The 143,020-nt window shown below is 33.7% G+C and overlaps 3 protein-coding genes across 3 annotated transcripts in view; 1 reads left to right on the top strand and 2 right to left on the bottom strand.

Annotated features, from left to right (window-relative positions):
- Window positions 1-24,015: 24,015 nt before the first annotated feature.
- Window positions 24,016-95,986, bottom strand: Vta1 (vesicle trafficking 1). Its single transcript, XM_046450477.2, has 8 exons — window positions 95,815-95,986; window positions 73,915-74,009; window positions 72,474-72,601; window positions 71,718-71,793; window positions 54,412-54,520; window positions 43,280-43,459; window positions 36,326-36,406; window positions 24,016-26,199 (listed from the first exon to the last, which is right to left on the bottom strand). Exons 1-8 carry the CDS (start codon window positions 95,924-95,926, stop codon window positions 26,054-26,056), a joined length of 927 nt encoding a protein of 308 aa, XP_046306433.1. The 5' UTR covers window positions 95,927-95,986; the 3' UTR covers window positions 24,016-26,053.
- A 9,769-nt stretch (window positions 95,987-105,755) lies between these two features.
- Gje1 (gap junction protein epsilon 1) lies at window positions 105,756-107,466 on the bottom strand. Its single transcript, XM_046448839.1, has 3 exons — window positions 107,428-107,466; window positions 106,629-106,811; window positions 105,756-106,151 (listed from the first exon to the last, which is right to left on the bottom strand). Exons 1-3 carry the CDS (start codon window positions 107,464-107,466, stop codon window positions 105,756-105,758), a joined length of 618 nt encoding a protein of 205 aa, XP_046304795.1.
- Window positions 107,467-139,579: 32,113 nt separating this feature from the next.
- The window catches only part of Nmbr (neuromedin B receptor), a 12,278-nt gene continuing 8,837 nt past the window's right edge, over window positions 139,580-143,020 (top strand). Inside the window, exon 1 of the mRNA XM_046448741.2 lies at window positions 139,580-140,404. Within this exon, the coding sequence (XP_046304697.1) occupies window positions 139,983-140,404 (422 nt within the window). The 5' untranslated portion in view covers window positions 139,580-139,982. The remainder of the gene's footprint in view (window positions 140,405-143,020) is intronic.

Here is a 143,020-nt window from a genome sequence, read left to right as displayed (position 1 = left end):
CTTGTGCTTTATAGATTAAAAAAAGTTATGACTCAGAGGCATGAAGTGACTTTTAGAGCTCAGAATACAAACCAGTCTGCCTGATTCCAGACACCTTGCCCTTTCCATTACCTCCTTGCCACACACCTACTGTTACCTGAAGCAGGGGCTTCTGTGAGCCTTACCACCTGACCAGGTGGGGATCTGTATAAGACAAATGGAATAAATTATAGCCAGAGTCACCTCCTGGGCAATTCCTCTTCTGCATGTCCTCCACTCTTCCTTGGGAAGAATTCCATGATCTGATCTCCAGGTTCTCCCTTCCTTCCCTCCTCTCCCAGGGTCCCTGAATCCTTGTGTATCACTTTACTCATCCTTCATTTATGCCATAACTGAACTAACCAGTATGGTAGCCACTAGACTCTTGCAGGGAATTACTAATTTAAACTAGTTAAAACAAAACAAAATTTGAACTTCAGTCACTCAGTTATTCTAGGCTCATTTTAAGTACTCAATAAACATGTGGCTAATAAGCTACTGAGTTGGACAGTGCAAATACAAAACATTTTCATCGTCTCAAAAACAATTTATTGGACAGAGCCACAGTAAAATATTAGTAGCTAATGACAGCTTAAAGTAATTTTTTCCTTCTGCGAGATCTATATTTAATTGGATTTTTTTCTTAACTGGATCCAGCTCCAATATTAGCCTTTGTTTAAGAGGGAACTTACAAGCATCCCATCTCTGGGCTGCCCCAGAGAACAAAGCACCTAGACCTGTGGTGCTCAGATCTAATTGCATACTCGAATCACCTGGGATTATTAGTGATCACATCAGAATGGGGCAGGACACTGTTTCATTTAAAAGCTCTCTAGGTAATTCTAATAGGCACTTGGCACCGAGAACCATAGACCTAAGTGGTTGCTTGGCATGGCCTTATCTGTGATCTTGATAATTTTGCTGCTATTGCTGCTGTCTCCCCTTTTTTCCTCTTCAGTGCAGTAGCCATGTGCCAAGCCCCCACCCCATGTGCAATTTCTTGTCTGGTGATTTCAGGTGGTCTATCAGCTTCTTCCTTCTCAAGGGTGACATTTCTTCCTGCATCCCCATCTTTGCATTGATCCCAGCAGACTTCTTGTTTCTCTTTAACCCATAGTAACTGATTTTGTCAGCATTTCAGTCTAATTGACCTATAGAATTAGTAGTCCTGATAAAGTTAATAGAGTTAGAAGCAATGGTAAGCAGTAAGATAAGGAGTCATTGGTCATTTGAGCATGAGAACATATTACGAGGGTCCTTCCCAGAGTCTTGGAAAGGTCCACACAAATAGCAGTCCCAATGCTTAAGCTTCATGAGCTTTGTGATACTAATTGTGCAGCCTTGCACAAGTTACTAATCTCTCTGGGTCTCAGTTTTCTCATTTGTAAAATATGAATAACAAGGGGCTGGGGTTTTGGCTCAGTGGTAGAGAGCTTGCCTGGAACGCGTGAGGCCCTGGCTTCAATCCTTAGCACCACATAAAAATAAATAAATAAAAATAAAGATATTGTGTCCATCTACAACTAAAAAAATTTTTTAAATATGAATAACAAAAATAGTACCCACTTCACACCCTTGTTTATATATGTAAATGGCTAATAACAAGGCCTAGCACATAATAAATCTTGTAATCTTAGTAATAATAGGTCATATAGTACTCTCAGCTTTAAAAAGCCTTCCATGATTCCTCTGATCCTTTTGATACTTATTCAATGTAGTTATTATTGTTTCAATTTTGCAGGTGAGAAAATCCTGGTCCCAGAAACTTAAGTAACTTGCCTCTTGGTGGGTTGTAGATGTCATTCTTGGAGTTTTTTTCATGCCTGTTTTATTGCACAGATTATATGGCTGCCTAAATATTTGTCTGTCTCCTTCACTCAAGCATAATCATTGATGGAAAGGTCAAGGTCTTGTTTGACTTGGAATCCTCCGTGACTGTTAGTTGGTAATCAAGGCAAGTGTGCCCCCTGTATACCTATGTCTCTTAAAGGACCAGCACTCAGGGCGGCCATCTGGCTTCATTTGTAAACTCTGTTTTACAAGATACAAAAATATGAACCTCTGTAGACATGATAATAGGAGGAAGTGCTTGCAATTCTCATTCTTTCCTGAAAGAATGAAGCTCCCTGTTACATTGTGGGGAAAACATGCAAATCTTCTGATGTATAAAAGCAGGTGAACCACTCAGAATAGGGAAGTTGAAAATGTGCTTTCTTTTAACTGAAGCCAGTGGAAAGAAACATGGGCCTGCCTGCTGGGACTGAGGTGCTCTCCTCCTCTTTTGTTGGCCTTATTCTAATAATTGGAATTTCCTTTGGAAGTCATTTATTATAGGTAGTCTCCCTCCTCCAGTCTACTATTCTTAGAACACACTTATTCATTATATTTTCTTGCCAGCTTATAAGGTATTTATAATGTTTTCCACCATAAAAAAAAATGCCTGTTGTGGTTTATTTTAAACAGACTTACTGCCTGTTCCCACTGGAAAACTTTTATGATGGAATTTATAGCTGTTCTATTCTGTGTGTGTGTGTGTGTGTGTGTGTGTGTGTATGTGTGCATGTGTATAAAAGACACATGGAGGCTAATGTATAGAAGACATGAGAATTGGCTTGGTCTCTGATTTTTTAACTCTGTTCCCTGTAGGATTTACCTTTCCCCATTCAGGTTAGTGATGCAATCAGGAATTTGAATAAAACTAGAAGGTTCTCCTCGCGAACCAACCACTTTCTCAGTTCAACGCAATATTCCCTCCCACAACTCCATAATATCTCTGCAGCATGGGAAAAAAAATTAAAACAAAACAAAACTTTAACCTGGGGCTTCTTAAAGGTCTGTATCAATTAAAAAAAATTAAAAGTGTAGATTTTCTTTGTCTTTAAAAAATTATTTCTATTGCTCAGAAAATGATTCTTAATTTATAAATTGAATATGATAAAAAGTGTGATGATTTTGAAGTAAGAAAATTTTGTTCATGAAGCATATGAATAATCAGAGTTGTCCTAGATGAGGACATCCCAAAAAAGTGTCTGAGGGGTTGAGGGTGTAGCTCAGTGGCTGAGTGCTGGCCTAGAACTCAGGGAGACCCTGGGGTCAATCCCCACCATTGCAAAAAAATAAAAATAAAGTGTGTTAGCACTTCAAGGAACAGATCTCTCCTATCCTTTACTATTTTATTTCTGCTTCCATCTAAATTCAAGGAGAGGTTTTGTTAGTTATTTCATCTTTACCAACAAACATTGATAGGAATGAAGACTTTTTATTAGGATAGCACCTCTGACAGGGAGTAGAAAGTTAACAGAGTTACGAAGACTGTAAGTAACAGTCATTTCCATACTTTTATATATTGAGACTTCTGAATGCTTGGTGTAGAATTCACTGATCCATGTAACCCCTGGGAGAGGCTTACAAATAAAGGATAGGACCCTACTTTCAATCCTCCCACCCCAAAAATGGAAAAGAGAGAAGAGAAAATTATACTAGATAATTAGTAACAAATGAATTGATCTTTTTTAGGGAAGATGTATTTCAAGTCTCATTTCCTAGAAATTTTAAAATAAGGAAACTTTCTTCATTATTAATGGAAAGTTAGAGCCACTTCAGGGACTTAAAGTTTTGAATGCATCATTTGGGAGATCTTTAATGAGTAGGAATGTCTTACTCATCTTCCATGATCTCACTATTAATAGCTGTAATTCAAGTACACCATAAAGGTTTAAAGAGTACTCATCCCCTGGGAATTAAGTTCCTATTTTTCTTGTACACTGAAATGGAGAACCAAGAGTCATGGGGTAAGGACATGGGGTAAGGGTACAGAACATTATTTCGAGTTTTTATTTTTTATTCATCCACCTATCGTAGTATTTTTAACTCTTCACCTCTTCCCTAGTTATCATTAGTAATTCTAAATGCCTTGCTGAACATCTGATAAATTTTAGGAAGGATGGAATGAATAGGATTATAGAATATCATCCTCCAGCAGCTACATGGCAGCCCAAGTACTGGCCCATTCTGTGTAGCTCCGGATAATAGAAAGACAAAAATTACTGGAAACTCAACTTTATTTGAAGTCATGATAGATTCTCTTGCCCTGAACAGCTAATAAGGGACAAAAGCAAAGGGGGAAAAAAAGACATAAAATTTTCCTCTGTGAGATGTGAAATCAACAGGACTTGCTTGAACCAGTTCTACAGACCAGGTGTCACTTGTCTGGGGGAGGACAGTACGGAGCTCCTTGGGAGGTTGCTAGAGTTTGGCTCAATACCGTGGCCAAGGTTCATATTCTCCAGTTCGTGGGTATTCAGTTTAGTTCACTTCAGTAAGTTTATGGAGGGCCAATTAGGTTTGAGTAACAGGAGCTGATACAAGAAGCAAGGCACAAGCCCTTCCTAAGGGCCTGGCAGTGGGAACCCCAGGAACAGAATCATGAATTCGTCCCAGCCTGTCAGGGCAGCCATGTCCATTTGGAGCCTTTTCCCCCAAAGACAAAATAAATTCAGCTCCTTCCTTGTCTGTTTAAATGGCAGGGCAGTTTTTGAGTTTGATCTAGGTGTGGGAGTTCATTTATTGCCATTTTTGCCTCTGTAACTTTTCTTCCCATGACCTTCATCTTTTAGATTTTTATCCTTGGGTTTTTCCAAATCTTACTCTGTTGATAATTTCTTTACCCATTTCTCTCAGGTCTTGATATATTTCTGTAATTCTTTTTGTTAAGAGTAAACACACGGAAGGCAGAAGGGCCTAACTGCAAAGGCAAATCTGAGGCTTAAAAAATTAAAATGTCTAACAGTTTAACTTCAAAGAAACCTGGTGATATATTTGGTTAATAGACTGGGGTGGGCCGATTCTGATACTTAAAAATCATCTGTAAGGATGCATTTCTTTTTAAAAATCCAAAGCAAATATTCAGAACACATATGCATGTTGAATAATGACAGACATTCATTTTTCTCTATTTCAAATTTTCTGGATTTTTTTTTTATTTTTAGAATTTACACATATACACTGTATACACATGACTTTGTTACAGGTACAAACAAACAAATAAACAGACAAAAACCTTTTCAATGTCTATGAACATTGACATTGTTTGCCCTAGGAATTCTGGTCATTCTTGACCTGTAACCCACCTGTCCAACATTTCTCTCCCTACCTTCCTGACATGGTCTGCTCCCATCCAACAGCCGATGACTGCTCTCTTTTCCTGTCTCCACACCCATATTCATGATCTCTCTTCACAGCTATACTTTTTTGAAGCCTCCCCTGCCTTCAATGTCTATCTCATCCTTGGACTGCATGAAGCATTTTAGAACTTTGAGAATAATATTTATAATGGCAATCGTTGACATTGTTTTGTGTCTGTCAGACACCCAGCTTATCACTCTGCAAAGTATTCCCCTCCTTATAAGACCTGTAGTCTCCTAAGCCTAAGGGAACTGAGGTATAACAATTTGCTCATATTCACACGCTAGCAAATGCAGAAAAAGAATTGGATTTCAGGTTTACATCACTCTGAGGCTCATGTTCCCAATCTAAGGAAAGAAATTCCGAAAGAAACTGAAACAGAGACTCTAGGCAGTGAAACAAGTTCACAGAAATAATCCATGGGCGGAAATAATGGGAGAATAACCTAGGGTGAATGAATGGGAATCAGGAGGAGGGGAAAGTGGTAGGAACATGACAATTAGAGAAGAAGTGACCCCATGTGACATTTCATTGGCCATGAGAGCAGAAAAAGAAGTCAGGGGGATTGAGAGCTCTGTCGGGAAACGTGTCCTGTAAGGTTGGAATCTGGGCCAAGCAGAGTAAAGGCATTTATTTTGGGATAATATTTTAAGTATAACTTATTGCATTTTTTTTCTCTGAGTGACTGAGATTTGTCCCTGGCAGATTTTCTGCCATGAAGACAGACCTGAGCCTGATCTTATTGCCCAAGGGCAGCAGAGGGCAGACACTGCCTAGACAAAAGAAATCAATGTTCTGCTTTGAATCTCAAAATAGAGATTTTTGAAGTTCATGGTGAGAGGATGGTCTGAGAACAAGTTTTTTTGATTTGTAAGAGCCTTACTTAATGGGAGCTATAAAAGGATTTTCTCAGAATTTCCCAATCTTGGCTTTGAATACTGAATTATACACAGAAGACTATGGTGTGAAGTTTTAATATAAACTATAGAGTAGGGAAGGATGTGGCTATGGTATAAGGACAGTTTCTATCAGACAAGTAAAGAAAATTAAAGTTCTTCCTATGTCTGAGGGGAGAAGAGAGTGAGAGCAAGAAAGACAGAACAGAGAGAGAGCAAGAGAAAACACCCGAGCACTATTAAACAACGAGAAGAACAAGAGTTCAGGGCTGGGGTTGTGCTCAGTGGTAGAGCGCCTGCCTAACACGTGTGAAGCACTGGGTTTGATCCTCAGCACCACATACAAATAAATAAAAAAATAAAGGTACTGTGGCCATCTACAACTTAAAAACATTTAAAAATAAAAGAGTTTAGTCAATTGAGGACCTAGTTCATGCTCCACAGTGGCTCTACCAAGGTGAAGAGAGGACAGGTACTGGTGATAGGAACAGTGGTAGAAAAGCCCCAAGAGTTCTGGGGGTAATCCCAAATCAGAGGGATTACCTGGTCTTTTGTCCTGTGGTGCACCCTCCTGGAGAATATTTTTATCCAGCATCTCTGGAGAAACCTTGGGAATACAGCAGTGAACCCAAAAATCAGTTCCAAAGTTAAACAAGGGGGTTAAATGCCTGGGCCTGAGATACCATTCTTGACTTCTAGGGCCTATGTCTGAAGTGCAAGTGATCTAGAACTTTCTCTATGTCCTCAGAGTCTCATGCATGTTGTAGAAGAACTGGAGGAGGGCAGAGATCAGGAAGCTGGGGCTAAGAGCGAGGGGATTGCCAGCACCAGAGGTCACAGCAGAGAAGTCAGCCTGGAGAAGTAAGGAAGCCCCCAGTGACAAGGGGAATCCTGCTGTGCCTCAGAGTGTGAATCCCAAGTAGGGACTCAGCAGGTGCTCAAAAGGAGCTTTCTTAACCAGGGAGATGGATATAGGATATGAATGGGAAGATTCTAATGAAGATAGCAAGCCGAAAAGGTAGAAAGCCCTCTGGGGTGACCCTTGTGTGGCAATCTAGCTGAGTCATAGAGAAATAAGTTTACAGGGTTTTTGGCTTTGTTGATGTTGTTGCGTTAACCAATGGGTTCATTTTGATTTCACTACAGATTTCTTCAAACCAAATTTGTATTTTATGGTATGATGCCATTAACATACATGCTAATGACTTGTGTCATTAATAACTGGGGTAGGTACCTAGAAGCTTCCTACTTTAACTATTTTTCCTTTTATGTAGGAAATCATATATTAAATTTAAAAATTAATAAAATAGCATTTGCTAAAACCTGGGTGCTTTATAAACATGGGCAACCTAGGGTGAAGTCCTGCCAGAACACATCCACAAAAAACAGAGGAAGTAAGAGAAGAAAAGGGGTTGGGAGGCAAAATAATAAATTTATTTTATAAATCAAGTTCTAATTTTAGAATAGTTTCAGATGTACAGAAAAAGTATTAAGACAGTACAGAAAGTTTCTACGTACCCTATCTCGAGATTTCCCATTCATATCTTCTTATACTGTTGTGGTATATTTGTCATGACTAATAAACCAATATTAATATATTATTATTAACTAAAGTCCATTCTTTACTCCTGTTAGTTTTTATCTAACATCTTTTTTTTTCTGTTCCATGATGCTGGTCAGGATAGTGCATTATGGGGAGTTGGCATGTCTCCTTGGACTCTCCATGGCTCTGACATTTTCTCAGACTTCCCTTGCTTTTGGTGGCCTTGGAGGTTTTGAGGAGTACTGGCCAGGTGTTTTGTAGAATGTCCCTCCATTTGCAAATATATCTCATGGTTTTCTCATGAGTAATGAAGGTTATGGGATTGGGAAGGAAGATTACAGAGGAAAAGAACTGTTGTGTTCATCGCAGCATATTAACATCGTGACATGCTCTCACATGCTCTCGTTATGAGCCCCATCACCTGGACGAGCCGTTCTGGTCAGGTTTCTCCACTGGAAATTACTCTTTCTCTCTCATTTTTTTATACTGCATTCTTTGGAATTAAGTCACTATGCATAACCTGTTCTTAAGCAATGAGGAAGTGTGCTCTGCATTTTAGGGAACAAAATTTATATATAGAATGGATTCAGTTTGACACACAGAGTTTGAGAGGCCATATAAACACACACTGGAAAAATTCTGTGAGTGTTGAAAATGCAAAATTGCAGTTTCATAGAAAAATCAGGGCAGAGAAGGAGAGGTGGGGGATGAAGGTAAATCATAGAGGCGTAGTAGCCAGCAGAGCAGAGGTATGGTGGGATGAGGCAAGTGCAATAGAGTATGAAGAGCTGTATTTAGCCCTACCTGCATGTCTCTTCAAGGGGCACAATGCCAGTGAAGATTCTCCATTTCTTTGGGTCATCTTCCTGGTTTATAGAGGAGCAGCCTGGCCAGCTAGACCACAGAGTTTATGTATCACAGTACACAATCTTAGCTGGACATGTCCCAATATTTGGTACTAAACTTGAGGCACAAAGAAATTTTCTATTCAATATATCATTAAACTCCTCCTCCTCCTCCTCCTCCTCCTCCTCCTCCTCCTCCTCTTCTATTTTTTTCCTGCAGTACTGGTAATTGAACCCAGGAGTACTTTACTACTGAGCTCATCCCTAGACCTTTCTAAAATATTTTACAATTTTTGAAACCAAGTCTCACTAAGTTGCCAGGCTGGTCATAAACTTACAATCCTCCTACCTCAGCCTCCTAGCTGGAATTACATTTTCTTCTTGAACTAACTCCTTTTTTAGGCTCAGGAGAAAAGTACAAGTCATTTCTTTATAAAGTCAATATTATAGTCCCAAGTCTTTGGAAAATATTTCAGATAGAGCCATATGAGAATATGAGATTCTTTTCAGGCACAATAAAAGCTATCAATTCCAAACCAAATATTTGTGATTCCCACATAGACCCAAACTGAAAGGAGATTAAGCCTTTTAGGGTCATGCTTTTCAAACTCTACCTTTGGAGTCATATGGGTACATGAAAGGAGGAATATTCCTAGAAATCAAAATGATTATTAAGAACATTAATTCAGGGCACTGAGTTTAAAATTTTATAAGATATATCTTTGAAATTCTGATGGAGAAATTATAATGTAAATGACACAGCTCTGACTTTGGCTCATGGAAACCACTCAAAATTTCCAAGATAAAATCAGGTTTATTTTTTATTATGCACTGATTAACTAAATTAGCTATGAGTAACTAAAGTAGCTTTCTTTTCTTCCAAAAGTAATGTTGAAACACTAGGGATTTTCTTTTTCCTAATCTGAGTTCCACGGGATAATTATTTTAAATATTTTTCATTTTGAGTCATTTCTTGAATTTATTAGTGAAGATAGTATTTGCAAGTAATATGAATCTTGAAAATAAACTTTTTTTTTTAACAGAAACTTAAATGTGAGAGAAGAAAAAACTGAAATGGAAACAAGATTTCCTTCAGGTTTTATTTTCAACAACCTTCCTTCTGTGAAGATGACCCTGCTTATTCTGAATGGATACATGATTTCTAGTACCTAGAAAGAAGTAAGTGCAGATAAAAGTGTTTCTCAGATAGCTGTACTTCTTGTTTTCAGACCTCTGTGCTATAGAACTTGGGCCCCTTGGGAAAAGATATTGGGTCTTTATTTAGCATTTGCTACAGTATCCATCAGGTACACAATATATAGTCAAACAATAAACATAATCTTTAGGTTCCAAGCAAAGGATAACACCAACTCTAAAAACAGATTTCAGAAGTGGTGTTAAGGGTCACTGACAGGAAATGATGGGTAGACTTATATTTTAACATTCCGTGTGATTTCCTTTGCCGCTACCAAAGGAGTCACAAATAAAATCAGTGCACAGGGAAACAGCTTCTAGGCGAGTCTGCCTGCCCCTCCCCTGTCGAAGAACAAGGGTTAAAGCCCCCACCCCACCCCACACACAGCAATTTTACTGCTGACAGTGCAGATTTCTATTTAAATTCTTTTCTTCATCTAGCAAGCATTTCATTGATGTTAAAGTTTTTTTCTGGTATGGATGTGATGTGTCCCCCAAAAGCTAATGTGTGAGACAATGCAAGAAGGTTCAGAGGAGAAATGATTGGGTTGTGAGAGTCTTAACCCAATCAGTGAATTACTTCCCTGATATGGATTAATTGAGTGGTAACTGAAGTGGTAGGGTGTAGCTGGAGGAGGTGGGAATTGGGAGGTGGCTTTGAGATACATATTTGTATCTGGCAAGTGGAGAACAAGCTCTCTGCTTTCTGATCATCATGTGTGCCTCTTTTCTCTGCCACACTCTTCCGCCATGATGTTCAGCCTCACCTTGAGCATTGAGGAATGGAGCCAGCTGTCTATGGACTGAGACTTCTGAAAACAGGAGCCCTAAATAAATTGTGCCTCCTTTATAATTGTGCTGGTCAGGTCTATAGTCACGGCAGTGAAAAAGTTGGCTAAAGCAGTTTTATTTATAAGCATTGAGAATGCATATTTAGACCCTAATTCATTGTATTTATCAAGATCCAGGAGACTGGGGTTAGTGCATATTTATTGTTTATCCTTTTAGGGATGAGCTCCTTTAAAATCAGGAAATGCAAATTTTGCTCCCTTTGTGATGTATACTTCACATTTATGCCAGATCTCTGTTTTTAATCGTTTGTATAATGACTTTCTTCCTTTTCTTTTTTCATTGTTTCCTAAATACACAACTTGTTCAAACTGTTCTGGGCTATTTAGTGCACACTGGCATACGTACTTACATCTGCAGAAACCTTTGTACATAAACATCAATAAAATGTATGTCAAGAATGTTTTCGGACTAAGCTGGGTGTGGTGGCCCATGCCTGTAATCCCAGTGACTTGAGAGACTAGTGTAGGAAGATTGCAAGTTCAAAGCCAGCCTCAGCAACTTAGAGAGGCCCTAAGCAACCTTAGGGAGATCCTATCTCAAAATAAAAAAAATAATAAGGGCTGGGGATGTGGCTCTGTGGTAAGTGCCCTGGGTTCAATTTCTGATACCCGCCCCCCCCCCAAATGTATTTGGATTATTAACTTTTCACTGTCTCAGAGATACACTGTTCCAGTAAAACGAGTAAGTGAATATGAATGAATGAATAAAATGTTATAAAGCGTAATTACATTAATTATGCTTCTCTCTACTCTGTTAACTGAGGTAGGCATTTTATATACATTATTTCTGATTGTTTAGTAACTCTTGATTGTTATTCCTATTCACTCTTCAGACAAATCAATTGATTCTACCAGTTTGGTACATTTTCCAGATAGCCTCTGGCAGGTCCATCATACTAGAGTGCAGCATAAACTAGACATTTTCAAGAATTCATACTAAAGGTCTCTCAGAATTACTGGTATTGCTTGACCTTGAACTCTGTAGGCTAAAATCCTTGCCATTTTGTTTTATGACATGGGCCAGAAAACTTTCTGTAAAGGTCCAGAAAGGAAATATTTTAGCCTTTATGAACCATGCATTCTCTGTCACAACTACTCAGCTATTCACATTGTAGCATGAAAGCAACCACAGACAAAACGTTAATGAATGCATGGCTGTGTTCCAATAAAACTTTATTTTTGAAAACTGGTGAAAGGCCAGATTTGGTCCATAGATCCTACTTTGTTGACCTTTATCCCACGATGCAGGATACTAAGGCATCTTCATAAGGGTAGCATTGTTGAAGACCACAACAAAACCAGTGGTAGTTTTTATCAGTGAAATGATGAATTTTTTTCATAGGCAAATACATTGTTAATGTTCTTAATTTTAATAATGAAATGTCAACTTTTCTTGAATAGTAGTACAGGGTCAGAGACACTTAAACTATTAATAAACACACGCTTTTAGCAAGTTTTCAAATTACTATAAATTCTAAACTGGAGGATCTCCACTTCTTGAAAATGTGATTAAACCAAACATGTTTAAGGAGGCAACAGACCTGAGGTCAAAAGTGAGGAAGATTGAACTAGATAAAGTATAGAATGAGGTTAAATGGGAAAGTATTTCAAGGCAAAGCCCTATTATGTGCAAAAGTCCTGGGGCAATAGAATGAAATGACTTCAGGAAAATTGAAAGAAATCTAGAGTGGCTTAAACATAGACAGCAAGAGAAGGGGTGGTCCAAGGCCTGTTGGAAGGTGGGCATGGGTCAGATGATGGAGCAGAATAATGGCATCCTTACTGTTATGAGTGATCCTTATTACATATATATGGTATTTGTTAAATATATAATATAAATATATATTTAATATATATTTATTAAATATATATTCCAGAATCTATCATATAACAGATTACAAAATAATTCTCAAAAATTAAAAACATATATTGAGTATTTTTCAAAGCCACAATACAATAAATTGAAATCAATTTTTAAAACATTGGAAACTATAAATAATGGAAATTTTAAGATTGACTTTTTTTAAATATGTTTTTTAGTTGTTGATGGACCTTTATTTTATTCATTTACTTATATGTGGTGGTGAGAATTGAACCCAGTGACTCACACGTTTGAGACAAACTCTCTACCACTGAGCCACAACTCCAGCATATTAAAATTTACTCTTGAAACACCAAGAAAGAAATCAAGAAGGATATTTAAACATTTCTTGAGACAAATGACAATGGGGACTCAACATACCAGAACCTATCAGATCCTGCAAAAGTGGTACTAATAAGGAAGTTTGTAGCTATAAACACCTATATCGAAAAGGCACAAAGATCTCAAATAAACAACTTATTGCTATGTTTTCAGGAACTCAAAAGACAAGAACAAACCAAACCCTAAATTAGTAGAAGGACATAAATAATAAATACCAGACCAGAAATAAATGAAGTAGACACTAAAGAACAGTACAGAAGAACAAAAGAGGTGATTCTTTGAAAAGAGAAACAAATTTTGCAAATCTTTAGCTAGACTAGAAAAAGAGAAGATTCAAATAAAATCAAGATGAAGAGGAAGAAACCACACTGACTCCACAGAAAAACAGTGGATCATTAGAGATTATGAACAGCAATACCCTAACAAATTTGATAATCTGGAATAAATGGACAGAATCCTGGATACATACACCTGGTCAAGAGAATCATGAAGAGATAAAAACCCGAACAGACCAATAACCAGCAATGAAACTGAATCAACACTAAAAATTCTCCCATCAAAGAAAAGCATGAGAGCAGACAGCTTCCCGCTGACTTCTACCAGATGTTTTAAGAAGAACTCATACCAACCATTCTCGAATTATTCAAAAAAACTAAAGGAAGGAATTATTCTAAAAATCAAGCCCACATTTCCTGGTACCCAAACCAGACAAAGATACAACAAAAAAGAAAACTACAGGCCTATATCTTTGACAAACAGCGATGCAAAAATCCTCCACAAAGTACTTTCAAACCAAATTAAACAGCACATTAAAAAGGTCATTCATCATGATCCAGTGGGTCATCACAGGGATGCAAGGATGATATAACATGTGCAAGTCAATCAACACAAAATGGGACAAAACCATGTTACCATCTAATAGAAGCAGAAAGAGGCATTTGATAATATTCAGAATCCCTTCATGATGAAAATGCTGAGTAAATTAAGTATAGAAGGAACAAACCATAACAAAATAAAAGCCATAAATAGTAAGGGAAAAGCTAGCATGGGACCATGATTTGGTATAAGCTTTCTGGGGAGTAGATATATGATATATTTTAAAATATAAAATGAGTTCTAGGTATATTGGTTCATTCCTGTAATTTTAGCTACTCAGGACACTGAGGCAGGAGAATTGAAAATTTGAGTCTAGCCTGAGCACCTTAGTGAGACCTTGTCTCAAAATTTAAAAGCAATCACCAATCAATCAATCAATAAAATGGTTGGAGATGTAACCCAGTGGTAGAGCATTTACTAACTGGTTTAGCATATGCAAGGCACTGGGCTCAATTCTCAGTACCACAAAACAAAAATTATGTATAATATGTATATAATTATACATACACTTATATATACATATTATATGTCACTTTCTTCAATCTAGCTATCTTATTTTTAGAAATTTGTTACATTCTTCAATCTAGCTATCTTATTTTTAGAAATTTATGGCAAAAAAACCTTCACAAACGATAAAGGCTATAATCACAAACTTTTATTGAATAATGTCAATAATAATAATGTCAGAAAGGGAACAGTTTAATTAAATTATATCATTCAATCATGTAAAATTGAGTATTCTGTGGCATAAGAATTTATGACATAGTTTTATAGTGCTGATACAAAAATGTGCGATAGATACTGGGCTTGAATAAAACTTTCACTTTCCTTGATCCTTCCTAAAAAAAAAAAGTTTAGATTTTTTTTCTCCCCCTAAGAATGAATTAATTTTCTAGGAAGTTATAGGTATGACCTCCATGAAAATTAACTTCAGTGATTTCAGTGCTAGAAATTACTCCTATGAAAATCTTGCTTACAAATATCTGATTCCTATTATTCCTGGGCATATGCCTCCATTTACTTCCCATTCTCATTTGTAGTAACTGTGGCCATATGACTATTTCCTATGAAATCTGAGTGGAAGTGGTGAGTGCTTTGGGGAAAGGCTTTAATTAGATGATATAGCACTGATGAGTTCTTGTTCTCTTTCCTTGAGCTAAATGGGGATGATAAAAAGGCAATGGCTGATAGAGCTACAAGCTGGAAGGAATCTGGATCCATCATTTACCACCTGCATGAGAGGTACCCCTGACCAGATAAACCTACCCTGGACTTTAATATGAGGAAAAAATAAGACAATATTTTGTTCATGCTGTTATGCATTTTAGAATGCATGTATATTTTATTTACTTGAACTCCACTAATATGAACTCCTAAAGGCTTTTTAAAAATAGTATGAAAGAGTATATTCTTTATTAGATTAAAATCAATTAAAAAAATTCAAATACACTAATTGCAAACTATGTCACCACTAAGTATTTTCTGTCTTCTAGTACCATTTATCATTACAGTGCACAGGCATTTAGGAAGTATCAGCTACATTAAAAAAGCATAAGGGTTGACAAGATAGCTTAGTGGTATAGTGCATTGCTTAGTATGTGCAAGGAAGGCCCTGGGTAAGATTCCCAGCACTGCAAAACTTAGAAATATAAAGGAATATAATCTTTCTCTTTCCAGTATTAGAATCTTTCAGTAATGAAACACATTCATGCCAGTAATGTGTGTCTCTACTCCAGGTCAAGAATATATAGTATAAAATAAAGTATGAAATTTTGTCCTTCAACAAAATGGAGTGCAAAACTAGAATATTTCCACCTTTCCACTACGTGAGGTATTGTTTAGTTAATGAATCTCTTCCCCATACTTCATGAACTTCAATGTGTTTTAAGGAATTCAAAACTAATATTTTTCATTACTGAGGATAGAGAGTCCTTCTGCCTTAGATGCATAAAGTGGCATTACATTTGACATATTTTCAGAATGTCTTGTAGAGAATATGAAAATAGCTAAGTGATGCTAAATTCAGTTGAATAATCTACAAAATTTTAAGTTGTGCTTTATAGAGTTTTAAATTACATTTTTACTAAAATAAATGCATACTCTAACACCTGCAAAATACCTCAGACCTTGTTATGGTTTGGATCTGTAATGTTGAAAAGCTCAAGTGTTAGGTAATGTGGCAACATACAGAGGCAGGACTTTTAGGAAATCATTGAGTTATGAGATTTGTAGCCTCATCAGTGGATTAATCCATTTTGTGAATAATTTGAAGGGACTACTGGGGGGTAACTGCAGGCAGGAGGGGCATGGAAGCTAAATAGACTACTGGGAGGTAGGATCTAGCTGTAGGAAGTAGGTCATTCGGGGCATGTCCTGGAATGATTAATCTCTCTAGTCCCTTTCTCCCTTTATCCATCTCTCTCCTGCCTTTTCCTGACTGCTATGAGCTGTACTGCCACACCCTTCCACCATGATGTTCTGCTCTACCTCAGGCCCAAAGCAATGAACTTTATTGACCATGGACTGAGACCTCTGAAACCATGAGCCAAGAAACTCTTCCTTTTCTGAGTTGTTCTTGACATGTATTTTGGTCACAGGGAGGAAAAGTTAACTAAAACCCCAGAGGATCAAATCCAGGGCTTTATATACAGTAGGCAAGCACTCTACCACTAAGTTATATTCCTCAGACCAAGCCCATTTTCAAATTGGATTTTTTTTTATTGTTGAGTTACATTAGGCTTTTGAGGCATATAAATGTTTTATATATTCAAAAAGTAAATAAACACATAGCAGTAAGAAAAAAATATAGCAGTAAGAAAACAACCTCACAGCATTTTTTTTCATAAAAGCAGTACTTAAAAAAACATATGCGCTTCTAAATTACCTAAACTATTTCTCTAGAACTTTATAGAACTCAAATATCACTATCAACTTTAATCTGCTAGATACTTTAGAAAGTGCAGTTTACATTAAACAGATAGGAAAGTGGAAACTATTTAAAAAGTTATTTTGGCATTAATATATTATAACAAGATTAGGAATTGATCCTGAGAATTCCAATCTAGAAATGGTCAGAGATACTATCACTTTTGGGAAATGGAAATGTGGCTCCTTTGGCATATGTCCTCTTCATTGGGTTCCATTTTCCTACTGCAACTCCCTAGCATGATATTTTAGTAACCACTGAGTTCATTTGGAAGCTTATAAAGTAATAATGTCAATTAAAAGAATTAAAATCACCCCTTGGCTCGTATTCCTGCATGAATGAATTGCACATGTGAATGTAGTCCAAATTCAGAAACAGTGGAAGCCAGAAAAAATAAGAATCACTGAGAAAGAAAGTAGAGGAAAAAAACAAGTTCAAGTGAGAATTATACGTATGATTTTACTACAAAAAAATTTTTACCAAAAGATTTGTGTAAAATTGTGAAATATGCATGTATGTAGATCTCCTTTTAGGTTGCACTAGACATCAACACTAGTCAATGTCAAACTATATAAGAATTTCTTTTTTATTTGAACTACAGACTACTAGGCAGAAGTTTTTATATAATTTTTGTGCTGAAACACCTTTGTTTGGTAAAGTTTCTTTCTCAGAATAATATTTTTAAATGCAAAAAATAAGATAGTGTATTGGTTATTTGTTGCTACTGTAACAAATTACCACACATTTATAATCTTTACAGTTCTGAAGGTCAAAAATATCTGATAGAGGTCTTGCTGGGCTAAAATTAAGGTGTTGACAAGGCTGCATTTCTTTTTGGAAGACATAAGGCAAATCTGTTTCCTTGCCTTTCTGGCTTTTAGAGGCCACCCACAAATCTTGGCTTATGGATGCATTTTCCATCCTCAAAGCCGGTGAAGACAAATCAAGTCCTTGTCACAACTTATCTCTTCCCACACCTAGGAAAGTTTCCTGAATTTAAGAATGCATGTGATTACATAAAGCCCATCTGGATAAATCAGGACACTCTCCCTGCCTCAGGTCCCTCAAATATAATCACATTTGCAAAGTCTGTTTTGACAATTGTACGCTATCATATTCACAGGTTCTGGGGATTAGGGTGTGGGCATCTTTGGGGGCCATTACTCCACTTAATATGGTTATAGATAAAATAATGTCAAAGTCAGAAATGGATATATATTTAAAAATAACTTGGTGACATAGTAACATGTTTGTCTTTATTCACACATTAAATGACATGATCTAGATCTATTAAGGTGCATAAATGAGAAAGTTATAGATTTATTCACCAATAATCATTAGCAACTTCAATGACAATGAGGTATGAAAATATTGGCAATTTTTGTTGGTGGCAGTAATAGATATGAATACTACTGTGTTTTGTTGTTTACATTCAAAATTATAGAAAATGCTAAATTTCAACTAGAGATTTAAAAAGTTAAAAATTAATTTTCCCCCATCCACTATCAAAGACTCGTTTTAAGGATGAAATACCTTTGCTCTAAGGAGATAATGAGAAATGAAACACCGATATCTTGGTAGAAGCAAGAGTGGAGAACATTTGATAGGAGCATGCATATTTTCTTGGACAGAAGCCTGAACTAAGTCAGCAGGCAAATGAGTTTCCATAATCCCAGCAAAATCCAATTATCTTCAAGCTCTGCTTTCTACACAATTTTTTTTTGAACATTTCCAAGGACATAGCAAGAGCCTACAGGTTTGTTCTTTTTTCTCTATCATGAATTAAGCATTTTCTCATACATTACCTTGGGATGATAGATACCTTCTGATGTGTATGTTTTTTAAGGTCCTGATGAGATTGGAAGATCTGTGAGCAGGAGTGGTACACATTTTTCTCTTGTGGAGTTTCAGTAACATTTTTAGGTAATAATGAATGTGTTTTTAGGAAGTGGTTGACTAATTAAAGCTCCCTAGTAGACTTACATAAAATTTGGCAACCTGGCAAATTTCAAAAACGTGCTTGGTTAGCAGAATGTGGGTTTGTTTTTTTTTTGGCAGGGGCGGGTTACTATGGATTGAACTCAGGGCACTTGACCACTGAGCCACATCCCCAGTCCTATTTTGTGTTTTATTTAGAGACAGGGTCTCACTGAGTTGCTTAGCACCTCACTTTTGCTGAGGCTGGCTTTGAACTTTTGATCTTCCTGACTCAGCTTCCTGAGCAGCTGGGATTATAGGCATGCGCCACCATGCCCTGAGCAGAATGCATTTTTTGAAGTAGTTTTCAGAGTAGGATATATGAAAAGATCCTTGGTCTGAGAGAGATGATTTACTTTTTTTTTTTTTTCCTCTTCTACTAACCAATTGTGTGATCCTGTGCAAGTAACCCTGGGTCTCAATTCCGTCCTTTGTGAGATGGAAATCTTGGATAGCACCTCTCTAATGTCTCTCCCATCTTTAAAAGTTTGTGAATCAAAAAACTTAGGTCACCTTCATTGACATTACTAAAGCGTAGCACTTCATTAGGACTGAATTCAAGTTTCCAGGATTATTCAACTTTTCCGAATAGTTTAAGACTGTAAATGCCTAGACCCTAAGACTTTCTTGAGAAGGTAACTCATGACTGTATCAAACACCCACTAGTAAGACACATGCCTTCTTGTCAAAAAACTCATTTGGACTGATATGATCTCCAATTCTCATCAAAAGAGATGAAAGCAGGATTAGATGGTGAGGTCCTTGGAAACATTCTGATGAAAGTATGCTGTGAACTTTTTGACAATGTTCTCGCAAGAACTATAGCATTTTGATGACTTACCCTAAGCACTTGAATAGAAAGGATCATGGTAACAGTGTCCATCAGTTATCTCTTAGGACGACTTAGTGGCATTTCCTAAAAGTTGTGGAGAGTGACTTGCACCCTTACTTTTTTGTCTTTTGAAACTCTGGATAAAATATCCCATCCCTTCACTACCCTCCAATTTCTCTGTTCTGCCTTACTCATTCTAGTCTTTCAGACATGGTTTGTTCCACAGCACCTGCCTCCCCATGGGGAACCCAGTCCTCACTTTGACATGCAGGTGTCTGAGAAATATAAAGCAGGGTAAGGTGTATGAAGATCCTTAAGAGAACCTGAGGGTTGGGGATGTTGCTCAGTAGTAGAGCACTGGTCTTGTAGCTCCAGGCCTTGGGTTCAATTCTTACAAAGTTGGGAGCTGCATATTCAGCTTCAGGAAGAATAAAATTGCAGCAAGAAATTTAGAGTTGAATGTTATTTCTTGCATCTTTTTGTTTTGTGTTTTGTTAAGAAATATATTTTGTTCATCCACTTATTTTTATTTGTAGATGGACACAATACCTTTAATTTATTTGTTTTTATGTGGTGCTGAGGATCGAACCCAGTGTCTCACATGTGCAAGGCAAGTGCTCTACCACTGAGCCACAACCCCATCCCTCATCCACATATTTTTAAATGGTCACTATCCAATTTAAGATTTGTAGTAAACATTATAGCTTAAAGATGAATAAAACATTGCCTAATCCTCAAATAACTCATATTCTAAGTACAGAAATTGCATTATAAGCATGCTGTGGACTGAATGCTTATGTCCTCTCAAAAATCATGTATTGAAAACTAATCCCCAGTGTGATAGTATTAAAAGTGGGGCCTTCTGGGAGGTGACTATGATTGGTACCTTTATAAAAGAGGATCCAAGGAGTTTGTTTGCCTCTTTGCCATGTGAAGACAAGGCAAGAGAATGGTTCCTCACTAGAACCTTAGTCTGGTGAAAACTTGATCTTGTAGTTCCTAGTCTCCAGAACCATGAGGAATACATTTCTATTGTTCTAGTCAGTGTAAAGTATTTTGGTACAATAGCCTCTATGGACTATGAAAAGGTGGTAGGTTGAGCTTTAAAATTTAAACTAGTAAAACATGCAAAAATAAAAGGTGTAATCTTTCAAAAATTTATTCACTGATATATTGAATGGATATATAAACTATAGAGCATTCTAAGATCGATGCCTATCTCTCACTGGGAAAATGTGACTATGCCTGTTTTATCAGGCAGTTTTGCCTTAGGACTATGATAGCTATTTTGCTGCCATCAAAAAACTTATCTGCTCATCCACAATTACATTTCCCCTCCAAGGCTTCCCTTCTTAACTACTCATCTCACTTTCTCTATTGGATTCCTGCTTATTCTAGAAGGTACAATTTAATAGATGAAGAGATTAAGAATGATAATAAAATATTCTGATTTGTTTTTTTCCTACGTTTTAAAAATCATTTTAAAAGAGATTACTCTAATTATCTAAAATCAGTATTGAAAAAGGATCAATAAACACATATACTCAACAAGTTATATAGTCATTTGTAAATAATCAACATGTGTTTCCACTTCAATTCAGTATCAAAACCAACCAACCCAAAAGGTTGAACAAAAAAAATTACAGATGCTATTTGCAATCTTCACAAAATGGAGAAATAACATCTTCAATGAAAAAAGGGTTGATGGGTCATTTTCATACTGAGCTATGTAGGAATCACCCCAAATGAAGAACATGAGAGGGAGTCCATATTTTTAAAAAAATGATTAGTTTTAACAGGATCTTAAGGACCCCATGAATCCAGCGTACTAGCCATATTTTCTAAATGTTCTATCAACTATTTTTTTCTATCAACTATTGAGATAAGTTTTAAAATTTATTTTTCTTTGCAACTGAATACAAGTTGACTATTTTTTATCCACAGTGCTTAGGACTAGAAGTGTATCAAATTTTTGATTCTGGAGTATTTGCATAGACTTTACTGGCTGACCATTCTTTACTTAAAAATTAAACTACGACATACTCCAAAGTCCGAAATGTTTTGGAGGGTCATGTCAGTGTTCAAAATTTTTTTGACTTCTAACCATTTTGGATTTTCTACTACTACTGGATTCCTGGCCACTTTTAATTTCAAGATTAGGTATGTTAGCTTTCATTTTATATACTTTGATAAGCACATACACCTCTGATTTTTGTCCCCTTAATTATCATTATGAAATTATTCTCCTTAATCCTAGGACATATTCTTCCCTCTAACATCTTCTTTATACTAGGTTTGAACTTAATGGTAATTTTGCATTTGCAGAAAATTCCCTGCTCAAAGAAACAGCAAATATTTTGTGTTCCTAGTCCTTGGTTTCCATTTTCTTCAATGGGATTTTCTGAATGAATTCTTGACATATTAACACAAGATGTTCAAGGAACATTAACTCACTGATTAGGAAGAATGTCAGGATTTAATCTTGAAAATATCACATAAGGAGTCTAGTTGAAATGAGAAGTGTTTCAAGGACCATACACCTAATCCCAAATTTTGTGTGCAGATGTCTTGAATATTATTCAGAGAGTTGAAGAATTTTAGATCTTCAAAGGATGTGAGAAATCTAACTCTGCTGACTTTGCTATATTTGGGAAAACTAACAGAGGAGGATGGGTAGGGCTAATCTTCTTTACTTGATGGACAGAGCAGATTGCAATGATGAGGGAACCAGAACCCCAGTTTCCTAACTCTACATCACCCTGTGCCTCTGGCTTTTACAATCTTCACACCTTTTCAATTGCTTGTCTATGGACTTGCAGGAAGCAGAAAAAAACATAAATTGAGGGAGGAAAATCAAATGAGTTGCTCTTCTCCAAAGGTTCAGATCTTAATGGCAGTTTCTGTTAATTTTTAATGATTTGCCTATTCACCTGTAAAAGTAATCTTTTGGTTACAATTTCCTTGGACACAGTAATTATTTTCAGTTTCCAATGTGGTATGGATATGTTTTCTTTTATCACACAAAATTGTACTTGTTAAATAATTTTAATGGGTGGGATACATTATTATTTTTTGCCATGTTACATTGACTAAGAATATGTAGGCTGTCAGCAGAGGACCTATAGTGTCTAGGATGTTACAAGCACATATTCTAAGAATGTTCTGAGCACATCTGATTCACTATTACAATTCATGATTTCAAAAGATAAAGAACTATGTAAGTTAGACATCACTGAGACTTGTTAGGTGACATGACACTGTAATATTCCAATATTCTGATGGTCGCTATTTTGGATAACAGATTGACAACTGATTTTGATGTTTTTTTCAGTACTGGGGGTTAAACCTAGTGCCTTGAGTCTGTTAGGCAAGAGCTCTTCCATTAAGCTACATTTTCAGCCCAGATTTTAATTTCAGTACAATTCTTTCATCTATTCACCCATTAACTCCATTAGTTAGGGATACTTATTATGCACCAGGTTTTATATATTTGTATAAATAGCTCTTACCATTAAAGAGCTTAACATCTTTTGGGGGAGATGAACAAGGAAATAACTAAAACCAAACATCATTGTTAATTTTGTATTGAAGTCCATATTCCAATCAGATCTTTTGAAGGTGAAGGCTATCTAATTAGGAAAGGCAGTAATGTTATTTAAAAAACAACAAGGAAGCACAAAAGCACATCTGAAAAACTTAGGGTTCCCTAGTGATGTGGGACACCCTCTCCAATATTATACATTGATCTACTGCAACAGTTACTTAAGTCCTGATTTTTATCTGCTGAACTCAAGTCCCTTTGATTTCAGGCCATAATCTAGTATGTTCCAAACATCAAGGGTCCAATTATATTGAAGTTCATACTTTGTGTTCCCTATCTAGCATCCACAATTAGAACTTAGTGCTCAAACAATGGAAAAATCTAGCTGCTCTGCTCCCCACAAATACAAGGAACAGCCAACGATGCTGATAACGTGGGATTCACTCATAACACCTCACTGGTGATTAACTTACAGGGATATGAATAGTTTTAATAATCTGAACTAGGCAGTCTGAGGTTAGAAATAACTATTAGCAATGTAACTTCAGGCAGATTGATTATCCTACCTGTGGCTCACTTTATTCACCTGTGAAACAGGGATGTAGGACATACCTTCCAGGTCTATGCTCTAGTTTTCACTGTCCATTATTGAAGTTTCCAAAGTGTCATCCTCAGAACTTTCTAGCAAGTTCCCACATCACTGGGAACTACTTCCTCTGGGGAATCTTTCCTCCCAGCTTCTCCATCTTCTTGATTTGGGTAGGGGTAACCCCCTCAAACATTAGGGACCAACAGACAAGTATCTGAAAACTCAAAAAGGTGGGTCCTATCCTGAAAATTTCTGATTGGGTACCACTAGGCAGGGCCTGAGAATTATATTCCTAACACTCACCCTTTGAGAACCACTGGTCAAATACTATATATGGTATACCTTTATTAAATATGTCCATTTCCTTCCCATTAGAATGTATAAAGTCTATGAAGCAGAGATTGTATTTTTTTTTTGTTTTGTTTTCTGCTATTTTTCTTGCAAGGAACAATACTAGGTAGATAGGAGCTGCTCAATGCATACATGTTGAATGAACAAATGAAAATTGCTTATTCTAGTATAACATCAGAAAACATATCCTAATTTTATCATCAGATTTTATATGAAGAAAGACAAATACAAAGTTAGAAAACATCATATAGTCAGTCTCCTCATGCAAAAAAGCATTTGTAAGCCTTGGGCCACAAAGACAAGTGAAATTTCTAGATATTTAGGAAATAAATTATTATTAATAACTTATATTACATTACTATAGCATTAAAATGAACAATGATAAACACTTATGGAATGCTACCAGGTGCTAAGCACTTCATGTATTATTATTATTATAATAAAACTCTGAGGTGGCTAATGGTGTCATTTCCATTTTACAGAAAGGGTCTCTGCTGCACCAAAGATCTGGCTACTCAGTGGACTTCATGGTTTCCATGATGTCTCCTCCTCTCCATGTGCTCTCCCCACTGGGAACCAACAAGGGTGTCAAATAGGGGGCAAGTTTGACCTTGTAGAGTGCAAACTTGTTGAGGTTTGAATTAAAATGTGTTTACATCTTTTAAAAAGGTCACCCTGACCAGTTTTTAATTACAATGATATCCTACACAACTATACTAGATTTCCAGATGCAAATGCTTAACTACAAATGTCTACATATCTTATGAAAAATCTGAGAACGTTTTTCCAGAGGTAAGTTTTTTTGGGGATTTTTTTGGGTGATTATTTAGAATAGTTCATTAAGTTTGAATATTTATTCTACCAACCCTGTACAAAGGCAAGCATCACATTTACGCAGGAAAAAGCCGACAGATAATTATGAGTTAGTGATTTATTTTCTTTCAAATGGGCAGTTAGATTAGATGTCAGCAAACCTTTTGCAGGCTCCAAACTCTGTAGTTGTGGTGAGCAACCACAGATCAAAAAAATGAATAAGGATGGTTTTATTGCAATAAATTCTTAACACAACAATGTGAATAGCCCAGGGGCCACAGCTTGCTGACCCCTAAGTTAAAAGATTACGATCCAAGTAGCATAAATGAGATTGACCAGATAAATTTCTGGTAAATTTGTCAAATTCATTAAAAATTTTTTTTTCTTACTAAAGAAATATCTATATTCCTGTATCTAAATATAAATACTTAAAAAAAAAAAAAAAAACAACGAATCTACCACACAAATCAAAACAGACATTTGGCTTTGTAATAAGTTGAACTAGTTAAAAGAATCCTTGTATTTATTTTTTTCATAGCACAAATGTAGGAGGTGATATAGTAAGTCCATAATTCCTCACAAAATTATCAACTTAAAACCAAGAACCTAAAGTCCTATAATTTTCTGCATCATTCCATCCATACACTCTGTGGATTCCATCCCACAACAGCAGAGAACCTTAATTTAAAGCACCAAGTTTCCAGGCTACATCCCCCCCCCCCCCATTTTCTAATACATGCAGTCAAACTGCCTAAAAAACAAACACCAATTCACCTTACACTTAAATGCATCAGGGAAACCAATTTTATTCTTTAAAAGTCATTCTACTTTTCAAACTTACATTTCCTTCCTTGAAGTCTTAAATTTTTAACGTATTTATATCTAACATGAAAATAATTTGAGTTTTTAATATAATCTCTTGGACTCATCTAATATTTTTAGATGTTCATATTTGTTTTATTAACCTTGAAGAGAACAAAAACAATCTCTAATCTAGAAATCTGGAAATCTTTTTAAGTTAAATTTAGAATTTTATAGCAAAGAAATATGGTTTGTGTGTCCAAGTATAGACTTAAAAAAATACCCTTAATGTAAGTAAATTAGGAAAACTTATTCCCAATAAAATTTCACAGAGTATGTTTTCATTTTTGGAAGGACGAACCAGTGCAATGGGCATTTTGGGGACAGTGATAACATCGACCCTAGGAACTCAAGACTTGTTTACTAGAATAAATGAAAACTGGCAGAGGCTGTTGCTGAGTGCTTCAATAGGAATTAGACACACACAGATTTCACTGTCATTTTCAATGGAATTGAAGTCTTTCTTAAAAGTGTGCTCCTGATAGGCTGAAGATAAAGTAATGGACTGGTAGTTCCTTATGCCAAAAATACACAGATCTGTCGTACAAAGGCTTCATTCTCTGCCTGTAGTCAGTAACTTGAGAGCCTTCTGGAGATTCTGTACAGCAGTGCTTACATCTTCATACTGCAAAGCACTGCCAGCATATTTGCAGTATTTCTGAGCTCTAGCAAAGTCCTCTGGAGTTAGACGGACGTCCCCTAGGAAAAAAAAAATAATTAAGATATTTATTAGATTATAGAAAGTGCTGTTAGGCATGTGCTTACATTCAAGATTAATGAACATATTTAAAAACATAAAGGTTTTCTTAGACTCAAGTGCATTTTGATCACTTTACTTCATTCTTTTCAATATTTTATTACTAATACAAACCACAGATATGGCAACATAGTTGTGGAAGATTTTCCTTCATGAGGTATTAAACTAGAATTCTTTATATTTTAGTAAATTAACTGCAAAAGTTACAGTTTGTGCAAAACAAGAAAAGTAGCTTTGGTGTTCATGCTAGAATTGCTGAGTCTCTCTCTTCATGGAACAATACACCCAGACTAAACTAGTCAACCCTCATTTGAGCTAGAATATAAATATAACCCCCAATTAGAAAGGTGAATAATGTACTTTATATAAAAATTACATGTCACTTAACTTTTTCTTGCATGAAAATATCTTACGTTTTTGTACCATCTGTGGAAAAATTCTTAAGATTTCCAAAACTTTTTACTATAAACAATTAAAACATGAAAACAACCATTATAAATTCTTTCTCCAGAATTTATCCCTAGTAAGTTTTCTAGCTCTACATACATGATTAATATGTATAGAGCCCAACTAAATAATTTGGGGAAAATATTAATCTAAGATATGAATATACTTGCATGTATATTTCTAAAGACAGGGTAAATACCTGGCATTGTTTCTTATCATTTGAAATAAGCAAGTTGTCATTTGAAATAAGGACTCTAAGGAGTACTGATTAGAGAGGGCTGGGGTCATAAGACCATGAAGAGCAGATGACATATTTCAATTCTGTTTATAAGGCTATATTTTTAAAGCAGAATAATTTTTTTAAAGCTGTTTTAAATTTTGCTGTAGATAGACATAAAATGAAACTCTTGACATTCCCTAGGTAAAGAGGTAACAATGCCAGGTAAACTGATATCAAATTTTGATTAATATAATTATTGCTTTCTAAAATTTTCAAATAGTACTAACAACGTATCTCAAGCTTTTATCTCAGTGCCAGGTACCTGCAGGTCCTCAGCTCGATAATTTTACTGAATGAGCACCAACAAGTTGTCTATACTTCTAGTATTTGTTGAATTATTATTAAAGATTGCATAAAATTTGGTCCTTTTATTGTGAACCACATATTACACATTCTAATTATAATGAAAATTATTTTTCTCCATAATTCTTTTAGTATTTTAGTGGACTTGGAATTTGTTTCCCATCAAATCTAAAAAAAAAAAAAATCTGTCCTTCAGTTCTGTTTACAATTTAGTAAGCACACTTTAGTTTAAGTATTTATTTTTCTTGATAAACACCGATCAGATTCTTAATTATTCTTTTTCAAAATAATTAAGAGACTTTAGTCACTTGCATGTACACACCATGTAGGTGAGTAAGGCACTTTTGATAAACAGCTTCCCTTACTTAACACTACCCAGTCGTGCTTTAATACTCTATCCTACTATCTTAAGGGCAACCTTTAAAATATGCAGGGCCTACGTCCAAAATTTACTGGACCTGATGGAAGAAAGCCCTAATGCTCAAACTAATGTTACTTTTACAGCATAGCTTTAGCACTGTTTTGCTGACATATTGCTTATTTATTAAAAAGATAAAATGCATAAATGTTACTATTACTATTTTAGTTCTTATAAACTTATCCACTAATGATAAACTATTTTAAAACACATTTTTCATGAAATAATTTAAATATTTTTAAAACATGAAATATTTTAACTGAAAAATATAGATGTATATATAAAGCTTATAAATATGCATAACAAATTATGTAACTCATATAAAACACAATCATTTCACGATAATTAACTGTAGATATAAAAATGCTTTATAGTCAGAGAGGTCAGACTTATTTTCAACAATTTAAAGAAATTAAAAGGCCTTATCAAAAACTTACTTCAACTATTGTCTAACACAACAGGCATTCTTTCATTTAAAAATAAAGTAAATAAGTAATTAATAACAAAATACCTAAATTAAAGTTTTAAATAGAATAAAAATAAAATCCATTTCCTAATTATGATTCTTATGAATTCTCATTATTTAAAAACTCAACAGAGAAAGCAGAAGGGAAACATATTTCAGGAAGAGAATAACTGTTCACTTTCAGTTTATCTGATTTTATATTCAAAACAAAACATAAACTTAATGTAAACAAATACAAGTTGTTTTTCCTACCATTCAAATTTATTAGAAGTTATAATAAGAACTAGGGAGGAAGGACAGCAAGTATATGTACGATGAAGATTTAAATGATGTCAGGATTAGAAATGTTGTCTAACACTTATCTCTCTTTTAAAATGTGTGCTTCTAAGTTCCATTCAGGCCACAACCCCTCTTTACAGAAGATTTCTTCTCCCCTACAGAGGGCAGGACAATGATTTGCAGAAGACAGCTATACTATCAAATTCTCTGCTGTAGTGGTGAAGGCAGCCTGGGTCAGCACTGGATCAAAGACATTTTTTGGTGTAAAGAGAAACCTCTGTATGCTCAACTGACATAAATATCCATTTCCAAGGTTGATTTGTCTAATGTTAAGACAGAAGACAAAACAATTAATTCTAAAAATTTCCAAAATGGGTCTTTAAAATCTTTCTAATGTATTTAGATAGTTCTTGAAATTGGTATGTCCAGGGCCTTGGATAATCTCATCCTAGTGTACTATTCTCTGACAGGGAGGACTGAAAGGGAACAATCTGACCTGCAGTTAATCTTAGAGGATGTAGGAAAAAATATACATACACTGTGTACACTTTTCAGATATAACTATCTACATAAATTGGAAAGTTTTTAAACAATCATTTAAGTAAGATTCAAAAGACTCAGAAGTTGTTATTCTTATCCTAGTGCCATATGGAGATCTACAAATAAAAAATCAAAAAGTAAATACTCTGCTTCATTCCAATTCTGTTCTCTTCTCCAGAATCAGCCACAAATGCACTGCAAAAATATTTAATATATTTTGAGAAACAACACATTTTTATTAAAAGGTACTAAGCACTAAGGAGACAAATGTAGCAGAAACAGGAAGTACTAGAGTTGGTGGTGATGGTAGTTACCTTGATTATAAAACCTCTATTTTTAAAAAACCTTAAAGAGGAGTTTTAGGCTCACAGTCAAGTTGAGAGGAAGGTAGAGAGATTTCCCATAACACATGCATCACCTCTTCTATTATCATCACCCTGCAACTGTGTAGTGGTACTTTTCTTAAAACTAATGAACTTCCACTGACACATCATCACTAAGAGTCTAATTAGGGTTCATTCTTGTTCTGTAATATTCTTTGTGTGAAAACAAATTATACTGACACATATCTATCATTATAGATAGTATTCATTCATTCACCATTATAGCTTTTCTGCTATAAAATTCCTCTGTTCCCCACTCTGTTCATCCCTCCCTTCTTTCCTCCAACCCCTGACCAACTATTGATATTTTAACTCTCTCCAAAGTTTTGCCTTTTCTAGAATGTCAGAGTGGAAATTACATAGTATAACAGTCTTTTCAGATTGGTTTCCTTCACTTAGTAATATGCATTTAAGTTTCTTCCATGTCTTTCAAAGGTCTGAAATTATTTCTTTTTAACAGTGAACAGAATCCTATATAGATGGATGTATAGCTGACTACTCTATGTGCTATTCTGTTGCACTGATCTGTCTCTTCGTTTGGTAATACTACACTGTTATGACTACTGTAGATTTATACAATGTCTTGAAGTCAGGTAAGATCAGTCCTCCAACTTTGCTCTTCTCCTTCAATACTGTGTTGATTATTCTGGTTTTTTTTTTTTTTGCCTCTCCAGATATTTTTTATAGCCAGTTTGTTGATATGCACAAAATACTTGTGGGATTTTGAGTGGGATAGCATGGAATCAACAAAAAGAACTGATATATTGGGAACACTGAGTCTTCCTATCCCTGAATAACATGTAATATCTCTCCATTTATTTAGATTTTGATTTCTTTCATTAGAGTTTTGTAGTTTTCTAGGAATCTTGTCTTATATTCTGCAACCCTGTTTTAATAGCTCCATAGTTTTAGCTTCTGCATACAAGAGGAAACAAATGACATAATTTCATTCTTCTTTACGGCTGAATATAATTTCACTGTGTGTATATATATGTGCGCACACACACACACACACACACACAAAACATTTTCTTTATCCATTTGTCTACTGATGAATTGATGAGCACTTAGGCTGGTTCCATAAATTGCTATTATGGATTGTGCTGCTATAAACATTGGTATGCATGTATTACTATGTATGCTGATTTTAGATCTTTACAACAAACACCAAGGAGTGGGATAGCTAATCCTATTGCGGTTCCATTCTTATCTGTTGAGGAATCACTATACTGCTTTGCAAAGTAGTTGCACTAATTTGCAGTTTCACCAACAATGAATGTGTATTTTTTCCCCTACATCCTCACCAGAATTACTGCTATTTGTATGCTTGATGATTGCCATTCTGACTGGGTAAGATAAAATCTCAGTGCAGTTTTGATTTGCATCTCCCTGATTGCTAAGGATATTTTTCTTCATATTTGTTGACCATTTATATTTTTTCTTTTGTGAAATGTCTCTTTGGATCTTTTGTGAGTGGGTTATTAAGTTTTTTTGGTGTTAAGTTTTTTGAGTTCTTTATATATTCTGGTTATTAATCTCTTGTAGGCAGAGTATATGGCAAAAATTTTCTTCCATTCTGTAGGCCCTCTGTATCTTTAATTTCCTTTTTTTTCTAATGGTTTTAGCCAGGGATTCCAGTATGATGTTGAATAGCCGTGGTGAGAGGGGATATTCTTTCCTCCTTAGTGACGGTCATAGAGTTTTTAGTTTCTCGTCATTGAGTATGATGTTAACTGTAGGATTTTTGAAAATATTCTTAATCTAGTTGAGGAAAGTCCCCTTTATTCCTAATTTACTCATTTTTCATTCACGAATGGGTATGATATTTTGTCAAATGCTTTTTCTACACTTACTGATATGATCATGTGACTTTTCTTCTTCAGCCTATTAATGTGCTAGAGTATATTGACTGCTCTTCAAATGCTCAATTAGTCTCATGTACCCAGAATAAATCCCACTTGGTTGTGGTTTATAACCTTTTTTTTGATATTGTTGGATTCAACAGGATGACACACTGTTGAGGTTTTCTGCATAGATATTGGTCTACAGTTTCGTTTTCTTGTAATGTCTTTATCTAGATTTGGTATTAGGATAATGTTGGTTTCAGAATGAGTTAGGAAGTATTCCTTTACTTCTCTCCTCTAAAAGAGATCATACCAAATGGCATACTTTCTTTCTTAAATGTTTTATGGAACTTATTAGTGAGTTCCATCTGTACCTGGTACTTTCTATTTTGGAAGGTTATTAATTATTAATTCAGTTTCTTTATAGGTATAAACCTATTCAGATTATTTCTTCATATGTGAGCTTGGTCAGACAGTTTATTTCAAAGATTTGGTTCATTTCATGTAAGACATCAAATTTGTGGTCATGGAGTTGTTTGGAGTATTTCTTTATTATCCTTTTAATGTCCACAGGATCTGTAATAATGTCTTCTCTTTCACTTGTGGCATGAATAGTTTGTGTCTTTTCTTTTTGTCTCTCTTTAGAGGCTTATTAATTTTACTGATTTTTCTCCAAAGAATTAGCTCTTGGTTATACATTTTCTTTACTGAGATTCTATTCCCAGTTTCACAGTTTCTCTGATTTTTGATTACCAAGTACTAACTGTACATATTAATGGAACTCGGTGTGATATTTCAAAACATATGGTGGATAATGGCCAAATCCAATCCCCCTTTGTCCACCCTACTCCCAGTCTCTAGTAATCACTATTCTATGTTGAGGTTTTGAATTTAATGTTCACATATGGGAGAGAAGATGCTTCTTTGTGGCCTGGCTTATTCATTTAACATAATACATCCCCATCCCTCCAGGTTTCATTCATTTTGTTACAAATAATAGGATTTCATTTTGGCTGATTTCTGGTTAAATAATTCTCAATTGTGTGTGTGTGTGTGAGATATATATATATATATAAATAAAACATTTTCCTTAGCCATTCATCTACTGATGGGCACCTAGGCTGATTCATATTTTAGCTATTGTAGACAGTGAGGCAATAAACAGTGTTCTATTACACTGAGGTATGTCTTTGGTATGCTGACTTCCTTGCCTTAAACTATATATCACAGAAATGGAAGTTATATCACATGGTAATATCTATTTTAGTGTTTTAAGGAATCCTCATACTAGGGGTTCTTCATAACAGCTCTACTATTTTACATTCCTATCAACAGTGAGTAAAAGTTCCTTTCTCTCCATATCCTTGACAACATTTATTATTATTATTTATTTTTTAATAAAAGTCATTCTATCTGTGGTGAGATGATATCTCATTGTAGTTTTAATGTGCATTTCCCTGATGGCTAATGATACTGAGCATTTTTCCCTATGTGTTGGCCATTTGTATTTTTTCTTATGAGCAGTGTTTGTTCTGATCCTTTGTTCACTTCTTAATAGAATACCTTTTTTGAGTTCCTTATATATTTTGGCTATTAATGCATTTTTGGATAAATAATTAAAAAACATTTTCTCCCATTCTCTAGGTTTTTTCTTGACTCCATCAACCATTTCTTTTGATGTACAGAAGCTTTTTTTGTTTGATGGGATTTCATTTGTCAATTTTTTTTTTTTGAGTCCCGAAAAACTCATTGTCTATTAAAATGTCTTGAAGTACGTCTATATTTTCTTCTAGTAGTGTCATCAGAGTTCCACATCTAACACTAAGGTCTTTGATCCATTTTGAGTTATTTTCGTACAGGGTGAGAGATGGGGTCAAGTTTCAATCTGTTATGTGGCTATCTAGTTTTCCCTCACCACTTATTGAAGAGGCAGGTTGTCCTTTCTCCAATGTACGTTATTGGAAACTTTGTTGAGAATCAATTGGCTGCAGATGCATGAATTTAATTCTGGAATCTCTATTCTGTTCCACTGATCTTTATTTCTGTTTTTTATGCCAGTACCATACTGTTTCAGATACTTGGCTTTGGATTGTCTCTTGAAATTGGATAATGTAATGCTTCCAGCTTATTTTTTGTTCAAGATTGCTTGGGCTATGTGGGCTCTTTTGTGCTTCCATATAAATTTTAGGATACATTTTTTCTAGTTCTGTGAAGAATATCATTGCTATTTTGATAAGGATTACAACGAATCTGTAAATCACTTTGAGCAGTTATGGGCATTAAAAACAACACTAATTTTTCAATCCATAAACATAGGAGCTTCTCTATTTTTGGTATGTATTCATCAATGTTTCATAATTTTCATTGTAGAGGTTTTTCACTTTGTTTAAATCTGAGGGGTATTTGCTTTTTGGGGGGAGGTAGTCTTATAAATGGAAATGCTTTCTTGCTATAGTGTTTATTATTTGTTTTCTTCTGCTTACTTTGGATTTACTCTTTTTTCTAATAAACTAAGGTAGAATCTTAGATGACTGATTTTTAGCTTCTTCTTTTCTAGTATATGCATTCCTTCTAAGTACTCTCTTTTCAGGGTTCCCCAAATTTTGATTTTCAAATTTCTCTTTGTATTTTGCCTTTGTGTTATTCTGAAGTATGTTTCTGAATCTCAAAGTATTTGAGATTTTTTTGTAGCTATCATTCTATTATTGATTTCTAGTTTAATTCCAGTGAAGTCTGAGAGCAGAAACTTTATGATTTATAATTAAAAAAATATAAGGTATGTTTAATTTGTCTAGACTCTAATTTATCTGAAATCACCATTCTTTGTATATTCTACAGATTGTATACACAGGAAGATACCTTTTTGTTTTCTTTTTTTCCTAAACAGGGTCATATTATATATAATGTTCTGCAATTTGCCTTTATTAGTCACTTGGTATATCTGGGCAATCTTTTTTTTTTCCACAGGACAGTTACATATTCTTTTTCTTTTTACAGTGCTGGGGATCAAACTCAGGGCTTCATGCATGCCAAGCAAGGATTCTACAACTAAGCTACTTCCCCAAGCCCTAACCCCCTTTTAAATAAATGTACAGTATTATGCAGTAGAGATAGACCAAAATTAATTTAACTATTTTTCTGTTAGTGAGCATTTAGAATCATTTTTATTATTACTACAAACAATGCAGTAATAAATATTTTCATAAATACATGTGCCCATGTCTGAGTATTTCCTAATGAAACATTCCTACAAGAGAAATAGCTGAATAAAAAGGTTTATGCATTTGCAATTTTGATAGTGAAATATGCTACTGAATATCAATTTATACTCCCACCAACATGATGCAGGAGTCATTCCTTATACCTTCATTAACACTGTTGATTATCATTCTTTTAAAGTATCTTTGCATCGATTGATAAAGAACTGAACTCACCTCAATTAAATTAGTAAGGTCCTGCATCTTTCATGAATTTATTTTACATTTGTATTACGTGTTTATATTTTCACTCATTTTTTTCTATTAAGTTTGACTTACTCATTTGTAGGAATGTTTTACATATGTTCTGGACATTATTTATTATTTAAGAATTATATATTTTCTCCTGGTCTATTAACTGCATTTTAATAATATAATGGTTGAAAGTGGATCTTTTCTTGTATGAAATTTGTTACTTTTCATCTTTCAAACCTGTTAGTCATAACTAAACGAGACACAAGAATTAGGAGACAGGTAGCCCATTGTTTTAATGTTGCTTTACAATATATATTCTTGTCACAATGATAAAATACTATCTTTACCATTAGTTTAATGTCCACACTATGTCACTTGATTTCCGTTTTAGCTATTCTGCTTCAATGATCTATTTGTATATTTTTCTTTCTGCTATTTTCATATCACACTTTAGATTTAAAAAGTGGTGGGATTATAGAAAGAAACCTGGATACCAAGACTAACAAGAGGCATATAGTATTAATTGGGTAGGTTATTTTCTGTCTGCTAACAAGTATGTATCTTCCACTATGCTCCTGAGTAATGCGCCAGTTTTTGACAGCTTCCTAATCTATTCCTTTTACCCAAACACTGTCATTCTCTTAAGAAACATAATTGCTCTTAAAACAAGGACTTGCAGGATTTAAATTTACTGTAGCTCTTAATTTTAATTCCCATAATTCATTTGCTTTTGAATAAAACTGGAACAAGTGGAATACATTTAAAATAACTCATACATTTAAACCTAAGTAAACAATATACTACATCTAAATGTATAGTAAACAACAAAGTTCGTAGTATTGGACAACAAGATCACCGTATAAACATAGGTATATAGGTCTATAAACATAGACTCTCCTCCCTCAATGACTGAAAGACATGTAGGCACAATGGCCAGTTCCAACTCATATAGGGAGCACATAAAAATAAAAGTGGCAAAATATATCTACATACATAATGTCAGAGAAAAATGAAACATCTTCTTAAAAAAATCTATCAAGATCTTCATTCTAGATAGAACAAGACTAAATCTCATCAGACACATGAAGAAAATAAACTTGGAATGAGAAAATCCAACATAAACTCAAAATATGACTTGAGATAAAAATTGGGGAGAGTCAGAAAAGCAGGAAAGATTATAATCAACAAACCAATCACCCAGCCTTGAACCAACCAACCAACCAAAATATCAACCAAAATAATTAACCTCAAAGATTTATGTTTTCAACAATGGTAATCTCCATTCTTTTCAGATAATCTAAAAACTCAGGGTAGATAATAAAGAACATAATCACAATACATAGTAATCTTAAACCAAACTAATTTAGCATAAACTTCTATGGTAGCTTTGTCTAGATGTTTCTGCCCCTATACCCAGTAGTGTGTGAAAAAAAAAGAACTTCAATGAAAGGGAACACCTTGGGAGTTGGGTATTTTTAATAATATGAAACAATCTTGGTTCTTGTGAGAAACCGCAAAGATATTTGTTTTGAATTATCTTGATGTTTGAATTTAAATATGAACACTTAAATATATGGTACTCTCAAGGTAATATTACAAAATAATACCCCCAAATGGGAAGGACAACATAGCTCAGAAAACAGTCAGCTGACTCACCCTGGGAAATTGTACTAAACAGTGCAGGATCAATGGCTGGAATAGTCTGTGGAGTAGGTTGGATAGTATTACTCGTTACACCTGCAAATCAGAAAATTACAAATACGTATAAAGTGTTACAGCTCTTAAATTACATGTTAGAAAAAAACTAGAAGATAATGGAAAAATTGTATTACTTCATTTAAATATTTTCTTAAAACCTTTGTGCTTATTTGAAGATAGAGGCTAGTAGAGAAAATATGCAGGAAAACTCAGTTTACTTGCATGTATTGGCCACATATTTCCTAATGTATATTTTGTTTGTCATGTGTGATTCTTCAACTTGCTTATCAATTGAAGCTTATCACAGACTCCCTTCCTATCTTTTAATTTCTTAGCCAATTAAATTTGGAGACAAGGTGTGACATAATTATGACTGGTTTAACTTCAGATGAGTCCCAATTCATCACTCTACATGAAATTACGAATTATACACTTCAAATTTTTCAGTTGACATTTTTTTTCAAATATTCATTTTTAGTTGTAGTTGAACACAATACCTTTATTTTATTTATTTATTTTTATGTGGTGCTGAGGATTGAACCCAGGGCCCTGCACATGCTAGGCTAGCACTCTACCACTGAGCCACAACCCTAGGCCCAGTTAACCGTTTTTAAGATAGTATTTTTATAGATCAAACAAATTTTGTCTTCCTTTTAGAACCTGTCAAAATTGTCACATTTAATGAATTACTAGTTCTAAGCCTAAAATATATATTAGAATTATAGATTATTATTTACCTAAAAAATTAACTCACAGAGTGTTGAAATTGTCCAAAAAAGGAAAAAAAAAAAAAAAGACTTAAATGATTCAATCAGCAGAAAAAGCAAATGAAGAAAAGTTCATTCATTACTCCAAATCAATGAAGTCAACTAATCTCTCAAAATAAGATTCATTTGTTTCAAACTGAAATAGGTTACATTTAGATAGATTAAAGTGAAGTGAGAAATTGGTAGTAAGGGTAAAGTGGTAAAAATACTGGGATAAGGAAAGGGTAACAAAAGAAAAGCAGGAGATAAAGAGAAAAGTTTCTAGGAATACAAATATATATTTTCTAGAACGCTGGTTTCATAAAGGCTGGTTCAAGTTCTTCCTGGTATGTTTTGAATATGAAGGATCTTCTTATTCTAACCTATTGGGAAAAATAATTTAAATACAGACTATTTTACTTTGCTTATTTTGTTTTAGGGCAAATTAGCGTCATTTCTTAGACTTTGGAAGGATTAAACATCATAAAAGTCTGACTTTTTAACTGAAAACTGTGCTAATAAAAACTTTTTAAATGCAAAGGGGTATTGACAAAAGGCCAAGTAAAATTTTTAAATAGTACAAAAAATATATGTGTTAAAACCTACCTCTCATTTCTACTCCTAGACTCATTAGGGCTATTACTAGTTTTGAGGGCATCTTTTCATATTTAGCCTAACCTATCAATACATATACTTTTGTTATTCTTTATTAAGAAATATGTGTTCCTGCCTAAATAAAAAACATCTAAACACACCCCTTTCTCTATCAAGACACTTTGCAAATGGCAGTATGTTGTGCTTACTATACTTATCCTTGAATTTTCTCCTTAATATGGCTTAGTAGTAAGTAAATCTTCCCGGTTCTTTTTTTCTTTTTAATATTTTTAGTTGTAGATGAACACAATAGCTTTATTTTATTTATTTATTTTTATGTGGTGCTGAGGATGGAACCCAGTGCCTCACACATGTTAGGCAAGTTCTCTACAACTGAGCTATACCCTCAGCCCTCTTCTCTGTTCTTTTTTAATGGCTACATAAGTGCTCCATTCTATGAATGGACCATAATTTATAAAGTAATTCTTTACTGACATTCAACTTGTTTCCAATGTTTGTTACTACAGATAATGCTATGGTGAATATTCTTATAAAACTCAAATTAGTGTATGAATATGCAAAGAAAAATTTATAGAAGTGTTATTCTAAAGTCAGAAGACACAAATTTTAAAGTGACCAATTCATGTCCCCCTCCTTGATTTTGTTTAGTGCTAACCAAATATATTAAACTATAAACACCTAAAAAAGTTTTCTCCACCAAACCTGCTTAACATTTAAAGGCATGTAAATATATGATATTAAGATAGGTTAGAATGTAGGATCTAAGAATCTTCAAAGATTAGTCAAGTCCAGTGCTTTGATGAAGCTATACTCAAAAAATGTATGTAGATAATAGTATATATTTTTCATATACATCTTTAAAAAAAGGCAGGCTATATGTCAATACCATTTTTGGCTAAATAATTTGTATTTGTTCTTAAATTAAAATTCTCTAACTGCTTTTTGGAAAAGGTATATAATTTTGTTGGGCTCCTGCTCTAACCTTTTAACTTATTTGTGTAACTTCTATGTGATCAAATAAAAAGGCACTATTAAGAACAAAACAGAACTCACAGGGAGAAAATTTTTAGGTATATAGTAAAATTTCATTTGAGCAATATTAAACAGTCTGCATGTTATTAAATAATGTCATTCAACTAAGACTTGAACTGACAACACAGACCCCTTAACATGCCTCAGGCAGCACAAAGATGCTACTTCTTGTTCATTTTGAAGCATAGAGGCCAGGCTTGTCCTCTTGGCAGCAATCATGAGCATGTTACCACTGGGCCTAGAGTAACTGGCTCAACAAAGCTTATAAATACCCGTGCAGTTATTAAAATGCTTTTTTGTTTATGCTGTTTGTTTATTTAATGAGATGCTCAAATCTAGTTATTTCTCCTTCTTTCTTGATTTGGACAGGTCTCATGTGACAATTTGCCACACGGTTGTAGCTCTCTAGATTGCAATATGTTGGAGTGATGTGACCCTAAAGCAGTCCTGGGGAAAGCAGAATTGGGTTGGAAATTTCCTCTATTCAACAATTTAATAAAAAAGAACTGTTGTGAAGTAACTTCTGATTAATTTTTAAGTAGATAGTTATATAGCACATTAGATGGGATTAATACATATTAAATATTGCAAGATTTATAGGTATGCACAAAATTGCTTTACTGACAAAGCAGTGTGGGGATTCTGAAAAGGGAGGCATGACTGTTGGTTAGAAAATTAGATAAGATGATCCAAAAATTCTAACTATATAAAACCCCAAAAAAGGATTCAGAGAGGCAGAGAGAAAAAAGAAAGTTAGTCTATGAGGAACAAAAGGTAAGAAAATAGGAAGATTAGATTAAGTTAAACCTCAGTGTAATCATGAAAATAGAACAGGCTAGAATACCAAAAACACATCAAAGCCTCACAGAAAACAAACTCAGTACTTTTGACACCAGGACTACCACAACATAGTTCAACTTTTCTATGTATAAGGTGAGCTACACTTTCAATGAAAAGCTTAGCATTGATTAAAACATGTTCTATTAATTCATCTAATTACCTATTCTACCAAGAGCTTCTATAGTATTTAAAGACTGTAAGACGCATATGCTTCAAGAAAGAGGAAAAAAAACCAAAATATCACATTACAATGTGATGTTTGTGAGTGGTTAAAGCAAAAAAGGCAAACACTTAGCTTTTTAAACAATCACTATCCATGTCCTCTTTACACCCCCTTTGCTTTTTTGTGGAAGAACTAAATATTGTAAATTAGTACACACTATTCTTTTCAGCTATCTTAAGGATTTCCCTTTGATAAAAGTGCATCCTGGACTTTTATATGAGAGAAAGTAAATCACTCCTAAAGTGAATAAGAGGGGAAACATCTGCTATATTTATAAACTAAAAATGTTATTCTTTTTTTTTTTTATTAGACAACTATAAACTGATTTTTAAAATGTTTCAAGTATAATAGAAAAAATATATCTGGGGACTAGGAGGAGATTTCCATATCTCAAACCAGCATTAAAGAAAACTATAAGTTTGCTTTACTATCAGAAAAGTAGGTTTGGATTTGACAGTATTTTAATTCTTTGGAGAAAGTGACACAGAAAGGAGGTCATAAAATCATAAAGTCATAGAGGTTTGGCTTCAAATTTCGCTAATGTCACTGGGTATATTTTTTTATTTTTATTTTTTAATTGTAGTTGAACACACTACCTTTATTTTATTTATTTTTATATGGTGCTGATGATGGAACCCAGGGCCTTGCATGTGCTAGGCAGGGGCTCTACTGCTGAGCCACAACCCCAGACTGTAGATTTGTTTTAAATGCAAAGTTTGCAAGAATTTATAAAGACAGAACTTTATCCTGTAAAAATTCAAAGGTTTTAAATTTTATTCTGTCCACTGAGGACCAAAAGACAGATTAAGAGAGAGAGCGGGGGGAGGGGGGGAGGTCATAAAGACCCATCCAAAATAAAAAACAGCTTATGCCCGAGTTAATGAGATCAGATTGAAGTGTCTACACTAGAAAATTTCCTATTATCACCTCCTAATTTCTACCTTTACAACATGAATATTCTAATAGACACTGTCTAATAGTTTGATCACATGAAACTACCAATATTTTGTCATTTTTGTTGCATAAGACTAGCAATTACATATAAAGCAACTTAATACAGACCTTCTACTAACAGTATGTTCTTTCTTTCACATAAGAGTAAATCTGTAAGTACACCATATACATATGTGACTTTACTATAGTTCTGCCCTAAGATATATTGTCTAAAACAATATCCCTTGGATAATCTTTTTGTAAGTTTAATATCCTCCCCCCCAAATATGACACTTCTTTTGATTCATAAAAATTATTTCTAATTTTCATTAACTTAGCATTAAATGCCCTGTGTCTTTGGCAAAGAAATAGGAAGGAAAGGGGGAAAAAAAGAAGGAAAGAAAGCCAGTTTGCTGACTGCTGAGTTTTGTGTTAGGCTTAATAGTAGTCAATTTTTATACTTTTTCCCCTTTTAATAATTAAAATACCCATGAGAAATAAGTATTAATTTCATTGTAGAAAGAAGAAAAACCCAGGTTGAGGGAAGCTGAAAAACTGGTGAGTTGGTGGTTTAGGAAGGGGTAGAAATTAATAACAAATACCATTTGATCCAAAAATGCACTGCATTCCTCTATAAGAAAGCTTGTTTGGGACTCTTTTAATTAGTGTTTAATTTTGAAGTACCTTTCAAAAGTATTTACAAAAGGCTATATTGAAGTAACTGGTTTTGCTTAATTATCCTACATTGGGAATACTGAATGTTTCTACAAGAAAATAAAATATTTTAAACAAAGTTCCATAAAATTTTACTTACAAAATAAATTCAAATTGTTTTATTAATGTCATCATGCAGACCAATAAACACAGAAAAGTCAGGGTAAAATATGCCAAATGCTGACACAAAGAGATCAGGGATATGATGATCAATTTCATTAATCAATTTAAAGACAAAAAGTCAGCAATATCTGCAGAAAATATAAGGCTGAAAATTTTAAAATAGGAAGGAAAATATTTATTGTAATTGCTTCTACAACTGTTAAGATGAAAAACTTTTAAATGTTATTCAATTTGTGCAAAATCACCTGAATGAGCTGGATAAAATGGGGCTGAAAACTAACTCTATGAAGTGAAAATGTGGGACTGTAGCTCAGTCGTAGAGCTCTTGCCTAGCATGTGTGAGGCACAAGGTTTGATTCTGAGCACCACATATTAATAAATAAAAACAAAGGTCCATCAACAATAAAAAAAATATTAAAAAAGAAGGCTAACTCATTTTATTAAATACCCTGTAAATGTTATATAGTGTAATACCATAGATTATTGAGGCTGAGACGAATGAAAAAAATTAAGGATAATTCTTGGAAAAAAAATCAAAATTGAATATAATGGAGGGAGACCCTCATTGTTACACAAAATTACATATAAGAGGTTGTGAGGGGAATGGGAAAATAAACAAGGAGAGATATGAATTACAGTGGATGGGGTAGAGAGAGAAGATGGGAGGGGAGGGAGTGGGGATGGTAGAGGATAGGAAAGGTAGCAGAATACAACAGTTACTAATAGGGCATTATGTAAAAATGTGGATGTGTAACCGATGTGATTCTGCAATCTGTATTTGGGGTAAAATTGGGAGTTCATAACCAACTTGAATCTAATGTATGAAATATGATATGTCAAGAGCTTTATAATGTTTTGAACAACCAATAAAAAAAATTAAAAAAAAAAAAAGATTGTCACAATGCAATGTAGAATACTTTCTACAATCTCTTCTGCATATAATCAATTATGTTATGTTATAGATAAATAAATAATGCTATAAAAACTGAAAAAAAAAAAAAGAATTAAGTAAGAACACACATAGTTTTTAATTTGTGACTAAGAATGGTACTTGTCAATAACACAAGTAAACCGGAATGTATATTCAATTTTGTGAAAGTGTCTTCACTGACACTGACCCAATGCTGGATATCAGTATTTTCATAAAACACCCACAGAATACTGATCTATTCAAAGATCATATATAGCTCTCCTGCTCTATTTTAAGGCCACACATTTATAATGTTAAAAAAAAATAGTAATCTGAACTCCCTTCTTTCAGCTATGATTTCACTGCTCCCAATCATTGATAATTTCCATATAGAGGGTAGAAGCAGGGTCCTAATCTTGCCATCACAGTGTGACCCTGACATCTCCTACAAGAATCCCCACTCTTCTCAGTGCTATTCTTAAACAATGGTGGAAGAGAAAAAAAGGGGAGTCTAGAAAAACAGCAATACCCACAAAAAGTACAGAAACTACTCTTATTAATAAAATATAAAGTTAATAGTAATCCACACATAGAAATATTTGTCATTGCTCAAAAAAGTAGATTACAAAACATCAAAATTATGAAAATAATTTTTATGAGATCACATGGAACTTAAGTATCATAGAGTTTATGACTATCAGTATGAGGTACAAATATGATAAATGCAGTTCTTCTTTCTGAAAGGAGAATTCCAAAGCTGAGTTCTGATTTCCTACCTGTGCTGTGAGGCACTTCTGCTGGAGTATTTGCTGGAGCATGTGCACCTGGAGGAATCTGTATTCCAGTATAGCCGCCTGAAGGCATGCTGGATGGGTCATAAGATGATGATGATGATGATGGCTGAGGCGGCTGTGTGGGCAGGGAGGATGCTCCAGCATCTTCATTTTCCTCAACATCTATTACGTAATACATAAACTGTATTAAAGTAGGCAGTTTGAAATACAAATGCTGAATATTCTTATTTTACTATACACACAAGATAAAAGGAATCTTCATATGCAATTCTATTTAAGGCAATTGATAAGTAAGCTCTTTCTCTTGAAATAATTATTGCAATTTCTTACAAAAATTAATTATCCCCAACAATATGATTATCACTTTTTTCAGTTTAACACTAATTTCATAAAGTTTTACACATATCATATTTTCTTTTTCTTAAAAATATTTATTTTTTTAGTAATAGGTGGACACGATAACTTTGTTTCATTTTATGTGATGCTGAGGATCAAACCCAGTGCCTCATGCATGTCAGGCAAGCGCTCTGCCTCTGAGCCACAACCCCAGCCTGCATAATTTTCTTTAAAATAAACTTTCTTTAAAAACTTATGAAAGATCAAGGAAATTTTTGACAAAGAATGAGTCAAATTTATGCTATTCAACGTGAACTTTATTTTCTGAAAACTGCCTTTTACTCAGTACTTTGTATTAGCTATTAAATAACTTATGTATGTTGTTCAAATTAAGTTAATAAAAACAAAGGAATATAATTTTACATTTTGTTATGTAGAAAGAAGTATGAGATACCTGGTTTTTAAGTTTTGAAATGTACATTTAAAAAATCTATAGTATCATTAGCTGACTCTGAACACTAATCTGAGAAAATTAAATTTTGATAGTATATTTCAAGTGACAATTACACATCCTATCTGAAGAGCAGGTGGCAAAGATTTTCTCCCATTCTGTAGGTTCTCTCTTCACACTCTTGATTGTTTCCTTTGTTTTGAGAAAGCTTTTTGGATTGATGCTATCGCAATTATTGATTCTTGATTTTATTTCTTGTGCTTCAGGGATCTTCTTGAGGAAGTTGGTTCCTGAACCGACATGATGAAGAATGGGGTCTACTTCATCTTCTAGTAGGCTCAGGATCTCTGGCCTAATGCCTAGCTCCTTGATCCTCTTTGAGTTTTGTGTAGGGTGAGAGATAAGGATTAAATGTCATTCTACTACATATGAATTTCCAGTATTCCCAGCACCACTTAAAAAGTAAATAACCAAATCAAAAATGGGCAAAGGAACTGAACAGGCACTTCACAGAAGAAATATGAATGGTCAACAAATACATGAAAAAATGTCCAACAACATCTCTAGCAATTAGAGAAATGCAAATTAAAACTATACTCAGATTCCATTTCACTCCAGTCAGAATGGCAAGTATCAAGAATACAAATAACAATATATGTTGGTGAGGATGTGGGGAAAAAGGTACACTCATACATTGCTGATGGCACTGCAAATTGGTGCAACAACTGTGGAAAGCAGTGTGGAGATTCCTCAGAAAACTTAGAATGTAACCACCATTTGACCCAGTTATCCCACTCTTCAGTATATATCCAAAAGAGTTAAAATCAGCATATTACAGTGACACAGCCACATCAAAATTTACAGCAGCTCAATTCACAATAGCTAAGCTATGGAATCGCTCTAGGTGTCCTTCAACAGATGAAGGGATAAAGAAGATGTGGTACATATACCAATGGAATGTTACTCAGTCATAAAAAAGAATGACTATGACTTTTGCTGGATCTGGAGACTGTCATGCTAAGTGAAATAATTCAATCCCCCAAACCCAAAGCCTGAATGTTCTCTTTGGTATGCAGATGCTAACACACAATAAGGAGTGGGGACAGGGAAGAATAGAAGTTCACTAGATTAGACAAAGGGGAATGAAGGGAAGGGAGGGGGGATAGAATAGGAAAGAAAGAAGAATGAATCGGACTTAAGTGTCATATGTTCAGATATGAATATACCACCAGTGAAACTCCACATCATGTACAACCACAAGACTAGGATCCTAATAAGTTATATTCCATGTATGTATAATATATCAAAATACACTCTACTGTCATGTATATCTAAAAAGAACAAATACAAATAAACTTCAGGAAGATACCTGCATACCCCTGAATTGTACATACATAGGGAATACTCAAGGAATCCTTAAGAAAGCAACAACTTAAAACTGAAAGTGGTAAAAAGTTTGAGTTAAGGCAAGTTAACTGTTAGAACAAGAAACAGGACTTTACAGAGGAAGATAACAAGCTGAAGAGAGGCTACAACATGCTATTAGCAATAGGAATTATTCATATGTGGGAAGAAAGGACAATGTGAATAGAAATCAGAAGAAAAAATGTTTATAGACTTTGGATATAAAATTAGCATAAAAGAACATTAAGTTAACTATTATACATATGATTAAAGCCATAAAGAAAAATATGGCCAAAATGAATGGCAGAGGAATAACTCTCTAAGAGAAAAGAAACCTATAAGATGGGAACAAAAATAGATGAGACTAAGGAGACACATGGCAAAATAGGATGAAATCTACTAAACACTGTTTTGAAGGTAAGTGGTGAGAGAGCCATTTCTGAGGTGATACTACTAAAAGTTATGACATTAACACTAATTTATGTTACCAGTTATATCTTAAAATCATACACATTTATACTTGTGTGTGTGTGTGTGTGTGTTCATGTACAATTTAAAAACAAAGTAATCTCCATAGCTTCTCTGTGTGTGTGTTGGAGGAAGGAAATTAAAAAAAAAAAGGGTGATGGACAGAATATGAATGAAGTCAGAGAATGTTGAGCCTGAATGAAGGGCATATGGGAATCCTTTATACTGTTCAGACAACGTTTTGGTAAATTTTCATTGTATCAAAAATAAAGTTACCATATAAAAGGAGTTTATTTCAATTTTATATTTTTTATATCATCAATTTTATATAATGTCTATTCAAATGTCACGGCAAAAGAGTATACATTCTGCTGTCAAAAGTAAGTGTATTACTTGGTTTTTACCTAAATTAATTAAGTTACACTGTCTATTATTTTCTATTGGTTTTATTAGAAATTCAATTTTAGGATAACAGATTAGATTTTGGTTAAATATAAATACACTGTTAAGAGCTGAAAAATACAACAGAATATAATACTATACTGAGAAAATGGGAAAAAAAGATTTTTTTCTCATACAAATTGAGATTTAATAACTTACTCTTATAGAGACTTAAGCCAATTCTAAGCAGATACTGTAAGATGTTGTGACATTAACACCTGATTATGACACCAAGTTTGTTTTAAGTTAATGAGCTAAAAAAGTATACACTGAAACATATTCTCCTCTGTGCCTTTCAGGATTTCTGTAGACACAATTTTCTACTATCCGGAGGCTCCATGAAATTTGTATGACAACAAAGAATAGAAATTAAAACTCTGGGCTGGGGCTGTAGCTCAGTGGCAAAGCACTTGCTTAGCATGCATGAGGCACTGGGTTCAATCCTCAGTACCACATAAAAATTAACAAATAAAATAAAGGCATTCTGTCCGTCTACAACTATAAAAAAATTAAAAAAAGAAATTAAAACTTTTCCTTACGCCAAGTTTTGGAAAACAAAGTAAAAACTACCTACAGTTAATAATCTACTTAGTGTGATAAAAGGGCTACAAATAACTGTTTCAGAACAAAGGAGATCAAGACGATAACCAAAATGTAAAAGTTTGAGAAGCCAGTGATATGGGAAGAATACCTAAAAAACAAAACTGATAACTCTGATATGCCTAAAATGACATGTGAAATCATCCTAAAAAAGCAAACAGATGCTTAATGTAAGTATTTTCATGGTATATTTAAGAGTATAAGCAAAACCATATAAAAAAGCTATCTTCCCAAATCAAATGTGATTACTACACATAAAGACCTATTCCATCTTTGCTTTGATCTTCTTTTAAAATTTTTTCTGTATTTTTTATTGGTGCATTACAGTTGTACATAATGGTGGGATCTGTTGTTATATATTTGTACATGCACATAATATAACAAAATAATTTGGCCAATATCATGCTTGGTTCTCCCTGGGAGATTCACATTGCACTTCTGCTTCACCTCTTGCTTTTGAGCTGAGAGCTTCAACTTCTACTTTTATCCCAACCCTTTCTTCAGAAATCTTTGGTAGAACAGCTAATTGCCAGTTGGAGCACTTCAAGTAGTAGTTACCTTAGCATCTCAATGTCTTTTTAAATAAAATCTCTCCAACCAAACCTACTCATCCTGTACTAGCCATTTCTTTGATGGAATTACCATGCCTCCAATCACCTAAGTTGGAAAAATAGGAGTCATACGCCATTATCTCTGTCTTCTTTTGAATTAAACTGTCTTGAAGTCCTATTGATTATACTTCTCTATTTGTTCTCTGTATGCCCATGGCTGAGAACTTATGCAGGCTGTTATTATTATTTTGATTACCAAAAGCCCTTGAATTTGTCTCACAATTAGAAGACCTCTCCTCCTCCAGTTCATATACCCTCACATTCTGAATCTGCCTCCCTGCTTCTGTGGAAGTTCTTTTCAGGTATAGCATCCCTCTTCACTTTTTACCTGACTTTAGTTCAGTTAACTACTAAGACATTGTTCAGGCATAATCTCTTACCATTAAAAATGCTGACTAATCTATCATCACTCCTCATGGGAATAGAAGCTCCTATAAGAAAAGGGTGTGTGGCATATACATCTCTAGTATTAGGCTAATACAAAAAAAAAAAAGACATTAAAAAGGAAAAAAAATTTCTTGAACAAAAGAAAGAAAAAATACATAAAGATTTTAAAAACAGAAGCACAAGGGTATGTCCTGGAAGGTAGAGGTCTGCATCATGTCTAAAGCAAAAAAATCCTCCTCATAATGTTGATACTATCCTTTGAAGGGAAGATTAACAGTTATGCTGAATGACTGGCTGAAATTATTTCTTAAAAGCTCACTGGAGAAGATAAATATGTGTAACTCTTCTTATTCTATGTCAAACTAGTTGAAAGAAAAAAAAATGCATGTGCTCATTTGGGTTAAAAAAAGATCTGGGTTCCAACGATGGCTATATTAATTAGTTACTAGAACTTGGGCAAGTTATTTATTCTTTTTAAATACTTATTTCCCCAATAATAAGTAGGGATGATCAACCATCTCCCAAATTTAAGACGACTAACTTAGCTAGTAAATGTTTAGCATTGTGCCTAACATCAAGCAAGTACTCTATAAATCATATTATTGTAAGTTATAAAGATACCTGTTGAAAATAGATTTTATAAAATTGACTACACAGAAGTTCAGATGAAAGAGGTCGTCATCAGATATCATTAGGATTTGTACAGGCAAAAAAAGAAAGAAAGGAGGAATAGTTTTCACTAAGGAGACAATGGTGCTTTCTGCTAACTACTGTGGCTGTCATAACAAATTATATGGGTGTTATGAAATGAACTGTGCACTTTCACTCAAATGGTGAAGCTCTAACCCTCTTGTGACTGTATTTGGATATAGTCTTTAGGAGATAATTAAGATAAAATTAAATCATAAGAGTGAGGCCTTAGTCCCAAGGAACTGAGTCTTTATAAAAGAATACAGGGAATAAGATAGACACATTTTTCTTTCTCTGCCATAGCAAGAAAATGGCCATCTACAAGTGAGGAAGGGATCAGAAATTTATTCTATTGGATCTTAATCTGGGAATTCTAGTCCCTGGAATCACGAGAAAACAAATTATTATTATTTAAGCCATCCAGTCTATGGTATATTATAACAGAAGTTCAAATCAAGACAGTGAAAAGTGGGATGCTATTATAATAAGTAATTACAAATTTGATAGTAGCTTTGGAACTGGGTAATGGATAGTGGCTCTATTAGTTTTGAGGTCCATACTAAAAATAATGGATGTTAAAGGCAATTCCAGCTGGACCAGTGGTGCATACCTATAATCCAGTTACTTGGAAATCCGGCAGGAGAATCACAAGTTTGAGGCCAGCCTGGGCAATTTACTGAGATCATGTCTCAAAAAAAAGGGGGGGGGAGTGGCTGGGAATATATGTAGCTTAGTGGATGTATGTTACTCAGTGGTAAAATAATGGCCCCCTGGAGATTTAAATCCCACGTTCCACACCAAAAAACAAAACAAAAAAACAAAATCACACAATTCTGGTAAGGTTTTAGATAGAAATGAAGAATATTGATGATCCTTCTTACATAGTGGCAAAAATCTTGGCTAAATTGTATTCTAGTGATGAAACTGGATATTTGGCAGGGGAGATTTCTCAGCAAATACTGAAGGTGAAGCTTGGTTCTCCTTAGTACTTATAGTAAAATGTAGAGAGAGGGAAATTAAAAAGGATTTATTAGGCCAAGAGAAACCAGGACTTGGGAGACTTGGGGAAAATTCTTAGTTTATCCATATTGAAAAAATTAGAACGCTTGTTTTAAGAAAACACTATGGGTGTGGCTGAAGAACCATTTAATAAAGAAACTAGGGTGCAACTCATGGACTTGATCAGCTGTCTAAGCAGAAGCCAGGAATAAAAATGGAATTTTAGCAGTAAAAACATTGTCAGTTAGGACTAAAGTGGATTGAAAGAGACAAAATGAAGGAAGGCTGTCATCCTTCTTAGATCACATAGAACCTAACCATAAACTGCTCAGTTGTAAATACGTGTTCATCTTCTTTAAGGGTGGAGATATCACCTCTATTTCAGTGTGCTAGATTGCTTCCATCCAGAGTTATAGGGACACAGCCACTTGGCCTGGAGTCTTGTGGGCAAAACCTCATGGATGAGATTACCACACCAGTGGGTCCAGACGGTAAAACACTAAACTGAATTAAAGAGGATTATTTCTAAGTTTGAAACCTTAATGGAATTTGCCTTTGTTAGGTTTTAGATTTGCTTAAGACCTGTCCCTTGTTTTTCTTTCTGATTTCTCTTTTTTGGAATGGGGATACCTATTTTATCTATGGCTGTCCCACTACTGTAGTTTTTGGAAACATATAACTTGTTTGGATTCATAGGTTCAAAGCTGGAGAATAATTCTGTCTTAGTATGAATTGTACCTAAAATTTCTCTCATTTATCTGATTCAGATTAACAGGTGAGATTGTGATGTTGGAATGAGTTAAGACTTGGGGCACAGTAAAGAATTACTGTATTTTTCATGTGGTAAAGACATTCCAAGGACCAGAATGCTGCAGACTGAAGTGTGTCACCCCAAGTTTCATATAGTAAAGCCTGTCAACCCAATATTACTATCTGGAGAGAGTCTTCAGAACATATTAAAGTCAAAAGGGGACATAGATAGGGCCCTTATCTGACAGGACTGTGGCCTTATAAGAGGAAGAAGAATGGAAGAGGCTCTCTTTTTGGCATGGGGGGGGGGGACACAGCAAGAACCATATGAAAGCCAAGAGAGAGTTCTTATCAGAAAGCCAATCCTGTTGGACCTTGGTCTTGGACTTTCTTGTCTCCAGAATGGTGAAAGTAAATTCCGTTAAGTTTAAGTCATAAAGTCTGCAGGATTTTGTTATGGCAGCCCAAACACATTAATACAATAGAAGGTAGGTTTAGAAAATAAAGCAATTGAAATATAGTGTTATCAGACAGTGGTGAGTCTTGTTGATTAGCTAAGAATCTCAATTTTTTTCTTGTGTTAAACTAGAAGTAATATACATGAGGCCTGGTATGATACATACCTGATTATAGTCAGTATTAACATAGAAAAGGAAGTATGTAAAACATTCTAAAATATTAATTGGAAAGTGAGAAAATTAGGGCAATATACTTAAAATAATCAATTTCTACTGTAATGATGAATAACCCCAAAACTTAATTCAGAGTGGTCAGGACTCAGAACACTCAAGTTCTGGTTGTCTCCTTGTGCTTTTATAATCTCAGACAGGCCACACATGACGATACCCAATTTCTTCTGTAAAATAGGAATTATATGAACTAGATCTTAGGAATTTTTGAGGACATGAAATAAAATATGTTAAAAATGATTTGCAAGTTTTATGGCACTGTAAGAATGTGAGGCATTTATTATATAAAATTACTAGAAGCAGCATTTTTTAAAGGATATTTTTCTAGTTTTTTTGGGTTTTTTTAAAATGTTTTTAGTTGTTCATAGATGTTTATTTCATTTATTTATATGTGGTGCTGAGAATCAAACCTAGTGCCTCACACATGCCAGCAAGTGCACTACTGCTGAGCCCCAGCCCCAGTCCCAGTGAAGAAGCATTTTGTATGAAAAATTACTTTAAAAATTAGGCAAAAACAGATGGTAAAATATACTTCATAAATAGATAAGAACAAGTTAACTTGAAATGCTGTATGAAAGAGATGAACATTAAAATAAATCACACTTAGTATTCATATGTAAAAGTATGGTGTTTTTCACCATATTAAAATTTTTAATAATCTTTGAATAAACAAAACACAAAGATTTTCCCTAATTCCTATTTAAAAAAAATTCTTATAAGGTAATAATTTATATGTAGTGAAACTCATCCTTTGTGGGTAGTCTTAAAAGCTTATACAGTGTATAAATACCACCACAGCTATAATACAGGATATTCCCATCATCCCCTAAGTTTCTCGTGCTCCTTTGTAGTAAATCTCCTTCCCTATTCTCTGACTGCTCGCTGATCTGATTCTAATCCTTATAGTATTGCCTTTTTCAGAACATTACATAAATGCAATCATATAATAGGTAGCTTATTGTGTTTGGCTTTTGAGATTTAGTCCACATTGTTGCATACATCTGTTCACTACCTTTAACTGTTTAGTACTTGAGTGCAAGGATATGCTACAATTTTTTGACTCATTAAAACTGATGACATCCGGATTACTTCTAGAGTTTGATAATTACAGATAAAGTTCTTATAAACATTTACATATAGGTCTTTTTGTGAAAATACATTTGAATTACCCTTGGGCAGATAATTAGAAGTGAGAATGCTAGGCCTATATGCTAAGTATATGTTTAATTTTTTATGAAAGTACCAAACTTTTCCCCTTTTTTTATAAGCAGTATATGGGAAATGCAGCTGTTCAGCATCCTTGTCAGTAATTCTATGAGTCTGTAAAACTTTAGCTTTAGATTCCAGTAGGTGTGTTGGGAATCTTGTTTTGTTTTTGTTTTTTCAGAATGAAGATTTCTGCATGTTTCTGTGTGCTTATGTGACCCCCTACTCATTCTTCAAATTATTTGTAGAAATACTCAAGATAACTCATATTTTGCCAGTGGATACATACAACTCTGTACAAGTATGCACACTGTTATATTAAAGTGTAACTCAGGACTGAAAAATGGTAAGGACTATAAATATGAAGAAATTATTGAGATTGGCTAAAAGAAGTAAAATACCACTTATTTTATCAGTGCACATTCATTTAGTGTGAATTGACTGAGGAAAAAAAAATTCCATGGCGACAGATTTGCATGAAAAATTAGTGCCAAAGAGCATCTTCAGTACCAGGGCAAGCTGATTTCACAAAAGATTTCTAGGAAGCATTTACAGAGTAGAGAATTCAAAAGCTACTTAGTCTGTTCCAAAGCATAGAAAAAAACTAGAAGTTTTCAAAATTTTATTTGAGAAGCATAATATTGATAACAAAAAGAAAACTGTAGACCAATTTTAGTTATAACTGCATTGCAAAATCCTCAATGATACAAGTGTAGGGAACTGAATCCATTAATAAAATTAAAATATCACAACCAAGTGGGATTTGTTGCATGGTGAAAAGCTCGTTTAACATTAGGCAATCTTTCAAAAATTCTCTATAATAACATAAAACATAAGGAGATGAATCATATTAGAGGCCAACTAGCCAGTGGCTGGTTGCCTGCTTTTGTAAAAAAGGTTTTACTGGAACACAACCATGCTAAGTTGTTTTCATATTGTCTATGGCTGTCTTAATACAATAGCAGTAGAGTCAAACAACTGTAACAAATCGTAGTCCACAGTTTAAAATATTGTAACTGATCCTTTTTGAAAAATTTACTGACTCCTGCATTAGATCATTGTCACAGATGAAGATGTAACAAAACATAAGGAATCATTTGGAATTTTCTCAGTTTAGAGAACAGGATTGTTCTTTTTGGAATGGTCTATTACCTACAAGTCTAATCAATAAAAAAAAAAAAAAAAAGTGAAAAATGTTTTTCCTTTCTGTTCCATTATACATTATCTAAAAGGTCAAGTGAAATAAGACCTTCATTTTTTTTTCATAATTAAATTGTGTAAAACCCACTTACAATGTGATAAAATTTTGCTGTCTGTATAAAGTTAAAAAATGATCTCTATAAAGATACACAAAAACTAAACCTAATATTTACTTATCTGAATTTTGGTAGGACTTAGGAATATGGGGCATGGTGTGGGTAGAAGAAAGTTTCTTTGTACTTTTCACATACCCTGTAATTACTGAACCATGTATTACTTATCTACCACCCCCTCAAACTCCTGCATAATTCAAACATGTATACAAAAAATAATAATTAATTATTAATAATAATATTCTTTATTGTCTGGAAACATTTTATAAATTATCAATGCATTGCTTTTCCTACGCAGGAATAGAATTTGATTAAAATGTAGGAGATAAGCTGGTGTAGTGGTGTACATCTGTAATCCCAGTGGCTCAGGAAGATTGCAAGTTCAAAGCCAAACCTCAGCAACTTAGCAAGGTCCTAAGCAAATAAGTGAGACCCTCTCTCAAAATATAAACAATGAAACAAAACAAAAAGGGTTGATGTTGTGGCTCAGTGGTTAAGTACCCTGGATTTAATCCCTGGTACCAAAAAAAAAAAAAAAAAACGGTGTAGGAGATACTCAAGTCATTATGTGCAAGTGTGAATAGATATTATAGCAATTTGGCCTTAATCTCTCATTGTCCCCAAGTTTATGATTTTTATACTTGATTTTTAAGGATTTTGGACTTCATAAAAAAATTAAAACTGTACCATTTCTTCCTAGAAATTTTGGATAATGTTCTGAAAAATATTATCTCACTAAATAATTTCACTTAACTATATAAATACATACCATTATCTTCTTCAATTCCAACAGGGCCCGCTTGAGGAGTCTCTCCATTCTTTAAACAATTATGGATATACGTTGCCTTCCACCTTGCATATTTTCTGTGTTTCACATTCTAAAAGAGAATATTTTTATACTAATATTAGATAATGGAAAAAAGTAAAAATATTAAGCATTTAAGATAGCCTATATTTCTGAGATAAAACCTATTTTTATGTCGCACAGCTCTGAAGTGTCTGGTGATCACCCCAGTTGCTGATTCTATTAACCATCTAGGGCTTGACAGACTCCATGTAAAGCTATCTTCATCAAAGAACATGCCCAGTTCTTCTATACAGTGTCAACATTTCAGAAAAAGTCTGCAGGGAAAATATGAGAGTTTTCTTCTAGCAAAATTTGCAACTCTTATGCACAACAGAGAAAGACACTAAATGGAATTTTAAGATTAAACATAAAATAGAATAACAACAAATTATTTTCACTAAAGATCTGTGCAAATCTATGAAAACTAAGATGACACAGTTGTTAAAACATACATTAGACTGATAGCCAAGTAAACTTAACTTTTAACCTGTCATATGCTACCTAATACCTCTGAATCTCATTAACTCAATTCTAAGGGGAAAATAATGCCTCATTGTGGTATTGTGAGGGGAACTGAAAATATCACTTAAGAACTTGCTAGCTGCCTCTTTCCTAAATTCCACACATTAATTCCTATCTTCTTTCAAGTCTGATTGTATTTTGTTTCACTTTACCAACAATCTTACCAAAAGAAGCATTCACATTTAAAGTCTTTGCTTTTTTACCTTTCTGTTCACTCAGTGGGAAGGGGTTTGCTTGCTTTCTTTTCTGTGTAGTTCATGTTTCCTTGTCAGAGAATTTCAATGTGATGGTGCATTTTAATGACAGGGAGTCCATGTGTGAGCAGCCTGTATGTCACTAAACTGCTCTTGCTAACGTCACCAACGACCTACTTCACATTGGCAAATCTAACATTTTCCAGGTTATCACCTAACCAAACCTATCAGCAGAATACCAGAATCTGGAACATTCCAATTGTTGAAAAACTCTATTTTTGATTTTTTGACACTATCTCTCCTAGGTTTTCTTTCTACTGTCTGTGTCTACTTAATGCTCTATCTAAACACCAAATAATCTGAAGTACCCTGTTGAAGCAGAGATTGCAAACTAGTGGTTCAGTCAATGCTGATTCTCACAGAATTTAAAGTATGAATTGCTTTCCATATACTAGGAAAATTATGGAAATCCACATTTCTCTTTTTTTAAAAATGGGAGTTCTAAAAATACTGAGCCTGCCTTACTTGGTAATAATTACCTGAACTGAACTGTAAGTACAGTTCTCTTCAGTTGATGTATGCTCATTTATACTCATTCACTCTGGTTCTCTCCCCTGTTCCTCACCCCCTCCTTCCCTTAGTTCCTTGTTGCTTATCTTCAGCTGCCACCTATTATTTCATACTGGGCTGCCTTTATTCATTACCTATCAGGTTTCTACAAGGTAAGAAAAAGGTACCCTCATACAGTCTATTTTCTTATCTCTCCACAATCATTCCCATGGCTTTAAGTACTACGGACATCTTTATCACTCTTAAATGTCTGTACTTAGCCTGAATTTGCTTCTGGCATATATCCAACTATGTGACATCTCCAATTGCATGTTCATATACAACTAAATTTAATTTGTCTAAACTTTTCTCTTGATTCTCTCCCAAACTCTCCTACTTGCAGGGAACTTCATTCTCTTAAGTGAGAAATATGTGAGTTATTCTTACCACGTTCATACCCCACCCACCTAATCCTATTTCCCCAGTTCCCTCATTTAATCCACTAGGGATTCAGTTGTTTTTGCTTTTGGAACATACCCTGAATTGCTCTTGTTCCCACTTTCTCTGCATTATTCCCCTAATCTGTCTCCTTACTTTCACCCCACTCCTGCCCCCCATCTTCCTCACTCAGTACTCAGGCTGTGTCTTTATAAAATATAAATCCCTGCCTATCAATCTTCAATGGCTTTCCAATGCTCTTAAGATAGAAAACAAACTTGTAACCTGGGCTACAGGAGTCTATTCTACATAGTTCTTAACTGTCCAGTCTACTCTAATGTGTATCCCATTCATTCAGTATCACCAGCCAGGAGGATACATTTTCTATCTGTGTACATGCCAAGGTCCACACCACCTCTTCTCCACCTGATTTCCTTTTTTTTTTCACATGTCAATTCACCATCACTCCTAGTCAACTCACCCCTTATATATAAGATCAAATGTTACTTCTCAAAAATATTTCCCTGACCATCCCAACCTAAAAATACTCAGTAATTCTATATCTTTTCTATGACAATATTTATTACAATTCATAATTATATACTTAAGTATAAGTTTATAGAGTATTCTCCCCACAAACACACACTTAACATATTTTAGAAAACAAACTAAAAAAATGCATAGTTCACGTCTATTATTTATTCCAAGCACTTGACCTTGGTTTCAGCACATAGTAACTGTTAAACATATATACACATTTCCAACATATAATAGTTTGATTTTGATGGAAGTTATTCTGTTCACTAAACATATTTATTACTTCTGTGTTAATGTAATAGATTATAATTTTTGTAGTACGTAATGGAATATTGGGATTAGAAAGTTCAATTAAGATTACTGATTTAAGTGTATGAATTGCCAAGATCATTGTAATGTCATGTGTAGCTAATAAAAAAAAACAAATAAAATTAAAAAAAAAAAGATTATTATACAGTTAGATAGAATAATTTGAAATTTCTAGTGTTTGACTGTTTTTGACCTACAGAATAGTATTATATGGTTCACGTTTTTCTTCCATTTCATTCTTTGGGAGTAAAGAGTAGGTACACTGAAGCACTGGACTTTTTTATTCTTTAATTTTTCAAAATCCTGAACAACTGAATTCAAGTTCTACAAATGTTACATTATTTCAAATTTAAGATACTCCAGGTTTAGTTGTTCACTTGAATTCATTATTTGCAAACTGATTATTTTCCTTCTTTTGAAAGAAAAAATAAGATAGGCATAGTTCACTTTAAAATTTTTGTAGGCTCAATACATATTTGCTATTCTTAAGACCTTCAATTAGCAATATGGGAAATATAAAATAAATCAATATGTTATTTCTGTTTGTAGGGAGCTACCTTTTTTTGGATGCAGAATTAAAACATCAAAGATTACTATATGGTATAATTAAGTAGGAAATATTAAATTTGTTTCTTGCAGTAAATGCATGTAAGAGTTGAGTAAAATATAAAAAAAACTGGATATAAGTGATAAAGAAAACAATATTTTAGTTTGGCTTTCCAGGGTAAGCACGATGGGACAAAGTAGAAAGTAGTCAGACTTCTCTGGGGAGAAGGAAAACCATGGGCTATGTCAGAAATCTGACAGAAATAAAGGAAATACTTCATTTGAAAATAAATCAATTTGCCATGGGTAGAAGATACATATTCAGGGCTGGTGGGATAAGTAAGATAAGTCCAAAACAAGACAAAGTCTTGATTTAATACCTTGATAGTACTTTACAGGTTATAAAGCATTTCTGTACATTTTATTCTTATTTGATCCTCATAATAACTTTGACATATAGGCCAATCATGTTTTAGTTCCATTAAGGCTTTGAGGCATTATAGGATTAGCTTAATATAAAGACACTTTGGCACCCAAGGCCCTCCACATTGTTGACACTGCTTCAGTCTTGGTTCCTGCTATTTCCATTAATTTCAGAAGGGATTGTTTATCATATGCCATCTTTTCCCACATTACCTTCCCTTATCTAACATGATTTCCTTTTCAACCTACAGTCTCTTTCTCAAGTTTCAACCCAAATATTCATTCCCAATCAGCTTCCTGCTTTCCAGTAAGACAACATTTGTCATTTATTAAATCAGGTACTATGCTAAGTGTTGAGGATTACCAGGATCAATGAGTCAGGCATAACCATTAGAGTCCAGTATGAAAGCCAGGAACTAACTGCCACGCCTAAATGTGATACCCATCTTATCTAAAGTTTGTTTTAGTCAGTCTTCCATTGCTATAACAAAATAACTAAGGTAATTAACTTATAAACAGAAAACTTTATTTTACTCCTTGGAGGCTCTACTCCATGACTGGTTCACCTGCTTGCTCTGGGCCTGCCTATGGTGAGACAGCACATAAGGGTAGGAGTACACAGTAAAGCAAAACTATTTGCCTCATGGCTAGGCAGTGTGGGGTAAGGAGGGACCAGGGATTCCACAATTCCCTTCAAGGGCAGGGTTCCAATTATATAAGTAACTCAAAAAGGCCCCACCTCCTAAGGGCTCTACTACCATCCTGAGGATCAAGCAATTAACACATGGACTTTTGGAGGTCTCTTATCCAAAACACAGCAGTCCCATAATAGTTCTTCATCTTTTATCTCTTAAGGTTTTAAAAATCTCATCACTGTAGAGACAAGGAAATGCCATTAAAAAGTCAAATGATTTGCCCAAGGTTACAATAATTTAGTAGTCAAGCCAGACAATTCAGGACTTCCTTTGTAAGCTATGCATTTAGCAATTCAGATGGGCATACATGAAATAAGGGAAAATGGGCTTTAACAGGTGTTTCAGCCAGCTTTTTTTTTTTTTTTTACTGCCCAGACCAAAAGACCTGACAAGAATAATTAGAAGAGCTAAAGTTTATTTTGGGGCTCATGGTTTCAGAGGTCTCAGTCCATAAAAGGTTGGTTCCAATCCTTGGGTCTCCAGTGAGGCAGAACATCATGACAGAAAAACGTAGTGGAAGAAAGTGACTCAAGGACATATCACTGAGAAGTGGGGGAGGAGGGATAAGAGAAAGGGAGAAAGAGAAAGCACATGTAAAAGTGGTGTGCCAGGGACCAAAGGCACACCCCTAATGACCTACCTCCTCTAGCCACACTTTATCTGCTTTCAGTTATCACTCAGTTAATATCTTTCAGGGGATTAATTTGCTGATCCTGTTAAGGCTCTCATAACTCAATCATTTCACTTCTAAATCTTCTTGCATTGTCTCACACATGAACTTTTCGGGGACATCTCATATCTAAACTAACAAGTCAAGTACTTTCTATGTTAAAGTAGGATATATCTTGAAAGATAAAAAGAGCTCCACTTTAAAAGTATATGAGTACATTGTTTTGGATAAGAGTGGTCCTAAAAATAAGACAAATCTTTCCCAATCTTGAATGCTTTCATTCTTTCTGAAGATCTAAGAGGGAAAGTTGTATAATAATGACTTTATAAAAGTTATCTTTTCATCTTAAGAGTATATGAAGTTTAATAAAACATTAATAAGCTAGAAAGTGTTCATTTTAGTAAGCATAATTTAAAAAGTGTCCCCAAAGCAGATAAAGCAATAATTTTATATTATAGTTTACAAAATACCTTCAGTTGGACAAACAGGAGTGAATAATATTTAGCAGCAATTTCTGACAGTAGTAACTTCAAATTAATATACTCTAAAATACTGCTTTCTTTAAAAAACAGAATGCTGGTATTGCAGAATATTTTATGAGAACATTTTTAAGATGTCAATATTCTTGAAATCTGTTAACTCCTTTTAGTTGATTTTGGGAAACAGAAGTTGTAAAAAAACCTTTTGCGTTTGTCCCTGGCCTCTAAGTTTCTGTTTTTTAACTGGATAATGAGAACCACTGACAAATATAAATTTAAGCTACTAAAGTCGGTAGCAATATACAAAGTTTTCATTTAATCCTAATTCATCTGGTTGGACTTGATATTCCTAAGAATGACTGGTAGGAAAACACTAGCCATAGACGAGATCAGATGTTTTAAAACTCAGTACATTTAAGAATGACATGAGGATAAAATTAAGGCACATACATGTATGTACACACATTCACACACACACACTCTCTCCCACACACTCTCTCCAAAAAATTCTGACCCAATCTATAAAAAAATCTAAGATAAAATACTCTTCAGTAGTATACCAATGAACCATCTTAAAAGAGAATGTTTTGTAAGAGCTACCTCCAATTCTCCTTTTTTGATTTTCTCTTGAATCCAGCCTAGTCAAGTTTTTATCCCTACCACTCAATGCAAGTGCTTTTGTCAAGGTGAGATTTCTTCTCTACTGCTAAATCCAATGCTTAATGTTATGTTCCTCAGTCCTATCAATATGAAAAGCTGATCACTTTTACCTTGAACCTGGGGTTTCCTGGTTATCAAGGTCTTCTGGTTTTCCTTTTACCTTGTTAGAGTTCCTTCTGTCCTTTGTAAGGACCAAAGGCTGGGAGTGCCAGACTTCATTTCTTAGATTCTTAATCTTCTCCTTCTATACTTTATCTTAATGTTCTCATTCAACTTTATGGATTTAAATACCATCTCACATGTCAACTCCCAAATTTATGTCTTCTGTTCATACCTCTCTTCTGAACCTTAAATCTTATTATATCCAACTTGACATATTACTTCTACATTGGATAGCCTTCTTAAAGTTCCAAGCCAACTACTGATCTTCTGCCCCTAAATCTGCTACTCCACGTTATAAATGACAACTCCATTCTTATTAGCAGTTCAACATAAACCCTGAGTCACTTTACCACTCAAATATCTTCTGTCACCTCTATATTTGAAATAATCCTAAATTCAACTCCTTCTTGACATGACCTCTACTGTAAATTCTAGTCTGAGCAATCATTATCTCTTACTTGAATTATTTAATAATGTACTAACAGGCTTCTTTTTTTCCCCACCCTTGTCCACTATAGTGAAAGGAAAAATAGATTTTTAAAAAAATTTTCAGTACTGGGGATTGAACTCAGGGTCTCATGCATACTAGGCAAGTGCTCTACCACTGAGCTACATCTCCAGCCCTTGATTTGGTTTGAATTCCCCCTCCCCATCCTCATCTCCTGCCACTCTTCTTCTCCTTACTCTGGATTCAGCGACACTGTCCTCCTTGCTATTTCTTGAATAAGAACATGCACCCTATATTGTCTTGAAAACTTTGCACTTTCTCTTGCCTCTTCTCTGAGTACCTGTACCATTTATTCCCTCACTTCTTTCAAGGCATTGCTAAAATGTTGCCTTCTCAGTGAGGCCTTCCTCAGTCAACTTACTTAAAAATTAATTGATCTTTTTATTCCTACCTTGAATTCCTTGATGACCATATGAAACAGTATACATTTTAATTATTTATTTATTATTATTATTATTTATTCATCGTCTCTCATAGGACTGTGATTCCCATAGGGCAGGCATTTTGCCAATTTCTATATTGCTAGAGCCTAGAACAGTGCTTGGTACATTGAGCTTAACAAATATTTGGTGAATGAATAAGTGGATAGGTAGGTTTTAAGTGTCCATATTTTTACTTAGTACACCAAATGATTCTGAAGCTGTTTGGAAACCATACTATGAAAATCACTGAAACGAAACATAACTCTTTTTGCTAATTAATAAACAGGCATATCAAACTTGAGTTCATAGTTTTTAGACTTTTGCTCATAGGGAAGATAATACATGTATATTCTTAAGCCCCTAAATTCTCCCAAGTATATCATACAAACAGATGGTCTATATAGCAATACTAGGATGTAATACAATGAGAAATGCTTGAAAAACAAGCATTAAACAAACATTACCATAATGAGTAATAACTCAATATACGAAGTATTTATAGTTACAAATTACATGTACTTCCTGAGATTCATTAATTTTTATAGTCTGATACTTGTCAAAGCACACAGAATTTCATAAAACAAGTTTTAAAAAAGGAGAACAAAACTGCATCCCAAAAAACACATTTAAAATTGAATTCAAATACTTAAATTTAATTAGTCTTTTTATATTTGAATGCACATTCCAACTAGCCAAAAGATTTAGCAATTTAATCCTTAGTTTTCATTAAACTTATAAAAAAGTTTCAACAATAGTACAAGATATTCCACATAACTTTTAATTAGATTCTCCAACTGTTTACGTCTGTCAATCTATTTATGTAGATGAAACCATAAAATACAAATGTGTATATACATTTTTTTTCCTGTACCATTGAAGAGTTAAGTTGAAGACACTGTATCCCCTTATCCTTTCACTGTACATTACTAAGCTCCAGGACAATCTAATACACAATGGTTATGAAAAAACTAATGTCTGATACAACAGTTATAATAAATTCTGTCAAATGTCCCGAAAATGTTGTCTGTTATTATTAGCAGTTCAACACAAACCCTGAGTCATTTTACCACTCAAATCTCTTCTGTCATCTCTATATTTGAAATAATCCTAAATTCAACTCCTCCTTGACATGACCTCTACTGTAAACCTCTATGTGGGTTCTGTCCCACGTCTAGATCTAAGGAGCATGCATTATTTAGTTGTCATGTTCATTTAGACTTCAATCTGGACTACCATTTGTTAGTTTTTCGTGACCTTGACATTAACCTAGTTGTATAATGTCTGCTGACTTGGATTTGTCTGATATTTCTTCATGATTATATTCTCATTGTGCATTTTGGTCTATTACCATGAAAGTGATGTTTTTCCTTTTCAGTTGATTTTATAAGGCACATGATGTGGTTTGTCCAATACTGGTGGTGGCAGGTTTGATGACCTGGTTAGAGATGTATATGACAAATATTTTCCTCTTTGATAAGCAACTTGAAGGAAATATTCATTAGATTCTATGGTAAAGACCCTTGTTTTTGTTCTATCATTTATTCATTGCATTGTATTTGTTAGTATGAAACCACAGACTCTTACTTAATGGGTTATTATTCATTACTATCATTCTTCATGCTAAATTGTTCATGACATGGACAGTGGGAACTCATTCGAGTAGTTGCTGGACCCCTGATTATGACCATACTTGCTTACTTTCTGGCACAAGAAAGTTCAGTTGTCTAGTGCTTCCTCTGACCCAACTAGAGATTTAGTCATTTGTATAGGACTCTTATTTCCTGTTATAGAAGAACGGTATTTAAAGCCATATTCATGTACTAGGGGTAATCATTGCTACTGCTGCAACAATGCTTCTAGGTCTTTTCAGTATAGAGATAAAAAAAACAAAAAAAAAAAAACAACAAAAAAACAACAAAAAAAAACCTTCTATACAGACTTATTTTCTAATATATTCAAAAGCATGATTTAATATAATTCTTCCAATTCTAACCAAATGCCACAACATAATTTAGTCATCTCCCATTCTTGTCTGAAAATGAGAAACCTGTCTCCTTCAATATATTCATTTATTCAGTCCTTGAGTACAGAGTAAGTAGGTTTAGAATTCCTTACCTTATCAAGATAAACCAAATTTATGGAGAGTTCTGTTAACTTTATGTGCAGTAAAACTGATGTCTTGATATGTATAAATCTTAAAGTGTATGAGTTGATGTTTTGTGCCTGTGTAAACCATACTGCTATCAATATACAACACTTCTAGTTCCCCAGAAAGTTCCTTTCCAGAATTTCAATTTCCTTTAAATTTCAAGTTCCTTTCCTTTCCTTTCAATTTCCTTTGCTGCAAAAAAACCTAAAACTATTTTCTATTATTATTTTTTTTAGTTACAATTTGTAATAGTACTTGATAAGAAGGGAATCACAGAAAGTGTATTGACTATTCTTTTACTCAGTATGTCTGCAAGATTCATCCATGTAGACTATACTAGTAGTCAGTTCCTTTTTGTGTCTAAGTAATAGCACAATTTGTTTATCAATTCCCCTGTTGGTAGACATCTGGGTTGTTTCCAGCTTTTGGCTATTATGAATAAATTTCCTATGAGCACTCCTGAACAAGTCTTTTTCTGGACATATGTTTTCATTTCTCTTGGATAAATACCAGAAAAGGAATTGCAGGGTAAAAGGGTGGGAGTATGTTTAACTTTACAAAAATCTGCCAAATCTTTTCCCAAAGTAGTTATAACATCTAATATTTCCACCAAGCAATGTATGAAAGCTCTTATTTTTCCACATTCTGGAAAACATCTGATGTGGCTGGTTGGTATTTATTCATTTTAGTTAATATTACTAATTTTTAAATATATTTAGTCTATCAATGACTGAGGAGCATGTTAAAATCTCCACATAAGCTTATGAATTTTTCTATATTTTACTTGTCAATTTTTATTTCATAGAATTTGAAGCTCTCGTTATTAGGTGCATAGGCATTTGTAACTATAATGTTTTCTTATGAACTAGCCCTTTTATTATTGTGAAATATCCCATTTCATTTCCAGTAACATCTTAAAATTTACTTTACCTAATATTGTCACTTATGATTTTGTTTACTTAGTATCTGTATTTGATGTCTTTCCCATGTTCTCATTTTCAAAATGCTTGTCTCTGTACTTGTTTCTTGTAAACAGCATATAGTTAAGGCTTGCTGCTTTCAACCAGACTGAAATTTTTTACTTTTATAATGAAGTGTTAGTTCATTTGCACTTATAGCACATATTAACATAGTTGTATTTAGGCCTAAAATTTGCTAGTTGTTTTGTATTGATTCCATTTGTTTTTGTTTCCCTTTCTTTCCCTTCTTCTGGGTTTAACAATTTTATATATATATATATATATATATATATATATATATATATATGCACACACACACACACACAGACACACAGACATGCACACACATACAAATAAACATATATAAAATGTAGAGTTATAAAATTTTTACATAGTTATATATCTTTTAAAGAAATAAAGAAAGTATATAGTTTTTTACATTTCCACACATCACCACGCCTAGTATTCATTCCTTCCTGTAAACTGAAGTTTTCATTTGGTATAATTTTCCTTCTGCCTGAAAAACTTGTAGCTGTTGTTTACATCTTTAGTACTAATCTGTTATCAATAAATCAATCTATTTACTTTAATCTTCATTTTTTGAAGTATATCACTGCTATAGATAGAATCTTGAGTTTATAGGCCTTTATTTTTTCTGTCACCACTTTAAAAAGTTCATTATTATCTTCTGCTCTCTACTTTTTTCAAGACTTTCCTTGGTTTGACTAGGATGCTCACAGGTGTAAATTTTTTCTTTAAAAAGTAATTAATTAATTAATTATCTTTCCCCTCTGTTTCTTTAAACTCCTCTCTGCTTTTTTAAATCCCTCTGCTTTTATTGGTATAGGTGTGATTTTCTTTATGTTTATATTATCTAGTATGTACTGAACTTTTGGAGACTGTAACTGATTTTCCATACAACCAGCAAAATCTATGGTCTTTATTAAAGTATCTTTTCCTTTTCATTTTCCTTATACTCACCTTTTGTGGAACTCCAAATGTGCATTTTAGATTTCCAAATATAGTGGCAATGATACATAATGCTTAGGTATTTCTGCATAAGTTCATTTAAATATAAATACATAAGATCGATTAGGTAGTTTCTGTTGAAATTTTCATCTATTTGTTGATATCTCTAAATACATTTTACAAGAACATTATTAAACAGGGTTATTATTCTTTATTATATTAATTATTCCTTATTATATAGTAAAAGTATGGCTCAGACTCAGGTTACAAGCCAAAATAATTTTAGATTCTGGAACATTTCAGAATATCATATTAGCATAGTCAAATGGTAAAGTCTATGCAGTTATTCCAAAATGCCAAAATCTTGGAAATCTAAAAAACTTCAGGTCCTAAGCATTTTAAATAATGGATACTTAACCTGTAACACAGAGACTGTATTTAAAAAACTCACAGCAAATTAGGCTCATATTTTCTGTCTTTCTAAATTTTAATTTTTCTAATAATCCATTTATTCTTTACATTTTATAAAAACAATCACTCTGAAAAGGATTGGGAATTAAAAAGTAAAAATTTTAAAAAGTCTTATTTGTATATTTTATCATAGAGTGTTTGAGGAACATTATTCTGGACTATAGTACCTGGGACATGGTACTCATATTTTTATGACCCTCCATTTTCTCAGTATAATTCAGAGATGTGAAAGGTGGAACATGATGTATGTGAAATGTGTAAGTACAGTGCCAGGCAAATGGCAGGTGCTGCACATGGTTCCTTCCTTTCACTTCATTAGTCAACCAAGTAGCATCATAGTTATTTTACTTCTCTACATTAGAATATAAGCTCTGTGAAGGTATGAAAATATATTTCATTAACCTGATCCTCCCAAATTAATAGAAACAACAAATAAGGACAATATTATCTTTTACCTGCAATTTCATATTTTTTTCTAAATTAGCAGTATGAAACTTTAACTGAAGATTATGATAGTAAAAAGGTAAAATGTTATCCATTCCTCAAATATTATTGGTAGTGAAATAAATCTAAAATACAATAAAAGGAAGCCCATGAATAATACTGGATGCAGATTACACAAAATACCATTATAGAAGAAAAATAATTGTATTTTGAAGATCCCTTGCTCTAAGATATAAAATGTTTTTTAAAAAGTAATATATACTCTGGTGTTTCTATTCCTCAAACTGGGACACTGACTCAAAGAGAGCCACAGGAATACTAAAGGTTTATATAGCAGAAATTTAATTAAAATGCTGAAAAGAAATGATATAAGGCACAGATAAAAGTTAAATGTATATATTTAAAACAGAGATAAGAGAGTTGAGAAAGAAATAGGGGCAGATCAATTATACTTTAAAAACTAACAACAAATGAGTTGAAGACTAAGGAAAATATACGCTTATTTAGTTTTGTATGAGTAATAATATGAAGAGGAAAAAAAATACCAGGAACGGACCAAGAAAAATTTGGTGAGTAAATGAGATTTATTACTTTTGAGGAGAATTAGGAAAGAAATTCTGTATACAAAAGTCTAAATATTTCGATCTACAGATAGAAAAATAAAAGGCTGACTATAGCAATGTTTGAAACATCAAGTAATCAGTCACTTCTTTTATCTGATATTTTACTCAGTGTATAAATTTATACTTAACGTTTAAGAAGGAAAAGAAGAAAATGAGACATTCTGAATTATAATATTAAAAAAAAGTCAGTATAGTTACAATGTAATTATAAGTAACTCTAAATAAAGGGTAAAGAATTGAGAAAATGGACAAATTCATACACAGGCTAGAATAAGATTTGAAGAGAAGGTAAAACTTAGGCAAAGCAGGCTAAAAATGCATTTTCCAAATGAAAACTGACAGGATGGTGAGCAGACAAGTCCGACAAACAAAAATTAGGACAGGTAAGTAGTATAAGTCAGGTACGGAAAACTATGATAGAAAGCCTGGAAATCTAGCAGGAGAGCCTAGACTTGCAGTGCCAGGAAACAAAAGTCCCTGAACGTTCTTTAATAAAACAATGACAGAAGAGAATGGACTGTGGAGAAACAGAGCTCAAAATAGGAAGATAAATAAATTAGGTAAATTACACTATTTCAGCTTGTGATCCAGTGACTTTTATGCAAAGTGCTGAAATTTCAATTAAAAACCTAACTGGAAGACTCACAAACATTATGCTACAAATATCCTACAAAAGGCTTCAGGTGTTCAGGTTGCTTCTTCTATGCTTATTACCTCCTATTATTTTTATATTTTGTGTTATATTGGTATTTTGAACCTCCTAGTATTGTTGCTATGAGACCTGACATCCCCCTTCTTCCCAGAACTTTCTTCCTTGCTGCCATATTTTTCAGTGGTTCCACTTATCACTAATCAATTTTTTATACCCTCCCCCACCTCCTAGCTCCTAATTAAAAACTTTCAGTTTCTCTCTGCCTTTTCATTTTTTGGTCTGCTTTTTCATCTTCTTTATTCTCCTTTTCCCATTACTTCTCATGTGCCTGCATATATAATCACAGCCTGGTACAGTTGAAATGACTGCAGTGATTGTCTTATCTAAGCTTTCTGCTTTATAGGAGAGTAATTAAATCCAGGGAGGTAACATGACTTCTTGTTCTGGAGTTCAGTGAAGCCTGGCTCTGACAACCAGAGTCTCTTTTCTTTTTAGCATAATTTTTAGGGCCAATAAGAGACAACTGGAAGACTGAACCCAGGGCCTATTGTTAACTAGGCAAGTGCTCTCCCACAGAGTCACAGCCCCAACCCTGGAAATATACTTTAAAAATACAATAACAAAAACAATTATAATGCTCCTCTCCCCAATTTCTGATGCTATTTTAGTGTTTCTCAAACAGCATATTTTAAGGAGCAAGGGAAGGAACAATTTTGAAGAGAGTTTCGACTGTGCTGAAAATCTATGGAATATGATGCAGTTCAGTACCACCACTGCTTTTCCTTTATAAATCAATATACTAGTTATAGAGTCCTGAAGTACATCTAAAGATTATATATTTAAAATAAAATCTGCCTACCTGAAATCCTCAAACTCATTCTTTTCCCACTTTTCTGTTTCCTGTCTTTGCCTCTGTTAGTTTTTTCAAAGTACAGGATGAAACTAAAGTGGAAGTGGAAAGGAGGGAATGAGTTAAAACTGCTAAATGCTTTAAATAACCAGTTTGTACAACTAAGCTTTTTATTAGTTTTTGAAATAAGAAATTTTACAATAGTTTGTGTCTTATTTTAGGTACCTTATACTTATATCACCAGTATATATAAGTCTTACATTTACACAAAGGAACTATGAGAAAGGGCTGATGCCACCGATTACTCAGTTTATCCATATTTGTAGGATAAAAAATCACAGCTAGAGTGTATTTCTCCCTATTCTACTCAAACAGAGCATCATTTAAAATTAGTGGCATTTTAGGCCATTATTTTTTTAAAAAGTTAATCTCAGTAATCATTATGAAAACTCCATTTCTAGAAATGAAAAACAATGGAACAACAACAACAACAAAATGGAATAAAATTAAGAGAAAGCAAATTTGAAAAAGGATGATCAAACTGACTGGTTTCAGGATTATGCTGATGGCATATGGCCAGTCTTACTGGCACCCTTTCCTTGTAGGTTGACTTCATACATTTAGTTAATCTTCACTCATAGTACAAAATCCTTAGTCATGTAAAGATAAGATCACTATAGCATAATGGTTATGAAAACAGCTACATAATTACCTGTTAACTGTGTACTCACATATTTTCTAACCTAAAAATGTGGAATTTACACGAAGGCCTAAGAATAAACCTCAGACAATCAGGTGACAATAGGGGCTTCCCTTTCAACTTTGGCCTTAAATTGTTTAATTTTCTTTCTTTCTCTCTCTCCCTCTCTCTGTTTCTTTCTTTCTTTCTTTTTTTTTTTTCCTGTACCATTCCAGACCCCTCCAGGTATCTAGAGTCCCTTATTCAACAATAAAGATGCTATTTCTTATTTTGTTTTAGTGCAAGTGCAGGGCACATGAGGTGCTTAGGTAGCTGACTGGGTAGTGAGCTACCTAAGTGGGAAGAGTGTCAACATTTGGGGAAAATGTTTTATGCAACCTTATTGGTAACCTCAGTATCTGTGCAAATTCTGCCTCACCATCCTGAACTTCTTGGGAAGCCTTCTCAGTGGCCTCATTTGAAGTCTTTGCCTTAGTTACAATATTCAAACAACTAAGGAAACTGTCATCAAGGGTACATGAAATTAGAAGTTTCTTCTGAAATGCAGAAAAATCATAGGCTTTATGTGTGTGAAAGTGTTTAGGTATCCTTTAAATGAGAAGAACCTATTACTTGAGATTTCTAGAAATTTTGTTCTCTTTATCTAGTTTTTTCATATTATCTGAACATTTCTAGTATTTATAACTTTACTTTCTCCTCTTGTATTTTAAATACAGATGTTTACCAAGATATCTAGTTGAACATGTTCTCCTTTCTTTTAAAATAATCCAACCTGACTTTCATAACTTGAACTGTTCCCTCTACTTTGCCATTTCTTGCCTATTTATTTCCAAGAGTAATTTCTTTTTGATGTCATCTATGCTTCAAATTTTGAAATCTAAGTCTGAACATATTATTTTCTCCAATCAAAACAATCCCATGTGTATGACTCTCTACTTTGTACTTAAGGTGTACAGAATTCATCAAATCATTCTTCCTTTGCCAAATGGCTTGCAGTTCTCTCCTTCTACAGATTCCTATCATATAAACACCCCCAAAGTACAGTTCTTTACTACAACACTACACTAATCAAAGATTGCAGGCCTTCTATTATCAGTCTAATCTGGCTTATAACTTACTTTTCTCACTATTCTCCTTCACTATCCTGGTTTTCTTGAAAACCATAAAGGCAGTTAAGTAGGATGTACCTATAAGGCCTTCAGAGTACAAAAAGGTAGTACTTGGTTATTTCAATGACTAATGAATGCTACTGGCATTGTGTGGGAAAGGGCCAGGAATGCTTGATGTTCTTGAATAGAAAGGACAGAAAAACCCAGTCAAATAATTGGTTGTTATTTGTCACAACTCTGAAATGTCCTATACAACTTTTAAGCTGGCAAAGTCCCTACTTCTAATCATTTAAGCTATAGCATAACTACATTTTATGTACAAATAAAAAGAACTTCTGCAGTTTTCATATACAATCTTTTTTTTTTTTTTAAAAAAAAACATACATCTCACAGATAGACAGTACTTTTTGCTTGGAACTTTACTAAGAGCTGCAAATTATTTTTAAAAAATCCTATCATGGAACACGATGCTCTTTGTAGTATTTAAACCACCATATATCATGACTACATCAGTCGAGTATGTAGCTCTCTTTATCTCTTTTCAGATAAATATCTTTCCTTTCACAAAACAAAATTTTCATGCCAATTGTAAAGCCTGTTACAGTGAAAACAAAACTGAATTCAAAGCAATGACTTTTGTCACGTAGCCTCTATGTGGGCATGTATAAAATAATTATGTACTATGCTTATCTTAGAATCATTATGAGAAACAAATTAATAAAATGGATATAAAGTAGCTTTTAAAAAATCAAGTTCCATATGTACATGAGCAATAATACTTCTGACTAGAAATGAAATGGAAAAAAAGTCCTAAAGACTTGCCTCTGGTAATTTTATCAGATAATAGCATAGAAATTTAATACTATACAGGATTAATAACATATGAACACTTAATAAAATCAAATTCTAAACTTGTAGCTGGCTAATAAAGCTGCTATACGTACGGTGAAGAGTAAAATACATGCTGGATTTAAAGAACTTAGTACAAAAAATAAAATATACTATTAAAAATAATTTACCCATTTCTTTTCATTTTTAAACAGTGGCTAATAAAAATTTTTTAAATTATGCTTTGTTTCCATTATACTTCTGAAGGATACATTGCTTTAAATAAATCATAAAATAATAAAATTGATAAATGGCAACATTACTCATCTTCAACTAATAAGACAAAGAATATACACTCACTTCATCAGTGAGTTCTCCAAATACGGTTATGACATCTATTAAAAGGCTTGCAGTATAGAAGGACTTGATCATGTTTCTAGAAGAAAAAAGAGAGTCTAGTTTAAATGAAAAAAATTACAATGTAAGATTAGCCGCCTAGCTTGAAGAACAAAAATTGCAAGGTTTATAAAATCACTTTGAAACTAATGTTTAAATAAAATCAGATTTCAAGAACACAATGGAACTCCTATACTAATGTTATTAGAAGAAAGTACCAACACTTACAAAAATGCTAAAACAAGGCTTTATAGTATAGTTTTGATTTTATAAAACATAATTAGAGTACTACCTGAATCCATACAGTATCATAATGCACTTCTGTACATTTAATTATTAAATTATAATAATAATAATGACAAATCATTTGAATTGGGAGGAACACTTCAAAAAATCAACATTATCAGGTTAGGCTGTGATTTTGGTGAAAACATACTCTTAGATTTTCCAAAATGTTAAGAATGGCTAATGGCTAATTAGAGTAAATTTACCTGGGGGTAAAAAAAACAAAAAACAGCAAAGCATGCCCTTTTTCAGCCATTTCTCTAAAAAGAAAGCCCCATATTTATGACCCCAAGTCATCCTGAAGGTCTATAATTTAAAACAAAACAAACAAAAAAAAACCTAAATCATTAAAGTTTCAAATGAAAACAAGATAATTCATATCAGGCAATAAATAAACTTATAAAGTAAATTTTAGTTTCTTCTTTCTTTACTTACTTGTGAAATCGCCCAGCACGATCTTCATTGTCTGCATACAAAAACATTTTCAAAGCATAATTCTCCAAATGAGCACAACCAACTATTTCTTGAGTAATAGCTTCATTATCACCCAACTGTTTCTTAAGCTAAAACAAAATCAGATACATAGCTCATAGTTCTGAATTTTTAAGTCTCTGCTTAAGTGCACACGAAACTAATAATCATTTAAAGTAAATTATTTTATATTCATTTCAATAAAATGTATCAATGAAATCTTACAGAAAGTGGTTGTCTCTTAGTCCAATGTATTTAAAACAAAATCCAATTTTTACACAACTATGAAGAAATATACTTATGATAACATAATAATATAATTTAGTTCTAAAGACAAAAAATAACCAAGAACAATCAGATAATATATGCAAGTATTCTTATGAAGCATCAGAAAAATATTTCAACAATATTATCCCATATACTATAAGTTACCCTAAAAGTGAAATTAGAAAATTATTCCCCAAAAATATATAATTAAAAATCTTAATTTAGTCTCATTTAAATTTCTTCTATCAAATATAAAAAAGACTCGAAGAATCATTATGTCTAATTTTTTTGCACAATGTGTAAAAAAATCTAACTCTAAATAAGATGACCAACTTAGAATTAGATTATGGAAATTTTAAAAATTTAGACAATAGAAAATAAGCCACAGCTATCAGTGTAATAGCCTAGGAGAAGATGCATCGATATGGACTAGCCCTTAACTTTGTTAAAAGCAAACGCCAGGACAGCTGGCCACAAAAATCACAGGGCAGCCTGATTATGAAGTGAAACTACTATGGCTGGCACTGCATGCTTTATGCACTGACATTCAATCCAACCCATTCGATTTTTCCTCAATAGCCAACTCTACAGTGACTCGTGAAGTTATAAAATGTTCAAGAATGTGACTTATTAGTCACCCCCACATTCCTGCTAGGAGGGAATGATGCTAAACCCTAAGAGTAGCATGCCCTGACACTCAGAAGGGGAGGAAGAGAAGATAAGTAACTGGTGCCATTTCCTTTTTCATCTTCCACTAAAGAAAATAGCCTATTTCATCATGATAAGAGCTATTTAAGGCTTTCCAAAACAAACATCCACAGGACTATGTGAGGGAAGGTTAGAAAGGGTTTGACACTCAACAGATGATGAGCCAAAAGTGATCTACAAAAATGGGGAAAAAGATATAACCTATATAAGTAGACAGTTCAACCTAATTTATACTCAACAGTTCCTCTTAGAGTATGATGTAAATACAAAAAAAGGTGTATCATTTTTTTCCTCAGGTATAATGATACTGCTGAATGTTGCCAAGGGAAAGAACAAAAATGACCAATATATACAAATGAGTACATAAACACACAAAATAAAATGGTATTTAAAACTCATTCTGATAATAAACTATCCGTGTTTAACTTACAGCTTCTAATTGATCCATTAACTTTGATAAAAATTTACGACATTCAGGAGTTTTACTATCAATCTTCATTCCAGTTTGCATAGCATATAAACGACCTACAAAGGAAAGAACAATAAGTTGATTTTAAATTTCCTTTTAAATGACTGAAAGTTTTGCCTAATAACTAAAATAAAATTCTCATTTACTATGAATTTTATTTATAAATATGAAGGACACAAAAGTATCATCCAAATAATAAAAGGAGGTCCATAATGATAGCACATTTTCACTAAGCTGATTATGGGATTTGGGATTATGCTTCAAAACAAACAAAACCAAGAAATGACTAGGTAGGTTAACTTGTCAAAACAATCTACAATTTAATTAGCAAGTCAAGACATTCAGAACAACCAGATGTACAAGAACACTCAGACTTTCTGAACAGAGATAGTAAGAACTCTTTTAGTTATTTTTATGTAGTATCTCTTTAAATAAACTTTCTCTTTAAAAAAGAATAAAAACACTTGAGATAAGACTAAAGACCTTTGTGACAAACATTACAATTTTAATAGCATTCTCAGTGACAAGAGCTGTGAACAGTTTTGGAGTAATTACTCTTATCACTGGTATATACATTCAGGGTCTGTCATTTCCTCTAATATAAATTCAACTATATCCCCTATCGATCCATGTCAGCACTAGTTTCCACAGTATACATGTATCATTGAAACTAAAGCACATTTATGTAGTCTTCAAATTTTCATTTTTTATAAATTATGTTTTTCATTGTTACAAATGATGCTGTGATACCATATCTCTTCGTATATACACACGAGAGTTTCCTGAGCTAGGTGCAATTCTCGGGTCCTGGTATGTGTGCCTTTTTTCATTTTGGGATTGTCTTTTAAATGTCTAAATTTTAGACATTCCCAAAATGAAAAAAGGCACACATATCAGGGTGCATATAGATATAAGTGCATTTGTATCTATAATATATGCAAGCACCCATTTTTCTCTCAACTCACAAATTAAACGTAAAAATTCTTGTCAATCAAAAGACTGAAAATAGTAGTTCACTCTTTAAGTTTGCATTTTCCTGAATTCTAAAAAGGTATTAGATGTTTATGGCATAGCTCTATATTCTCCTTTGTGGATACAGAAATTAAAAAAAAAAAACAAACACAACTTTTGCTAAATTAGTTTTCTTTTCTTTCTTTCTTTCTTTTTTTTTTTTTGGTACCAGGGATTGACCACTTAACCACTGAATCACATCCCCAGACCTTTATATATTTTTATTTTGAGACTGGGTCTTGATAGGTTGCTTAGGGCCTTGTTAAGTTGCTGAAGCTGACCTTGAACTTGTGATCCTCCTGCCTCAGCCTCCCAAGCCACTGGAATTACAAGTGTGCACCATGGTGCTGACTCAGATTGGTTTTCTTTTTAACAAAATGATTTGTAGCAAAATTCCTTACAGGTTATGAAGTAGAAATATAAATTCCTTCCCCTTCCCTGGAATCTTTGTGAAACTATCTTCCCTCCCTACTTTTCACCTAAGGACAAAATCATCTTATATTTAATAATGCTTAGTATTTATCTAACCACAATTCAAACTTCATGATAACGAGGATTTTGTCCTATCTTGTTGCTGATGTATCCCTGGCATCTAGGCTAACGCTTGGCTCTGAATAAACATTTTCTGAATAGATACAAACATAAATGAAATAAAGTGCATTCTGCCCCACTGATAAAAATGTCACTTTTATCATCCATTATGTTTTCATGAAATAGGACCCAATTGTTCATCCTGCTTTTAGTCCATTAGCTTATCACCATTTGCTTTACTATAGCATCATAATGAAATATGTTAGTTACTCCTAGGATTTACAATTCAATTACGTCTACCTGATAAACTCCTCTTTGAAAATGTATTAATATATTCATGATAGTGATTTCTTGTACCCGCTGTTAATTTTAATGATATTATCTGATTTTGTACTTACACAATTTTTTTTTTTAGTTGTAGATGGACACAATATCTTTATTTTATTTAATTTTATGTGGTGCTGAGGATCGAACCCACTGTCTCACACATACTAGGTGAGTGCTCTACCACTGAACCACAACCCCAGCCCCTTATTTTATACTTTTTAATGACTAAGACTTTTAGACCTCTCATGTTAGACAGCTTGAAATTTACTAATGTATTTATTTCCTCATACCAAAATTAAGGATTAAATCCAGTTTCAGAAGGAAAAAAATGGAGGTTCAAAATGCCATACATGGGCTGGGGCTGGGGCTCAGCGGTAATACACTTGCGTGACATGTGTGAAGCACCGAGTTTGATTCTCAGCACCACATATAAATAAAAATAATAAAAGGTCTATCAACAACTAAAAAAATATTTTTAAAAATGCCATACACATTTGATACTCCCATAACAGAGTAAAGGCATGGTGCTTTTATTGTATACTAGCCAGCAAAAAAGTGATCACTTTGATGTACAGATACTGATTTGAAAGGTAAAAAAAAAAAAAAAAAAAAAATGTTGAATAGCTTAAATATCCATTGCTTTGGTCACACATCTGACTTAAATTTTCTCTCCTTTTCATTTCTCTTTTTAACCATTCACATTATCTACCAAATATCTAGGCCTTTTTCTCATTTAACTATGCTAGATTTTAATCAGTTGCCTCAATCCCTATTAAAACTGCTTCCAAGGCTGATTCATAGTGGGATAGGGAGAGGGAGCATGGGAGTAATAGACAAACTCTAGATAGGGCAGAGGGAGGGGAAGACAGGGGACATGGGGTGGTTAATGAAGTGGAATGTGATGATCATTACGATCCAAGTACAGGTATGAAGACATGAATTGGTGTGAATATACTATGTATACAACCAGAGATATGAAAAATTGTACTCTTTGTATGTAATAAGAATTGTAATGCATTCTTCTGTGACATATAAATAAAAAATTTACATAAAAATACTCAAGGGATGCAAGTAAGAATAAAAAATAATGCCATGAAAAAAAAAATGCTACCAAAACCACTCATATTTCTTTTGAGTTATTCAAGTCTTGTGCCTGACCGAGGCATGCTGTTTTACTTATCAGAACTCCCTAACCACTTCTTTTCTGTGTGCTGTCCTTGTCCTTTCAGAGTTTGTGCTATATTTCTTTTTTTTAAAGTGTATCATATGAGCTCTTTAAATAATAAAAATATTGGCTGTAAATACTATGCCCAGTCTTTTAATTTTTGAATGTTATTTTTAAATAAAGTACCTTATAATGCTTATGTAGCCCAAACTACTATTTGTGACAATCCTCCAACCCCAACAAATCTAAGTTTGGAAAGTTCTTTTATCTCCAGAGAATTAAATAATCAGTTATATGACTTTTCTGGTTTTTTCTATGGTCTAATCTTTTCAATTTAACTCTAGTCTAACTTGTATTTCCCAAGTTACTGGTATCTGTTTCAAAATCACTTAATATGCTAATCTTTTCTACAGTGGTTTATGGTTTCTTCTGTAATGCTTTTTGGCTATTTGATTTTGCTAACATCCCAGATCATGTCATCTTCTTCCATAATAACATCTATAAATGATAATATAATTTTTCTTTCCCTAAATTTAATATTACTATGCCTTACTGTACTGCCAAAATTCCTGAAGGCTAATAGGGTCCTTGCTCTTATTTTTAAGAAGGCAGCTTCCAGTAGAGAATAGGGATTAGAATGCCAGGTCCCATGCACATTGCTCATATTTTCTTAACAGAGCCAGTACCCTCAGTTATACTGAAGCTAAGATCTTTGAGACTCACATACTCCAGGATTCAGAAAACAACTGCCTGGAATGTACAAAGAAAACATTACCATTTTTGACTGGGTATTTTTATTTCATTCTTCTAAATTTTATATTTTTACATATCTCATGATATATATTAGTACATCAATACATCAATATAATTTACAAATAATATACATAAAAGAGATTTAGGTTCATTTAAAATATATATATATATATATATATATATATATATATATATATATATATATATATATATATATATATGGGCAGGTGATCAATCAAAAGGTTGAGAATCATGGCCCTACTGCATGACCAATTCTCTTAATTATGATGAGATATTTTCTTGCCCCAACTAGGACAGTTTCCTCCCTACGCCCTCATTCCCCCTATTTCAGGTCCCTGGATTACTACTGCTTAATCAGCATACCCCTTTACATCTTCTCAGATCTCTTTCTCCGACTTAACTAAAACCTGATGTCACATGAAGAAATCACTTATAATTTCAGTTCTTTTGAGTAGTGAGGGATTTAAAAAAAATTCTCTCACATTCCTCTTAAGATTGGCAGGTTTACCTCTTCACATACTTAAATTCTACTGCTACTTAAATTTCAATATATTCTCAACACTCCGGTCTTGGGCTCATGCCACCCTCTGCCATCTAAACATGTTACACTTGTAATTGCTCATGAACCTTGGGGTCTTTTCTTGTCCCTTCATCATCTTGAAAACTCTGTTGTTACATAGATAATCAATACCAAGGGAAAGACAGTAACCATTTCACTTGATTCTTCCTATCTTCCTTTCTAAAAGATACCTCTATCATCAAGGATTAGAATGTACTTAGCCAAGAGTAGATTCCCTAGTATTCTTCAAAGCAAACTAAGGCCATGTAAGTAAGACTAACATCATACAACTTATGGAAAGTCTCCTTAAAAGGAAAAATGACATCAAAGGAAAGATCTTACTGATCCTCTCTCTCTTTTCTCCACCTTTCTGCCGAGAATGAATATGTGAGATGACTAGGTTTTAGCATTCATCTTAGTCTACATGCAACCCTAAAAATTACAACTGTGCTAGTTAGTAGCTTTGAAACTAGAATGAGCTTCAGGGAGATGGTACAATGGCACTGCCACTATAAGCCTTTCTTTTAAAAAAGGGATTCAATCCTTATTTTACTTAGCCATTATTAATTTGGATTTCTTTTTTGCAATAAGCAAGCAAATCTAAGTCTAATGCAACCCCAGCAACATGTTCTTAATTCTTACTGACCCCAATAATTTTATGTACTCTAAATTACACACTGGCCATCCCACAATTAAATTAACATTTCAAAATGCTGTAGTGCCAAAATAATCACCCACTCTCTGAATGCAATCTCCTTTTCTTCCAACATTTAACTGTGCACATTACTACAGGCTTCCAGTCAGCTGGCTCCTCTCTATTCCCTTCACTATTCTGTGAAACCAGACTTAATTTTATAATATACTTTTCAACAATGTTATTGTCCTATCTCCTCTACCTCTAAAACTTTTTATTACATCCCTCTGGCAAAAGCATACTTGTATATAATCCCATTTATCTTTTTCCTCTATGCCTCCATCTAAATAGCAAAAACTGATAGAAGATAGCATCATTAAAAATGTAACCATTCCACTGTTCTTCCTGCTCCCTTTCCCTTCATTCTCTTCATCTAGTCCACCAATCTTCTATTTTGATGTAATCCTTCCTTACTTCTCCCCCATCCCCCTTATTTTTATACTAGCTTCTGCATATCAGAGAAACCATTTGATCTTTGGCTTCCTAAGTCTGGCTTATTTCACTTAACATGATTGTCTCCAGTTCCAGCCACTTACCAGAAAATGCCACAATTTCATCATCCTTCTTTATGGCTGAGTAATACACTATTGTATATATTCACCAAATAATTTTATCCATTCATCTGCTAAAGGGCACCTAGGTTGGTTCCACAGTTTGGCTACCGTGAAGTGTGCTGCTACAAATACTGATGTGACTGAATCCCTGGAGTGCATGATTTTAGATCTTTTGGATATATGCTGAGGAGTGGGACAGCTGGGTCAGATGGTGGTTCCATTTTTGAGAAATCTCCATAATATTTTACATCTGGGTAAAATGTGCATACATATATCTTCTCTGAAAAAAGATCAAGTTGGTTCCATTTCACCATCCCCACCTTGATCATTGAACTCTTGTCCTTTAGAGTTAACCTAATGCACCTGAAATTAAGTGTAAATGATAATACAGTTTATGGGACTTGCATATATATATATATATATTTAGCAAATATATATATATATATATATATATATATATATATATATATATATTAGCAAATAATAAGGACATTATTATATAGCAACATTCTTAATTGAAAAACTGGATCCTCTCAGAATGCCTTAGGACAAAAATTGGTTTGGCATAGTTTCATAATAAGTTCAGTGATTTACAATTCTTAAGTACAGAATTATCACAAGCTGTATTTTCTAATATAAACAAAAGTGAGAAGACCTTAGATCTACTTATTAAAATTCTAAGTACACTAAAATATTTTTTGCCATAGGGATGGAAAAATGATTTCTTTAATACGGAACTCTATTAAAGACAAACAATTCATTTCAGCAACAGCAATATGAAAAATTAATGTTTAACATGGAAAATACCTACCAAAGCAGAACAAATAAATGTGTAGCTAAAATTGTCTATAAGAAAATAATCTGATTTATTTCATAACAGAAATTTTATTTTTATGAATAAATATCATTCAATGTTAAGTAATGAGGCATGTTTGCAAAAGGCTTAAATACTTCTAACCTGATGTTAGTTTAATGTGAGGCATTTAGGAAACAACATTTATTAATCCTAAAGGTATATGTAATTCAAAGTTCCATGGAGCCTGAACATAAATATTCTAACACAGTTTGCTTATCCTCGACAAAAATAAAACACATGATATAAGAACAAAAAGATATATCAAAGCAATTGTGAAGAGTGAAGCTCCTTAAGTTAAAGAAATGTGGCACTCAAATAGGATATTTATTGATATTTTGAAGCAAAATTTCATTCCCAAAAGTAGAACTGAATATATTATTCTAAGTATATTGAAAATACCTGCTTCATGATTAGCATTATTGTTTGTGAAGGGACTTCTAAGTCAAATATTAAATTACAAAATTTTTATGCAGTTATACTTTACTACTTTCCAAAGTAAAATAACAAAAACACCCCCTTGTACACAATTTGACATTAAAAAAAAAAAAAAAAAGGAAGGAAGCATGAATGGGTATGTACTAAAGGGTATTTCCTTATTCATTAAATAAATATTTTTGGAGCGCATGTTATAATATAACAATATGAAGTTAACAATTACTTAAGACCTTCTAAAATTAAAAAAAAAGTTATGAAAAAGTAATATACAGGTTTTTTATTTTCTATAAAATAAGCAGACATTCACTTTGATCCTGGATGTTAGCACTGTGCCAATACAGAGCAGGCACTGACTATATTTGATTAAAATGAGACCACAGAGTCTATCTCTGGTAATGATGAAACAACAACTTATCATTCCATTTTATACACCTGCACAAAATATAGGAAACAAGTTTTCAGAAAACAGAAAAAGACAGCAGATCATCAGAGCTGGAGAAAAGAACAGAAGTGGTGACATCATTGACTAGCCTTGCACTGTGCCTGGAGGCACATTCCAAATTAAGGGTCAAAGAGGAGAATTCCAAGAAGACTGTGTCCTCCAGTTGAGTTGAGAAATCTGAGTTCAAGGACTGAGGCAGTTATAAGTTGAAAGGCAGCAGAGTTGTGAAGAGTGATCAGCTGAATGCTACTATGTTCATATGTATGGAAAAACTCCAAAAGGCCAGCAGAACGAACAAGAGCTACAGAACATTCAAGTTCCAATGAGAGTGGAACCAGATGTTTGCCCTGCGTGTTCAGTAGACTCCAACATTCATACCTTAATAGTATGGTTTACCTGTCCATGGAGCAAAGGCTATTTTATACTTGCCTCAAAGCTAAAAACAAAAACAAAAACAAAACAACAACAACAAAGGCACAAAAGGATTAAAATGAACTGCAAATAACTTGGCCAGATCAAACCCATTTAAAGTAAGACCACAAATGTCAGATATTAATGAACTTAAATTCACCATGTCCTGCATTCAACAAAAAAAAATCACTAAATATGCCAACAGATTAAGAAAATGTGACCCATAACAAAACAATGAACAGATCAAACGATATCAAAATAATGGAAATAGCAGATGTAAGTCAATACTAGGAAATATACTACGAAAATATTTAAAGAAACTGAGTAAAAAGGAGAAATGGAACATAACACAAAGGAACTCAAATGGAAATTCCTAGGGATGAAAAATATAATACCTGACATGAAAAATTAACTGGCTATGATTAATATTATAGAATCCAAAAAGGAAATGATTAGTGAACTTCAGAACATGGCATTAGAAACTAACCTAAAATAAAACAGGGAGAAAAATGATTGTAAAAAAAAAAAAAACAAAAAACAAAATCTACAAGGCTCAAAGACCTTGTTTTTGGATTATCCATGTAACTCAATTCCTAAAGAAGGGAGAAGAGTGGCAAAAAAAAACAAAAACAAAAACAAAAACAAAAAAACGCTGAAAAAATTTTACATTTTTAAAAAATGAAGACGGGAAAGAAAGCTTATTTTTCAAACAACAAAAGCTAAAAGAATTAAATGGCAGCAAACCTGCAAAATAAATGATAAAGATCTTCAAGGGAACAAAAAGACATCAGATTTAAAACTTGGATCTACACAAAAGAATAAAAAGAGATGAAAACTGTATTCATGTGGTTAAGTTTAAAAAAATTATTTTCTCATTTTATAAGCATCTTTTATTGGAATGTATACTTAAAAAGAAAAAAAAAATCTATTAGAGGCTATATAGCATATGTGTATGTACATTACAAGACAACCACAGAAAATGACAGGAGAGGTGAAAAAAAAGTAATTACCTTATATGTGAGGTTATATATTATACCATGATAATACTAAAGAGGAGCTGGGTGTGGTGGGACATGGCTATGATCCCAGCTACTTGGAAAGGAGGCTGAGGCAGGAAGACTGAAAGTTTAGAGGGAAGCCTGGGCAACTTAGCAAGACCATATTTCAAAATAAAAAATAAGGAGTTGATGATATAGCACTGAAATAAGTAAATAAAATTAAGAGTTATATAAAAAAATTATGAACCTGATCTATTACTTTGAGTTTATTATCAAAGAAAGTAAAGCTCCACAAAGTGAGGTATATTTGCCCAAGGGCACACAGCAAACAAGTGATAGGTTGAGTCTGGCACCAGAGTCATCTTTCTTTATACATGCACATAAAATTATATATAACCACATATTTAAATTTGTGACCCATAACCAAAAGAAATAAACCAACAATCAACATATCAAACAATATCAAAATAATGGAAATAGCAGATGTAAGTCAATAGTAGGAAATATGTTATGAAAATATTTAAAGAAATTGAATAAAAGGAGAAATGGAACATAACACAAAGGAACTCAAATGGAAATTCCTAGAGATGAAAAATATGTTTTCTGCACCATGCTTTTGTATACTATGTTGTAGACATCTTCTGTAAAAAATATAGCTCCATATCATTTACCTAGTTACATAATATTCTATTATATTAATGTACAATAATGTACCTGAACTTGCCCATACTGGCATTTAGATTTCTCAATTTTATTTATTATAAAAAACAGTTATATGTCTACTTTTTACAGTGTCAACATTGCCTTTAGGTGAAGTCTAATACACTGGACTAACACATTAAAAAGTCTAGTTCTCTTCATATGGTGACTGTTTAATCAACTTGTGATCATTACAGATTAAGAAGATATTAATCTGATAGGAATCTTACTGACACAATCATTAATTGGCTGATTTTTTTTTTCTTGAAAGGAACTGAGGCCTTAGGAGAGTAGGTGGTACCTGAAGTTATAGAACAGATGGTAATGCATATAATTTTAAATTTTAGTTCAAGAAAATGATGCTCACTAAAGAAAACTGAATGGAATGTGGCAAAATGCTAATGGTGATGATTTTAAGTATGAAGCTATATGCTTACTTTATTTTTTTCTATGCATTACAAATTTTCTATTATAAATACATATTAATTAGACCAATGGTTTTCAAGGGAGGCAAAAATAACACTGCTTTTTGGGGAAGCCAGAAAAGTGGCGGCTTACTCATTTTTTAATTTTGTAATCTGTTAATGCAATGTCTGGGGGGACAATTTAAAACAGTGATATACTCCGGGAAAGGTAGCAGAATACAACAGTTACTAATAGGGCATTATGTAAAAATGTGGATGTGTAACCGATGTGATTCTGCAAGCTGTATTTGGGGTAAAATTGGGAGTTCATAACCAACTTGAATCTAATGTATGAAATATGATATGTCAAGAGCTTTATAATGTTTTGAACAACCAATAAAAAAAAATTTAAAAAAATTAAATAAATAAATACATAGTAAATACTTAAAAAAAAAAAAAAAAAACAAAAACAACAACAACAAAAAAAAACAGTGATACACTGAAATGTGCTGGGGAGTCCTGACAAGAATTCGCCCTTCAAGATGCTAACAGTATTTCCAAAGATAAACAAATATAAATTGAGGTTAAAAACAAACAAACAAAAAAACCCCACAAAAAACAAAAAACAAAACTGAGAAGCCCTGTTAAAGCACAGTGGGAAGGGAGGGTAAATATGATCCATCTGTGATGAATTTGAGCAAAAGCAGGAACTGAACAAACATGGTTATTGAAACCTATTATAGAGAATCCTATGCTGCTCAAAAAGGACATAAAGTTACACTTTGAAAAGCAAATGTAATTAGTATTTAAAAAAAATCCTTATCAAAGATGTTTACATTTGCCTGGGTACTAAAGAAAGAAACGAAAGCTCAAGATGTGTTATTTGACTCCATAGACCCCTATTCCTTCAAGCTCATGTTTTTTTTTGTTTCTTAAGAGATATAAAATGATTTACTTTATTCAGGAAAAGAGTATTAAAATGACTATTGTTACAAAATAAAATTAGTATTTGTATGTATGTCCATAAAAACAAATGATGAACGGAATGCTGATTAAGTTAGTAGTATACTCTTCTGTGCATTTTTGTTATTAACTTGTCATTCCCACAGTATAGTATCCTGAGGTAGTCTATAATAAAAAAAGAAGTACTTAAGCAAAAGAACTATGGTCTCCAATTTATCATTCAGATTCTGAAACCAGCAAAGAAATAAAAGAACTGCTTTTATTTACTAGTTAAGCTTGTCTGACTTTTAAAAATCCAATTTCTGTGTGATCAAAACAACAAAAATAACAATAGGAAATAGATTATTAATGGCTAATCTCTATGTGGATTACCATCTAATAACAAAGAAATCCAGTATTATTTAGCTTTTACTTATAATAAGTTAAATTTTTCTATATGTCCTGTATCACCTCTGAAATAAAATAAGCAGATGAACTAACAACTTCCTAAATATTTAATTTTCCCTTTGATCATATAAGCAAGTGAAATCTCTCAGGAACATTTATATACCTTCATTGAAAGTCTATTGATTTTACAATGTCACCCCCTAGAGGAAACTTCAAAAAAAAAACAAGTGTGAAACTTCATACCTTTAGTTATAACAAACTTAAAAAAGGAAAGGAAGATCTTTCTGGCTTTAGCTTTACCTACAGGATTAAACTTGGCAGTATCAAAATATTTATCATACAGTGTCTGCTGTTACTAGAAATGCAAAAGAAAATTTCTGCTTTATTAAAGGGAAGGGAGATGCAATTCAAAGATATAGGGTTGTTAACAGAAAGTCTGTCCTTCATTTCCATTCTCCACTTTTTCACTGTCTTTTTGTCCTCCCAGTTTAACTATCCCCTTTCCCCTCAATCACTCTGCTGCTTATTCAACAACTTGTCCTCTCATTATAGGCTACTGACAATTTTTTATTCAGCCATTTCTCTTCTGACATCTGACAATAAGTTCCTGAGTCTATCACTTAGTAACAAAAGGACCAGAATCACAGCACAGACCAAATGAGGTATCTTGAAGGAAATCATTATTGTTACAAATGCCAACAGCTGCATGTTAGTTGCCTGGCTTCTTGTTTTGGTGACAACTATATGGTTATTGTTCCCTCCAGGGACCACTACTGCAATAAAATCCAGGTCCTTTTAGCAAATATTTCTGGAGTTCCTATTCTTTCAAAGCAGCAAGGGAACAAGTTGGCTTCCATAAGTATACAGTTTAGAAGAGAAGACAAATAAAAATGAAACTAAGGTAAAGCCACAGAAGACAGAAAAGACAAAGCAAATATGTACCTGAAAACTAGGGGTTTAAATGAAGGCCTCCCAGGAAAAATGACTTCAGGCTAGTAGTACTTTCAAGATAAAAATGGAGTTTGTGTGGTGGGAAAAGGAAGAGGTGTGGAAGTAGAAAAAATAATGAATGTTCAAGTCTTGGCAACAAGAGAAAGTAAGGTACCAAGAGTGGAATGAAATTGATTAAAACTACAAACTATTATTCGAAATTCAAATCATAAGGGGCCACTGAGGACACATTTTTTTTTCTGACTGATATGAAGCTCCTAACAGGTGGCTTTAAAAACATTTTTTGCTTTTCATAAAGCTTTATCTTACTTTTATGGTTTGAAATATGCCTCCTTAATAAAACAGAAAACTTAAAAAAAAAATCACCATCTCTGAACCTAAAAGCCACAACTTTCCCCTAAGTACACACATACAAAAATATACATTAGATCATTGTGTATATATAATTGTGTACCCTACATTTTCATATAACTTTCCCCTTACAGAAAAAAATGCTTTGTAATTTTTACACGATTAAAGTAACCATTTCCACAATAACATTTTTATATATATTAACATATATACATATAACATTTATATACATATAACATTTATGTGTATATTTATATATGCGATATCACATATATAAATATACACATAAATAAGTAACTACTCAGGAAGTCTGCAAAAGTTTCTTAGTATATTTGTGATTATTTCCTAAAGATGAATTTCCTAAAACCAGAATACTTCATTATAGATATTTTTTATTTTACCCAAAGGCCTTCAAAAACTTTCTATCAATCCACACTGCTATGTCAATACAGGCTTTACAACATTGATTGGCACTCAGGTAAAACTTTACCATTTTAATTCACACTTATTACTAAGCTGAATGTTAATAGTTACTATTTACTTTTTCATGATTTGTATGTACATGTTTTTTTTTGTTGTTGTTCAGTAATTAATGGGAGTCTCAGTTTTAAAAAATATATATATTTGTGTTTTATGTATTAGAGATACTGATCCTTTGTCCTGTTACTGAAAATGTTTTCCTAATGCATTATCTATTACATTAATTTGTATTTCTTGTGTCACAGAAGTTCTATATAGTTAGAGTACACTACGTCATTTACTTGAGTTCTTTCATTAAACATTTGAGGCAACAGGAATCACCTGTTTGAAGCAGAAACTAGGAAGACACAACAGTGCAAGTGTAAGGTGAGGGTATACCAGAAAAATTCAGATGAAAAATTAATGAGTGGTCAGTTGTGAGTGAAGGGAAGTTCAGCTTTTAATTTTCAGCAATTTGAAAGTATGGCAGAAATAGAAGATATTCTAGAAAACTTAATATATCAACATTAGCTCAAGCAGATTTTTTTTCAATAGAATTTAAGAAATACATTAAAATTCCCAAAGATTACAAGAGTTTTGCTTTATTGATGACTTCTTAACCCAACTAAGTTGAAAAAGATGTGCTCTTCTCAAGAATATTTAAGAAACTAGCATAACATTACCCAAAATCCCAAAATGGTAACTTAAAAATAATGATAATGAAAGAACTAAATAGTCTCACTTAAAAACATTCTTGGGAGAACACAGACAAAATAAAATGAACTAAGTAAGAAAAATAATAGTTAGAGTCTTGATGTCCCAAAGCACAATACAAAAAAGAATAGAAAAAGACAGATGTTACCAAAATTACCATCTTTTTGTTTGTGCAATACTTTGTTATGAAGACGAAAAGACAAGCTAAAGACTGGGAGAAAATATGTGCAAAACAAATACCTGACTGAGGACTAGTAACCCAATGATTTAAAAAAAGGGGGTGGGGGCAGAAACTTAAAAATTTCACCAAAAAAAAAGCACATGATAAGATGCTCAACTTCATGAGCCATCATGCAAACAAAAATTAAAACTCTGACACACAAATTAATGCTAGGTACAGGAGTGCATATCTATAATCTCAGCAGCTCAGGAGCCTAAGGCAGGAGGATAGCAAATTCAAAGTCAGCCTCAGCAACTTAGGGAGGCCCTAATCAACTTAGTGAGACTCTGTCTCAAAAAAAAAAAAAAAAAAAAAGTTTGTGTGTGTTGAGGATATGACTCAGTGGTTAAGTGTCCCTGGGTTCAATCCCTAGTATCTAAATAAATAAAAAAACAAATAAATAAATAAATGCTATGCTGAAGTTTTGGAGAAACAGGTTCACTCATTCATATGTTGTAAGTGGAATGTAATATGATACAGTCACTCTGGAAAATCATACTAATTTCCTTTAAAATTAAATGTACAATCACTAATTTTCTAGATTAATGATAGAAAACTAAAAGTAATGAATTGCTGTAAATATAAGTCCAGAAATTATACTTCTGGTCTTTTATCTCAGAGAAATGATAACTTATGTTCACACAAAAAACTGTATATAAACATTCTAGCATTATTTGTAATATGTATATATTGGAAACAAACATCCTTCAATGGTCAAATTGTTAAGTTTTAGTATAGACACATGATGGAATATGACTAAGCAAACTAACTTGGATCAATTTCCAGAGAATTGTACCAAGTAAATAAAAGCCAATTCCAATAACTTACATATTGTATGATTTCATTTATATAACATTTTTGATGATAAAATTTAAGAACCAGAGAACAGGTTAGAGTTTATCAGGAGACAGAGGTGAGGTAGGGGTAGAACGGAAAGTAATATGGTTATCAGTAGGCAACATGAATGATTTTTCTCGTGAACTATTCTTTCTTGATTAAGGCTATAGCTACAGAAGTATATACTTGACAAAACTGTTAAGAACTAAGAATGTATACACACAAACAAATGTAAGTAAAACTGGGAAAGTCTGAGTAAGACTTGTGAATTGTATTAATATTAATATTTTGGTTGTGATGATATATTTTAATTTGGTAAGATATTTCCACTGGGGGACACTGTGTAAAAGGCACATAGGGTCCCTCTCTCTGAATTTCTTAAAACTGCATATGAATCTCGAATTATCTCAAAATTCAAACAGGGAAACAATATACATGTTATCTCTATAAATAGACAAAAAGTAATCTGACTTACATTGTTTCAGCATTTCTGAAGTGTTCTGAAAATAAAATAAAAGAGCAAATAACCTAGAAACAAAACTAAGGCAATTTTCGAATATGGTTACACACTGGAGAATTACCATTAAGGCCAGAGATAGGTCATTTTTGGAAATTATAATAAATACTAGAAAAGAGAAGGCACAATGTGTATATTTTATCATGATATGACCTATGACTTATTTGAAAACTGATAACAAACACAGTAAGGCACAGGTTGAGAATCCTTTATTCAAAATGCTTGGGACCAGCAATGTTTCAAATTTTGGAATATTTGAATAAACATAATGAGATATCCTGGGGAAGGTACTCAGTCTCAAAGTGAAATTTTTTTATGTTCTATACACATTTTGAAGGCCATTTTCTATAATAATTTTATTAATTTTGTGTATGAAATAGTTTCATGATGTGGAACCTTCTACTTGTGACATGCAGCACTCAAAGTTTCAGATACTTAGTGTTTGGATTTTGGATTACACAACCTGTAATAAATTATAAAATATACAGTATTGGGATCCTATTACATTTCCTTTCTAGATTAGTGGTAGAAAACTAAAAGTAATGAATTGCTGTATATTTACTTATTCAATTAAAAAAATAACAATCATTCACTATGTCTTAGTGAAAGAAAACAAGATATTAATTCTTGTCCTCCAGGAGGACCAAGATTGAAAGGAAAATAGATGTTCATAAACAATACAATGTGTTAAGACAAGGACCACACTAGAATAATTTCTAGACCATCCTTAAGAGGTTATAAAAAGCAATCTATAAGAAATAAGATTGTAGTGAACCAGTAAGAATAAGTTAGTCAAATTCAGATGAAGTCAAAAGGGGATTCCGGCAAAGAGCAGCTGATATAAAGCTTTTATGAATCAGAATGTAGTTTAGCAATATAATTTTAATCTTTTTCTCACAAAAAATTCTTCCTTACTCTAGGAGTTTAGAAAAATATTATTTGCTATAAAATAGAAGAGTATCCCTTCACACATTTTGAAGCTGACATATAAACCTTTTCTTCAAGAAGTTTAAACAGGTTTTAAAAAAGTGAATTCTATACTATAGGGTATTGATTTAACATCTGAGCAGTCATCTTAAATGTTAACCGCCATCTTATGAGATGAGTTTCCCTTTCCTGTACTTCCTCTGCGGGAACACTCCCCACCCTCCACGGTGACCTACCCCATGGTACCATAACCCTATGCCAATCCCAAGGACATGACCCCTTGAAAGCCCCATGGTGCCATCGACCTAAGCCAATCCCATGCTATTCCCCACCCACCTAGCTGACACAAGCACCCCCAGCCTAACACCTGAACATCTCAGGGCCTCTCTCTACTCTCTAGAGGGATGGCCTTTATTTGTCAGCTCTGACAAATAAACGTTCATGTGGATCTCCACTTGGTCTCCGTCCTTCATTTCTGGCTCCCCTGTCTCTCGCTTCTCAGTTTCCTTTCACAGACTATATCCAATACTGATATCTAAAAAATACATCACTCTTCCAATTTTAAATATTTTAACAATGTGGTAACTATCATAATCTTCTGATTATAAAGAGCTAAGAGTCAAGAAAGTTTAATTGTGCCTTTTTCTTTTGAAAATATCTTTTTCTGATATTTCTATTACTTAGCCTGTAGAATTTCACAATAAAGGATGCATTTGTATGCTTAAGAGTCCATTCTTGGTTCTCCTTTATACTTCTGCAACAAAAAGTGTTTAAAAGTTTACAAAATTTCCATGAAATAAAGTATTTTGATTCTTTACAATTATTGTTAATATATAATTGACAACCACACAAATACGTATTGTACATTTTAGTGTTAAATATAAAAAATAAGTTTTTATTGGAAATGTGTCTTATAATCAGTTAAATCAAATTAATATGATTAATACTTTTTAATGAATTTAACATGGAAGAAACAATTCACATAAAAAATTAGAAGAGAATGAAAGGAGTTTGTCACAAAAAAATCCTTGAATCATTTGAATTCCTTCTGGTTTATATGCTAAAAACCATATAATCACCTCCCTTCAAACAATATTTTTAATAATATCTTAGTTGACAATTGAATTAGGTGTGTTTCAAAATTTCTTTAAAAACTAGAAATGGATTTGTTAGGCTATCATTCCAGTAACTCATTTTCTCAATTTCTATGACATATACAAAAATGATATTACAAAGATTCATCGTTTCCCTTGAATCAGTCTTCTTGTTTATTGTACGACACAGTTAAAAACATTAATTTCAACATGGTTTTGCCAAAAAAAAGGTTTAAATGTTTTTATCCCATCATCTGTTTCAAATATATTTTTGTTTAAACAAAACAAAGCATAAACAAATAAAAACAAAACTAGACAAGAACCTCAGAGCCAAAGATTTAGCTCATTAGTTTAAGGAGAAATGTCTAACATATTAGATAAATGGCAAAGCCAGTTGTTAATGCCAAACTACTTTTTCAGAAAAATATAACTTAATATTCCAACTGGAATATCAACCATCCCTTTTCTAAATTTTAATTCAATAAAGCAAGAAGCCACAGAGCCCCTAGAGGAGCTTGTTGTTTGGATAAAATAGAGAACTTTTGCTTTTGGTATTTTTCTTTTGATTGTTATGTGTTGCTCTCAACTTAGGAATTACTGAACAAAGCATGCAGCAATAAGGTCTTCTAATGAAAATTCATATCATTTTGGGAATTTGGAACACTGCAACACAGGACAGTGTTTAAAATGAAGCATTACCCCTAAGAGCAGGAGAATTTTCCCCTCTGGCCCTTGCAGGTAATTTTCCCGATGCTCCCTCCCCAAACCCTCTTATGCATGACCTAGGCCCCAAACCACTCCTGCTAGCCCCCTTGATAAAATCAAAAATGTGGGTGCTAATATTCCTGAACAATTTCTCCCTCTTTTGAGATTCATTCTTGTTCAACTGTTTCTAAAAAGAGAAAAACTCAAGGTGACTCCCTGTATCCTACTAACACTATGTTCTACCCTCTTTCCTCAAACTAGATTTTTTTTTTTTTTTAACTTTCATGACCAGTATTTTAAAATAAGGGCTTAATCATTGCTCTAGTTAATTTTCTTCCCTGCAAGACAGGGAAAGACAAGAAGCTCTACCTATTATCTTAATTAATAGAGGCTTCACTAACACCAGCAATTTGAACTGTCTCATTTTTCTAGACACTTTGGATTTCCTACCTTCTCCCTCAGGGCAATATACCATAACAATAAGAAATCTGACAATATACATTTCTTTGTTAAAATAGAAAGGCAACTGGAAACAGGAGGCAAAGACAGTGGCATACTTTGCTTTCCTGATCAAAAGCACTTGTCAGGAAGAACAATTTTAGAAAAAGAGCTTGGAAGTTGTGAATTGGAAAACTGATTCCTTTAGACTTCGAAGAATATTATAGAATCCCCAGTTTGAAAAGTGTTGGTTATGTATGCTTAATGGACAATTACCAGAAAAGAAATCTTGATTAGTGTTCTGTTGAACAGCAGAGTAAGATCCACAAATACAGCAGCTAAAGCAATCATCAGATGGCAAATACAAACATTTGAATTATTCAAAGTAAAAAGAGTATTTAAAAAATCAGTGGTAACAAAACTATCTAAAATAGTCTTTTTTCCCCCTTCCCTATTAACTTAGAATGATATTCTTTACTTATAAACAGTTAAAATCATCTGATGAGGTTTTTTTTTTTTTATCATTTTGGGAATCTGGAACACTGCAGCACAGAACAGTTTTTAACATGAGGCATTATCCTTAAAAGAGAGATGTATATATGATATATATGAATTATAAAATACACATATTGGGATACTATTACATGTCCTTAATAATTAGTGATAGCATCTTAAAAAGTGACAAACTGCTGTATAATTTATTTATTCAAAAACCAAAAAATTTACAAGTATTCACTATCTTAGTTACTATATCAGGAGTTGGAATTCAATATGTACCCATACAAAACAATCTGGAAACAAAAAATAAAAGTAAACTCAATAAATGGGATAAACAATAAGGTTCATGGAGATGAAGACAGGCCTCCAAAAAATCAACAGAATGTAGAACAAACAAAAATGAAAAATTGTGGAAGAATTAATAACAAAGAAGTTAAAGAGGGAAAGTGCAACATTAATCAGTTTCACTAGGGAACAGAGAGAAAGTAGAAATAATATCTGAATAGATTCTAAATATTTTTCTAAAACTGATGAAAGGTATCTATCTACAGACTCAGGAAGCTAAAAGTCCCAAACAAGTAGACAGAAATAAATAAATAAATAGATAAATACAGGCCTAGAAAATTAGAATGTAAATCATAAAGCAAGAGACTGATAAATTTTAATAGTTTAAAACTGAATTTTTGAAAAAGAATTTCATAGAAAAAAATCAAACTATGAACTGGAAAAGACATCTGCAACACAAATAACAAAGCATTAACGTATATATTATCAAGAAAAGACAGTACAATAGATAAAAGGGCAAAAGTGGTAAATGGGCATTTCAAAGGGGAAATCACATATGGGTAATTAACATATGAAAAGATGTTGAACATCATTAAGACTCAGAGAATTGCAAATATAATTCCAATGAGACACCATTCACCCCCACCATATTTGTAAGAATTAAAAAGTCTAATAACATCAAACATGATGAGTACATTAATGTTCATTTTATTATTCCTTAAATTCAGTATGCACATTATGCATGTTCTTATATATGAAAAATTTTATTAACAACTGGACTTTGCAATAAAATGTGTGTTCATCTCCCTGGGGAGAGCCATTTCAGTGAAATAGTGGAGATGAAAACTAGACTGCAGTGGGCTGAAAAGGCTCTTTAAGAATATAAAGGCAACTACAGACTATAGACAATTCAAGCTTATGTATGGGGTTGGGCAGATAGAGCTGCAGCTTTAGGGGGAAGTCCTGGTGAAAGTTTCTGTTATGTTTTTATTTTTTGAATAAAGAAAATCAGACAGGCTTAGAAGAAATAACAAAAGGGTAAGGAAATAAAGAGTCTGGAAATAAAGAGTCTGGGGCAGTCACAAAGGTACAAAATAACTCATGAATAAGGATTAATTTTAGATGAGAACAAGGGGTCCTATTTCACTGTTATGAGAGATTACTTCTTTGTTGTTCTCCTACCATTTTCCTCCAGCTCTATCCACTCCAGTCACAATGGTGTCCTTACTCTTCCTTCAAGTAGGCCTCTGCCTAAGGATTTTTAAACTTCAATCCCTCTATAAAGAATACTCCTTCCCAAATGTACATGAAGAGTTGCTTTCCAATCCTTCCTTCCATGAAATGTCAACTCAGGTGTGTTCTCTGACCAATTTGAAACTAAAATCCCCTTCACACTCTCTACCACCACTCTAGTACTCCCTATTTCCTTTCTCTGCCTTATTTTTATTCATTATCTTCTAATATTGTATAGAACATATATTTGATTGTTTAACTTCCCTACTCCCATTGTATGTAAGGTTCGTGAATTTGGACTGCAGCTACGGTTTTTAGTAATTCTTGGTAAAAGATAAAAGCTCAACAAATACATGCGAAATCAATGATTAATGGTTCCTGCTTAAAGAAGTATAGTGAAAACAATGCTGTTAACATTTTAACAAAATGAAGTCAGGCATAGAGTATAAACAATTTACTGCCTACAGAAGAGATGAAAATTGAGTTGCATCTTAAATCAGGAGTCTGACAAGCAGAGAAAAAAGGGGGCATTCTGGGACATTTGGGAATGGGGTAAACGTGGAGTACAGTAGAGATGACCAGATTTTAGCTGACCTTACAATGTCAACAACAGAGGACAAATACAGAGCTTCTCCACTCTAAAAAACCTTTTAGAAGATTTATTAGTAGGTCACTTGTTGTATTTGGAGTACAAAATCTATAGTAAAGTTTATATAAAAATACCCCCACTATTCTCTTTAACTAATGTAAAGGAAAAAGTCTAAACAAACTTAACCTGTTTTCCCATAAGCTCTAGATACACAATATGTAGCACAAAGTGGGAATACTGCTAACAAACTTTTCAACTAGAAAAAGAAGCTAGGAGTAAATACTGCCATTGGTGGGAAAGAGCAGTTGGGAGGCGAAACAGGAATTGTCAAATTCAACTATTTAGTAGCATATACTCTCTAATTACCATTTACGAATTCTGCAGTGGACCTGAGAGCTGTCATAACAAACCTGCACTTAACCCCCGTTTTCAGAGTCTATCTTCCTTTTTATCCACATCACTACTATCTTTGAGACACTTTTTCGTTTTAACCTCATCTCAGTTACTCAATTATGCAGCCTATTTCCAGGGGGCAGGAAGCTCAGAAAACCTGGGGGTGTGTTCCAGAGTTCATCAACCCCTTTAATCAGTTCTGGAACGCAATAGAAAGAAACGGGAGAGGCGGTGGACACTATGGTGCTTTGGAGTTTGGGCCATTCTGGGGCTTGTGAAAAGGTCTGGCTCCCTGAGAAGGGCGGGGACCCAGGCGTTCCCAGAGGTCAAAGCTCAGGTCGAAAGCCGGGGGACCGGGCGTGCCCCGAGAACCCTGGGTGGCCTGTGGGCCCCGGGGTGTAACTGGGAGGGGAGTGGCGCGGCGACTCGGAAAGACTCACAGTAATAGGCCACCACAGGGTCCCGCTTGTCATGCTCCTGAGCGGTCCTCAGATGATGCTGTATGCTCTTAAATTGTGGGGGGAGCGGGGGCAGGGGTGCAAGAGCAGCCATCTCTACTCCAGGAATCACCTCTTCCTACTCGCGCGTCACCGACACTTCCGCTTCCGTCTGGGCGGTCGCGCGCGCGAGCGTCGGGCACATCCCAGTCTATCTCTCGTTGCTCAGCGACGTCAAGTCAACTACGGATGCTCAGTAAGGACAAGCAGTGCGCGCCTGGCTCTTGGCGTTTATAGCCCAAAGAGGGCTGAGCGCCTCGGCAGCAATGTTGTACATGACACTGGCGCTCTCTGCTGGTAGAAGGAAGAAGAGTTGTTTTGTTTTGCTTTTTTCGTTTGTTGATTTGGCTAGTGGCAAAAGGAGAGATAACAAAGGGAAAAACAAGAAAATAATGTTTATTGACTGGGAGAAAGAGTAAAAGCCCAATTGCTTTTGGCATCATTCAGCATTTATCCCTTTCATTTATTTCCTCAAGTAATCTTAATAGTGTCCATAGTAACCTTTTTTTGATTAGAATTTTAATTTACATTATTGCATGAGAGGAGAAATTGTGAGTTTAAATTTTAAATTTGAAAATTCTGTGTTGATACATTGGATAAAATAACCAGATTTTTTCAACGTAAATACTAAATGCATGAAGCTAAAAGAAAATCAAACTTTTGTTGTGAACTTGCTAGTGAATATTTTTAGTGAATGAATGTTCTGTAGACTGTTATTACTGAAGAATGATTAGCAATTTACAAAGTATTTTCACATTCATTATCTTGTCCTCTATACAGAGTGTTGGGGACTTATTCAATGCTGTAGTCTCATATCATGGTGCAAAGGCATCAGCCTTTCTTTCTACCATCAGTGATCTCGATTCTCTTTGCTTTCATTTTCATCACATAAAATCATACTTCAAGACTTTACGTTTTATTACCTCCTTCAACAACTTGCATCTTTGCTTTGTCTCAGTTCCCATCTTTGAGGATTTTTCTTAAAACTCATTTCCATTGAAATCCTATTATTTTCAAGAACCACACTCTCAAGCTCTAGAATTTCTCTTTGCCTACAATTTTTTAATTACTCTCCTCTCCCTACCACCAATAACTCATTCCACATCTTTATATTATTACACTCTGCATTCCTTGTTTGCAGAATTCATGGTATCACTCTGGGTTTGTTTGTTTGTTTCACCCAGCATGAACAGATTTCTGTACCCTTCACCAATCTCAGCAATACATTCTCAAATGATATCTTGAGAATGTATTTTTTCTTTGTCTTTCTCTTTTCACCTCTTGACTTCTTAAAGTTTCTGGGTCAGTTGAGAAATCAATGAAGAAACACAGACTGGAACCTATATATGTCTTCTTTCCAACCACACAACTTGTCATTTATTATTCACCTATTACTTCTTCATTTTCAACTGTGGCTACCCTTAAAGCTCTATTTAGAAGCTTTTAAAAAGGATTATATCCAGGTACTAACCCCTAGTCATTCAGATTCAATTGTTCTGGGTTGTATCCTATATATCAGTACTTTAAAAGGCCCTAATGAAATTTTAATGGTGCATGTACTAGAGTCAAGGACCAGTGCCCTAGAGAGTGTCCATAGATAATATTTCAAAGTTTACCTACTTTTTTTCAAGTCAGGACTTCTGCCCTACTTGCCTTGATGAACTATTTACTTCCTGCTATTGAGGCCACAGATACGAATTCTTTCACCTTCTCTCTGTCACAATTCAAAGTAATTGTAGCTAGCATTTGCTGAGCATCTACCACATATCATGCATGTTGCTAGTGTCTTTCTATTAATTTATTTAATTTCACCATAACCTGTAAGGCAGATATCATAATTATTTTACAGATGAGAAAATGGGTCACAGAGTTTAGGTAATTTGCACAAGTCACAGTCAGTAAGGATGAGTGTTTAACATTGAAATCTAAGTGTTTTGCTTTCAGAACCTGTGTACCTAACCATTACCACTGGACCAGGTTGTCTCTGTAGACCAATATATTCTTGTATTTTATCTTTGCTCTATTCCATTATTCTATTCCATCATCCTCTTTCTTGTGAAGGCTGCACCTTCCTGTTATTTCCTGACCTCTCCCTTTGGGACCCCAATTTTCCAGTCCCTCATTTGCTTATGTGGGCAGGTTGGAAAGGTGTTAGGGGTAAACAAATATGTGAAAGGGATGGAATTGGCTTTTGCCCCATTGTATCAACACACAGCTGTCTTTTTTCTTAACTGTATACCTTCATGAGAGAATAATTGATATGATGGGGTGCCATGGAAAGAATAGAGGAACTTTGGGCAAAGGGGAGGGAGGGGCGTGGGGGCAGGAAAGATGGTGGAATGAGATGGACACCATTACTCTAGGTACATGTATGACTGCACATATGGTGCAACTCTACATCGTGTACAACCAAAGAAATGAAAAGTTGTGCTCCATTTGTGTACATTGAACCAAAATGCTTTAAGCTGCCATGTATAACTAATTAGAACAAATTTTAACAAAAAACAAAACTAAATAAATAAATAAGAAAAAAAGATAAGTTCAGACTGTGTTAGCACTACAGCACTTTGGAATTATGCGATGAGATGAAACAAATATTAACAATAGTGATGCTTGTTGTTCTTCTTTTACTATATGAAGAACTTACTATGATATTTTGCCTAAATTCCCCTTCTGTCTGGCCAGTTTCAGAGGGATCTGCCCTTACTTTCCAGGACCTTGGTAAGCGAGGGGTTGGTAGAGATGCAGAGTGAGATGGGGGTGAGGGTGACTAGGGGAAGAAGAAAAGGGAGAGAAATTAGAACTGAACCATTTTTTCAATGGGAAAAGTTAAAAGTTTTGCATGCCCACTGGACTCCTTGTGTATGTATGTTCACCTCACAGTAAAAGTTTCTGTTCCATTGTGGTCAGAATTAATTTGATGGCAAAAGACAAATCAATCTATGCAGTAAGAGTTATATCTGTAGCTATATCTTTTGGGTACCCTGCATGTGTTACCCCCATCCAAGTATCATGAGACTCACATCCTAATTTGTTGGAATCCCCCCAAATAAAGATGTTTCTTGTTAGAAAAAAATCTATCAGAAGAATAAGGGAAGATCCTGAAAACAGGAATAGGCACATTTACTCTGCTATGGCTGTGACATTTTGAAACCATAAAAGTTACAGTTTACATTTTCAACATGCATAGTTAGTTCTACAGCATCACTGAATTACATGAATACTTTTAGAAAGAATTAACGTGTATATGCCGAATTATTTCTGCTCCCTCTGTTGTTCTTATTTAGGATGCTTATCCTCTTTCCAGCTCCAGATTCTGCTTAATATAGCTTTAGAGAAAACTTGAGAGTATTTAGTATAAGTCCCCTTTCTTATTTTACTTTTTCACAATTTCATGAGGTATTTTAGGTCTATTGTATTTCCACATAAATTTCAGAAACAACTTGTCAATTTCTACAAAAATTTGCTGGATTTTGACTGGAACTATAGTGAATTTATAGATCAATTTGAAGTGACTGAAGTTAAAAATGATTAAGATTTTCAACATTAAATTGTTTGAAATATTCTGCAGACATGTTAACTTTGATAAATTTCATTATTCAAGTAGGTTTTTGTACATTCTTTAGAATTTTTTATGTGCTTGATTATGTTTATGAGTAAAGATAATTTTCTTTTATTTTCCAATTTGTGTTTAGCTTTGTTTGCTTTATTTATTGAATAAATGTATGTTCAAGTATATATTTGGCTTTTTAAATTTCTTTTATTGAATTATAGTTCAACATGAAATAGAAGTGATAAAAGTGGACATCCTTGCCTTTTCCCATATTATAAGGAAAATTGTTCATTCTGTTGGTATTAAATGAGATGTTTACTGAAGATTTCCTAAGATGCTTTTATTAAGTTTAGGTAATTCTTTTTTAGAATGAAAGGTTTGAGTCATTTGTTTCCTCATAAGTGGGTGTTAAATTTAATCAAATGCATTTATCTGTATCTATTAAGATATCTGTGGACTTCTTCATTCTTTTAATACAGTTCAATTACATTAATTGATTTACAGTGTTAAACTTTCATTCCTGGGATTAAACTGCACTTGAACATAATGTATTATCTGCACATATGTAGAGGGATTACATTTGTTAATAAACTTTGGCTAAGATTTTTTAAAATCAAAGATATTCTGGTTTCATTAATGAAATGGGAAATATTCCCTTTTCATTTCCAAAAGAGACCTTGGAGTATGATTTCTTTCTAAACATTTGATAGAATTATAAGCAAGTTTATGTGAACCTGCAGTTTTCTTCTTGAAAAGGGTTTGGATTTAAAATTGATTTCTTTAATAGATTCGGGGATGTTTCTTCTATTTATACTAATTGTTTTCTGTTGAATCAGCTTTAGTAAAACGTGTTTCAAGGAATTTTTCCATTTTATGCAAGTATCAAACTTATTGTTATCCATTATTCAAGAGTTCTTATAATCATTTTAATGTCTTATCATGAAATCCCTTTTTTACCTTCATTGTATGGATAATTTTTAATATATCCTATATTATCTATAATGGTCTACTTTAAAATCTATTAGTTTCATGAAGGTTTCAAAAACCAGCTTTTTGTTTAATGCATTTTCTTTATTATCTTTCAGTTTCTGTATCTGTGTTTTATATGCTTTTTTCCCATTCTTCTATTTAATTTATATTTAAATTATCATATTTCTAATTTCATAATATGAGATGCTTAAACCATTTTATAATTTTTTTCAAATGTAATATTTAGAACAAACTTTTAGTATTCTGCTAAACACTGTTTTAATGCTTTCTACAATTTTTCTTTTAATAAATTGTGTTTGTATTATCATTTTGTTTTTAATTTCCATTGTAATTTATTCTTTGATCCATGGATTAATAAAAGTGCATCATTATTTTGTCAAACATTTGGGCATATTCTTGTTATTTTTGTTGATTTCTAGTTTAATGCCATTGTTATCAATAAACGTATTCTGTATGATTTCCAACCTTGTGACATCTTATGGCCAAGCAATGATCTCTCTGTGAATGTTTTGCATAACACTTGAAGAGAATATATATTCTTCTGGCATTGTAAGGAGTGGTGTATAAGAATCAATCGTTTCAAGTTGGTTATTAGTAATGTTTAATTTTGCTTTATCTTTTTGATGTTTGTTTACTATTTAACTGAATACTGAGAAATATTGAAATCTTAAACTGCAATTAGATTCATTTCTCTTTTTAATCTATCTTTGCTTTATATATATATATATATATATATATATATATATATATATATGAAATGTTTTTTAAATTCCTGTCATTATTTCTTGCCCTGAAATTTGCTTGGGTTTTTTCCTATTAATATAGCCAATTGAGCTCTCTAATATTTAGTGTTTCATGATATAACTTTTCTTTTTTTTTTACCATCTATATTTAAACGTTTTAAATATTAAATATTTTAAAATGTTTAAAATGGGGTTCCTGTTAATAATTTTGTCTCAATTTAAAAAAATACATTAAGATAGATAATCTCTGTTTTTATATAGAATTTCAAAATCTTTTATATTTATTGTAGCTATTGATGTGTCTGGGTTTAAGTCTACTACCTTCTTGTTTTCTATTTGTCTTGTTTTTTTTCTTTTTTTGCAAGTGAAAATGAAATGATAATTCAAACACAATTTATAAAAAAATTGTAGGAATTCACTTTGAGATTAAGTGATATTAAGTGAATGTTTTATGATTAATGTTTTATGATTCTACTTAATTTCTATTTAATTTTCTTTGTTGGCTTGTTAACCAAAATTTTGTTGATTTGATTTGTTGGTTGTATTATATTTTATATCATATATAATATATCTTTAAAATTATCACAATATCTGCCAATGACAATATATAACTTACATATATATATATTTATGAATATTATAGTAGTATATATCTATACTTAAATTGATTTGTCAGAGGCCTATCTATTTTATTGTTATTTTCCACAGCCATTTTGGATTTATTTATTATATATCATTTGTTTTATAATTTATAACTATCTGCCTACATCATTTAAAAACTATCTTTGTTCTTATTTTTATTTTGAAGTTCTTAGGTTTGTTTTTGAATTACCTTTATTGTTTCTGTGTTCATTATTGACTTATTTTCTGCTGTCCATTTTCTAAGCACTACAAATTTAGTTATAGCTCATGCATTTTTATATGTAATATTCTGCCTATTGTTCGTATATAATAGTCTGAAAAACTTCAGTTTAAATTATGTATTTGGTTCAAGATCTTTTTATATAAATAGTTTAAAATATCTTTTCAAATAGATATAATTTGTTTTGTTTAGTTTTTTTTTTTTTTTGTACTGGTATTTGAACTCAGGTTGAGCCACATTACCAGCCCTGTTTTGTATTTTATTTAAAGATAGGATCTCACTGAGTTGCTTAGTGCTTCACCTTTGCTGAGTCTGGCTTTGAACTCACTATCTTCCTGTCTCAGCTTCCCTAGCAACCGGGATTATAGGCATGAGCCACCAACCAGCCAATTTGTTTAGTTTTAGTGAAACTGTTCTTTTTAGGTTTACTATATTTTCATTTTGGTCAGAAAATGAATTTTTATATTTAAATCTCAATTTTTTTACATATAACATTTATTATCCAGGACGATATACTGTTTGCTAACAATCTTGATGTAGCTACTACAAAATGAAGTAATAGAACAGTGGTTCAGTAAGAAATTAAAAAGATTGTCCAAACAAATTCTCATCTTATCTCTATCTTTAAACATGACAATTTATACTTGTCTTGTTTCATTTTTTTCTTGCTATAATAAAATATCACAGACTGGGTAATTCATAAAGAAAAGAAATTTATTTCTTTGAATTCTGCAGGTTGAGAATTCCAAGAACAGAGATCTGGCATCAGGAGATGACCTTTATGGCAAAAGGCGTCAATCACATGGTGAGAGAGCAAAAGACCAAACTTGCTTAAATAACAAATTCACTCTTCTGATAACAAGCCCTCTCCCTGATAACAACATGGATCCATTCATGTGAGCAGGGTCCTAATGACCTAATAAAGATGAAGGCAAATTGCATGGAAATGGAAGGAGACCCTCAGGGTTATACAAAATTTCATACAAGAGGAAGTGAGGGGAAAGGGGAAAATAATACAAGGGGGAGAAATGAATGACAGTAGAGGGGGTAGAGAGAGAAGAGGGGAGGGGAGGGGAGGGGAGGGGGGATAGTAGAGGATAGGAAAGGCAGCAGAATACAACAGACACTAGTATGGCAATATGTAAATCAATGGATGTGTAACTGATGTGATTCTGCAATTTGTATATGGGGTAAAAATGGGAGTTCATAACCCACTTGAATCAAAGTGTGAAATATGATATATCAAGAACTATGTAATGTTTTGAACAACCAACAATAAAAAAATTAAAAAAAAATAAATAAAATAAAATATGCCTTTCTCAAACCCTTGGGGGAAAAAAAAGATCTCTCTTTTCAACACTGTTGCATTAAGGAATAAGTATCTACCACATGAACTTTTTGAGACATGTTCAAACTTTTGCAGTGCTGTTTTCTTAAAAGGAGTAGAGATAAGCCCCCTTTGGGGGCTCATAAATCCATCTGTCTACATTATCAGTAGAGGAGAAACAGTCCAAGAAGGCCACAGAGGATGGAATTCAAAGGCCACACTGTTGTAGTTAGAGGTGAAGCCACAAAGCAAGACACCTGAGATCTGTAAAGGTCTTCAGCTGAGTTTTGGTTAGAGTAACATCTTCAAACATATTTTTCGGGCAAGAACTGCTTAAAAGGATTCAAAGGAACGATACCTGAGATGTACACAGGACTGAAAATCATTGCTGTTCCCAACAGTGAGAGTGGAAAAATCTCTTATTGAAGGGGCAACTTTGATAATGCCCAACTTTAAAGGATGAATTAAATAAAAAAATAAATCAAAGTATTTGTGTATGAATGGGCATACATTAAGAGAAAATCGGCTGTGCCCTTTTTTTTTTTGAAAACATGATCTTCCCGAAGGAAAATAATGAGAGGCAAACCAGGAAGAAGTCCTTTTCCCCGTTGTGCATTCATTCTTTCCTTGGGCACAATGAGGACCTGTCCCTGCGAATGCAACAGTTTATTCGGCAGCCATGGATAAACCAGTGTGAGGATGCTACTTAGGATTTTAAGTAGTGGAAGGAAAACATTTCCTAACCATTAAAAGGACACCTCATAGGTCACTCAGAAAGGTTTTTGCCTTTGTCACTGGGCAAAGTAAGGAGTATACTGGTTCCATCTAGCAAAGTTTAAAAGGAAGCAGAGGCAACTACCATTTTCAAGTAACGTAACTATGTTCCAGAAGAAACATTAGGAATATTTCTCAATAGAAAACTATCTAGCATCCAACAAGGTAGAAGACACTATGTCTGACATCCAATTGACAATTAGCAGCCTTGCCAAGTGGCAGGAAAGAAAATATGACTCATAATAATATGTGTATCTTTGTGGGCAGATTGGTGGGAACAGTTCAATTTGGATATAAGCAATAAAGGGGTATGTTATCTTAGATAATTTAAATATAATAATAATAATAATAATAATAATAATAATAATTATTATTTAATATTTTGGTTTATTGATACCAAAGATCAGATATCTTAAACAAAGACAATAAATAAATATTATTTTTCTTTAGGGTAAGTTATTATTCCAGTCCTCACTATCTTGGCTTGGTACTAGACTGCTCATTAGAATGTGTTCTCATATAGATACTAAATTTCAACTATCTTTTTAAATGAATTCCCAATGAAGTACATGTTAAAACTAGCTATTCCATAGCTACTTATTGAATGAAGGAAAGTTATATTTACTCCTATGCTTTCATGTAGAGAAAGCTTAATGATGTAAAAAAATTAAACCCAGAAATTCATAATAGTAAACATAGGCTCAATAATGCTTAATAAAATACTAAAATCCTTAGTATTTGGTTGATATGGCTATTTCTCTAATAAGACAACAATGTAAGGCAATATTACATAAGGATTTTAAATGATATAGAATGAAGATGACTATTGGTAAGAGGCAGACAGAAAGGCATGAATCAATATGAAATTATTTTAAATAGTTTTATAGCTATGGAGGAAGTCTAACTTAATGGAAACATAATTTTTATTTCAATCAAGTAAAGGTTATTTTTACTTGATACTTATGGGAACAACAAGAAAAGAGGAAACCATGCACAATAATATTCATAAAATTTTAAATTTATTTGGTGGTTATATTTCCAAATCATTTAATATTAAAAATTTCAAGAAAACAATGAGAGTAAGTATTAAAAATTAATTGCTCCATTTCTTCAAGTTAGTGATCAAACTATGGAATTACTCCTTCAATAATTATAACTTTTGTGATTCAGTTAGTTATATTTTATATGAATGCAAAAATAGTTACATCCTCAAAGTTAAAACTGCATGATTCAGAGGAAAGGGAAATAGGAAGATCTGGATTCTAGTTTCTATGACTTTGAACACCTAAACATTAATTTTCAGTATGCTAAAAGATAATGAAAGTTTAGCCACAAAATGATCTGATCAACTAAGATGTTGTTTGTGAGGGAAGAGATGATTAACTAATGTTGATGAGTTGACATTAGTTTTCTACATATTTTATAATAAAATAAATGCTAAAATTAAAATAGAATGAAACATTTGTTCAACAATCTCTGTCTTAGAACTTAGTATTATACTTTATAGTAGACATAAATTTCAGACACACCAAAGTAAATTTTAAGAACATATATTTATATTTGAAATTGAGGTACTCACTGAATAAGATGAAACTAAATAAAAATGATACATAACTACGGCATGATTAACCCTTGTCATTGCCTAATTAGAAAACATAATCTTCTAAATACAATCTCAAAAACCTCAGCGACACATAATACCACTGTGATTACAGTAAATGTATACATTGCAATGAGAAAAATGGTCTTTTCAACATGTTCTGGAACCATGCATTTTATAATAGTCATTTTTTTCCCAAGAGATGCAGCATCACACAAGTAAAGTGGTTTTACTTGGAAACCAAAGAGGTGAATCTGAAGCCAAAATGCTATCACCTCTAGAGTAATTCTTAATAAAACTGAGAAGATGTAGATCACAGTGTAGATGGGCTTTTGAAGAATACATTCTTGATTGATGCTTTTACATGCAGCATAAAGATGGAAAATAGCTCCAGGAACCAGGACAATCACTAGTTGTAATGCCCAGAATACCTAATGTATGTCAGAAATATCTTAGTCAAATCAATGGATCAACGTATAACCAAAAATACCCTAGAAAATGCCGATTCTTGACAGAAGCTAAATTAAGAATTCTAAGTTTCATAGAAGTCTTACAAGCAGTAAATAGAAGATCATAATCACAGCAATCTTTGACATATCATATGTAATTACTAGGACATTTAAAACCTTAAACACAGTAATTGTTAAAATATGATGATATTTTACCTGTCAACAATGAATTACTTAATTTTAGTAGATACTTAATTTCTATATTCTAAATACAAATCTGGAGTATAATTGTAGTATCAATAGATAATAGAATTTCTGAATACACAGCCAATGAGAGAAAAAGTAATATTAATTCTTGAAACCATGCCTGTTAAAGTACTCCTTTTACTGATATTATTTTACTTTAAAAAAAATTGTGTGTTGTGGAGTCAATGTTAATGTGCTCACAGAAAAACTTACTTGTGGAGTGATTGGCCTGAATTGATTGTAGCAGAAAAGGTTTATGTCTCTTTTGTCCGGATCACAGCTGAAGTGCAGAGCCTCGTTCCCATAAACCGCAAAACCTAACACTCCCAGGAAGAACATTCGGACAGATCCAAAGAAAAGTGTGTGGAATTGACCAATCACAGTTGGAGGTTTAACCTTTTATAGTTTCAGGAAGAAAAGGTCATTGAAAATAAACATTAATAAAGGAATATTCTAAAGGATGTTCTCATGATCACATGTTTAAAACTTCAGGTTCAAGAAGTTTTGAAGCAAGATAGATTTGTAGCAATCATCAGACAAATACAATGCCTGTATTATGAGATTTCTCATGCCTTTTCACCCTCAAAATATGAAATGCACCAGTGAAATAGGGACATATTGTCAATGAAATGTGTAATTTTTAGAAATATTTTAAGCAGCTTTGAGTTCAATTAATATCCTCTTCCCCTCTAATCCCTTTGGAAAATTGGATGACAGGTTGAATATTAAACACTATCTTAAATATTGTTTATTTAGTTGTCACTACAAGTTTTTTGACTTCTTAATTATGGAATTGAAAGAATGAATCATTTTAAGACATCAACATCTAAAGGTACTTACTGAATTCTTCTATTTATAGATTTGACTTCAGAATATTTTGAAGTATAAGGTTGTTATTTATATTATTCACCATAAACATAGAGAAACTTACCTATCACCACTCATGCAAATCAGGTCAATAAACACAGACAAATATCATAAAAATTGATTATTTTTTTGGTATAATACTTACACATCCTTCATAGAAGTTTTTGATGTAATTTAGAGACATGTCTCAGGAGATGCTATCCTGGCATCCCTGTGGGTTAATTCTTGACCCACGTTGCTGGTTCGCTTCTGCCAGAATCAAACTCCTATATTCTCTCATGACTCTTAGAGCAGAAAACAGTTATCATTGCAAATTTCTCTCCCCTCCTCCTTTTCTATCTTTTTTTTTTTTTCATAGATGTCTGGGGCCCCAGTCAACTTTCCTATCTCTGTCCCCAAAGAAAACAAAAACAAAGACACAAAAGCGGAGGGCATGTGGTCAATCTAATAATCCCTTGACTTGCACTATCAGCATAGCCAGCCAGTCAGCCAGGAGTGCCAGCAAAGCAAGAGGCCAGCTGGACAAAGGCTCTGAGCACTCAGTGCCTCTGTAATTACCTGAGAATTGTCTGCATTTAAACCAGTGGACTCTTTAGCTTGGGGTTCCATTAGGTGTGTCCTAAAAGATAAGTATATGGGCAATATCCCAGACCCCTTCTTGTTTACTTCCATGGAATATAACTAACTTCTAGCAAGTATAAGAAATAGTAACAAGGCTATGATAAATATTATCATTGAATATTACTAGTGTGTTCCTTTGTCTTTTTGCTGAGTACTTGCCACATATATGGAAACACAATTAGGTGTCAATTCTAAGAACATACTTATGGAACTACTAATCAAGGTGAGACTGGGGTCTAGCCCAAACCATCAGAATGATATTTTTTTTCTTTCATTCTTCAGTAGATAAGTTTCTCTGTTCCTCTTGCTGTAGGTGTTCAGGATCTTCACTAACCAAGACAGACAAGTAACTACTTCTAATTGATGCATCTATTTTCTATCTTCCATCCACCTATAATGCCAATGATGGAACATATTTGCTTTCCTTACCTGTCTTTCTCATCTTTATTTGTCTTGTGATTTGTTGAAGATCGTAACTCCAGACTTCACACTGTATTCTAGCAGTGGAGAAGTGACTGCATGCTACCTGTCACTATGGGCAAAGGGCAAAGGTGATAGCAGGGCTGAATAGGATTAATGTGATGGATAGGAAGCAATAAAAACAAGCAACTTTATGATTCCTCAGAATGATTAGATAAAAGTATTGGAGAAAAGGTTCTCATCTTTCCAGAATCAGAATTCCAGGTTTCCTTTGTGTCGATTCCTATGAAGGCACATCTAAAAGCCCTAAGAGCCATATGCATGGGAGAAATCCTCTTTTGACTTCTAACATTGTGCAGTAATGAATGTTATTGTATAGTTAAATATATATAAGTGTTGGACATGTATGGATCATCAGCATCTTCATTGGTCCTTTAAGGGATGTAGATAAGTGTCTAAAAATTGATGGTACGTGTAGAAGAGGGAAATGCAGAATCATCTTCATTGCTGGGTGATCTATGAGGGGCCAAATGAATAATATCTGTTTTTCCCCTTACAGGTTCTGACCAAACTGAGTAATAAGACAAAGGAATAAGATCTAAAGGTGCCAAAATATTATCCTTGTTACACATAAAGATTAGAGGTTGATGAGGGCTGTGGTTTCTCTCTTTAGGAAATTGTGATTCTTAGTAAATTGTTGTGTCTTGGTCAATGCTACATCATGGTTGCTTTTCCTGCCTGTGTGGGGTGCCTGCCCACCACTATAAGAGTCAAGGCATGAAAAGAGCAAGATAGAACTGCTGATCTTTGTAGGGCAACTTGCTCACAGGAAGAAAATGCTGGACAATAAATAAGATAGCAGCTTTTGTGAGACGGGCGTCACACTCTGACCATTGGCAGGGCTGTTAAGGTAATGAAGTGGGCTCTTTTGCATTCTAATAGTTGCAGGTTTTAAAAAGCAGCAAGAGAGGAAGCTCCCCAATATAAAAACATTGCTTAGGACTTTGCTTGGCACATGTTTGCTAATCCAAATTTGAGAAACAGCTTTCTGCTTCTTCATGGATCTGCAAAATCATGTCACAGAGGTATAGGTTCAAAGACAGGAAAAAAATTGTGGGCGGTTGTTTTTGTATTCTTTTACGGATATTATATCATAAGTATTTTTATTTCTTCCAGCCATCTTTAACTGTTATCCCAGGATGCTGAAACTCTTCTCTAATTATAGCATCAATGCTAAAATCTATGGCTTTATGACTTGCATTATATCTAGATATGGCTCCAATGTGACTTTCTTACTCCAGAACCTGGAGTTACAACAGAAATATTAACACAAAATGGTGATACAGGTATAGGTTGATCACATAGATAATTCTAATCCCAAACTGGAAGAACCAGAGGCACATATGTGTCTCTGCTCCATAACAATTCTGAAATCTCACAGGGAGAATTGTTGTCAGTTTTTCCTACTTCGGACAAGGGGAACATTCCATGACTAGGGCATAGTACTATTCTTTGAAAGCTGCTCTCCAGCCTACTGTGCTTTCATACTTAATAGAAGGGATTCCCTTTTGCTGACGATAGTCTGTAGATATTCAGTGGTCTGTAGTTCTGTACTCTGTGTTCTTGGCTGAAAGTATTTTCCCTTTGACATTAGAAAAAAAAATGATGTTAGAAGCTGAATAGCTTCTTCAGTTTGCTTTCTGCTTTATTCTGCTAGAAGAAAACTGGAGAACCAGCAGTGCCTTTTTATAATTTGACCAATATCTGGCTGTTTTAATGCATCCTAATGATTCTTTTGTTGGTACAACACTCTTAATCACATTTTTGCCTTTCTATGAATTGGATTTTATATACTTAGCTTGACAAAAATCATACAATTATTCAATTATTATTATTATTATTATTATTATTATTATTAACCTGGGAATTTAACCCAGGATCACTTACCTACTGAGCCACATTCCCAGCCCTCTGTCTTTATTTATTTATTTATTTTTAAATTTTGATACAGAGTCTCCTAAATTGCTTAGTGCCTTGATGAATTGCTAAGGCTGGCTTTGAATTTGAGATCCTCCTGCCTCAGCCTCCTGAGCCATGGGGGTTACAGGAATACTGTTATTTAAAGGCCATGTTTCTCTTTCTAAATATATATTTACTATTATTTTTGTATTAGACTTTCTCTGAGACCATGCTTTTAAGATTTTTAGAAATCTTTTTATCAAACTGGGATACTCACTACTCATGCCTTAAATATTTAAGTAAAATAAGCACATTATAGCCACACCATTAATTTAATTTTATCCCAAGACCATTTCTTACATTAGAAATTTCTACCAGCCAGGGAGATTAAGGTGAACAAAAGATTTCCATTCCCAGGTAGGATGTCCTGAATCCTATCTAGTTTTTCCAAATTTTGCTTGTAAATTTATTTTTAGGCTTCTAGACAAAGTAATATATGTAGACTGATTGCTAGGACCCAGAAACATGGGGAATTAAGGGGGAAAATAGTTTGTACCCTCTTTATTTTTCTCTTATTTTCTCCTATGAAAATGTTAGGGGATTATGGGGTACATAGTAGGTGGATGGTGCTGTGGAGTTTGACCTTATATTACACTCCTGATCATTCTCATTAAGAGAAAAGACCAAGCAGAGGACAGTGCATACTAGTGGAGTAGTAAAGAAATCAGTGGCATCACTGTGAAAGGGAAGAGCACACAGTACCTAATATCATGTGCTCTCAAACTAAAGATTTCAGATCTCAAGAAAATTATTTACCACATCTGAATCTCAGATTCTCTAACTGGCAAAAGTATCTGCCTCATATGGTTGTTGTAGGTGGATCATCAAAAAATTCAGGGAACATTTCTCCGGTACTCAATGAGAGTAAGCCACCTGTTGTTTTCAATTAATTTTCCTTATTATGTAGACTACAGAATATTAACAAATCTATTATTATTATTATTATTATTATTATTATTATTATTATTATTAATGGTTCTGGGGATTGAACCCAGGGCCTTATTCATACGGGGCAAGCACTCTACCAACTGAGCTTTATCCCCAGCACAATGATCTTTTTTAAAGAAAGATGTGTCAGTATTTTATTTAGGTACAAAAATTAGCCAGAGTAAAAATATTTTAGAGAAGGATGAATATCAAATGTAAATCCCACATCTGTTTTCAGTTTCTCTTCTGTCTCTGTTTAATCTACTTGGGAAGCAGAATTCTCTTTCTTTAGAGTCTATTTATGTGCCAAGGCATTCATTTCTGCAACCACGTCTAGTGGGGGAAGGCACTAAGTAAATGTGATTATTAAAATTTATCTCTGTTCTCCTAGCCCTATGGAGTTGAAAAATGAGCAGGATAACTGCATGAGTTTCCTAAGTAAATGGATTAAAACTTGAGGGAAAATTACCAGCTTACTTGCTCAAACTTAACTTAAAACTTTCACTTTCAGACAAAGGAGGGAAGACAAGTTCAGACCTACTATTATTGGTGTTAGTGCAAAAAATTAGTTGCTGACATTTAATGATCACTGTGGTTTGCTAGTTCAAATCTAAGACCTGGAAATAATGTATAATCTTTTGACAGATCTTGTTGGAATCCTAACACTTCTGTCTGAGATTAAAAACAAAATTAGGACTTATATGCTCTAACCCAGAAGTGAATAAACCTCTAATTTTGTGCAGAACCCAAGGTAAGGACTGAAAGAAATAAAAATGTGTAAAAGCACTATGCATGATGACTAAGACATGAAAACAAATTTGTAAATGCTATATATGATACTATTTACTGTAACTTAGTATTTTAAAAGTATGTAACAAAACATTCAAAGAGTTAATAAGAATCCTTGTTACACTCTTCTAAAAAAAATGAAAGAAAAGCATACATTTCCAAACTCATTTTTTAGACCAATATCACCAGGATGCCAAAGCCAAAGATGAAGGTTAGATTCTCGATGAAAATAAGAGCCAAACCCTTCATAAAACACTAGCAAATTAAACTCAATAGAATACTACCAGGATCATACACAATAACAAGGACTTTTCCCTGTGATGCAAAATATTCAGCACATGTAAATCAATGTGATATGCCACCTTAGCAGAATGAAAGATAAAGTCCACATGATCACTTCAATAAACACAGATAAGCCATTTGACAAATGTGAATGACTATTCACTATAAAAACTCTCAGCGGAATAAGTGTAGAAGGGACAGACCTCAACACAACACAGGCCCTATATAAAAAGCCCACAACCACCATCATCATCAAAGGGGAAAAATGGAAAGCTATCCTTCTAAGATCTGGTAAAGGCAAGGAGGATATGTACACTCACCATGTTTAGTGAGTATAATACTGGAAGTCCTACACAGAGTAATTTGAAAAAAATCTAGCTCAGAATGAAAAAAAGTGAAAGTATCTGTTTGCAGATAACATAGTCATATGAGAAAAATACTGAAGACTCACTACCACCGCCTCTCAAAAAAACTCTTAAAACTGACAGATGAATTCAGTGAAATTGAAGGTTATGAAAATCAAACTACAAAAATAAGTGGCATTTCTGTAAATAGGTAGCAAGCTATCTGGAAAAAAGAAAGTAAAACAAAACAGAAAGATTAGTATTAGCAAGGATGTAGAGAAAAGGGAAGCTTTGCCTGTTTTTGGGAATGTAACTTGGTACAGCCATTATGGAAAAGATAATGAAGGTTCCTCAAAAAACTAGAAATTCCTTAATAAAATCCAGCAATCCCACTTCCGGTTTGTATGCAAAGAAATGAACCACACCTTAGAGAGCTATCTGCCTGTGCTCCTATGTTCATTGGAGCATTTTTCAGCATTATTCAACAATAACCAAGATACCCAACAAACTAATTGTCTGTCTACAGATGCTGAATGTACACATAAGGAATATTATTCTGACTTAAAAAAATGAAATCCTTTCATTTCCAACAACATGGGTAAAAAGAGAACAAATGCTAAGAAAATAAGCCAGATACAGAAAGATAAATCCTACGTGATCTCACTCATGTGCAATCTGAAACAGTCCAACTTATAGAAGTAGAGAATAAAATGTCGATTGCCAGGGATAGGGAGAAAGGGCAACAGGGAGATGAAGGCAAAATTTCAGTTGTTCAAGATGAATAATTTCTGGAGACCTAACGCACAGCAGTGTGACTAGAGTTAACAATATCATATTGTACACTTTAAATTTACTAAAGAATAGATCTGAGTGTTTCCAAGACTCACACACACAGGCACAAGCACACACAAAGGTAACTTTGTGTGGATGTGTTAATTAGTATCACTGTGGTGATTTAATTTCACAATGTATATGAATATTTAAATGTTATACTGTACAATTTAAATATATATAACTTTTTGTCAGAGACCTCAGTAAGCTGAAGATAAAAAAGTAAGTTCAGTTACATGTATTGCTATAGAGCCAGGCTTTTCTATGTTTTTGTACTTATTTGATGATTTTTGCATTTATTCAATAAATACTGAGCATCTACAATACCAGCTACTGTGAGAACAATGGAGCCCTTGCCTTCAAAAAGCTTACATAAGAGCATGTGTGCATGTGTATGTATGTACATATGTATATGTATATATGTTTGAGATGCATGCTGCTGAGAATTTGCTTAAAATGGAGCATGATTTAAATTTAATCATTGGGAGTATGGTCACATACTCTTATTCTTATATCTGGCAAACAAAGGTAAATGATCTCAATATAAATTTCCTCTCTAATATTCTTTGATTCTAAGTATTTTATATATTGTGTCATAGTAATTTACCTTCCTCCTCATCAGATACCCAGTGACTGCTGAATGGGTGGAACTGGGGTCAATTTAGGTACTCACAATAGTAGGTTTCCCAGAAGGACAGCTGAGATAAGGCAATCTGGGTAGCTGCCTAGATTCATAAATCACACCCCTTAATCAATTCACATCTCACTGAAATCTCTGACCTGCCAACATTGGGTTTTTCTTTCTGTATGAATAATTTATATTTTCTGGAATGGAATGGGGGATGGTTTCGTAGAAAGGTCAATAACCAATGATGTTATTTTGGGTAAATGGTTTAACCTTCTGGGTTATGTTTCCGATTTTTTTTTAGCAGGAAGGATCTGTAAGTAATTTCACAATTGTATGGTTTTATGATTCTAAGTATATAACCATACTTGCAGCTCTTGGACTACCTTTGAGATTTATTGTCAGCAATTAGAATGGTGCCAGCAATTGCTTGTCCCAGCAGTTAAACTAAAGGCTTTATTTTCCTTCTTTTTCAGTGAGTTTGTATTTCAGATATTTCTGTATGACTTCTAGCTGGGTAACAGACACAGCAATTTATTTTTTGGATACTCCATCCACACAGCCATACTCTAAAGTCAAACATTGCCTGCATATCCAAAAGACCTCAGTTTGTGTCTTCTTTCTACCATTACTAATTATTATTTTTGCATTGATTCTTGAGCTTCAGCTTTTTATCTGTAAAATAGGGGGACATAATTCTTTTTTTTTGGAGGGGGGACATAATTCTTTCTAAAAGAGGTGTTGTGATTTGTTGTGATCAAATGAGAGTATGTAAGGTGATATCTTGCACAATGTCTGAAAATGTACTTGATTCTTCAGTAAATAATATTTTCACTCTTACCATGGACATCAGACTCATTGTAGACAACATCATGCTCTTGGACTTCAAAACATCTAGAACCATAAGCCCAACATATTTCTTTTATCTGTAATTTACCCAGTCTGTGGTATGGTAGTCCACTTTATCTATGGGGGATACACTCTAAGTGCTCACGTAGATGCCTGAAACTAGGTAGTGACGAATTCTCTATATATGTATACTACGTATTTTGCTGTTCATAGTACCTTTGAGAAAGTTAAATTTATAAATTAGGCAAGTCAGAGATTAACAATAACTAATAATAAAATAGAACAATTCTAACAACTTCCTGTAATAAAAGTTATGCTAGGGTAGTCTCTCTCACAACATATCTTATTGTACTGTACTCAGCCTTCTTGTGATGATGTGAGATGTTCAAAGCCTCAGTAACACTATCAAATGAGGTGAATGACTTAAGCATTGGGACATTGATACTATGTAGGGATTACTTGAACACAAGTCCTGTGATACTGATGCTGCAGTAGTTGTTATGATAACTGGGACAGCTGAGTGACCAATGCATGGATCACATATGCAGAGTGGATGCTCAGTCAAGGGAAGGTTTTCTTCTCAAGCAGAATGGAGTGAGACCAGAGAGATTTCATCACATCATTTAGAATGGTGCACCCTTTAAAACTTAGGAATTGTTTATTTCTGGAACGTTCCATCTAGTATTTTTGACAGTGGTTCACTGTGCGTAACTGAAATCATGGGATGTGAAACTCTGAATGAAGGGAACTTATATTTTGTTATAGCAGCAAAAAAACAAACAAACAAAAAACAAAACAGATGCAGATAGTAACGAATCCTTTCCATCTTCTGCTTTAAAAATATCTTTAGTTTCATTTAGTTAATTTGCTAATTTCACTGATCTTTTCTATCCAGGGCATTTTTCATTTCTGATGCTGTACTTTTATCCTTAGGAAGGGGTCAGTGAACTATAGCCCATGGGTCTGCCATCCCTTTGATGAAACATGCTTTTATTGCAGCATAGTTATGCACAGTCATTTACATATTATCTCTGATTGCTTTTGCCACAGGGTCAGGGTTGAATAATTGCTACTGAAATATGGTCTTATAAAGCTAAAGTATTTACCATCTGGCCCACTAAGAAAAAGCTTGCCTGCCGTTCTAGAGTCAATCTTACTCAAGAGGATGAATTTGAGGATCTCTTCTTAATCTTCTCCTCTAGTAGTCATGCTAATATTTTCTCTACCTATCTTAAACAGATGGAGCATAATTTAATAGCTTTTTAATATCTTTGTTTTCTAGTTTCATCACATCTGTCATTTTAGGTCTTTTTCTAATCATTTCAGTCAGTTTTTTTTTTTTGCTGCTATGACTAAAGGACCCAACCAGAACAACTGTAGAGGAGGAAAGGTTTATTTAGGGGTTCATGGGATCAGAAGTCTCAGTCCATAAGTGGCTGGCTCCATTCCTCAGGGCTCAAGGTGAGGCAGGATATCAAAGAGGAAGAGTGGCAGAGGGAAGCAGCTCACATGGTGATCAGAAAGCAGAGAGAGTTCACATTTAACATACAAAATATATACCTCATATCCGTGCCTCCAGTGAATCACTTCTTCCAGCCACACCCCACCTACCTCCAGTTACCACTCAGTAAATCCCATCAGAGATTAACTCACTGATTATGTTAAGGCTATAACCCAATTATTTCTCCTCCACCTTCTTGCATTGTGTCACATGTGAGATTTTGGGGAACACCATATCTAAACCATAACACTAATGATTGATGTTCTACTCTTAATTAGTTATATTTTCTGGCACTTTATATACCTGATATTTTTTGACTGGTTGCCTGACATTGTAAATTTTACTTTGTTGTTTTTTATTGTATTCTTTAAACCTTGTTAGAATTTGTTCTGGTGTGCAGTTAGTCTACTGGAATCATTTGGATGTCTTTGAGGCTTGATTTAGACATTTTTAAGATGGGTTGAGAATTGTCTTTTATTATAGGGCAAATTTAAGCTCATAACTAAAGTAATGTTCTTCTGAGTATAGTCATGCACTGCTCAATGATAAGGCTGCCTCTAAGAAATGCATTGTTAGGTGATTCCATTGTTATGTGAATATCAGAGCGTGCCCTTACAAACTAAGACGACTGTGTTATCACTAGACTTTGTGGGACTACTGTTGTATAAGTGGTACATCATTACGGAAATGTCATGTGGTGCATGACTGAATTCTCTAGAATTTATCTTGCCTTACAAGGTCTTTCCATTGTGCTGTAGAGACACAAACTACTTTCAGCCCAGGTTGTACTTCAAACCCTTACAGATGGTTCTTTCTCTGGTCTTGAGCAGTTACTTTTCATTCAAGAGCAGCTCAATACTCAGCCAAAGATTCAAGTAAGATCCCTCTGCAAATGTCTGGAGTTCTCTATTTAGGTCCCCTTCTACCAGCAACTTCAAGCCATTTTTACTTCCTCCAATATTGATTTCTGGTTCCTTGATTTAGTAAGATCACTGGTTGTGTTAAGATTTCCCCTTCAGGGTTTGCTTGGTTTGTTTCTTTTTTCTTAGGTTCTATGCTACTTATTTTTCAATGTCTGTCTCATCTTTTATAATGATCATTGCAGGTTTTTGGGGGACCATTTTTCTAACTTTCTAAAGCAGAAGCAAACATGCAATCCTATCACTCCAATTCTTACTGAGTCTTACACTGGTTTTATGGTACTCAACAATGTTCTCAAGAGCTAAGGTTATTGGATATGTGATCTCTGAATAAATATAATGTCAATTTTACAATATTTGCAATATAGAGGATATAACTTAATACTTAAAATCAGGATGTCAACAGAGTTCCATGAAAGTGTCAAGTTATTATGTGGCCAGTAATAAGCCAGGCTATGTAGGTTGTGTAGTCGATTTTTTAAAACAAAAGACAGACACACTTATTTCAAGTTCTGTGAGTTATCAGTTGTATAATATTAGATATATTAGGTATATACTTTTTTCCAGGTTTCAATTTCCCATATGCAACTGAAAAGCAATAATACCTACCACATAGGATTGCTGTTAGGATCAAATGAGAGAGACTGTGTAAAGTATTTAACATACCTAGACTGTAAGCACCAAATAAACATAGAAATATTAGTATATTGTTCGAAACTGGTCATTTGACATACTTAGATGAGTCTATAAAATTTTAAGTTCCTGCTAGGCCTAAGGGTTCTTGACAATCCTTTGTGCTCTAGTTTGGGTGAAAGTAGACCAATTTTTCCGGCACAGCTGTGTGGATCAGCTTCTAGGGCACCAGCCAGTAGTAGCCATGAATAGACTTGGTACAGAAGGCCATGGCTAATGAGTTAGTTCTGTTTGGATGGGGAGAGGGCTTGACCCAGAAGTCGGGAATGTTATGATGCTTCACCTACATACCATTCTCAGGCTGCTGGGAATGTAGATTGCTGACAGTGCACAACTATATCCTTCACTGAGCATAGCTCTGCCAGGCAGGGAAGTTTCTGCCTGAGCTTGTGTCCTTTCCCAGAGGGTGACACATGGCTGACCTGTAACTGGCCAATGCAGGCCTACTCCTATTCCAATCTAGAAGAATAATCTAGTGTTATCCCAGCTGCAGGGCTCCTCTTCGTGTTGACCAAAACTTTAGCCTCCACCATAATGCAGGGGTTTCTTCTTCTGCTCAGTCCTGTCTTCCTCATTTACTTGTGGAGAAAACTCTTGAAAGTCCTCTTTGATAAGCGTCTGGTACACCTTGGAATCTGTTCATATGAAACCCAGTCTAACCCACTTGAGGGGTTAGTCAATTTTCTAACACTGTAACCACTGAGAAAATCAACTTAGAAACAGAAATGGTTTTTGGTTCATGATTTTAGAGGTTTCAATCCATGACTGCTTGACCTTGTTGCTCTGGGCTTGTGATGAGGCAGCACATCATGGAAAGAAGTGTGTGGTAGAGCAAAACTGCTCACCTCATGGCCTAAGAGAGAATGGAAAAGAAAGAGGAAGGGGTTGGAGTTCCACTGTCCTCTTCAAAGGCATGTTTCAAACTACCTGAAGATATCCTACTGGGCTCCTCTCCTCCTCCTCCTCCTCCTCCTCCTCCTGCTCTTTCTTCTTCTTCTTTTTTTTTTTTTTTGGTACTGGGGATTGAACTCAGGAGCACTTGACCACTGAGCCACATCCCCAGCCCTATTTTGTATTTTATTTAGAGACAGGGTCTCACTGATTTGCTTAGTGCCTTGCTTTTGTTGAGGCTGGCTTTGAACTCTGGGTTTTCGAGTCTCAGCCTTCCAAGCTGCTGGGATTATAGGCATGCGTCACTGTGCCCAGCTGGGGACCACTTCTTAAAGATTCCATCACCTTTCAATACTGCCACACTGAGAACCAAGTCTTTTAATGGCTGGACTTTGGGGGATCTAAACTATAGCCCTTGGGGAGCAATAATGTAGGAAATATGCAAATGACAGGATGCTGCATTCTGAATGTAACCAACCCAATCTTCTGGTTCTCCCTGAGATTTGGTAACGGCCTACCAATTGGATCAACAGTTGTACAACTGTTAAGATGATTTCTTTATCCTCTCTTCCCTATGTTTCTTAAGCATAACCTATATCACGTTAACAAGTGTGAAAATGTTTTATGTTTTTAAACTAAAAGACCTTTATAATACATGCATTCCTCAGTACTTTTCATGCCTGCTGAGCAAGGATTAAAGGGGAAGAAAGGATATGAAGGAGGTATAGAAAGGATGGATATAGCTATGTGAACTAGCCTGGTCCCTTCTGAAATCATAAAATGACAGCTTTAGGCAACTGTGTTTCCCTTCAGGCATGCCAGAGGATGGACTGTTCCAGTCTTTCAGATTCATGTCAACTTCCTAAAGTATCCATGCCTCCTGTCACTCTTGGAATAGCCCATCTATTCCAAAAGATGTTTGAACATGGGCACTTCTCCAATCAGTGATTCCTATATAATCATCTAGGGGTTTAAGAGAACTTTAGTTAATAGAATTTGCTATTATGAACCGATCTCCATTTGGAGGGCTTTAATCTGAAGTCACCACACATCGCCATCAGAAAATGAGGAACTTGGCCATTAAAGTTGGTTGTATGCACATAATGAACATTCTTAGTAATAAATTAGATGGTGATTACAAATCTGCTACAATTGGAGTATTAGCTGTATCATTCAACATACTTAGGTTTTTGTGTTATTTCAAATCACATGAATACCAAAAAAGTTAGTAATTATGTAGATTTACTGATAGGAAGATTATATTTATCTTTCTGATAAATATTAAATTTTAAAATTTGTGCATGTCCAGTTTTCTTTCCTTTTTCCTTCTTTTTGTGAGCCAAATATCTGTAGATGTATGTACAATGGCTAATCAATGGCTTTATGAAATTATTTAATACAAAATTAAACTTAGAATGCCTATGCTTACTGCTACTTCTTTGTCAGTGTTTATTCCTGACTTCATTCCAATTTTCATCAATATAATTCCACAAGTCATCAATTTGTTGTCATTTTTCAATGTTGTACATAATGGGAAATTGTAGATGCTTTTGGTTCATGCTTTAGTTTGGGGAAAATTAATGATTGCTTTATGTTTAACAAAGCACTATACTGTAACTGCTTCTTGATTTCAGTATATACTGAATCATATTTTGTATATTGAAATATAGAGCATTCCTTTAATTTATGAAATGCTTCTAGAAGTGAACTTTTGTGCATATAATCAGTCTTATGTGCGTAAACTGCAGGTTACTGAATTAAATATTGTGCCAAATTGCTGGGCTATCATTAGAACTTCCGTTTCTTATTCCCTTTGTGACATGTTACCAGGGAAAATTCACTGCTTTGAATAATAATGAGCTCCAGACAAATTTAGCTTTTGAAAGCTAATTAATATCTTTTCCTGTTATGAACATGTAATTTATAAATCACCTTGGCTCTTTTTTATAAGGAAAATGTAATGTCCATTTTTCCCATGAATTTCTATTTATTAAGTATTGGTATGTGTTAATTTATCTTTAAAATGTTAATGTGTATCTTATAATGCAGATATACTGTTGCTGGCAAAATATAAAACCATATGTGAGATGATTCTATTAATATGCTACTTACTATAATTGAGTTTTATGAATCATATAAACCAACACCATTAAAACCATCTCATGTTTTCTGATAATTTTAGAATGAATGGTTTTCCAGCTTGATGTGTTAGGGGTATATATTTTACAACGTGTAGTGAAAGGTCTGTAAATACCTTGATGACCTTTAATGACCTTATCACTGCAAGTGTTATTGTATATACAAATAAGTGGAAGCCAACCCCAGCATTATGTTACCAAGACTGGAATACAAACAACTGCAGATGAGTTTATGTGTTCCAAGAGGTTTTATCTGTAAACTGTACATACAGAATTTTAAAAATTATTTTTGGTGAGATGACAGGTTTCCAAGGATATCAATAATTATAAATTAGTAGTAGTTAATAACAGTTTTAAAACAATTATGTCAGTGACAATAATAATAATAATTACAGCTTATTTGGATAATAGTAGCTAAAATTTACAGTATAATAAGCTGAAAGTGATCTTATATCAATCGATATGAAAATATTTAACACTAAATTATTAATGAAACATGAATGCGTAAGAATTAAAAAGAATGTGTCCTAAAAAATACTTGGCTACAAATTGCTTGTTAATTGTCCAATGACACAAAGAGACCTAGACAAAAAGTAAGTCACTGCTGAAATGAATTCCATGGAGTTGATAGGAAGAAGAATTTGGAATTGAATGGCATTTAAATTTCTTTTGATTCCTTACATTTCAGAATTCAAAGGCAGTAACAAACTGTAGAGTTTCAACACTATCATTTAGTAGATGTATGGTCCAACTAATTTTCCCATGAGTCCTTCCTAAAAGATTCTGAAAATAAAATTCCTTGAAAGCCTATCTATGTCCAAAAATATTTTGATAACTCTCAGAGTCAAATGTTTTACATACAGCTTCTATTGTAACTGTGAACTTGACAGGTAATTTTCTATTGGTGAGAATATGTATGTTTGGGTAGAGGTATCTTTTTGTGAGACTATGAGGATAGACTGGGTTGCCAAGAATATATCTCGGTTTATCTTTATTAAGATCATTATTTAAAGTCTTTGGATAATTTTTCACAAGTCTTATCTCTATGTCAAATTCCAAAAGATTCTGGTATTTAAATTTGATGATTGTGGGAAAATGTTAGATCTGAAAAAATCTGCATCCAATGCCAGAATAATCATTCTCTGTGTGGTTTTGTTGTTTCCCTTCTTAATCCTCATATCTTCTCACAGCTTAATAACCATAGACTTCATCCCTTAATTTAGTGTTCTGAGCATTCCACAAATTGGCCTTTCAGTTATCATCTTGTTAGAAAATCTGTACTTCAGCCACTTCTAACTATATCCTATATCTAAAATGTGCCTAATATTTTTTCCACATGTGAATTCAAAATGCTCTATTTTACTCCTCCTTCTCTTTATCTTCCCAATTAAAATTGTATTTATTTTTAGGTTGAATTTAAATCCCTTAGTTGAAGAATTCCATCCTTGATCAACTGAGGTAAAAACAAACTTTTCTCCTGAATTTTTAGAACACTTGCAATACCAGGTATATTATAAGGTTGTTTGACATCTTTGTGTAAATTAAGGAAAACGAAACAATACAAAACAAAACAAACTTCATTTCTGCCCCAAATCCTGAAGACACATAGCTTGGTGAGCAAATTACTTCTCTGAATTAATTTTTAAAAAGTGCCTTTAAAAATATAATTAAAATAAGTACACACACACACACGGTTTTTAATTGGCCCTTGGAAGTTGTACATATTTATTGGGTATAGTGTGATATCTAAATACATGAACACAATGTACAATGATCAAATTGTTAGCCTCTTATCTGTCATCATAAAAATCTGACATAATCAATTAACCATATAAAGAGTAATGGTTCATTTTGGTTTACATTTTTGAGGTTCCAGTCCATGATTTATTTGCCCTTATTGCTTTTGGACCTGAGGAGAAGCAACACATTGTGGTGGGAGGATGTGATAGAGCAAAACTGCTCACCTCATCACCAGGAAACAAGGGAGAGCAAGGCAGGGTTAGTGTCCCACATGCCTCTTTGGAAGCATGGTCCTGATCAACTAAAGACCCATTAAGCCCCTGCCTCTTGAAGGTTATTCTACACCTCAGTAGCAGCTCAATTGGGGGACTGGCTTTAACTCATGGGTCTTTGAGAGACATTCAAGATTCAAAGTAGTTTGTCCAGATGAACCCAACTACTCTGAATAACTATAAAGCTCTGATAAAAAAAAAAGATTCAAATTATACTGTCGATCAAGGTAACTGATTTATCCATCACCTCGAACATTTATCATTTCTTTGTGTTGGGAATATTCAAAATCTCTACTAGCTATTTTGAAATACATAAATATTTGTTGACAACCATGGTGACTCTATGGTGCTATACGACATTAGAAGCTATCCCTCCTATTCAGCTATACCGTTGTGCTCCTTAACTATCCTCCCTCCATTTCCCTCTACTTTCCTCCTTGCCAGCTTCAGGCAATCACTATTCTAATCTATTTCTATGGGATCAGCTTTTTAAACCTCCACATGCAAGAGAGAACATGTGGTAGATGCCTTTCTGTTCCTGACTTCTCTTAATCTTTGCAGCCAGTTTGCCTGGCTTAGCGAATAGGATTCACAAAAGTTTGCTTCTCTATTCTATCGCTGTCTAGTTGGGTGACTATGAGTATATTATTTTACTGCTCTAGATTTCTTTTTGTCACCTGAAAAGTGGTAATAATAATATGCAATTCATACAGTTGTTTTGAATATAGTAAGAAATAATGAGTATAAATCACCTAGTTCAACACCAGGGACATAAACCCTAGTCATTAAATTTCATTGACAATTGCAATAATTATGTGCTATGTTACCATCCTTATGCTCAGGGTCCTTCTGTATTTTCTCCTTGAATTAAAGTTTCTGGTATGTAAGTTAAGTATGTTTGGAGATGCAAATGTGTTTTCTTGATGAAGTGTTTCCTGATGATCATTATCAATTGAATGCCTTTTAAGGAAATATTAACAGGACTACATTTTTAAAACTATGATATTATTTTCTTCTAATGTTGACATCAGCTAGACATATACAGACATTTGAAACCAGAAGGAAAATAAATATGCGAAAGGTAGTAATCTTATTAATATCTTGAATTTGATTTAAAGTTATAATGGGTTTTGAGAAAGATAATAGATAGCATGATTTCATCATTCCTATAATTAATGAGAATAATTTCCACTTTCTGAAATATAATTTGTGGAAAAATATCAGATTACAAACAACAAAAATGTCAAAATCACCTAGTTATCTGAAAAAGAAGAAAAGGAAAGGAAAAAGTGATAGAGATAATTCTCCACACAATACCAAAGTAAAAGGTCTCAGCTCTGACCCATGGAGATTGCCTTCAAGCCGACAAGGTAATTTGTTTTCCAACCTGGACTCATTCAAATTCTTGTCTTCTCTGGTAATATCACTGAAGGTTATATTCTGTGGACCAAATTCATATCAGTCTTTTAACCTCTACAGAGCACTTTGTAACTGCCTGTATTGGCTTTTAGTGGAACTTTTCCTATTTTATAATTGGGCTCTTCATGCTGAGAAACCTCTAGGGGATCAGGAAGAATAGCCACGAACATGAGAAGGCATGGGAAACTGTATGTGAGGATGATTTCCATTAAGGAATAATACATTTGCACATGGACAGTGGGATTGACTTTGATTTTGAGCTATGATTATATTTACAAAATGTCAAAGCCTCCATGTGAGGAGGTAACATTCCAGGCAGTTACGTTCATGACAATCATTTCAATGCTTGTAGATATTTTAGATGCCTCCAATTTTGGTAAAGCTACTTTTTATACTTGGATGCTGTAGATAAGAACACATGCAATGTGAGCATTGTTTGATTCCTTAGAACTGATGTTCTGGCCTGGCTTGTGGCTTAGTTAGTGGTAGAGAGCTTGCCCAGCATGTGGGGGGTGCTGGGTTCCACCCCCAGCACTGCAAAACAAATAAGCCTGCAAAAAAACCAAAATTTGTGTTCTACCTGTGTTAGGTATATAGTAGAAAAAATGAGTATAATAAATGTGTTTAGTCATATATGGAATTACTTCATTTTTATTTTATTATAAATTACATTGTTTTATTATTACAGACAAGAAAGAGCTTAAGTTTGTGAGTGAAGCTTTTTCTGTATAGAATATTCCTGTTTTATAAATCTCACCAATGGTTAAATGTCATTGAGCTTGATTGTTAACCATATTGATTTTTTCATGTGCTTTATGAATCTTTCAGTAGATTCAGAAAAGTCAGAAGTTTGAATCACCAATGTTTATTTTCATAAATGAAGTCTTCATATGTCATGTTTTGTGTAAATGACTCAATCTGTCTTCAAAACTGAAAAATAAATATGACTTTAGATTATAAAAGAAAACCTTTCCACCATGGAAATCAGTGGGGAGGATCCTCAAAAGACTAGGTATGGAACCACTCCATAACCCAGCTATACCACTCCTCAGTATTTATCCTGCAGAATTAAAGTCATCTTACTACAGTGATACATACTACCCGTGTTGTAATAGCCCAATTCACATTAGCTAAACTATGGAATCAACCTAGGTGCACATCAACATCTGTTGATGGATAAAGAAAAATATGGTTTATATACACAATGGAATTTTATTCAGACATAAAGAAAAATGAAATTATGGCATTTGGAGGAAAATGTGTGGAACTAGATATCATCATGTTAAGCTAAATCAGTCAAACTCAAGTCAAGGGTAATATGTTTTTTTTTTCTCATATGTGGAAGCTAGAGAGGAAAAATGAAGATAAACATAGGGGTGGATCTCCTAAATATGAAAGGGAGATCAGTAGAGGAAAGTGACCAAGGAGTGAGAGATGAGGAGCTAGGGGAAGTTCTGGGGAATAATATTGGTCAAATTATATTGTTATAGCATGTGCAGGTACAAACAACAAATTCCATCATTATGTACAACTACAATGCACCAGTAAAAATGTGGAGAAAAATAAATTTAGCTTTGTAAAAGAGATGATAGAGGGCAACAATACATTCTTTCAGAGGAGAGTGGGGACTGGGGATTTAACCCAGAAACAATTTACTACTGAGAAAAAAAGTCACCACTCAATTTTTATAGAAATGAGAAGACAATAGAAAAATGAGTTCTAAACCATCTAATATAGAGAATATTTTTCTAGTAAAATTACATATTCCAGCTTTTCCAAATGCTAAGCTCAGTTGAACCTAAGCATAGCAGCTAACTTGGATCATGAGTTCAAAGGTGGTATTATAAACCTTTTTGAAAAAGAAACTAAAAATTCCATTGCATTACGGTTAAATTATACAGAATGGTTTGCACTTTTAATGTTTTGCAAAGAATTTTCCTATCAATTAATTTATATAATTTTTGTTATTAGCCTGTAAGATGAGTAAGGCAGATATGTCTTAATAATACTTGCTTTTGTCAAAGTCTCTTTTTATCAAATCGAGTATCTTATTTAATAAAATTTAAAACTACTTTTCTGAGTTGCCATTCACTTCTCTGATTACTGTGCTTCAACTTAAGTAGAAAGGATGAAAACAAAATGCAGGAGACATGATCATTCTTTTGTTACTTTGATTCAGTTCATTCTGTGTTTACAGCAGTTGACTTGTTAACTGAGATTTATAGAAAAAGACCGGCGCTCAGTAGGTGGCGCCAATGAGACATACATGATTGAATTGTCAACTCCTATTGCCAGAGATTTATTATAAAGTTTAGTAACAAGGATGTAGTGACAAAGACAGACTGGTTGTACTCTCTCTCACTTGGAGAGTGCTTTTGTAATGTCAAATGGTTTTAGAGATTTATTCAATCCTGCTGTATATAGAATTTTATTATGTTTATTCTTTCTTGTCCACTTTTGAAATATTTGAAAAACAATTAAGGATCTTCTGCTGAAAACTAAGCCTGGCTCTTGTTCACACGGAGTACCTAAGTACCTTCCAGTCATATGCTGCAATACGGGAAAAACTGGATCATGTTAGATGATTCCATTAAATATGAAATATGGAATTCAAATAGGATTTTGGGAACCAAAAAGAAATTATAATTCTGTCGGTTGGTCAGCCATTTCTAGCAGGTTATTTACCCATTTCCCATTCAAATCAATTGTTCAAAGTTGGAAAATTACTCTATTACAAGTTCAGAAAAAAAATTGGATGAACCGTGGCAATTAAGTGAGCTTATTAGAATAAGCAAATACTACTCAATTAGAAAGGATTAAAGTATTTACTTTCCTTGTCAATCTAAGAATTAAACTACAAAAACAATATTCAACTGTGTGTTAGAAGGTAACTTGGTGGTTCCTGAGCAAGATGAGAGCTATCCCCTCAAGAAAGAAAGAGTTGCATTTCAAATAGGGATTAAGAGATGTTTACTAAGAACAAACTAGGGCATATTCTCCAAAGTCAGAATTCTGCATTAAATCATTGACAGAATTTCTGCTATCCTAAGTTTTTCACTTGTTTTTTTTTTCTGTCCAAGAAAATTCAGTCTCATCTAGTTCAATATTTTAGTTTGAATAAATCTGTTTTCCATTTTTATAATACTACTTGAAACAAGTGGCCTGATGAAAGTGTTTCAAAGAAGTTTCCTTTCATATGACTAAATATTTAAGTGACAGTCTAATTAATTTTTCACAAATAATAATAATAATTGGAAAGAAGTCACTGTCATATAAACAAGTAACTTTTCTCATAAGGGAAATAATTTAATTTGAAATTATGAATTCTATGTTCTTTTCCTTTTGCTAACAGAAATGACCATTTCTCAGATACCAGTTTCTTGTAGACAGTGGTGTAAACTAAAGGCCCTGTCTCAGTGAATTTAAACTGCAAGTTTTTTTTTTTTTGAGCACAGGAACAAATATTTGACCATTTTATAAGATTAAATCGAAATGTTTTTCCTAATGGAATGAGTATTCTAAAAGAGTCTATCAATTTCTCAGTGGGAGAAAAAATTTTTATGTATTTCTTGTGTCTACAAGTTTCACAATTGCTAATGTCTTATTTTGATCTATCCATGGATCAAAACTCCCAAGGAGACCAATATAAATTGCATTCCTGCTTAGAAACTTCCATTATTTAAAAGGATTCAATCAATTTTCTATAAATAGATTTGGCAATAAACTTCATAAGCTAGAGTCTGGGAAGCTGCTCTCCTTCTTTCTCCGTTTTAGCACCTTTATTGGTATATAATTCACAAATCATGCCATAGCCCCACGGAAGTATACAATTACATGGTGTTTAGCATATTCACAGAGTTGTACAATCATCACCACAATCAAATTTAAAATATTTCATTGTCTCCAAAGTAAACCCCACATCATTAACACTTCCCCATTTCCACCCATTTTCCATAATTCCCCTTGTCTTGTGAAACCACTAATTTATTTTCTAGATTAGCATTTTAAATTCCTTTAACATATATGTGTATGTGTGTGTGTGTGTGTGTGTGTGTGTATAACATTTGTTGTTTTATTTTCTTACTGGTCATTCTAGAGCTTATCATATTCATCTTATCAGAATCATTTCAGATTTATACTAAAAATTTCAGTGATGTAGGAAAATATTATTCCTATATAGCTCTATTCCTTCTTACCCCTTTTTTGTGACAATATTATTATACAAATTGCATTTATACATGTTACAAACCCAATTATACATTACTATAATTTTTACCTTATATCACTTATGTTTTTTAAAGAAGCTGTGAGAAGAAAGGACAGCTAGTATAAATTTTAGAGTTTGTGGTATTAGCTTTCCTATTTACCATTTTTTGTGTCTTCATTTGTTCTTATGAGTATTCTTCATTTATGCTTGCATCCTTGAGGATTTTTCATTTGTTCTGTGGATTCATCTAGTCTCTTTTCCTTACATTCGTATAGCTTTGCCTCCATCCATCAACTTTGGACATTTATTGTCAAACACCGTTGCACTTCTGAAGTTCATTAACCCAGCAATACAATCATGTACATATTGTTTTATACAACTGATTTTAAAATTAAGAAAGCAAAGAAGGAACTTGCATCTGTAATTTTTTTGTAATTATATAACTGTATTTATTAATGCTCTATGCTTTTGCATGTGAGTTTGAATTACTAAAATTTGTCATCTGCCTGAAGAGCTTCTTTTAGTATTTCTTTTAAGGTGAGTGTGTTTATAAAAATTCTCTCATTTTTTGTCTTCATTTATGCTTTCGTTTTAAGAGGATAGTTTTGCTGGATATAAGATTCATGGTTGACAACTGTTTTGCAGTCAGTACTATGAATATGTGATCCCACTGGAGGGATGCGCCTCCATAGTTTCTGATGAGAAATCAGGTCTTACCCTGAATGTTGTTGATAGGCTAGAGTCTGGGAAGCTGCTCTCCTTCTTTCTCTTTCTTCATTTTAGCACCTTTATTGGTATATAATTCACACATCATGCCATAGATCCATTAAAATATGCGATTAAATGGTGTTTAGCTTGCATTTATTGTTCCCTTGCATTTGACAAGTCGTTTTCTTTTGCTGGTTTCAGTATTTTATCTTTGTCCTTATCTTTGAATATTTTTACCTTGAGACACCTGGGTGTAGATCTCTTTGTGTTTGTCCTCCTGGGAATACATGAGTTTCTTCAATGCATCTCGAATGTTTTTCAGCAAATGTAGAAAGTTATCAGCCATTATTTCTTTGAATATTTTGTTTGCTCATTACTATTTGTCCTCCACTTGTGATATTCCTATTGTGCATATTTTAGTATGACTAATTGTGTCTCACATTTTGGGGAGTCTCAGTTATTTTTCCTTTTTTCTTTTTCTATTCTTCAGATTGTATAATCTCTAATATCTTATTTTCAATTTTACTGACTTTTATGATAGTTCAAATTTATTCTTCAATACTTCAGTGAATGTTTCATGTCAATTATACTTTTCAACTCCAGAATTTCCATTGAATTGTTTTTAAAACAATTGTCACCTCTTTATTGATAGTCCATATTTGATGAGACATTATTGTCATACCTTTTTCACTTTTTACACTATAGCGTCTTTTAGTTCTTTGAGTTTATTTTTATTAGTTACTTTGAAACCTTCATTGACATTGGTATCCTCTCAAAGCAATTTATTGTTGTCTTCCTGTATATGCATCATATTTCCCTGTTCCTTTGTATTCCTCATAGTATTTTATTGAAAATTGTACATTTTAGATAATATATCTTAGCCATATTGCTTGCTTGTTTATTTGTTTAATAACTAGTTGGAGTATTTCAGTGATGTCTATCCCCCCACTGCTGCCTACAGTGTGTAGTCTTGAGGTCACTCCTTGGGTATCAAAACCTTGCGTATGTGCAGTCACCTGGTATGAAGTAGTTTTAACTTTGTTCTTTTTGATCCTCTCCCTTTATTAACCTGTCTGCCTGTGTAAGTATCACATCCCAGCTGTTAGTCTCCAGTAATTGCTGGTTGATTACTCTATTGTTTTTAATAATACCTTGAGGGCATTAATTGCTTCACAGTTGGATTCAATTAAATTCATGCCCCTTTGCAAGGGTAGTCTTTGAGGTCAGTCTTTAAGGTTCATTCCTTAGGAGGGCTCTTCTTAGTTACCGTTTTCCGTGGTTCTCTCTGGTAAACTTGTAGCAGCTTTACAATTTAGCTTGTTTTTCTTTTGGGGTTACAAGCCTCCTCTTGATTTCTTGTCACCATAATATTCATTGTTTTCAAGAATGTACTTCAGCTTAAATTTTCCCACACTCTGTTCCAAATTAAGTTAGTTTTGTTGGGGAGAATTTTGGAGTTCAGCTTTTGCAGTCTGTCTCCTCACCACCATCACTGGCTAACTTCTCTCATAACTCTGAAGGCAGGAACAATGACTTCTTTACTCTGAGTGACACAACTGCTTAACAAGCAGGGCAGTGGGCAAGGATGGTAACTCAATCTCCACAACTTGCTTCTCTCCAAGCATGGAATCTCCCCACTACAAGTGAGCCAGGGTATGAGTGACCCATCAGAGCTCATCTGTATTCCTTATTGCGCCTGTGGTAGAAACTGTGCCTTACTTGTGGGGTTATATATAGTAAGATAGCTACAGAAGTCCCAACTGCTCTTGCCTAGAACAGAGTATAAATCTGGGAAGGATGAAAATTGGTGGTGGTGGCCTACTTCTTTCCTTGGGGGAGGGTATTGTAGCATTTGACTGGGAGCTATGTGGGGAGGAGCACACACACAGAGAAGCTTCTCTCATGTTGATGTGGAAATGTGGGGGAAAGAGGAAGTGGGTTGAGTTCCAAATGCCAGACTTTGGCTGGTTTTGTATCCTTAGTTGTTGAATGAACTTTGGACAATCTGAGAACCATTACTTGTTTAATGGTTTAAGGTATGTTTAAGACGTTCACCAGATATGGTTGTTTCAGTGGGGTTAGTATCTGTGGAGCTTTTTATACCATCATTCCAGAAGATGCCTTCTCATCCTGGGCTAATTCTGCTTTAATTTGTACTAGTGTATCTGAAAGACCTGCTTGAGTTAATGCATAAGAGCCTTACTACGGTTTTGCTAAGTCATGTTGTCTTAACATTTCCTTCATTTGGAAAACACCTTTATTAGACCAAGAAGTTTGCCAGGATATGCCTTCTTTCTAGAACAGTGTATTCATGAGATGTCATATTCTTGCAAAAAATGTCTTTACTCTGAATGCATATTTGCAATAAAAGCAAATTGTCTGTCCTAATTTTCCCGTGACTGGTTATATTTCCACAAAGGTTTCTTTGATCTGGTAGTAAAATTTTGTTTAGTCTACTATATGTATTGTATTCAATGTCTGCTAAATTTCCAGTGTAATTAGGAAATATTTTAAAAAAGAAATATAATCTCTAAGACAAAGTCACATGATGGTAGCTATCCTTAAACAAACATTTTTCTATGTGTGCTGTAGGGTTCAACATAGGCTACCTGGATTTCAAGTGCTGTGAACTCTAGTACTAACACTCACTTGTGATTCCCCTGTATCTGCTTCAACTACTTCCACATTATGTTCTCTTAAGAAAAGTTAATTGCAATGATTTGAATGTTTGTGCCCTCCCCATTCATATGTTGAAACCTAATCCTCAGTGTGACAGTATTAAGAAGTTAGATGATAAAGTTATGAGGACAGAGGGATTAATGCTTTTATAGAAGAGGATGATGGAATAGTTGGATATATAAGGATGGAAAAAAGTCATGGCCTATGAGGAGTGGATGCCAACTTTGTCAGAGCTTTGATCTTGGACTTCCCAGCCTCCAGAACTGTAGGAAATAAATTTATATTGTTAATAAATTACCCTGTCTATGGCATTTTGTTATAATAGCCCATATGGACTCACTGTTTGACACAGTAAAACTTAGAAGGCACAGTGGTTTCCATATGCTCCATGCTCCTATTCATTAATAACACCCTCCTTGATCAATGTCTAATAACCGGAGTGTATGTTTTTATCACTAAAGATCCTACATTAAAATATTATATTCACACAAAGGCCATAATTTACCCAAAGCTTCACTCTTGGTTTTGTATGTTTTATGCATTTAGAAAAATTTATAATGATATTTATTAATCATTACAGGACTATTCAAAATAATTTTAGTGACAGTGACCTAAATTATTCATCTCACTCTCCCACAACCACTGGTGAGCACTGATCTTTTTAGTGTCTCCCTTTTCAGATGTCACATATTTGGAATGATACAATATGCATCTTTTTAAGATTGTTGTGGCTCACTTAGTGACATCTGCTTAAGTTTTCTCCATGGCTTTTCATGTATCAATAGCTTACTTCTTTTTAATGCTGAGAAATAGTCTGTTGTCTGATTTGCTTTGGAAAGGCTTCTTGATTGCTTCCAGGTTTTGGCAATTAGGAATAAGGTTGCTATAAACATCCATGCACAGATTTTTAGTGAATATATGTTCTTGAAAACTCCAGTCCTATTATATGGGGACTAGCCCCAAGGTACCAAGAGACCAAATAAAAAGTCAGACAAACCTACGGTTGCACAGAGTGTAATCTATTGGGAGACTTACTGATGGAGATATGGTCCTGGGCACGAGCAAAACCAGTTGGATCTCCACAATTTGGGCCAGAAAGAGTGATACATAAATGGGTTAGAACAAAAATGACTTCTTATCTGGAATGCACTTAGTTTATTATAAGCTAATATTAAAGAGTCAGGCCCACCCATAAAGCCAGGGTGTGGTTGTAAAGCTCCATATACTACTCTAATGGTTTTGTCTATTTCTAGCATGCTGGGAAAATATGCACGAAAAACTGGTTAGGATAATTCTGGGTGCAATCATAATGGTTATGATTCAGGAGGTCTGCAGTCATGTCAAGCTGAATCCATTCAATGTATGTTTTTAAATCTTTTGGATGTGTACCAAGATTGCAATTGCTTGGTCATATGGTGAGAAAATATAAAAATAAATAAATATATATATATATATATATATACATATATATGTGTATATATATATATATATTTTTTTTTTTTTTAAGAAACTGTTGAAATGTCTTCTAAATTTTGCATTCCCACCATCAATGAATGGAAGCTCTTGTTGTTCTAGATCCTTCTGTGCATTTTGTGTTGTCAGTATTTTGAATTTCAGCTATTCTAATAGGTATATGGAGGTAACTCATGGTAGTTTTAGTTTGCAAATCTCTGTTCACATATGATACAGCAGATCTTTCTGTGTGATTATTTGCATCCCCACCTTTGTTCATTGGTAAAGTGTCTGTAAGATCATCAATCAATTTTTTCATTGAGTTGTTAATTTTCTTATTGTTGAGTTTTAACCATTCTTCATGTCTTTTAAATATCTTGAATTGTAAAAATTCTTTGTAACATTTGGTATATTTTGGAGCAAATGTTCCAGTCTATTGTCTGCATTTGCATTTTGTTGACAATAGCTTTTGAGGAGTAGATGTTTTACATTTCATTTGACTCAATAAGTATAGCATATCAATTATTTTTTCATAGATTATGCCTTCAGTGTTATATCTAAGTCATTGCCACATCCAAGGTCATCTAAGTTTTCTTCTAAGTGATCTCCTATATAGTTTTATAGTTTATGTTCTACATTTAGATCTATGATTCATCTTGAGTTAATTTTGTGTAGTGTAGAGATCTGTGTATAGATGATAATGATGATGATAGTGATGATGATGATGGTGGTGGTGGTGGTAGTGGTGGTTTTGTATTTGGATATTCAGTTGTTCTAGCACCATTTATAGAAAAGATTTCCTTTGCTTCATTGCTTTGCTGTTGTTCTTTTGTCAAAGATAAACTGTCTATATTTATGTGGGCACATTTTGGGTGTCTCTAGTCTGTTCCACTGACATACATTTTTAATTCTTTTACTCATATCACACTATCCTCATTATGTAGCTTTACAGTATGTCTTGAAATCACGTCAATTTATCTAATTTATCTAATTCTGTACTTTTAATTCAATATTGTTTTAACTATTTGGGATCTTCTCCATCTCCACGTAAAACCTTATTATTAGTTTGTTGATATCCACAGATTTTACCTTGTTGAGATTTTGATTTGAATCTATAAATCAAGGTATTGAGAAGTGACATCTTGAGTTTTTCCATTCATGAATATAGAATATTATCTCCATTTATCTTATCCTTTGATTTCATTCATTCAAGTTTTATAGTTTTTTCATATTGATAGTGTATCTATTTTATTAGATTTATACCTACACATTTCATTTTGGGATCCAATGTAAATTTTTTAGGGTTTTTAATTTCAAATTATGCTTATTCATTGATGATATGTAGGAAAGCAATTGACTTTTGTTTATTAACTTTATATCTGCCAACATTGCTTAAATTGCTAATTGATTACAATGAGTTTTTGTTTTTTTTTTCCTTCAGATTTTCTACATAGTTAATTATGTTATCTGTGAAGGAAAGCATTTTCATTTCTTCCTTTTCAGTCAATTTACCTCATTACTTTTTGTATCTTATTGCATCTCTAGGATTTCTAGTACAATGTGGAAAAGGAATGGTGAGAGGGGAAATTATTTCCTTGTTTCTGATATTAGAAAGAAAGCTTTTAGCTTCACATTTTGGTAAAATTTTCTTTATATTTCTTCTGGTAATATTTGTTGAGCTTCCATGGGTATGAGGGTTTTTTATCTTTCCATCAATATGAGGCCATTATTTCTGTAAATTCTTTTTCTTCTTTTCCCTTTTTCCAGGGACCTAATTATAATTTTATTGGTCTGCTTAAAATTTCCTACAGTTTACTCACATCTTTTTCTTTGTGTATTTCATTTTCAATTATTTCTATTTCTACTTTTATATTCACTTTTTCCTCTGCAATATTTATCTGCTCTTAATTATGTGAAGTTCATTTTTCTTCATAAACCTTGTTTTGTCCTCTGTAGAAATTCAATGTATGTATTCTTATATTTTCTATAATGAGTTTCTCTTTTTTCTTAAACACATAGACTACAGTTTTTCAACATTTCTATTTAATGCCTTCATTTACTTATTATATCATCTATACCATTATTCATTTAATTCAATTAATTGATTTTTGTCATGATTTTTGAGTGTAGTTTTTTAGAAAAGTATAATCAGAAGAGCCTTTAGTTTGTAATAAATTTTTCCCAACTGTGGACACAATACCATTCTTGGGAATCTACTTGATACCCTGTGTATTAAAGGGGTTTTTATACTCTGGCTACTAGAAATACAGCATATTGAAGTCATAGATTGACCTGGGGCCTTGTTTTCCTACCCATTCTGAGTAGTTTCTTTAAAAAACTTGGAAAATTTTCTCACATGGGTACATAATTAATTATTTAGCTAAAAAATAAACGTGGAATTATTTGTAAATCTCCAGAGTTCTCTCTGTATGAAGTGCGTGCTCGCGCTCTCTCTTGCGCTCGCTCGCTCTCTCTCTCTCTCTCTCTCTCTCTCTCTCTCTCTCTCTCTCTTCCTAGAACTCTGCCCTGCAAATTCTAGACATCTGGGTTTCCCTGAAATCCTAAAACCCCACCTCTGAAAGTTGGAGTCTTCCAGGTCAGTCTGAGTTTCTTATGCCTTTTTATGGCTTTGAAACTCTTTCTTTAGGCAGTAAGTTTGAGTAGCTGTAGAGTTCACTTCTTTTGTTCACCCTATCTCAGTAAGCACTGTGTTGCTCTGTTTCTTGTTCAAAGTTTAAAACTCTTATTTTCTATATTTTGTCTTTCTTGTTTGATTAATGTTTTCTCTGTTTTTTTTTTTTTTAATCTTGTCTGGAAGTAACAATCACTCATAGGCCCTTTGGTTTCAAATATATTATTATTTTTTTTCTATTATTATTTTTCAGACAACTTTTTGCACTATGACCTTTCATGCTCTGGAACTCTTAACACTGTATGTAGTTTTGCATAGAGACTCAATTTTATTCCTCACAATGTGAACTGGTTTTCTCTGTACTCTCTGTTGAATAATCTATAGTTTCTGCGTTCATTTGTTGCAACACACTTTAAAATATTGGTTTTTTTTATTTGCATGGAACTCATTTTAAACTTTCTATGCTCTTTTATTGATTTTTGTTGTTTTGCCAATTTCATTCTTCTTTTAGTATTTTATGGCTTTGTATTGGGGTCTCCTGTTTCTTCTTTTTTTAAAAAAAAAACTTTAGGTTTTTTTCTTTTCTTTTCTATTGCTATAGCATTGGTTGGAATATTCTGTACTTTGTTAAATAACAGTGATAATAATGGGCACCCTTGGGTTGTTCATGATCTTAAAGGGGAATCTATAGAATGTCTTTCTGAGTATAATATTTGACCTTTCCTTTTTAATACCTTGAAGGAAGATTCATTGCGGCAGTTGAAAATTATAAAATCAGTTTAAATCTTAAATTGTTCACATTCACTTAACAATAGCAATTACTCATGTCAGCAAATTTTAAATACTAAGAATATGGTTCTACATAGCTTTTGTATTAAAGCAATAAAATGTATAATGTATATTAAAAACATTGAATTCCTCTGGATTTAAAGTGTATCATTCAGGCTGTGGTTATAGCTCAGCCGTCAAGAGCTTGCCTGGTAGGTGTGAGACACAGGGTTAGATTCTCATACCATAAATAAATAAATAAATAAAGAAAGAAAGAAAGAAAGAAAGAAAGAAAGAAAGAAAGAAAGAAAAAATAAAGATCCATTGACAACTAAAAACTTTTTCTTAAAAAGTGTATCATTCAATTATACTGAAATTTATGTTTATCCATGTATTTTTTCCTACAGGAACATTAAGATACAACAGACACTTAACTCAAGTAAAATAAACTTCAAAATATAGTTTTACTGAGGCCTTTTTGAAATTAAGCAGGTTATGTTGTCACTATGAGACCAAATTTTGTCATGTGTAAAATTCAGACTTCAATATCTATCTCAAAGAATATTTATAAACATTAAATGAGCTATGAAAGTAAAATGGCATATGGTGCATTAAATAGAGTAAAAAGCTTCTTTCTTTAGTAGATATTTATTTCTGCTCTGTATTGAGAAATGGGACAATATTGTTATGTGTAATTATGTGATGTATCTAAATATATGTTACATAATTATAATAGCTTTATAACATATTTTATAAAATATCAATAATATCATCATTATTAAAGTATTCACAATTTTCTCTGCTGCAACAAAATTTAACCTTTGAGTAAATACAGATGGATTTACTCAAAATGGATAAAATTAAATACAGATTCTTCATATCTACAATCCATCCAATGATGTATTTGTTAAAGCAGCTTTTGGACTAACCATTTTCTCATCTAAATGGTTAAGATTATATAGAAAAAATAGAGAATATAGAAATTTTTACAGTAATTTAGATTTCAATACATTTTCATACAAATGCATTTAAATAAAATAGTGCAATTTGAATGTTTGAGACCTTTTATAATTTAGATTGTTTTATAAATTTACTTTGCATAATGAGATTGGATGTTAAAAAGGAGAAAATTTAAATAATGTTCAAGATAAAATTTCTATTGATACATTTCAATTTACATGTAACATTAATTGGCTTGTTATATTGTTAAGATATATAAATACAAATAGAATATTCATATATTCAAATAAATGTACATGAAAATTCTATTTAGTTAATCTTAACTTTATAATGGGTTATTTTAAATAATGAAATTCAGGAAGAGTGCAATAAAGATTTGTAATTGAGTGAAAAACAAAAATGTTTGTTAGGACATAAAACATTTACTAACTATGGTAATGAAACATTTTTCATGGTGGGTGAAAGTTTCTTGCTTTGCAAGTGCATGGCTTTGCACATGTACATATTATATCAACTTACAGCTGATCATTTTATGTGGTCTTTGAGTAATTTCCTGGTTATTTTTAAATTTTATTCTTTAATAACCAAGAATAGTCAGATGTTTTCCCAATGAAAAGAGTGTGATTTAGTTACTCCAGAACTGAGCCATTATTTCTGAGCAGTTTATTTAGACTCAGGTGGTAGTGATTTGGGAGTTATTTTGCTTGTATGGGCATTCTATTTAAAAGAATGTGTCAAATCAGGTGGAGTGATGCATCCTGTATGTGGTTCCAGTCACTGAAGTGGAAGGATCACTTGAGCTCAAGAGTTTGAGTTCATATGAGACTTTGTATCAAAAGAAAAAAAAAAAAAAAGAAGTATCAGATTTTTATTTAGGAGTGTCAGTACTCAATGTAAAAACCCACCTTTATTTTGCATTAATAGATTCTAGCAAGTGAGTTTCCAAAAGAAAAGAAAAAAGGTAGGTAATTCACTTGGGAAAATTGTCAGTTCTCCTACAGGTGCATAAGCACTGTGACTAGCAATTTCACACCTGGGATTTATTCAAATGTGCACCAGAAGGCATGTACAAGAACAAGCAAAGTAAGTTAAGATGAAAACAGGGTCCATAGTGGTTTCTTTGGGGGCTGGTGATCAGATTGCTCGTTCTGAATGGTGGTTAGATTGAGTTTAACACATAAGAAGTGTGTAGGGTGAGGGGCGTAGCTCAGTGATAGACTGCTTGCCGCCCCCACCTCCCCACCAAAATAAAAAGTATATGTAAGGTAAGAAAAGAGGATGATAGAAATAAGAGTGAGAAGAGGGTTCAATTCATTTATTTCACCCTTCGTCACTTGTTTGCTTCCTAAATCCAACACTGAGGACTTGCTAACTCAGCTCCCAAATCGTCAGAGACCCACGAACTTCTTGCCTGGGGCTCCTCCCGCTGGGAGGCGGGTAAGAATGGAAGTATATAGGGACTCAATGTGAGAGAAAGGGCTCAGCTTCCTTCCAGATCCGTACAACGGGACCTGCGGAAAGGAGCTGAGTGTGTAAGTGTGGGACGAACACACAGTGGCCGTGGCCCTGCGCGGGCGCTGCTTCTCACAGCTTCAGCGTTGGCAGGCTGGACAGCGCCAGGGTGACTTCTGCTGCTCCTCTTGAACAGTGGGACAGGTGCTTCTAACCCTAGAGTAACAGATCTTTGTTCGCCAAAGGGCTTCTCTCCGCTTGCTATCAGCAAGAACAAGCCACTGCAAGACGGAACAGAGACACCACTGCTTTGCTTGATTTATTTAATTCTGAGCTAGCGGTGGCCAATGTAACCCCTGCCGGAGTGCAGCTCTGGAGCTGTGGACCCACTTCTCCCCAGTCCCTGTGTGCTACGGGGACACCACAGCATGACGGGTTGCTAGCGAGCAGAAAACTTGCCAGAGCGAGAGGGGCATCAGTTAAACCCAAGGAGTGTGCATTGCACTTCACGGGGCACCCGGACGCTTGAAAACTCCAGCAGACTCTCCTGGAAAGGACATCATGCCTCCCAAATCTTTCCCCAACCTCTCCCTGTTCATCGGAGCCAATCAGAGCGATTTCGTTCCCGAAGTGTCAGAAAAAGATTTCCTGCCGGGCTCCGACGGGACCACCGCGGAGTTGGTGGTCCGCTGTGTGATTCCGTCCCTCTACCTGCTCATCATCTCGGTGGGCTTGCTGGGCAACATCATGCTGGTGAAGATCTTCGTCACCAACAGCGCCATGAGGAGCGTCCCCAACATCTTCATCTCTAACTTGGCGGCGGGGGATTTGCTGCTTCTGCTCACCTGCGTCCCCGTGGACGCCTCGCGCTACTTCTTTGATGAGTGGATGTTTGGCAAGGTGGGCTGCAAACTGATCCCGGCCATCCAGCTCACCTCCGTGGGGGTTTCTGTGTTCACGCTCACTGCCCTCAGCGCAGACAGGTAAGACCACAGGTAGCAATGGAGTGTTGGGGAGAAGAGGACATGGTGGTGGGGGGAGCGGGGAAGGAAAGAGGGTGGGGAGGATGCTAGGAAAGGCTGAGAGTGGAGAGGGAGGTAAGGAGGGAGGGAACGAGAAAGAGAGAATGGGGGAAGTAGAGTAAGTGGAGTTAAAAAGGACTGAGATATGAAGCTTGAAAAAAAATTACAAAAAGTTAAGTAAAATAATTTAAAGGACATTACCTTTAATATTGCCTATCCTAGTTCCTCTATTCCTGTACATACTTTGGAAATCTTTATTATCTCTTTCATAGAAAACCTATTGAACACGTGAAAGTGCAACTATTTTGTGGGATCCCTTTGTGTGTGCCTAAACCTTAAAAGTGTACTTTCCTTACTCAGTTGGGAAATACTCTGATATGTTAAGAATGTCTGCTTTAGTATTAGGGATATGTTTTAGATTTCTTTTTCCAAATAAGAAGCATCATTTACACACACAAATTATGTACTATTTATGGAAGTGAAACAATAATAAATGTTCTTCAGACAGATGCTTTTTCCCATTCTTCCTATTTAATATTTGAAGTCAGGTTATTTTATTTTTCACAGATAAAACAATGCTGTAAAATATGTCTTTGATATCCAATATGCTTTTTACATTCTAACAATGTGAAATGTCTATTATTATACCTGGCAGATTAATTGGTTCAACCTCCTCCTTTTCCATGTGTAGGTATTGAAGCTAACGGAATGTAAGTCCACTTGAAAGAATGGGGAGGAAAATTCTAGGCCTCCTAACCCAGAATCCAGTGCTGCTATCCAGAATCATGCCTTTGGGTGTTTTAGCAAGAGGACTAAGTCAGGCAGGGGGCAAACTCTATGATTAGGTGTCATTGCATGGAGCTGTGGTCTAAATTCCCTGAAAAAGGGGGAGGGAGAAGAATTAAGCTATTTAGATAAACATCTTGGATAATTAAGGTGAAATTAACTCTTCTCTTTAATTTACATATTAAATTCTTAATGAAAATGAGTCTGGAACTGAATTTGATGGTATTTGCAATAATACCCTTTTTTTAACTTAGGCATTCACCAACTCTTCGTTGAAGGAAAGATAATATTCAGTGGAAAGCTGAAAGTCATTATTTTTTAAAAAACTGGAAATGATTTACTTAAGTTCATATAGTATATTCTCTAAAACTGTAATCCTGGAGAACTGGGTGACTTTTGTGCAAATGATTTACTTTTATCTTTTAAAAAATTTTCTTTAACTTCCAAAACTAAAATGTGACATTTTAGTTTAGCTGCTCCTCTGTATGGGAACCACTTTAATTAAAAAGTAAAAAAAAAAAAATCTAGTTAATTATTTTAACAAACCAATGATTAGATGTGACACAATTGGAATTACTATTATTATACTTTCTTTTTAGAACATGACAGTAGCAAAAACCAGGGCTTGATTTAATTCCCACAAGTTTTTTCAAATTATTGTCATGGAGGCACACAGGTAAATTTGCTCTGTTTAGGGTTACAAAAATGCAAATCTTCATATAGTTAGTATTTTTTTTTAGTTTTATATGCATATAAGTTACTTTGTGCATATAGCACAGATATTTTAATTATAATGCTAAAGAAAGGTGGGCTACCCTCTACTTGGACCACAATCTACCTTTGTCTATTTTCAACTTGTTCCAAGGAATTTAAGGCAACTTACAAAAAACAAAACAAAACAAAACAAAACAAAACAAAAAAAAAACCCCACAAACAACACATAACAGAAATAAAAGGGAGGAAACCATAAAAAGGGAAATAAAAATGGGTAGGAAAAATAAAAGTTGAAAAATATAAGATGACCCATACTTCACAAAATATGAGTTATAAAATTTTCTGAGTGCTATCTAGTTGCTAACTCAGGAAGGAAAATTTGCTTTTAATAGAAAGAACTCAGTTGTTTTTATATAACCACAGAAATAGGATGAATCATAAATTCTGCACCTAATTCATTGGTTTGTTATCAAGTGAAGGTTGTTATATTTGATTGCTAGAAATTAGATGTCTTTAACACATTGAGCTCAATTACATCCAGCTCTTTTCTCTTTCCTTAGGACCACCATTTCCTGACTTAGGAAGCTGCTGTATGATTCTCACAGTATTTATAGTATTGCTGTGCTTTATATTGCTCTATAGTTTTTGAAGATTATTCATCCACCTTGATCTGAAACCTGTGGGACTATAAATAAGGAGAGCAGGCACACAGCTGGAGTTTATGGCACCTGGGTACTAACCTTGCATCTGTTATGCCCAAATGTTTACCTGGAGAAAGATGATAAAACAGCACAATACCTATGCTCACAAGGCAGTGTACTCCTCAGTTGCAAAATAAGAATAACATGTTCAACATGGAGTAACAGATGCTAAAGGCAGGCATCTGATTCTTCAAATACTGAGCTTCTGCAGGATTTTAACTGCTCTGTGCAGCTGCTAAATGTGCACCCATTGCACTGAACAATTTGTAGGAAGCCTGTGGCAAAGATGCCCATAGCTGTACCCTGTCTTTTTGAAAAATCATCTCTAAACCTGGCTGGTATTCAGAATTACCTGAAAACCTTAATAAATGCAGAA

The sequence above is a fragment of the Marmota monax genome, unplaced genomic scaffold (genome assembly GCF_021218885.2).
Source record: "Marmota monax isolate L192 unplaced genomic scaffold, Marmota_monax_Labrador192_F-V1.1 WCK01_AAM20220418_F8-fsc00030, whole genome shotgun sequence".
In the NCBI taxonomy this organism is placed as follows: domain Eukaryota; kingdom Metazoa; phylum Chordata; class Mammalia; order Rodentia; family Sciuridae; genus Marmota; species Marmota monax.
The sequence above is the reverse complement of the archived record's forward strand: the minus strand, read 5'-3'. Positions and strand labels throughout refer to the sequence as shown.

What these genes read in the sequence shown, in the direction of transcription:
- Vta1 (XM_046450477.2), bottom strand. Translation starts at nt 95,926, where the DNA reads ATGGCTGCTCTTGCACCCCTGCCCCCGCTCCCCCCACAATTTAAGAGC. An exon ending in CCCTGTGGTGGCCTATTACT is followed by an intron (nt 74,010 to 95,814) that starts GTGAGTCTTTCC and finishes TTTCCTTTGTAG; the next exon opens with GTCGTTTATATGCTATGCAA. An exon ending in GTTTAGTACAATTTCCCAGG is followed by an intron (nt 26,200 to 36,325) that starts GTGAGTCAGCTG and finishes TTTTTTTCCTAG; the next exon opens with GGGACGTCCGTCTAACTCCA.
- Gje1 (XM_046448839.1), bottom strand. Translation starts at nt 107,466, where the DNA reads ATGTCTCTAAATTACATCAAAAACTTCTATGAAGGATGT. An exon ending in AAAACTTCTATGAAGGATGT is followed by an intron (nt 106,812 to 107,427) that starts GTAAGTATTATA and finishes AAACTATAAAAG; the next exon opens with GTTAAACCTCCAACTGTGAT. An exon ending in TCAGGCCAATCACTCCACAA is followed by an intron (nt 106,152 to 106,628) that starts GTAAGTTTTTCT and finishes GACATACATTAG; the next exon opens with GTATTCTGGGCATTACAACT.